At 42.8% G+C, this 107,485-nt stretch overlaps 2 protein-coding genes across 10 annotated transcripts; both read right to left on the bottom strand.

The window, feature by feature from the left end:
• Nucleotides 1–20,705: 20,705 nt before the first annotated feature.
• Nucleotides 20,706–72,880, bottom strand: LOC121584868 (CAP-Gly domain-containing linker protein 1). Of its 9 annotated transcripts, none has more exons than XM_041901049.2 (28): nt 72,169–72,880; nt 61,564–61,857; nt 58,727–59,247; nt 57,696–57,820; nt 57,303–57,519; nt 56,932–57,129; nt 56,363–56,454; nt 55,978–56,038; nt 53,177–53,281; nt 48,191–49,093; nt 47,808–47,924; nt 47,412–47,469; nt 47,031–47,114; nt 40,977–41,133; nt 39,940–40,105; nt 39,492–39,707; nt 34,309–36,993; nt 33,358–33,495; nt 32,348–32,454; nt 31,500–31,620; nt 31,310–31,362; nt 31,068–31,088; nt 23,582–23,699; nt 23,211–23,361; nt 23,076–23,128; nt 22,046–22,051; nt 21,260–21,387; nt 20,706–21,025 (listed from the first exon to the last, which is right to left on the bottom strand). In XM_041901049.2, the coding sequence occupies exons 2-28, from the start codon at nt 61,652–61,654 to the stop codon at nt 20,794–20,796; spliced, it is 6,924 nt and encodes a 2,307-aa protein (XP_041756983.1). In that variant the 5' UTR covers nt 61,655–61,857; nt 72,169–72,880; the 3' UTR covers nt 20,706–20,793. The 9 variants fall into 9 exon arrangements, with proteins under 9 accessions (XP_041756983.1, XP_041756984.1, XP_041756985.1 ...); XM_041901050.1 differs by lacking the exon at nt 72,169–72,880 and adding an exon at nt 72,008–72,162; XM_041901051.2 differs by lacking the exon at nt 22,046–22,051.
• A 676-nt stretch (nt 72,881–73,556) lies between these two features.
• On the bottom strand, nt 73,557–78,998 carry LOC121584870 (zinc finger CCHC domain-containing protein 8). Its single transcript, XM_041901059.2, has 14 exons — nt 78,819–78,998; nt 78,010–78,052; nt 77,861–77,935; nt 77,667–77,772; nt 76,962–77,036; nt 76,748–76,851; nt 76,390–76,455; nt 76,246–76,306; nt 75,979–76,112; nt 75,683–75,825; nt 75,432–75,547; nt 75,237–75,323; nt 75,043–75,148; nt 73,557–74,845 (listed from the first exon to the last, which is right to left on the bottom strand). The coding sequence occupies exons 1-14, from the start codon at nt 78,982–78,984 to the stop codon at nt 73,938–73,940; spliced, it is 2,190 nt and encodes a 729-aa protein (XP_041756993.2). The 5' UTR covers nt 78,985–78,998; the 3' UTR covers nt 73,557–73,937.
• Nucleotides 78,999–107,485: the final 28,487 nt, after the last annotated feature.

Below are 107,485 nucleotides of genomic sequence, written 5' to 3'. Positions count from 1 at the left end.
AAATCAACTGTGGGAGCAATTATTAGGAAATGGAAGACATACAAGACCACTGATAATCTCCCTCGATCTGGGGGCTCCACGCAAGATCTCACCCCGTGGGGTCAAAATGATCACAAGAACGGTGAGCAAAAATCCCAGAACCACACGGGGGGACCTAGTGAATGACCTGCAGAGAGCTGGGACCAAAGTAACAAAGCCTACCATCAGTAACACACTACGCCGCCAGGGACTCAAATCCTGCAGTGCAAGACGTGTCCCCCTGCTTAAGCCAGTACATGTCCAGGCCCGTCTGAAGTTTGCTATAGTGCATTTGGATGATCCAGAAGAGGATTGGGAGAATGTCATATGGTCAGATGAAACCAAAATATTACTTTTTGGTAAAAACTCAACTCGTCGTGTTTGGAGGACAAAGAATGCTGAGTTGCATCCAAAGAACACCATACCTACTGTGAAGCATGGGGGTGGAAACATCATGCTTTGGGGCTGTTTTTCTGCAAAGGGACCAGGACGACTGATCCGTGTAAAGGAAAGAAATGAATGGGGCCATGTATCGTGAGATTTTGAGTGAAAACCTCCTTCCATCAGCAAGGGCATTGAAGATGAAACGTGGCTGGGTCTTTCAGCATGACAATGATCCCAAACACACCGCCCGGGCAACGAAGGAGTGGCTTCGTAAGAAGCATTTCAAGGTCCTGGAGTGGCCTAGCCAGTCTCCAGATCTCAACCCCATAGAAAATCTTTGGAGGGAGTTGAAAGTCTGTGTTGCCCAGCGACAGCCCCAAAACATCACTGCTCTAGAGGAGATCTGCATGGAGGAATGGGCCAAAATACCAGCAACAGTGTGTGAAAACCTTGTGAAGACTTACAGAAAACGTTTGACCTGTGTCATTGCCAACAAAGGGTATATAACAAAATTATTGAGAAACTTTTGTTATTGACCAAATACTTATTTTCCACCATAATTTGCAAATAAATTCATTAAAAATCCTACAATGTGATTTTCTGGAATTTTTTTTCCTCATTTGGTCTGTCATAGTTGACGTGTACCTATGATGAAAATTACAGGCCTCTCTCATCTTTTTAAGTGGGAGAACTTGCACAATTGGTGGCTGACTAAATACTTTTTTCCCCCACTGTATGTGTGAATTGGATATGTGTTTTTTTGCATATCCCAATGCCCCCTCAGACAACGGCGACCCTGGCGCAATTAGGGTTAAGTGCCTTGCTCAAGGGCACAGACTGATTTTTCACTTTGTCGGCTCGGGATTCTAACTAGCGACCTTTCAGTTACTGGCTCAGCGCTCTAACTGCTAAGCTACCTGCCGCCCTATGATAGATGATTTATTTGAAAAGATAATGCATGTCTTGGCGTTAGGGATCTGCTCCTTCAGGGTAGCTCACTGCCAGAGCGAAGCGTCATATGAAGATTATAATATAACTACAGTCAGTGAGCACGCAGAACTCAGACAGGTGGAGGCTGTGGTGGTGGCGGAATATCAGAAACAGCAAGCATAGCAAGTAACAGCTAGTTACAGCAGCACGGCAGCAAGAGACACCAGCACGTGACATCCGGCATTGAGGAAGCATGTGTAGAACTGGTCAACTTAAATAGACCATGTAATTAGTGTGAATACAATTGGTGCGATATCAGGTTTCCCTTCTGAACTGACTACGCTTAATTTCAGAAAGGAAACACCACGTGTACGTTTTACCATTTATTAGAAAAGATAACAATGCATGTCTTGGCGTTAGGGCTCTGCTCCTTCAGGGTAGCTCACTGCCAGAGCCAAATGTCATATGAAGATGATAATATAACTACAGACAGTGAGCATGAGATGCTATATCAAATCCCCCAAAACAGCAGAAACCCAAGCCAGACGATTAACTGAGTACGGCAGAAAGTGCAGTTTAAGAGCTTTCAGTAGACCAGCAAAGGTAATTCTACCATACATGACTGGACTACTAACCAATGTGTGAATACTAACCATGTGTAGCATGATTTAATGCAGTCGTATAACTATTTCACGATGCACCGCCGGGTACCCTCGATGAGGCAAGATGAACAGTCATCTTGGTACTTGGGAAATACAGTGCATTCGGAAAGTATTCAGACCCCTTTTTTACATTTTGTTATGTTACAGCCTTATTCTAAAATGTATTAAATTACTTTTTTCCCTCAATCTACTCACAATACCCCATAATGACAAAGCGAAAACTGTTTTTGGGAAATACCTTATTTACATAAGAATTCAGACCTTTTGCTATGAGACTCGAAATTGAGCTCAGGTGCATCCTGTTTCCATTGACCATCCTTGAGATGTTTCTACAACTTGTTTGGAGTCCACTTGTGCCAAATTCAATTGATTGGACATGATTTGGAAAGGCAGACACCTGTCTATATAAGGTCCCACAGTTGACAGTGCATGTCAGAGCAAAAACCAAGCCATGAGGTCGAATGAATTGTCTGTAGAGCTCCGAGACAGGATTGTGCCGAGGCACAGATAATAATAATAATAATAATAAGATCTGGGGAAGGGTACCAGAACATTTCTGCAGCATTGAAGGTCCCCAAGAACACAGTGGCCTCCATAATCTTTAAATGGAAGAAGCTTGGAACCCCCAAGACTCTTCATAGAGCTGGCCGCCTGGGCAAACTGAACAATCGGGGGAGAAGGGCCTTAGTCAGAGAGGTGACCAAGAACCCAATGGTCACTCTGACAGAGCTCCAGAGTTCCTCTGTGGAGATGGGAGAACCTTCCAGACGGACAACCATCTCTGCAGCACTCCACCGATCAGGCCTTTATGGTAGAGTGGCCAGACGGAAGCCACTCCTCAGTAAAAGGCACTTGACAGCCCGCTTGGAGTTTGCCAAAAGGCACCTAAAGGACTCTCAGACCATGAAAAACAAGATTATCTTTGAGTGTACCAGCCAGAGCCCGGACTTGAACCTGATCGAACATCTCTGGAGAGACCTGAAAATAGCTGTGCAGCGACGCTCCCCATCCAACCTGACAGAGCTTGAGAGGATCTGCAGAGAAAAATGGGAGAAACTTCCCAAATACAGGTGTGCCAAGCTTGTAGCGTCAATATTGTTTTTAATTTGTATAAAGCTGTGTTTTCTTGCAGACATTCGCTGTGAAGTTGATAAGTTGGTTGGTAAGTTGGTAAGTATATAGCACATGTATCTGTCTTGTATTGCAAGTAACGTTTACAAGCATGTAAATATTTTTATATTTGTTTGCTGGTAAATATTTGAAACTAGCTCAAATTGGCTGTAATTGTATACATTTGCATATTAAATGTATTAATTGCAAGTAACATTTTCAATTGACTGAAATTGTCTGTTCAGTTCCTTACTGGTCCTTCTCTCTAGCCATTCATCTTTTGTGCCCGATTCCAAATAACATTTTAGGTCAGGGTTGGTATGGAATTGGACATTGGTTTCTAGTTAGTGTTTGCATATCCGGATGTTCTAGATTTGTGTACGTAATATGGCAGAAGTGTCCCGGAGTCCACTACACAGCAGAGTTGAGTCATCACCATATTGCTACACCTATCCAAGCACCATCAGGTCAAGCACTAAAAAGATAGAGTAGGGGGTTAAAGGCCTTAATTAAATTGTGTAAAAAATTAAAAAATACTACAAAAAATACTATAAAACTTATCTCGGCCTGTACCTTGACGTGGTGAGAGGTCTTCCAACTAAACCAGGCCCTTGTTATTGAAAATGAAGTATCCTTTATGTTTGCTTTTCCATCCCACCACCCCTGACTGAGACTGGCTGCCTATCGTGACAGGAAGAACCTCCCAACCACACAGCACCCACCTCTCTATTCCACCCACCAGAATTAAGTATTTCAGTCCGATTGCCATGTGAGTGTACAAAAAATAATCGGTGAAAATAAATGAATGACACGCCTGTATCACAAAAATATAAACGTTTGTATTAAAATCTTAAATATTGCCAGGTTGGTTTTCACAGCTGTTTCACAAGGTGTTAATTATTGTAAGTTCTGAGGTATGCTTTGATGGTATTTATTTGTTCCACATTATTCGTTGTTGTATCCTAGGACCTACAATAGATACATATATATTCAACCACAAGGGGGTACTAATGAGCTATGCGAGATAGAAAAAAAGGAATCATAATAGAGGACTACCGAAATTATATTATTTCAGTGTAGATAATGGAAGGGCAGGTTAAAATAAAAACATGACAGCCAGACAAGCCAGTGTATGAATCGGATTTGCATATGAATGGAGTGGAAATGAGCTTACTTCATGATCTGTAAGGTAAGTAACTTTAATGTGTCAAGCAGATTACACGTTTTCTTTGCCATTTCCGAAACGTAGCAACGTTTAAGACATGGATTTCATGTTGTAACGTTAACAAGGTACCCAAAAGTAGTTCGAATTCATGTTTTCATTTGATTAGCTAAACAAAACTTGTTTAAACAGCGAAATTGTCACAGAAATCAGCCATTGCATAGCGATGATGAAAATAACGTCATTTAGGCTGTAACTATCTCCAAAATGATAATCATTAGGTCATCAAACCATTGATATAGTAATGGACACTAATAGTTGATCTAATCCCATTGTGATGCGGAGGGAAACACTATTTGCCATGACAGGCCCACTATGTGTTCAAAGGGGGCGATTACGTTTTTGTTCACACCAGCAATATGCTGGAATATGTTAAGGACCACAAGATATCATTCCAAGAAGTACTTCATACCAGTGGAGATGTATGGTCCTGTGGGGATCTATTTTCTTATAACTAGATGTGATGCCTAGCTTAGAAAGAATACATTAATGATTAAACATAATAGGTTTGTGCTGTACTGATATAGATTGTTTAACATAACAAGCTGTGATTAATGTGAGGAACAGTTAGGGGGTAGGCTGAGACAGACTTGTGACTCACATACACACACACTGCCTCTTTGTTAAACCGCTCAAGGACAAAGTACTGCAACATGAAGAAGAAAACTATGTCTGAGGTTGCTGACTCGAGACAAGTTGTAAAGATAACAACTAATGCCTGGCAACAGTGAAGCGCCAAGGGGCTGGGACCAGCCTGTGCGCCATCGATAGGTTGGGTAAGTTTAAACCACACCCAGCCTCTACTCTGACAGGCCCAGCAGGGAGCGGGAACTATCTCTGTCAAGAGTATTTAAAGAAGAACTTATAACAAAAGCTCAGTTCTCTGACTGCCCTGCGTGGTTTTTCAGTGGGCCCGTATATACGAACATCATATTTACCATTCAAGTGTTTGCATTAATTAAAATACTAGTCTATTTTAGAAGACGTGTATTGACCTCTTTTTGTTCCTATACCAGATTTGAATTGCTGCAATTTAACAATTGGTGACCCCGACGTGATCTGGTAGAGGGACTTCGCTGGATATCGTCCGGCCCATTGGACATCTCTGTCATTGGACGGTGTTTTTCACAAAGAGTCCGGACTACTAAAAACAGGTAAGCAGACACCTATTGTTATATGACTGAAGTTCTGCACATTGGCTTTATCCAAATTAATTTTGTGAAACACCTGTTTGATGTAAGTGAACTAAATTCTGAATTATTATACGAATTATTATGAGTAGATAAGCACCATATTGTGACATGCAAACCTGTGGTGAATGTGATGTTAAACCATGGTATTATAGAGTATTGTTCCACTGACACGTACCAGAGGGCTAGGTACGGCTAGGATCGGGGAAAATACTGAAACCCTCAGGCTAGGACCACCAGGGGTGGGAACTGGGGGTATAGGGAATTATTGGATTAAAAGTGTTGCGCTACTGGCAAGGAACGTAACTACGAGGGTACGGCTAGGATCAGAGGGACACTTAAAATTGTAGATAGTGTTGCGCTATCGGTAAGGTCCGTAACTAGTACGGCTAGGATCGTAGGAGCACTTTAAAGTACACTATAGTGTTGCGCTTCGGCAGGGAGTTGTACTTGGGGGTACGGCCCAGATCGGAGGAGCACTTTAAAGTATAGGGTGTTGTATGAATGAGAGTGCGAATGATCCCAGTGTAATAAAAGAGTGATTGCAAATGAAATAAAAGAGTGAATGCGGGTTATTAAAATTAATAAACTTGTATACCTTGATAGAAAACTAATTAGGAGTTAAAGAAGTCTGTAGCTGCTTAAACCGTATAACCCGTTAATAACAATTGGGAACATAAAGGTAGAATAATGAATAACTAGTATGACTAAACTGAAACGTTTGAACTGATATAACTGAACTGTAACGTTTGATGTTTGCCATAGCATAATACTGGTTTTAAATAATTAAGTTGAAGCAATTTGGTTTATTATTTAATTTAACGTTTGATGTTTGACCCTGCAAAATACTGGTTAAATAATTAGACTGAAATAATTTGGTTTATCGTTGAAATATAAATATGCACCGACTTTAACTAATTAGGTGGGAATAATTTGATTTAAATAAATAGACTAACGTACTTTAAATAACGGACGAATATTACGTTAAAACGAAAAACGGACAAAACCTGTTCGGAGTAGAAACAGGAGGGAGAACCGCGTAGGGGTAAATTTAAAGAAGCAGTGAGAGAGAGAGAGAGAGTAGGAGGGGGCCAGTACCCACTGATAGCCTTACCTAATCTATTGGCGGGGAATGAAAGAGGCCCCAGCAACCTTAGAATGAGGTGAGAGCTAGTGCGGTTTTCATTTGGTGATGTCACTTGCTCTATGAACTGGAAGTATATACTTTGAAAGGATCGCGGAATGTGTGGGGTGACTGGCAATGTATGTAGAGGGTCCCTGGTTCGAACCCAGGTAGGGACAGTGGGTAAAGCTTTCGCATTGGGGCTATAGACCTAGATTACTACGTGGATTGAGAAATGTGAAAGGTTGAATTAGATAGCTTAAGTAGAAGTATTTTAGAAAGGTCTATGAAAATATGTTACAAGGTCCCCGCGCCTCCCCCGTTGTGTAGGAAGGAGCAAGGGGAGGGGTGAGAGATAGTTAAAATGATAAGCATACATTTAATGATATTCCTATCAACGATAGCAAGTATTTGTTTTATTAATTAGGGCCTAATCAGAGAGAACAGTTAAATAAATTGAACAGCAAACTGAAATGGCGATAGAGCTGTGAAAATTAAGTTGAGGACAATAATTTATGGCTCTGGTTAGCGAAAAAAATTATTATAATAATAATAATAATAGAGACAGTCCGGCGAGTTAGATTGAGCTGTAAGATTTCAAGTAGAGGTCTAAATACTTGACTGGAAGGCAGTGCTTTGATAAATTCTAATTGTTATTACTTTATTCAATAGGTTGCTTAACACCAGTGGTGTATGCAAATAGTTGGTGAATTCTAGAACGATAATTTATTTTCGTTACGGGGACCAGGGGATGCAAGTAGCTTTAGCTATTATGCTGAGGGAATAGCACCAACCTATAGTGGGTTCTAGATTTGTTAAATAAACAAACTTATATTTTAAACTAAAGTAATGCAATAGGCTACAATTATAACATTATCAGAAAAAGGCACAATTTAATGTGAAATAGTTATTACAATTATTATGAATAGTTATTACAGTTATTATCATTGATCCAGTAATGATAGAAGGATAGTAGAGGAAAGGCAAGGGATTAAATCTCATTTAGAGAAAGTAGAAGAGTATGAAGATATACAGTGGGGAGAACAAGTATTTGATACACTGCCAATTTTGCAGGTTTTCCTACTTACAAAGCATGTAGAGGTCTGTAATTTTTATCATAGGTACACTTCAACTGTGAGAAACGGAATCTACAACAAAAATCCAGAAAATCACATTGTATGATTTCTAAGTAATTCATTTGCATTTTATTGCATGACATAAGTATTTGATCACCTACCAACCAGTAAGAATTCTGGCTCTCACAGACCTGTTAGTTTTTCTTTAAGAAGCCCTCCTGTTCTCCACTCATTACCTGTATAAAAGACACCTGTCCACACACTCAATCAAACAGACTCCAACCTCTCCACAATGGCCAAGACCAGAGAGCTGTGTAAGGACATCAGGGATAAAATTGTAGACCTGCACAAGGCTGGGATGGGCTACAGGACAATAGGCAAGCAGCTTGGTGAGAAGGCAACAACTGTTGGCGCAATTATTAGAAAATGGAAGAAGTTCAAGATGACGGTCAATCACCCTCGGTCTGGGGCTCCATGCAAGATCTGACCTCGTGGGGCATCAATGATCATGAGGAAGGTGAGGGATCAGCCCAGAACTACACGGCAGGACCTGGTCAATGACCTGCAGCGCACGCAAGGTCCCCCTGCTCAAGCCAGCACATGTCCAGGCCCGTCTGAAGTTTGCCAATGACCATCTGGATGATCCAGAGGAGGAATGGGAGAAGGTCATGTGGTCTGATGAGACAAAAATAGAGCTTTTTGGTCTAAACTCCACTCGCCGTGTTTGGAGGAAGAAGAAGGATGAGTACAACCCCAAGAACACCATCCCAACCGTGAAGCATGGAGGTGGAAACATCATTCTTTGGGGATTAATTTCTGTAAAGGGGACATGACGACTGCACCGTATTGAGGGAAGGATGGATGGGGCCATGTATCGCGAGATCTTGGCCAACAACCTCCTTCCCTCAGTAAGAGCATTGAAGATGGGTCGTGGCTGGGTCTTCCAGCATGACAACGACCTGAAACACACAGCCAGGGCAACTAAGGAGTGGCTCTGTAAGAAGCATCTCAAGGTCCTGGAGTGGCCTAGCCAGTCTCCAGACCTGAACCCAATAGAAAATCTTTGGAGGGAGCTGAAAGTCCGTATTGCCCAGCGACAGCCCCGAAACCTGAAGGATCTGGAGAAGGTCTGTATGGAGGAGTGGGCCAAAATCCCTGCTGCAGTGTGTGCAAACCTGGTCAAGACCTACAGGAAACGTATGATCTCTGTAATTGCAAACAAAGGTTTCTGTACCAAATATTAAGTTCTGCTTTTCTGATGTATCAAATACTTATGTCATGCAATAAAATGCAAATGAATTACTTAAAAATCATACAATGTGATTTTCTGGATTTTTGTTGTAGATTCCATTTCTCACAGTTAAAGTGTACCTATGATAAAACAATTACAGACCTCTACATGCTTTGTAAGTAGGAAAACCTGCAAATTCGGCAGTGTATCAAATACTTGTTCTCCCCACTGTATTAGGGAGAAAATACCATTAACTGAGGGATATAAAACGTTTAGCTGAAAAAGACGACAGGAATAATTTACCTTACACCCTAATATAGACATTAGACCACACCAGAAGTAGAGATGGCAGGATCACCAGTAGCAATCATGAAGAGAAGGTTCCCAGAAAATAGTGAAGATATTGGTAATATCTCTAACAAATGAGAAAAAGGACCAGAAAGATAGTAACTAAATGGCCAAAGGAGGGAACATTTGATGTAACCGTGATTGTATTGGCTAAAAAAATGAAATATGACATTTACAGGGGGGACAGGAACAATAGAAGGGGAGACAGATTTTCCTAGGGGGTTGATCAAATAATTGATAATGGATCATTTGAGATGAGATCACATGTAGCAGATTTAGGGTAATCAATTAAATAATAATTGTATACTCAAGGAATTTTGAGTGGTTTTATGGATTAGTTATGAGGAATTAGATTGATACAAACAATTATTGATGGGTTAGGACTGGGGATATCTGTATCATGTTTTGTGTGTAATACCATCTTTAGATTACTGATGGTAATTGAAGGTTAACAAAATGTATAACCAGGAGAAAGAGATTAGCTTATCTCATTGGAATGTTGCCCAGGGCTAGGGGGAGCAGTAGTGAAGTTAGGCAGTATTTAAAAATAAGGGATGGCAATTGGATGATAAATTACCAATATTACCTAAGTGATTGTTTAGGTAGGTGGTAATATTGACACATGGGCAAAACATGTGTCAAAAGGGGGATGGTAGGAAATGGTAGGATTAAATAATAAATATATACGAAGGAGGGGACAAAATACTTAAAAAAAAAAAAAAAAAAGAATGCAGTCAGAAATAGAAATTGAGAGCTGAACACGTGTGAAGATAGTTTATTAACCACACCCGTATGTCAGAGGTTTTGTGCCCCACAGGTGAACTAAAGGAGAAGGTGACCCACTCTATCTAACCAGGTGACTGGTGAGCATCCAGTCCCTAAAGAAGAAAAACTGGAAGCAGGCCTGTTGGGAAGGGCCCTATCAGGTTATATTGGTCACTGCCTTTGCCATTAGAATAGCAGAAAGAGCAACCTGGGTCCACGTTACCCACTGCAAAAAAGGTAAGAACACATGCAAGCACCACTGAACACATGCAGAGTTAGAGAGAAGAACTGGACCAATAGGGTCTGGGGATCACCTCTGTTAAAAGATCTCCTACCCCGACCTATCATCACTGTAGTGTGTTCTCAGGGTGTGAGTATGGGGTAGTACCAAGCAGAAAGACTGAGGACAGGAGAGGGTAGGCGGTTTTTGGGAATATGGATGACTTGAGTTGCATCATAGTCTCGGTAATGGTCTTGATATGTCAAGATCCACCACCAATTGTGCTATGCCCTTACCATTGTTAAGAAGTAAAAGAGAAGCGACCCGACATACTGACCGTCAATGACGAGTGGCCTACAAAATGGGAGTCAGAGAAGGGCAGACTGTCAGATTCAAAATAACGGTTAGGGACGTAGCCAACGGGTGGGGTACATGTCAATAAGCAGCTTGGGATTATAAAATCCCATTATATTCGTGTTCGGCCCCCACGGCGGATTGTTCCTAGACTCAAGTGTTTAAATACACTTGGGGATGGGGATATGAGACCGGGCGGGACTGAACATCCAGATGGGGGGTAAAGAGAAACAAAGACATCACCAATTATCAATTGGAGATAGTAGTAATGTGACAGACTTAAATTCGGAAGCACAGGAGAGAATTTTTACCCTTACAGCCCCTGTAACCGATGTGTGGTGGGTGTGTACCAGTAAAGGCAGTGTAAGGCAGAGAATTCCAAAAGGGTGGCTAGATACGTGCGCCCTGGTTCTACTGGTTCAGCTAGTTAGAATTAGTCACCAGGAACCAAGGATTAAACGGATGTAGGAGGAGTTTTAACAAGAAGGAGAATAGCCCTATTTAGATGGATGCGATTGGGATACCAAGGGGGGGTATCGGATGGATACCGAGCTATGAAACAATTAGGGGAAGGGTTTACAAGCGAAATTGTGGATTGGATTAATTATATCTATTACGACCAACAACGATTTATTGGCTAGACTAGGGATGCAACAGAAGGGATCTTTGAACAATTATCCGCCATCTCACTCTTATGACTTAGTAAAAAGAGGTTGGCTCTAGATCAGGCAGAAAGGGGTGGTGTCTATAGAATGGTAAGCCATTGTTGCACATTTATCCCTAACAATACCAGTCCTGACGGGAGTATCTCTAAAGCCCTAGTTGGTTTAGATAAACTATCAGCTGAAATGAAGAGCATGGCTGGAATGGAGGGAAACGGACTGTTCTCCTGGTTGGGGGAGTGGTTTGGTAAGTATGCTGCACTGGTGGTTACTGGATTTCTGACCCTAGTAGTTGTGTTTCTAATATTAATGTGCTGTGCTGCCTGTGAAATTCCTTGTTTGAGAAAGTCTGTTACAGATGTCGTGCATACGGCTGGTATGATGCCCCTCCTAGGGGCTCAAGAAGGGGATGCAGACACTGATTCTAGCTTTCGGAAGAAACTGGGGTTGACAAAGGATGACCCTTGGTTTGCTATTGGTGAGGTGGTGGAGTGACACCCTAGTGGGTGTCTAAAGGGGGAATCAAAATTCCCTGTTTGTGTTTTTATGTTTTATAAATCCATTTTAACTATTGTGAATGTTTGTCTTTCCTTATGTGAAGGTTTGAAGTTCCTGGGTGGCTGGTAGCCAACCTAGTACAAGTTAGGTGTAGATGGAAGGACGGAAGGCCTTTTTATTATCATTATTGCCTATTAATAAAAGTGTGATTCTTTTTGTTTGTATTGTATTTCAATGAGTGACACCCTAGTGGGTGTCAAAAGGGGGAATCCTAAATTTCCCTGAAATTTCTTATTTTGGGTTCACACCCAGCGGGTGTGAAAAGGGGGATTGTGGGGATCCATTTTCTTATAACTAGATGGGATGCCTAGCTTAGAAAGAATACATTAATGATTAAACATAATAGGTTTGTGCTGTACTGATATAGATTGTTTAACATAACAAGCTGTTATTAATGTGAGGAACAGTTAGGGGGTAGGCTGAGACAGACTTGTGACTCACATACACACACACTGCCTCTTTGTTAAACCGCTCAAGGACAAAGTACTGCAACATGAAGAAGAAAACTATGTCTGAGGTTGCTGACTCGAGACAAGTTGTAAAGATAACAACTAATGCCTGGCAACAGTGAAGCACCAAGGGGCTGGGACCAGCCTGTGCGCCAACGATAGGCTGAGTAAGTCTAAACCACGCTCAGTCTCTACTCTGATTGGCCAGCAGGGAGCGGGACCTATCTCTGTCAGAGTATTTAAAGAAGAACTTATAACAAAAGCTCAGTTCTCTGACTGCCCTGCGTGGTTTTTCAGTGGGCCCGTATATACGAACATCATATTTACCATTCAAGTGTTTGCATCAATTAAAATACTAGTCTATTTTAGAAGACGTGTATTGACCTCTTTTTGTTCCTATACCAGATTTTAATTGACGCAATTTAACAGTCCAGTGATGCCAATTTAGCAATTTTGTTGCTAGATTTAGCAACTTTTCAGAATACCCTGACAACTTTATTTTCAAACAGCACCTAGCCACAAATATAGCTACTTAAAAAAATGTATTTGGAACTTTTAGCAACTTTTGAAAAGTGACTAAAATGCTAAAATGCACGCATTTTCCCTCTAAATGACACAAAAACGATTTTCTCTGTCACACACTCAGTCACAACACACGTGCCTGGCTGCAAAGGTGCATTGTGAGTGACGTCAGCAGCAGGCGCTCAGCTCGTGCACAGGCAGCAGCAGGCCAGCCAAGCAGCACAACAACCTGGAGAGAAATGCCTAGCGGACACATCATTATTTGAGTTAAGTTGCTTGTTCATTAAAATAGCATATATACCTTGTTATTAGCTTGTACCTATAATTGTTGATCAGTTAGGTAGCATGTTAACTAACTACCAATACACTGCTTAAAACTAATTGTTCAGAATGTGTAGGTTTACCAGTTAATAAGAAAATAAATAATTGTTCAATAATGTGTAATTGTTCAATAATTCAATGTGTTGTGTTTAAAAATATCTGATCATATAAAATGGGTTGTGTTTATAATACCTTTACAAATAAAAATTTGATAATAAACCAACAAATCTAAACAAACAGATGTCAAATTATATTTGTCACCGAGATGGCCAGTCAATTTCAGTAACGTTATTATGTATTCTACGTAATGACGCAGTTTAACGTCATTTTGCAAATAATCGACCTGCCTCCAGCAACTTCCCCTTAAAATTAGTAGGCAACACTGGATGTACCCCAACAAGCCAGATCCTCCATACGCTGGCGGTGGGGGCTACCTGATGCAGTGTTGCCAATTTAGCAACTTTGTCGCTATATTTAGCGAGTTTTCAGACCCCTCTAGCGACATATTTTCAAAAAAGCGACTAGCGACAAATCTAGCGACTTTTTCTGGTGTTATTGGAGACTTTTGGAGACTGACGTGAAAGCACGTATCGTTCTTACTCTTCTCAACGAGCAGCGGGTGCTTTGTTACCCCCATCCCAAAGCACTCACAGGCAGCCCAGTCCCTCCCAGCAGCAGTCAGAGCAGGAGATGTTCACCCCTCCGCGTCCAGACTGCGCATGCGGGAAGCTGCCGCTGGCTGATCCCGCCCTGGCTTACATTCAAGGCGGGATGTAAATGTAGGGTGTTTTTTACTCACTTTTTGTCTCTCCCACAACGTTATTCCTCTCCTACAGCGTCCATCACAATTACAGTGGGGGAAAAAAGTATTTAGTCAGCCACCAATTGTGCAGGTTTTCCCACTTAAAAAGATGAGAGAGGCCTGTAATTTTCATCATAGGTACACATCAACTATGACAGACAAAGTGAGAAAAAAACATTCCAGAAAATCACATTGTAGGATCTTTAATGAATTTATTTGCAAATTATGGTGGAAAATAAGTATTTGGTCAATAACAAAAGTTTCTCAATACTTTGTTATATACCCTTTGTTGGCAATGACACAGGTCAAACGTTTTCTGTAAGTCTTCACAAGGTTTTCACACACTGTTGCTGGTATTTTGGCCCATTCCTCCATGCAGATCTCCTCTAGAGCAGTGATGTTTTGGGGCTGTCGCTGGGTAACACGGACTTTCAACTCCCTCCAAAGATTTTCTATGGGGTTGAGATCTGGAGACTGGCTAGGCCACTCCAGGACTTGAAATGCTTCTTACGAAGCCACTCCTTCGTTGACCGGGTGGTGTGTTTGGGATCATTGTCATGCTGAAAGACCCAGCCACGTTTCATCTTCAATGCCCTTGCTGATGGAAGGAGGTTTTCACTCAAAATCTCACGATACATGGCCCCATTCATTCTTTCCTTTACACGGATCAGTCGTCCTGGTGCCTTTGCAGAAAAATAGCCCCAAAGCATGATGTTTCCACCCCCATGCTTCACAGTAGGTATGGTGTTCTTTGGATGCAACTCAGCATTCTTTGTCCTCCAAACACGACGAGTTGAGGTTTTACCAAAAAGTTATATTTTGGTTTCATCTGACCATATGACATTCTCCCAATCCTCTTCTGGATCATCAAAATGCACTATAGCAAACTTCAGACGGGCCTGGACATGTACTGGCTTAAGCAGGGGGACACGTCTTGCACTGCAGGATTTGAGTCCCTGGCGGCGTAGTGTGTTACTGATGGTAGGCTTTGTTACTTTGGTCCCAGCTCTCTGCAGGTCATTCACTAGGTCCCCACGTGTGGTTCTGGGATTTTTGCTCACCGTTCTTGTGATCATTTTGACCCCACGGGGTGAGATCTTGCGTGGAGCCCCAGATCGAGGGAGATTATCAGTGGTCTTGTATGTCTTCCATTTCCTAATAATTGCTCCCACAGTTGATTTCTTCAAACCAAGCTGCTTACCGATTGCAGATTCAGTCTTCCCAGCCTGGTTCAGGTCTACAATTTTGTTTCTGGTGTCCTTTGACAGCTCTTTGGTCTTGGCCATAGTGGAGTTTGGAGTGTGACTGTTTGAGGTTGTGGACAGGTGTCTTTTATACTGATAACAAGTTCAAACAGGTGCCATTAATACAGGTAACGAGTGGAGGACAGAGGAGCCTCTTAAAGAAGTTGTTACAGGTCTGTGAGAGCCAGAAATGTTGCTTGTTTGTAGGTGACCAAATACTTATTTTCCACCATAATTTGCAAATAAATTCATGAAAAATCCTACAATGTGATTTTCTGGAGAAAAAAATTCTCAATTTGTCTGTCATAGTTGACGTGTACCTATGATGAAAATTACAGGCCTCTCATCTTTTTAAGTGGGAGAACTTGCACAATTGGTGGCTGACTAAATACTTTTTTCCCCCACTGTACATACACATGGCCAATTATGGAAATGAGGTGATGACGTCATTTAGCGACTTCTAGGACAGCCAATAGCTACTTTCCTTACTGAGGAGTTGGCAACACTGATTGATGTCAGGTCAGATGGCGCTGAGCCTGGGAGTGGTAGGGTCCAGCATTGATTTCTTCCCCATTGATGAGCCAAGTTAACAAACAGATCACCGACCATTTCGAATCACACCGTAACTTCTCCGCTATGCAATCCGGTTTCCGAGCTGGTCATGGGTGCACCTCAGCCACGCTCAAGGTCCTAAACAATATTATAACCGTGATCGATAATAGACAGTACTGTGCAGCCGTCTTCATCGACCTGGCCAAGGCTTTCGACTCTGTCAACCACTGCATTCTTATTGGCAGACTAAATAGCCTTGGTTTCTCAAATTACTGCCTTGCCTGGTTCAGCAACTACTTCTCAGATAGAGTTCAATGTGTCAAATCGGAGGGCCTGTTGTCTGGACCTATGGCAGTCTCTATGGGGGTGCCACAGGGTTCAATTCTTGGGCCGACTCTTTTCTCTGTGTATATCAATGATGTCGCTCTTGCTGTTGGTGATTCTCAGATCCACCTCTACGCAGACGACACCATTTTGTATACATCTGGCCCTTCATTGGACACTGTGCTAACATACCTCCAAACGAGCTTCAATGCCATACAACACTCCTTCCGTCGTGTTAAGTTGCGTCAATTCAAATCTGGTATTAGGAACAAAAGAGGTCAATACACGTCTTCTAAAATAGACTAGTATTTTAATTAATGCAAAACACTTCAATGGTAAATATGATGTTCGTATATACGGGTCCACTGAAATCCACATTGTTCTAAGTTCTTCCCTAAATACTCTGACAGAGATAGTTCCCGCTCCCTGCTGGCCAATCAGAGTAGAGACTGAGCGTGGTTTAGACTTACTCAGCCTATCGTTGGCGCACAGGCTGGTCCCAGCCCCTTGGCGCTTCACTGTTGCCAGGTGTTTAGTTGTTTTGCAACTTCAGACATAGTCCGTTCCTCTCCACTGTAGCAGAACACATGTCCTTGAGCGCGGTTTAACAAAGAGGCAGTGTGTATGTGTCTGTGAGAATCACAAGTCTGTCTCACCCTACTCCCTAACATTCCTCACATTAATCACAGCTTGTTATGTTAAACAATTTATATCAGTACAGTACAAACCTATTATGTTTAATCATTAATGCATTATTTCTAAGCTAGGCATCACATCTAGTTATAATAAAATAGATCCCCACAGTAGCCTCCAACTGCTCTTAAACACAAGTAAAACTAAATGCATGCTCTTCAATCAAACGCTGCTGGCACCCGCCCACCCGACTAGAATCACTACACTCGACAGGTCTGACCTAGAGTATGTGGACAACTACAAATACCTAGGTGTCTGGTTAGACTGTAAACTCTCCTTCCAGACTCACATTAAGCATCTCCAATCCAAAGTTAAATCTAGAATCGGCTTCCTATTTCGCAACAAAGCCTCCTTCACTCATGCTGCCAAACATGCCCTCGTAAAACTGACTATCCTACCGATCCTTGACTTCGGCGATGTCATTTACAAAATAGCCTCCAACACTCTACTCAGCAAATTGGATGTAGTCTATCACAGTGCCATCCGTTTTGTCACCAAAGCCCCATATACTACCCACCATTGTGACCTGTACTCTCTCGTTAGCTGGTCCTCACTACATATTCGTCGCCAAACCCACTGGCTCCAGGCCATCTATAAATCACTGCTAGGCAAATCCCCGCCTTATCTTAGCTCATTGATCACCATAGCAACTTGCTACATTTGCACACACTGTATATATATTTTCTGTTGTATTTTTTTGACTTTATGTTTTGTTTTACCCCATATGTAACTCTGTGTTGTTGTTTTTATCGCACTGCTTTGCTTTATCTTGGCCAGGTCGCAGTTGTAAATGAGAACTTGTTCTCAACTGGCTTACCTGGTTAAATAAAGGTAAAAAAATAAAATGTCTTGTGGGCATGTGCCTGCAGAAAATGTATGTCACGCTGACGCACCACTCTGGCTTCAAGACCTTTGGGTTCCGTCAAGTGGTGTCACACTTCAACCCCTGCATTTACAGGGAGATCATGCTGGTGCACAAACTGAATCCCACAGAGATGTGGACCATGTGGTCTCTACTGCAGGACCCAAAGCTGAAATGCTTTAGATTATTAAGGGTGTGAGGCATCTGGCGTTGTGTCTATCTTCGTGTGCTTGTCTGTCTCGCTTGAGCATTTCTTTCAAAGATAATTTATCCTTATGAATGTTCAAAAATAGCTTCCTTTCCTTCACCCATACTAATATTTGAAGTATTTTGACATATTGCCTTTGTGTTCAGATCAGTCCAGATGGTTAAAGAGCCATTTAAGAATACTGAGGTATTGATGGTACATTTTAAAAACAGGTCTAGTGATTTTGAGGTATTGATGGGAAACATTAAAACAGGTCTATTGTGTTCTAGGGGGGATGTGGGGAGCTGTGGAGTAAAATTATTAGACACTGCAGGCAAACACTTAAGATTACTTAATACATTGTTTTTAAAGGGAACAGTAATTAGAACTGTACTATAGCTGTAATCTGTGTAATGTATTTAAACGTGATGTCACGTCTGAAACCATGAAGTGCTTACAGTACAAGTGGTCATTTCCAGGGCTTACAATCACTTTCTATTCAAAGGAACTGTATTGCTTAGCAGAGAGAGTACTGAGGAAGTAATTGTGTACAGAAAATATTTGGCTAAAGAACTTATAAATAAAAAATACTGTAATATGAAATGTGTTTGAAGGGTAATTTCACGAGCTCCTGCAAATGTTATGAAACAAACTTAAAATGTATCCATAAATTTCATTTATTTTTGTACAGATATTCAACATTCAAAAAGTTAGGTACAGAAATTCATGAGCATCATACCATCTGTTTACAATATTTTATCCTTAAAAATGATAATTTAATTATGCATCGTTCTTGTAAAGGCCATTTAAAAAGGAACCAAGGATTTTAAACAGAGAGGAATAAAGTGTGTGCAGTGCTTTAGGTTTGTTTAGCGGCTTCAACCTTGACCACCATCCCACACGGCCGAGGTAGTCTTAAAAAAAAAAAGTTGTTTCACTGCTCCAACCCTGCCAGGCAACAGGCGCCAGCCACGCCCCTCTCCATGCCTTTCCACCACACAATTATCACACAGACAGATTGACAAGGCAACCTTTTTTTAAGTACAAAGTATGTCCAAGCGTAAAAAAATAAACTATAGCCTCATATTTTGCACACACTGAAGAGGGTCGCGACACAAACAGTGTTTTTTTTAACAAAAGTCCTCTACAATTCCCAATGAAAACCTTATCACAATACGTTGGCATTTCTGCCCCTTTTGCCAGTCAATGACGTGTGGGTGCGGATAATTAAGTTGATTGTTTTGAGACAACATCCTCCCATTAGAGCGCTTAGGGGCTTGTGCAATAAATACTTTCTGCACAAACAAACACGTGCACACACCCATACTGTAGAGAACTCCATGTGCACTTGTGCACCTCAGAATTTGATTTACACTACCAGTCAAAGGTTTGGACACACCTACTCATTCAAGGGTTTTTCTTTATTTTTACTATTTTTTACATTGTAGAATAATAGTGAAGACATCAAAACTATGAAATAACACATATGGAATCATATAGTAACCACCCTTTGCCTTCATGAAAGCTTTGCACACTCTTGTCATTCTCTCAACCAGCTTCATGAGGTAGTCACCTGGAATGCATTGTAATTAACAGGTGTGCCTTCTTAAAAAGTTAATTTGTGGAATTTCTTTCCTTCTTAATGTGTTTGAGCCAATCAGTTGTGTTGTGACAAGGTAGGGGGGGGGGGTATACAGAAGATAGCCTTATTATAGCCTTATACAGAAGAAGTCCATATTATGGCAAGAACAGCTAAAATAAGCAAAGAGAAACGACAGTACGTCATTACTTTAAGACATGAAGGTCAGTCAATACGGAAAATGTCCAGACCTTTGAAAGTTTCTTCAAGTGCAGTCGCAAAAACCATCAAGCGCTATGATGAAACTGGCTCTCATGAGGACCGCCACAGGAAAGGAAGACCCAGAGTTACCTCTGCTGCAGAGGATAAGTTCATTAGAGTTACCAGCCTCAGAAATTGCAGCCCAAATAAATTGCTGCAAAGAAACCACTACTAAAGGACACCTATAAGAAGAAGAGACCTGCTTGGGCCAAGACACAAACAATGGACATTAGACCGGTGGAAATTTGTCCTTTGGTCTGGAGTCCAAATTTGAGATTTTTGGTTCCAACCGCCGTGTCTTTGTGAGACGTGGTGTGGGTGAGCGGATGATCTCTGCATGTGTAATTCCCACCGTAAAGCATGGAGAAGGAGGTGTTATGGTGTGGGGGTGCTTTGCTGGTGACACTGTCTGTGATTTATTTAGAATTCAAGGCACACTTAACCAGAATGGCTACCACAGCATTCTGTAGCGATACACCATCCCATCTGGTTTGGGCTTAGTGAGACTATCATTTGTTTTTCAACAGGACAATGACCCAACACATCTCCAGGCTGTGTAAGGGATATTTGACCAAGAAGGAGAGTGATGGAGTGTTGCATCAGATGACCTGGCCTCCACAATCCCCCGACCTCAACCCAGTTGAGATGGTTTGGGATGAGTCGGATGGCAGAGTGAAGGAAAAGCAGCCAACAAGTGCTGCATCAGATGACCTGGCCTCCACACTCCCCCGACCTCAACCCAATTGAGATGGTTTGGGATGAGTCAGACGGCAGAGTGAGGGAAAAGCAGCCAACAAGTGCTCAGCATATGTGGGAACTCCTTCAAGACTGTTTGAAAAGCATTCCAGGTGAAGCTGGTTGAGAGAATGCCAAGAGTGTGCAAAGCTTTCATGAAGGCAAAGGGTGGCTATTTGAAGAATCTAAAATATCAAATATATTTTGATTTGTTTAACACTTTTTTGGTTACTACATGATTCCATATGTGTTATTTCATAGTTTTGATGTCTTCACTATTATTCTACAATGTAGAAAATAGTAAAAATAAAGAAAAACCCTTGAATGAGTAGGTGTGTCCAAACTTTTGACTGGTACTGTATGTGCAAAAGTTGAGATTGTACCAAAGATGGTTCTCGAAGGCTTTAGATTAGAAGGTCTGGTCGTCGTTACAGGAGTCAGTCCAGTGGCCAAAGGTCTCACAGATGTCACAATAAGCTCTCTCCTCATCCTTACTGCCGTGGTAGGTGGTGTGGGGTGGGGAGTCCGGCATCTGCATCTGAGTGGGACAGTCTTCTGTATCATGGAGGTCGAAGCAGTCACAGATGTCACAGAAGAGCCTTGGTGGGACCTTCTTTTTGGAGGGACCTTCACTAAAACCGCTGAGGAGACGGTGGGAGACATACAGGGTCAGGCCGTGAGTATGTACAGAAGACTAGACAAATGGGGGGGGGTTGATGGCAATTTGGACTATGATGAATCGTTAAAATAGAAATACTGCTTTATGCTCTGAACTAACTTAATAAAATTAGCAAAAAAGGAAAAACATGAGGTTAGTGTGGGCTTGAACTTTTCTGACTCAGGGTTAGTGTTTAATAGCATGGGAGAAGGCTGACCCGTCATAGTTATCAAGCTCTCTTGCATTATTCCCATTAAGGGAAGCCTCTGCCATCTTCTCCAGCTTGCCCTTAAGGTCTTCATTCTTCTTCTGCAGGTCCACGATAACAGAGTTCAGGAACTCAATCTGCCCCAGACAAGAAGGGATATCACGGACAGTGACAGTTCTTTATGCTCATGCGGCACAAACTTCAGTTAAACATAAATGTTGCCAACTTAGAACTTTGGCAAATGGAACACATAAACAACAGGTCATCCAACAGCATCCACATCTCATTGAGTGCTAATATCACACAAGCCATTCATAAATTCACCCCTTTCCCCAACCCACCCTGCTACAAGAACAACAGTGAACCATAACCTTCACCAACGTGTTTGTCCAGTTCCTAAGTTATGAAAACAAACCCCACATCCTGGCTTGAGCAAGAGTAAAGAGGGCAACACTGAACAGTACAACTCTGGATCGTCCACCAATGAGAAATTGTGGCATCCAGGCATGCTAATTTGCTGGAAATCATAACTCAAGTACATTTCCTTTATGAATAGGATATGGTGTAAAAAAAAATGTTATCCCCTAAAAGCTAATTGTAAATACATCCTTATGGTAAATTAGGTGAGAGAAAAGGCCTGATTCCTCCTTAGGAGACGACCAGAAATGTAAACCAACAGGAATTTCAGGAAAAAAATTTCAGAACACAGAACAGCACAGACAGAACGAGAACCGTGGGGAAATCTACAGACAAATAGACATGCATGAGTAGAGCTGAAGAAAAACAGTAACAAACCGCTGCCTGATTTTCGGATAGCATTGCCAACATCAGTGACAGAGGAGGTGGTGGTAAATGAGGAAGAGGAGAGGGAGGAGACAAAACAGATGAAAATTAGGACCCACCTAATGCCAGACAACAGACTCAAGTCATCACTGACAGAGAAAATAGTAGGCAAGCAGTACAGCTAGACTACATCACTGAAAAAGCCTGGAACAGTAAGTAAAGTGATGCTGATCTATGTATAAAAGCCTGTTAGATTAGATTTTTTTTTAATTGATCTGCCAGTATTTTCATTTAGAGACTCCAGTAAACTTTCTGCTGTTTCCTTTCATGTGTCCTATCAATTATCATTGGATTATTCACCATGGCAACCAATTGTTAGTATAAAAACGTAACTTATTTCTCAGTCCGGTTGGCTTTTGTGGAGATCAGACTGTTTTCATTTGCAGGGATATTTGTGCATTTTTTACCAAATACCACATGTATACTCTGTTTCATCATTAAACTCCTAGACTGGGTTTCTGTGTCTGTCATCACTCTTTGACCAGAGTGCAGTCCGGTATCCGTTTACTCCCAGTGGCCAATCCACACAGAGTACCAGACTTTAGTGCACATGATCGTTTTTGTGTTAAGCGATTTAGAGGTTTGTGAGGCCCCAAAATAAGGTTTGATTTCACATAACAAATCAATTGTCAGAGGTTCTACAGTTAATTTAAATGAAGTCTACACTGCCAACCATGGACTTGGCAGACATGGACATCAGTTTCAGCAGAGTTTTAGCAGAGACCTCGTTGCCATTTCATGATAAAAATTGAATTAATTTAAAGGTAATTTCCATAACACTGCCAATATGAAAGTTGACATGATCATAGTATGCAAAACATCCACTGCTTGTCATATGGCAATAGTATGGAAACATATATTAAGTGAATGCACGAATCGTCCAAAAACATACATATCGGTAAAAAAAACACTGAATGGCATACCCAAGTTGTGTTTTATGCACCCATTTTTGCTAAATTGGGCCATAATAAGTCATGCATACCTGGCTCTCTGAAGACTCCTTGTCCTCCCTTAGTTGGTTCAGAGCTTCATCACCTGAAGGGAAAACATGCATATTAAGCATTCAGTGACAGTGGAGCTCAATCTGTAGAGTTAAGCTTTGACTGCCCAGTCATACCAGAGGCGCTGGTAACAGTGTCCTGTCCTCCTGCAAGGCTCTTCTCCAGGCTCTGAACGCGCTCCTGCAGCCGCGACTTGTCCTTCTCCAGAGACTGGACAGTAGACTTCAGTGTCTTCGCTGTGGCGCTCTCCCCACGCAGCACTGAAAACTGCTCAGAGGGAAAAAGACAAACATTATGTCATATACATTATACAATGAATATAGTATACAAATGCTGAAAAAACATTATCCTGAAAAGAGAACTCATTAAAACTCCAGATCTAATAAGACTACTCCAATGCTTTTTGGCTTAGAAATAGTGCCAGGAAGTCTCCCATGAGGCTAGGGAATTAAAATGTCTAGAAATAGGGAAGAGCGCCAATTCTTACCTCCCTCTTTAGGGTCTCCAGCTCCTGATCCTTCTCGGAGATCAAGACACTGCTTTTATGGATGGACTTCTGGAGGGAGGCTTTCTCTTCATCTAACTGTTTCTTCAAGGTGGTCTCTCTGTCAAGGACAACACACAATTATGATTAACAGAGTTTAACCACTTCAACAAGGACTAGTGGAGCATTGACCATGCATAATCTGTGTTAAATCTAATGTATATTGAAGTACCACCAGCAGCCAACATAATGTGACTTTTACCTGCAATGAACTGTTGCCGGTTGCTTAAGTTTGGTAAAGATCGATCTTTATACAGTATATACAGTGTGGTCTGAAATTGTTGACACCCTTGATAAACCTCTCACCATTACCAATAACAGGGGAGATTAGCATGTCTTGGGGGTATGATCTTTGACCCTCTGAAACTCCCACTCATCATTATTCACGATTCATTCAGGATTATCCATAATTATGGTAACATCCACATTAAATGTAGACTTGTTTAGAAACATATTCTATTTTTATTTACAATAAAAGTGACTCCAAAATGCCACCATATATTATTTGCCATTCATTTCTATTGTGCAGAAAATAATCTGAAACACAACCAAAACAAACTGCAAATGCATCCAACAAGTTTGTAGAGTCACAAGCTTGATGTACTCATTGCATGCTAGGAATATGGGACCAAATATTAAACTTTTGACTACTTTATTTATAAGAATCTTTAGGTGTCAATAATTTTGACCCCTACCTTTGAGAAATGTTTTGTATTACTTGTTAAACCGAATCACTTTCTCTGAGCAATTACATAAGTATAAAATATAATTTCCCCATTTTTAGAGGGTGAATTGGCAAGACAAAATATTTAAGTCCCTTTGAACGGGGTATGGTAGTAGGTGCCAGCCACACTGGTTTGAGTGTATCAAGAACTGCAACGCTGCTGGGTTTTTCACACAACAGTTTCCAGTGTGTATCAAGAATGGTCCACCCCCCAAAGGACATCCAGCCAACTTGACAACTGTGGGAAGCTTTGGAGTCAACATGGGCCAGCATCCCTGTGGAACGCTTTCGACACCTTGTAGAGCATGCCCCGACAAATTTAGGCTGTTCTGAGGGCAAAAGGGGGTGCAACTCAATATTAAGAAGGTGGTCCTAATGTTTTGTACACTCAGTGTAGATACACTATATATACACAAAAGTATGTGTACACCCCTTCAAATTAGTGTATTCTGCTATTTCAGCCACAGCCGTTGCTGACAGGTTAATAAAATCAAGCACAATCTCCAAAGACAAACATTGGCAGTAGAATGGCCTTACTGAAGAGCTCAGTGACTTTCAACATGGCACCGTCATAGGATGCCACCTTTCCAACAAGTCAGTTCATCAAATTTCTGTCTTGCAAGAGTTGCCCCGGTCAACTGTAAGTACTGTTATTGTGAAGTGGAAACATCTAGGAGCAACAACAGCTCGGCCGCGAAGTGGTATGCCACACAAGCTCACAGAACGGGACAACCGAGTGCTGAAGCGCGTAAAAATCTTCTGTCCTTGGTTGCAACACTCACTACTGAGTTGCAAACTGCCTCTGGAAGCAACGTCAGCACAAGAACTGTTAATCGGGAGCTTCATGAAATGGGTTTCCATGGCCGAGCAGCAGCACACAAGGCTAAGTTCACCATGTGCAATGCCAAACGCCGGCTGGAGTGGTGTAAAGCTCGCCGCCATTGGACTCTAGAGCAGTGGAAACGCGTTCTCTGGAGTGATGAATCACGCTTCACCATCTGGCAGTCCGACAGACGAATCTGGGTTTGGCGGATGCCAGGAGAACGCTACCTGCCCCAATGCATAGTGCCAACTGTCAAGTTTGGTGGAGGAGGAATAACGGTCTAGGGCTGTTTTTCATGGTTCGGGCTAGGCTCCTTAGTTCTAGTGAAGGGAAATCTTAACGCTGCAGCATACAATGACATTCTAGATGATTCTGTGCTTCCAACTTTGTAGCAACAGTTTGGGGACGGCCCTTTCCTTTTTCAGCATGACAATGCCCCTGTGCACAAAGTGAGGTCCATACAGAAATGTTTTGTCGAGATCGGTGTGGAAGAACTTAACTGGCCTGCACAGAGCCCTGACCTCAACCCCATCGAACACCTTTGGGATGAATTGGAACGCCGACTGCGAGTTAGGCCTAATCGCCCAACATCAGTGCCCGACCTCACTAATGATCTTGTGGCTGAATGGAAGCAAGTCCCCGCAGCAATGTTCCAACATCTAGTGGAAAGCCTTCCCAGAAGAGTGGAGGCTGTTATAGCAGCAAAGGGGGGACCAACTCCATATTAATGCCCATGATTTTGGAATGAGATGTTCGACGAGCAGGTATCCACATACTTTTGGTCATGTATGTATTTATGCATGTATGCATGCGTATATACAGTATATATATACACAGCTGTGAAAAAAATTAAGAGACCACTGCAAATTTTTCTTAAATCAGCATCTCTACATGTATGACAGCCATTCCATTCCAGTATCTGTTGAATTCCAACACAGGCACACCTCATTCTACTGAATTAGGTACTGATTAGGTGATCACATGAACCAAATCTTATTTAACGAGGAAAAGTATAAAAACCACTGCTGTGGTCATCACTATCCTCTTGCAATAGGATCAGCTGGATGGTAAAAACATTGCCAATAGTACCTCAAAGGTAATATTAATCAAAAAATAACTATTGACCATGCCAAAAGAGTTGAAAAGGAAAGTTTTGAGTGAGGAAAAGAAGAGTTCAATTCTGGCTTTACTGGCAGAGGGATACAGTGAGTGTCAGGTTGCTTCCATCCTTAAAATTTCAAAGACGGCAGTCCATAAGAACAAGGTCAAGCACCAGACATTGGGGACAACAAAGCTACAGACCGGCAGAGGGCGAAAACGACTCTACTGACCGGGATGACCGCCAACTCATTAGAATGTCACTCAACAACCGTAGGAAGACATCAAGTGACCTACAAAATAATGGCAAACGGCAGCTGGGGTGAAGTGCACGGCGAGGACGGTTCGAAACAGGCTCCTAGGGGCAGGGCTGAAGTCGTGCAAAGCTAGAAAAAAGCCCTTCATCAATGAGAAGCAAAGAAGAGCCAGGCTGAGGTTTGCAAAAGACCATAAGGATTGGACTGTAGAGGACTGGAGTAAGGACATCTTCCCTGATGAGTCCAATTTTCAGCTTTGCCCAACACCTGGTCGTCTAATGGTTAGACGGAGACCTGGAGAGGCCTACAAGCCACAGTGTCTCGCACCCACTGTGAAATTTGGTGGAAGATCGGTGATGATCTGGGGGTGCTTCAGCCAGGCTGGAATCGGGCAGATTTGTCTTTGTGAAGGACGCGTGAATCAAGCCACGTACAAGGTTGTCCTGGAAGAAAACTTGCTTCCTTTTGCTCTGACATTGTTCCCCAACTCTGAGGATTGGTTTTCCAGCAGGACAATGTGCCATGCCACACAGCCAGGTCAATCAATGTGTGGATGGAGGACCACCAGATCAAGACCCTGTCATGGCCAGCCCAATCTACAGACCTGAACCCCATTGAAAACTTCTAGAATATGATCAAGAGGAAGATGGATGGTCACAAGCCATCAAACAAAGCCGAGCTGCTTGAATTTTTGCGCCAGGAGTGGCATAAAGTCACCAACATCAATGTGAAAGACTGGTGGAGAGCATGCCAAGACGCATGAAAGCTGTGATTGAAAATCTGTGTTATTCCACCAAATATTGATTTCTGAACTCTTCCTAAGTTAAAACATTAGTATTGTGTTGTTTAAAAATGAACATGAACTTATTTTCTTTGCATTGTTATTTTGACCAGTTGTCATTTTCTGCAAATAAATGCTCTAAATGACTATATTTCTATTTGGAATTTGGGAGAAATGTTGTCAGTAGTTTATAGAATAAAACAAAAATGTTATTTTTACCCAAACACATTCCTATAAATAGTAAAACCAGAGAAACTGATAATTTTGCAGTGGTCTCTAAATTTTTTCCACAGCTGTATATACATACACACACACACACACTGTGTGTATATACAGTGGGGAAAAAAGTATTTAGTCAGCCACCAATTGTGCAAGTTCTCCCACTTAAAAAGATGAGAGAGGCCTGTAATTTTCATCATAGGTACACGTCAACTATGACAGACAAATTGAGAATTTTTTTCCAGAAAATCACATTGTAGGATTTTTTATGAATTTATTTGCAAATTATGGTGGAAAATAAGTATTTGGTCACCTACAAACAAGCAAGATTTCTGGCTCTCACCGACCTGTAACTTCTTCTTTAAGAGGCTCCTCTGTCCTCCACTCGTTACCTGTATTAATGGCACCTGTTTGAACTTGTTGTCAGTATAAAAGACACCTGTCCACAACCTCAAACAGTCACACTCCAAACTCCACTATGGCCAAGACCAAAGAGCTGTCAAAGGACACCAAAAACCAAATTGTAGACCTGCACCAGGCTGGGAAGACTGAATCTGCAATAGGTAAGCAGCTTGGTTTGAAGAAATCAACTGTGGGAGCAATTATTAGGAAATGGAAGACATACAAGACCACTGATAATCTCCCTCGATCTGGGGCCCCACGCAAGATCTCACCCCGTGGGGTCAAAATGATCACAAGAACGGTGAGCAAAAATCCCAGAACCACACGGGGGGACCTAGTGAATGACCTGCAGAGAGCTGGGACCAAAGTAACAAAGCCTACCATCAGTAACACACTACGCCGCCAGGGACTCAAATCCTGCAGTGCTAGACGTGTCCCCCTGCTTAAGCCAGTACATGTCCAGGCCCGTCTGAAGTTTGCTAGAGTGCATTTGGATGATCCAGAAGAGGATTGGGAGAATGTCATATGGTCAGATGAAACTTCAAATATAACTTTTTGGTAAAAACTCAACTCGTTGTGTTAGGAGGACAAAGAATGCTGAGTTGCATCCAAAGAACACCATACCTACTGTGAAGCATGGGGGTGGAAACATCATGCTTTGGGGCTATTTTTCTGCAAAGGCACCAGGACGACTGATCCGTGTAAAGGAAAGAATGAATGGGGCCATGTATCGTGAGATTTTGAGTGAAAACCTCCTTCCATCAGCAAGGGCTTTGAAGATGAAACATGGCTGGGTCTTTCAGCATGACAATGATCCCAAACACACCGCCCGGGCAACGAAGGAGTGGCTTCGTAAGAAGCATTTCAAGGTCCTGGAGTGGCCTAGCCAGTCTCCAGATCTCAACCCCATAGAAAATCTTTGGAGGGAGTTGAAAGTCTGTGTTGCCCAGCAACAGCCCCAAAACATCACTGCTCTAGAGGAGATCTGCATGGAGGAATGGGCCAAAATACCAGCAACAGTGTGTGAAAACCTTGTGAAGACTTACAGAAAACGTTTGACCTGTGTCATTGCCAACAAAGGGTATATAACAAAGTATTGAGAAACTTTTGTTATTGACCAAATACTTATTTTCCACCATAATTTGCAAATAAATTCATAAAAAATCCTACAATGTGATTTTCTGGATTTTTTTTTCTCATTTTGTCTGTCATAGTTGACGTGTACCTATGATGATAATTACAGGCCTCTCTCATCTTTTTAAGTGGGAGAACTTGCACAATTGGTGGCTGACTAAATACTTTTTTCCCCCACTGTATATACACTTAGAAATGTCCTTGTTTTCGAAATATTTTTTTGGGGTCAATTAAAATAACATCAAATTGATCAGAAATACAGTGTGACATTGTTAATGTTGTAAATGGCTATTGTAGCTGGAAACGGCTGATTTTTTTTATGGAACACCAGTCTCAACGTCAACAGTGAAGAGGCGACTCCGAGATGCTGACCTTCTAGGCAGAGTTGCAAAGAAAAAGCCATATCTCAGACTGGCCAATAAAAATAAAAGATTAAGATGGGCAGTCTGAGATATGGCTTTTTCTTTGCAACTCTGCAACTCTGCCTAGAAGGTCGAGAGAAGGTCGAGAGTGTGCAAAGCTGTCATCAAGGCAAAGGGTGGCTATTTGAAGAATCTCAAATATAAAATATATTTTGATTTGTTTAACACTTTTTTGGTTACTACATGATTCCATGTGTTATTTCATAGTTTTGATGTCTTCACTATTATTCTACAATGTAGAACATTTTAAAAATAAAGAAAAACCCTGGAATGAGTAGGTGTGTCCAAACTTTTGACTGGTACTGTACACACACAGGTAACTGTCAAATTAATGTAAACACTTGAGTAAATGAGGGATACAATGTATATTGAAAGCAGATGCTTCCACACAGGTGTGGTTCCTGAGTTAATTAAGCAATTAACCTAACATCATGCTTAGGGTCATGTATAAAAATGCTTGGCAGGCCGTTATTTTGGCTACCATGGCTATTACCCCATAGGATGACAATGCCCCCATCCACAGGACACGAGTGGTCACTGAATGGTTTGATGAGCATGAAAACTATATGCCATGGTCGTTTCAGTCACCAGGGCCCAGTTTTTCATTAAATGTATAGAAATAGAATGAATAGAAAATAAGTCCCCATTCAAGTCAATGATTTGTCCGTTCTATTCATTTTATTTATATGCATTTAATCCTATCCGATAGGCGAAATCCAGATAGATAAAACTGGGCCCAGATATCAACCCAACACTTATGGGAGATTGTGGAGCGGCGCCTGAGACAGCGTTTTCCACCACCATCAACAAAACACCAAATTATATAATTTCTCGTGGAAGAATGGTGTTGCATTCCTTCGATAGAGTTCCAGGCACTTGGAGAATCTATGCGAAGGTGCATTGAAGCTGTTCTGGCTCGTGGTGGCCCAATGCCCTATTAAAGACACTTTATGTTGGTGTTTCCTTTATTTTGGCAGTTACCTGTATATACATAGAAGTGTGCTTGTGAATCTAATTCAGAAGCATGGAATGAAAAGATGAAGTCTGCTGAAAGGGCAACAAAGGCATAACATCAAGACAGAGAACACAAAAGAAAGAAAAGCGACGGTGAGCTCCGTTTGCTCCGTTCCGGCCATTATTATGCCTCCTGTGGATAAAACAGGCATGGTATTGGACAGACGTGATGGATCTGTTTGAAAACAAACAGAGATCCAATGTCAATGGTGTAATCAAGCATGTGTTATCCAATGGTGTAATCAAGCATGTGTTATCCAATGGTGTAATCAAGCATGTGTTATCCAATGGTGTAATCAAGCATGTGTTATCCAATGGGAAAAACCTGGTGGGGTGAGAACATTTAGTTGAAGGCAGTCAACATTACCATTTATAATCTACAGCATGTGAACTTCGAGTCTACAGCATAAAGTAGCTTGAAAAAATGAGAAATAAATATGAGATGAAAAGCAAGTGAATTAGAGGGATTACTCATTGAAGAGCATTGAGTTCCTCTTACCTTCCTAAGGTAACAGTATGACACGTTATGTAACAATTAAAAAGGCATGGAAGTACCTGAAGGTGTTATTGGGCAAGCTTTGAAAGGCAAAAGAAGAGGATGTTAGCAAACAGAGCATGTAGGACAGAGCACAAGCGTGACATGCCATGTTGATGAAGGGCAAATTGATGCAAGCATCCATGCTTTATTGCAGAACTGTTGGGAGTCTCCAATGCCACGATAATTTTTGGATGGAAATGAAACAGCACTATAGAGACACTGCTAGCTATACACACCATGTTTCTACACAGTTTCTCACCTCTGCTTCATATCTTGCAACTGTTTATTGAGCTTGGACTGCTGAGTTTCCAGCTTTAAAAAAAAGAAACATTATGGGATTAAATTGCTTGGTTGGACAGGTGTAGTGATTCAATGTAGGCTGTGTTACATTCTTAAAATGGTTGAGACAGTTTGAGGGAGGAGGGAACAAAGCAGTCCAGTGGTGGTACCTTCTGCTGGCCACCGGTCTCCTTCTTGCTCCTGCCAAGCTCCTTAGTCAGCTTGTTGTTCTCCTCCTGTAAGGCCACCAGGGACTGGGACTTCACAGAGGCAACTTGCTTCAGCTCCTCACTAAACACACACAGACAATATTATAAACACATAACTTTCTACAACTCTTAGCTGCTAGGATTTGCATGTCAGATATCATTCACCTCACTGTCTACCTAGCACCTGGCAGGACACAGGCACTAATGCTTGCCCAACAATTTAAACAGCAAAACAATTTTAACTTTAGTGTCGCATCATTATTCATGGCCAATGGTTTAAGTAGAGAATTAATTTAAGGCATGAACATTGACACCTAAAATGTTACCATTAAATATAATACTTTACTGCGTAAGTCAGCAGCCACACTACAAGGTGTTTTAATAAAGTTGTTAACCAAATTAATCACACCATAAGATATGTACATAGTAGTGAACAGTGATGAACTGACACATTTTCATGAGCATTGCACTGTGCCATAGTTCAGTAAACATTTTTTTACTGATATTTAGACCTTGAGGTTGGGTATGAAGACAATGTCTGACTCTTAAAAGTCTGAATATTGAAAGTTTGAAGACTTGAGAGCAATGAGCTATAACTAACACCCAGTGTGTGTGTGTGTGTAATATATTTTCACCCAAAATAAAAAATTTGAGAGCAAGGAGGATTACAAGCATGGAGTAAAGAAAGCAAGTTTGCATTTCTTCCCCCGCCCGAGTGGAAGGTAGGGCTGAGAAGAGAATAATCTGGCCTGTTGTGATGGGCTTCACACATACGCAGGCACACATACATAGACACACACTATACTCACATCTCCTGGCACAGGCTGCAGATTTTCTGCTTCTCTGAGCAGAGTTGCTCCTTAAACAGGTTGAGCTCCTCTTGGTATTTGGAATTCTGTTGCTTCAATGCATCCAGCTGAGCAGTAACACACACAAAACATAAATAACTTCTAATGTATATAATACAATGAAGCTTGTTATTGTCGGTCAATCAAAGCAGCACTACAGTCAAAGGCTCACATGTAGCAAGTGAAGTGGGAGATTTCTAATTAATGCAAAATGGAATTATAATGGAATATATTACAGTATTAAGTTGGTTAAATGAAAAGGAGTAGGCTACAACGATCAACCAACAGGTAGGCTGTTGTTTAATATGAATGGAGTTGTTGTAGACAAGGATGGGGGGAGCAGCAAAATAGCCTCAATTAGCCTTGCTAGATAGCTAGCTAACTTAGCTGACTAGCGTAGCTAGCTTCTTTACATCGATTTTATGCTGTCAAGACGGACACTACCAGATGAGATGATAGATAACCTATCGCAGCAACAAGTTTGTCTAACTTGCGCGAGTCGGTTTGGCTACTTTCTTTCCCTCCGTGTCAGACCCACACAGGAATGTGATCTTGGTAAGTGTGAGCATGTCAGCATCTGTGGCTGAATTTCTGTTTACGTGTAACACTGTATTATGTTGTGAAGACTAATTTATGAAAGTGGTTTGCAACCATGACACTCCACACACCCAACTTCTGGTAAGATAACACACAACACCCAGAGATTTCTGTGAAAATCTTTTTCCTGAACTTTCAAATTGGTTCAGTTGTTCAAAGAGGATCATTCAGTTCATTTTGTTTATTTGATTCAATGTTTACCCTAAGGAGCCCCTTCCAGAGTCCTTAGTGAGGACCCTTTATGACAGTGACAAAGACATCATTCCACACCCACAAAATTTCAACATTCTCCATACCTTACTGAAAATACACGCTGCTCAACCAATATATTACACCCCATCTGAGGCATTGCATTCTCCATATCCCTGACTCACCAGACTGGTCATCTCCTGCTTGTCACTCCTGAACTCCTCCAGCTGAGACTGGGCCTCACTCTTCTCCTGCTGCAGACGGCCCTTCTCTTGTGTCAGCCGTTCCACGGCCTCAGCAGTCTTCCCTGAGGACTCTGCTGCCTAAGTAGTGAGGGAGAGGGGGGCATGTCAACCAGATTATGATGAAATACCTGCAATTTACTTGGATTGGGGTTGGTTGAGGTGAACAGCAAACCCCTTTGTCCTGATTTGATGGAGACTTATTTTACACAGCCCAAATCAACTCAGAGGGATCACTATTTACATTTTCTCATATCGTGCAGAATTAAATTTGCATGCATTGCATGTCAGTCATCCAAATCATTCCAAACTTGATTTTGAAGCTCTAGTGGGTTACGATGATTGTGTTTCCACAATTACTATGCAATTGATTTAATCCTCAGGAATCATTGCAATACCCACATCTACTACTACAGTAATGTAACAGGCAACTAGCTTTGACTACAATGTTGGTGAAGGACCTAAAGGCTCAAATGAAAAATGTTGAGAAGAGAGAAAAATGAACTAATTATATCCTGTGGCCTGAGAATGGATACTTGCAGTAATATACTTTGGCCCTAACATATTGTTTGAAATCTCAATTAGAGAAAAGAGACCATGGTTGTGGGCATGACTCTTAAAACCAAATTCTAAGGGAGATGAGATGTAACCATCTGCCCCAACCAAGGAACAGACCCTAACTTCTCAAACCACGTTCTAAACCTACAGGAATATATTTCATATATAAACTTTTCGCAGGGGACTATAATAAAGATAGAGCAGTTAGTAAAGGAGATGAAACAAAAAGTGAGATAAATAGAAAAGGTGACCAAACTAGCATGCAGTGAGGGTGAAACATGACCACAGCCATCTCAATGTGAGGGTTATATACAGGGTTTGTTAGTAGTGGAGTACCTCAAGCTGCTTGGAAATAACGTTTTTCAGTTGAGCTTCAAGCTGGGTGACTTGCTGTGTGGCTTTGTCCCTCTCCTTGAGCAAGGCATCCTTCTCGACCTTCAGGTCTTTCAGGTTGGTGCCAATTTCTTCCCGGGCCTTGGCAGACGCAGATGCCTCCTCCACAGAGACTTTGTGCTGTCCCTCTATCCCTGCCTTCTCAGCACGTAGGGCCTCAGCATCTGCCTCGAGCTGTATCTGGGCAGCTCGCAGCTTCTCTACGTCCCCCAGGAGCCTTGAGCGTTCCCCATCACCACTCTTTTGGCTGCTGTGGAGGGAGGAAAGGTTTTTCTCCAGCCTGGACTGTATAGCTAAGAGGTCTACCTTCTCCTTAGCCAGGGAGGAGACCTCTTTGCCAAGCTCCTCAAGCTTGGAAAACAGGCACTCTTTGTCTTCAACCAGGCCATCCTTTTCCTGGTCTCTCTGCTTCAGCTGGGCCTTCAAGTTTTCAACCTCCCTAGCCAAGGCTTTTCTCTCCTCTGCAATATCCTTAAGTCTGGCAGACAATTCATCAATGGCCTTGTCTCTAGTCACAGATTTCTGAGTGAGGTCCTGCACTTTAGCTTGAATCTGGGCATTCTCCTCAAGCAGACCATGTCGCTCACCTAACAATCCAGTGTGAGTCATCTTAAGTTGCTCTAAATCACAACACAAACTATTTCGCTCAGAGGCCATTGTGTCTCTTTCAACACAAATGGAGGCAATCTCTGCCTTCAGGCTGGATTCAGACTGCAGGAGGGAGGTCTTATTCTGTATCAGAGTGGACAACTGACTCTGTAAGTCTTCTCTCTCTCTGGAGAGGTCATCCTTTGTAGAGGACAGTTTACTTCGTTCAGTGGCTTCAGTCTGCTGCTGCGATTCAAGAAGCATTTTTGCCTTTGAAAGTGATTCCGTCTGACCCTTGAACTCATGAACCTGCAGAAAAAGATCATCTTTGTCCTTCTGCAGGATCTGTATGCTCTTGTTAAGCTCTGCCTGCTGGGAGTGCAGGAGATCCCGCTCTTTTCTTAGGGTATCCCTCTGCTGGATGAGTTCCAAATGCACCTGCTCAGAGTTGCCTTTTAGTTTATGATGCTCCTCTGCAAGTTCAGTTTTGCTTTTTTCAAGGGCCTCCCTCTCAGAGCAACGCTTCTGCAGCTGTGCCTGTAGATCAGCCTTTTCTTTTTTCAAGGAAGCTTCCTCAACCTCCACCTTTTGTATCTTATGTTTGGATTCCTCTAGCAAGGATGTAAGGTTGGAATTGGCTTGCTTCAGGTCATCATTAGCCTTGGAGGAGCTGTCCAGCTGGTCTTTCATACTGCGGATCTCACCTGCTAGCTTGTCGCGCTCTTTTGTTAGAGTAGCCTTTTCAGAGACCTCCTTTGTGTGCTTTTCTTCAAGCTCTTCCTTTTCATGTACCAAACAGTCACTCTCCATCTTATGCTGTTCCAGTGTTGATTCCATGGCCAGCTTCTCTTTCCGTACGGAGTGTAGCGCCTTCTCTGTCTCTTCATTCTGGAGACAAAGAGCTTCCTTCTCCTTGGCAAAAGATGACAACACCTCTTTGACTTTCTCCTTAGAGGTAGCCGCTTCCTGTGTAGAAAGTTTGAGCTTCTCCTTCAACTCTTCTATCTCATTAAGAAGTTCATCCTTCTCAGAACACACCTTTCGCTGGGTAGCAAGCAGGTCCTCTTTCTCTTGCATGAGGTGAAGCCTCTCAGAATCTGTAACCTCACTGCTGGTCTTGGACTCATCCAGCATCTTGGCTAGGCTCATTTTGGAAGCCTGGAGCTCGCCGTTTTCGTGGACAGACTTCTCAAGATCCTTCTTGGTGATATTCAGCTGATTCTGAAGCGCTGTATTCATGGCTTGGAGGACCTTTTTGTCAGAAATAGCAGCATTAATTTGAGCAGACATCTCCACTTTATCTTTGCCCAAGGTCTCTTTCTGGGCCTGCAACTGAGTGTTTTTCACACAGAGGTCTTCTTTTTCCAAGCTCAAAGACTGACACCTTGTCTGCAACTCTGTATTCTTTGCATCAAGGGATTTCTTAGCATTTCTTGCTGCATCTCTCTCCAACACAAGGCTATCCTTCTCAGAGATCAGCTTCTCCTTGCTTTGCTTGAGCTCCTCCTGGAGCCCATTCCTCTCCTCACAGGTCTTCTTATAGATTTCTGCTAGCTGATTCCTCTTAGTTTCCAGCTGCTGGATCTCCTGTTGGTACTTCAAGAGGACCTCATGCTTCTCTGCATTTGTCTTTTGTAGCTCCTCAATTTGGGACTGATGCTCCACTTCAGATTGACTGAGGGATTTGTTTTTGGCCTGTGCCTCCTCAACACAAACTCTGAGCTTCTCAATCTCTCTGGATAGTGAGGCCTTCTCTCCATCCAGCTGCCGATTTGTGGTCAAAAGTTCTTCCTGCTCTTTTGTGAGCTTGTCCCTCAGTGTCAGCAGTTCTTCAGTCTTAACTGAGAGCTCATGGTGACTAGCCTCCAGGGCAGAGAGCTTGGCCTGGAGTTCGAAGAGTTGCTTCTCGAGATTTTCCTTATGAGCTCTGAGATCTGAACTTTCCTTAGACATGTGTTCCAGTGCTGAGATTTGCTTCTCCAGGTCTGTGGACAATCGCTCAACATGCTGCATGGAGGAGTCGAGCTCAGCAGAAAGAAACTGAGGGAATGAAGTTGAAAGAAAAAAGGGGCATATAAAGGGAAAAGTAACAAAATAAGTCAAGAAGTAATAAAATGCAACTGGAAAGGTTAGGCTGGTGTAAGCATAAAAAACAGTTGGGAGAAAAAAAAAACGTAGCTGACAATACCATGAAAACAGAATATATTGAAAACAGGGGCACGCCAATGGAGTGCTTATGCATGCCTATGTGTGTGTTTGTCTTGTAAGTGTGCTCTAATGATAGCTTCAGGTTTTCAATTGGTGTGCAGTGTATTAGGTGAGGAGGAGAGTGTGTCTGCGTAAATGTGTACTTTCCATTGAGAAGATTTGGACAAGTATATAACCCTGTTTTAAATGTCTAATAATTGGTGAGCATAGACAGAAGCCGTACACTTTACATACCGGTAACTCATCGAGACTGTCAGTATCAGTGTTTTTATCTCTAAGATGTGCCCCTGCTTTTTAAGTAGGCCCTAAAACCACACCACAACATAGCCACACTGTCAATAGACAAATGAAGATGGTGCATATAAGATGACCATCAATGGCTGTTCATTGTTACATGGTGCAATGGACTTGAATACACACAGTGAACAAAAAAACAATATTATGAGCAGATAAAATGCTAACATGAATCTTATAGCCTTAGGAATAGGCTTAGTGAGTTTTTAAAAAATCTATTTGTGTTAGTGAAATCAAAGAATGAGGTCACTGTGATAGAACAATTATGGCATAACAGTCTGTGAACCCTTCACAATACGGACTTCAGGAACTTCTTACAGTAGGATAACTACCCAGACAATAGAAGTATGGCTGGGCGATACATTGCATTAATTCGATTCTATGTTTTTTTGCGATATTCCTAATGCAAGTATCAGAGAATCAAGTTTTTTTTGTATTTTTCGTTTTTATGAGCGTTTATGTCCGCTTGTTCTCATGTTGTCTTTTTGGTCTCGTTCGCTCCTTCTGTACTGTGCACCTTCCCATTTACACCAGAGATCTGTATATAATGACGAGATGCTAATGTCTCTGCCCTAACAATGGGAGTCGTTGTCCCAAAGGCGGGAAGTCAGGCGACAAGGTTCAAAATAAGCGCATAGAAACGCATTGGGCTTATTTTGGACATATTTTTGCGAGTGAGTGAAACCTCTCGCTTCGTCTCTTTCTCCCAAGCCCCTCCCTCGCTATTTGCATTTGAGGTTTGGTCCAACATAATTGGTCATATGGACACCGAAGCACATGGAGACATTATTTTACTGTAATAGAGGAGAAGTTAACCTTTCGAACCATACACTGTCTCAACTCCTCAAATTTCGAGCAGAGCAGACACTACTAAAACGGATGTACCAATGAACATTCATTCTGGAAAATTAATGCTAATTTTGTCACGCGCATTACGGTACCACATAACGCTAGCAGCATTTTAGTCAAATAAAGATTGTTATACTAGGGGTCTAGTCTGTGTTTTATACATGTGCAATAAGCATAAAACAATTATATATGGAATTGGAAACTCGTTCTCATTCTGATAAATAAGGTAACGTTAGGCCACTTGATTTCAACATCTGAACAAAATGGAAAGGCTAGCATGCTGTTCAAACAGTTGGAGATGGACAGAAGGTTGTGTTCATAACAATTCAACTGTTTTGCCTTGTTACTAGTATCTGAATTCAGAACTTGTGAAATTATACCTAGATCCAAGCTGGCTAAACTTGAAATATAAATATTAGCTGGCTACTCACTAGCACATGGGCTTGTGCTTGAGAGATTGTTTATGAGAAGTGTGTTCATTTTCTATAATGCCTGCTATATTATTAGTGAATGTGCATTATGCATGGTTCTGGTTAAATTTGTTACAAAATGGGCATTTTTATTGACAGACCTGAAAGCCAGATCAGTGATTATTGCAAAAAAAGCAGGTACAACTATTTTGATAAAATAATTACATTATTAGTGGGTCTTAAGGTTGTGGAAGGCATATATTCAGCCTAGGTATAATTTCACAAGCTCTGAATTCATTTGATTATTGCTGACTGTTTTAAATGCAGTGTATTTTACCTTTAGTTGTACAACAAGGCTTATATATCGTGAATCGCCCATAAGTTTGAAAAAAATAGAGATATGAGTTTTAGGCCATATCGCCCAGCCCTAATTAGAAGTGAGGTGGTCTAATTATTATCAAGTGCACATCAAACCTGAGCATAGACCACTTAAGGTAGCACTTTTATTTACTTTGAAACTACATAGTAAAATGGTAAATGACACAATAATAACCTAGTCATTTCTGTACCGTAAAATAAAGTGCTACCAACATCTCTCATAGAAAGTGGATGGGACTATACTTGAAAAAAGTGCTCAGAAAAAACGTCAGTCAATCTAAAGCAACATAACTACAAAGCAGTCAAAATTGTCATTAGGGTAGATTTTTGTACCAAAAGACAGCACCTCCTGAGAGCTTAAAACATGGTGGTCCTGATAATGATATGGTGGGTGCTCACCTGGGCTTTCTCCTTGTAAGGCTGCAGCTCGGCCACCAGCCTCTCCAGCTCCTGGGCCTTCTCCCTGGAGACACTCAGCTCCTGCTTGGTCTTGTCAGCCTGACCCTGCAGCTCCTTGAGCTGCTTGGCATGGTGCTCTGAGGCCTCAGACAGGGCTTTCTGCTGGGAGGTCTGCAGCTCCTTGGCCTGGGCCTCACCCTGGTGCAAACTCTTCTCCTACACACAACATAAAGAGGGCAACAGTAACTAACGACATCAATCATTTGCTGTTTGAAAGGGGGACAGTGGTAAAGTGAGGTATTCAGTGTTTAGGGTAGAGACAGTAAAAAGTATAATCCTGGGAAGAAAAATGTATGCTGTTTTACAACAAACTTCTGCTCTTTAAATCTAATCATCTACTTTATCCCGACCATCAACATCTCAAAGCTTTCTCTGGGTTTTCACTCACCAGTTGTGCGATCTTCTCCTGCAGGTTGCTTAGCTGACCCTGATGCTCGTCTCTGGCCCCCTTCAGCTCCTGCTCCTTCCGGGCTACTTCCTGCTGTTGTTGCTCCTCAGAACGTGCTGTCCGCTCCTTCTCCTCTGCAAGTTGAGTCTGTAGCTCTTCCAGCCTCCTAGGAAAGGGGGAGGAGGGGGTGACTCTCTGACCAAGTGAGACAGGTGGTATTCAAACAAACCAGGGATTCATTGTAGGGGGCAGATTCAAATGTTTTTTGACTGAAACTAATAAACTGAAAACCAGGGCGATGGAAAGGTCAACCCTGCTTTAAGATTATTTAAGGATAATAATAACAACCCATAAAAACTACATGATCATGGCAAGTTCAGTCAATAAATAAGTGATTATACACTGAGTATACCAAACATTAAGAACACCTTCCTAATATTGAGTTGCCCCCCCCTTTGCCCTCAGAACAGCCTCAATTCGTCAGGGCATGGACTCTACAAGGTGTTCCATAGGGATGCTGGCCCATGTTGACTCCAATGCTTACCACAGTTGTGTCAAGTTGGCTGGTTGTCCTTTGGGTGGTGGAACATTCCAGCAGCATTGCAGTTCTTGACACAAACCAGTGTGCCTGACACCTACTACCATACCCCGTTCAAAGGCACTTCAATCTTTTGTCTTGCCCATTCACCCTCTGAACGGAACACATACAACCAATTGTCTCAAGGCATAAAAATCCTTCTTTAACCTGTCTCCTCCCCTTCATCTACACTGATTGAAGTGGATTTAACAAGTTACATCAATAAGGGATCATAGCTTTCACCTGGATTCACCTGGTCAGTCTGTCATGGAAAGTGCAGGTGCTCTTAATGCTTTGTATACTCAGTGCATGTTGAACGGTTTTGTGCATCGTTGTCATACGCTCATTAAATATTGGCACTAGTGGTTAACCTGATTGTAAACAGTGAAAGTAAGCCAATCGATTTGCATATGTTTGAGAACACCTTTGTTCGTGACATTTAATTTAATTGTGTATGTACCTTTCTTTCTGAGTGAGGTCTTCATTCATTTTGGTAAGCTGTGCTGAACTGTCGCCTGATGACTTCATCATGTCTGAGATGTCACTTTGGAGCTTGGCCTTGTCGTTTGCGAACTGATCAAGCTTCTCCTCTCCAGCCTTTAGCTTTCTCTCCAGCCCTGAGTCAGAGGAAAACATAATTCAGTCATGGGTAACAAGCCTCAGTCCACATGCACAATCACTAGTAATGGGGGGGGATGGTTACAGTTACATATCTCAATATTATTTTGGACGATATTATATCGATACTTTGACTCCAAGTATTGATCTGTAAAAAAAAAATAATAATAATAATAATGATTTGCTGGTGTCATGACTTGCCCTCATGGGTTGATGGTCAAACATGCCGGCTAGGCAAAAGTTTGAACACCCCATTTCCTGGGGACCAGTTTTATGACCGGTCGTAAATACCGTGCAGACTTTCTCTTCCTTGCCATGAAGTATTGGGAGAAAGGACCCCTTTGTTAACAAAGGAAGTCTTCCTGCCAAGACTCCAACATCCAAAAGTGGATAATGAAACAATATTCCTACTTAAAAGAACGTGGGAAATGGTTGGTGGGGACTTAAAGAACAATCATGTCAAATTCGTTACTATGTTGTGATGTCATTAAAGATTGTGGAACATCATAACTGTATCTCTGGGGGGCTACACTTCCCAGTTATGAGGTTTGCATCTAATTGTTGTATAAAACAAATGATTAAGTATAATAATACGTTTGTGAAGATAACAATGTGATTTTAGCATTCTAGATGAGATTATTGTTTTCCATATTGATTTGTTCTCAGTCAGTGACCAAGCCCAGATGAGCACAAACATGATGGAACGCCCCTTTTACCCCGAGTGCATAAAAAGCCTTGTGACGAAATTCACCTCAGACCACCAGACGTGAAGCGTGAGCTAAACGTTGTAAATGGTTGAATTTCTACAAGACCAAGAAGTGTGAAGCTGAAGCTACACATTACAAAATGGTTAGACCAGAAAGATCAGAAAACGTGAGGCGTTAGTTAAACTCTGAAACTCTCAACCTCTACACGAGGTGAAGAAGAAGACAATGCACTAGACCTTATCATTTCAGTCTGCAGCTGGCATGTATAGTCGTCTAGAGAACTTTCAGTAAAGACACAAGAGGAGAGGACAATCCCTCTCAGACAACCGTGGGTACATCTGAAGTATCCATTCTAACCACTGCCACAACCATAAACTCTACCAAGAACATTGGGATCGCTGGTGGGCAAACCAGAGCCCTACGTCATCAACTCAACTATCGAGGACAGCTACACGTAAATACATGTTGCATTTCTAATCCGAATTAGCGTTATTAGGGTGCATTAGTATTATGATTACTGTGAGCGTAGTCTCCAAAGTAACCACGATAGTTTGAATCTCTGTCTCTCCCTTCCACTCTGACCCTCCTTCTACCCAAGCATTCATGCTATTGTTAGTCCAGTCCACTAGGGACCTGTTTTTATTGTATTACGTTAGTAATCAATAACCTGTGTGTGTGTGTTTGTATTGTGTTATTGTTTAGTTCGTTAGTAAACAAATAATTAAGCCAATTTGTGTATTGCTGATTCATCAATAAGGTTAGGGTTCTTGCAGGTTCAAGGATTATGCGACATTAAGAATGAGACTGATAAGAGGTAATTATTTGATAAGTGACGGTTATCGATATAACATATACACTGCTCAAAAAAGTAAAAGGGAACACTTAAACAACACAATGTAACTCCAAGTCAATCACACTTCTGTGAAATCAAACTGTCCACTTAGGAAGCAACACTGATTGACAATAAATTTCACATGCTGTTGTGCAAATGGTATAGACAACAGGTGGAAATTATAGGCAATTAGCAAGACACCCCCAATAAAGAAGTGGTTCTGCAGGTGGGGACCACAGACCACTTCTCAGTTCCTATGCTTCCTGGCTGATGTTTTGGTCACTTTTGAATGCTGGCGGTGCTTTCACTCTAGTGGTAGCATGAGACGGAGTCTACAACCCACACAAGTGGCTCAGGTAGTGCAGCTCATCCAGGATGGCACATCAATGCGAGCTGTGGCAAGAAGGTTTGCTGTTTCTGTCAGCGTAGTGTCCAGAGCATGGAGGCGCTACCAGGAGACAGGCCAGTACATCAGGAGACGTGGAGGAGGCCGTAGGAGGGCAACAACCCAGCAGCAGGACCGCTACCTCCGCCTTTGTGCAAGGAGGAGCAGGAGGAGCACTGCCAGAGCCCTGCAAAATGACCTCCAGCAGGCCACAAATGTGCATGTGTCTGCTCAAACGGTCAGAAACAGACTCCATGAGGGTGGTATGAGGGCCCGACGTCCACAGATGGGGGTTGTGCTTACAGCCCAACACCGTGCAGGACGTTTGGCATTTGCCAGAGAACACCAAGATTGGCAAATTCGCCACTGGCGCCCTGTGCTCTTCACAGATGAAAGCAGGTTCACACTGAGCACATGTGACTGTCACGATCGTCGGGAACAGAGGACCAATGCGCAGCGTTATTTGCGAACATATTTATTAAATAAAGATCACACGAACAAAAACAACAAAACGATAACGTGACGTCCTTGGATCAAACACAACCTACTTGGAACAAGATCCCACAAACACTGTGGGAAAAACTGGCTGCTTAAGTATGGTTCTCAATCAGAGACAACAAGCAACAGCTGATACACGTTGCCTCTGATTGAGAACCACACTGGCCAACATAGAAATTCTAAACTAGAATGACAAACAAATGAAAACTCACACCCTGGCTCAACATACTAGAGTCCCCAGAGCCAGGGACTCCCTCCCCAAAGGCGCGGACTCCGACCGCGCCAACCAAACACCACAGGGGAGGGACCGGGTGGGCACTCCGCCTTGGCGGCGGATCCGGCTCCGGGCATGATCCCCACTCCCTCTCTAACCCCCCAAAGTACCCCTGGTCCGGTCTGGCCCTGCTGACCGGAGCTGGACTGCACACTGGTGGAGCGGATTGCTCTAGCTCCGGCGTGAAGCAGCTGACCCGTGCCGAACCAGGCACCGGTGGAACAGGCACGGGCTGTGCCGGACCGACGACGCACACCACTGGCTTGGTGTGGGGAGCAGGAACGGGCCGAGCCGGGCTGACGAAACGCACCACTGACTTGGTGCGGGGAGCAGGAACGGGCCGGACCGGGCTGACGAAGCGCACCACTGACTTGGTGCGGGGAGCAGGAGCGGGCCGGACCGGGCTGACGAAGCGCACCACTGACTTGGTGCGGGGAGCAGGAGCGGGCCGGACCGGGCTGACGAAACGCACCACTGACTTGGTGCGGGGAGCAGGAGCGGGCCGGGCTGACGAAGCGCACAACTGACTTGGTGCGGGGAGCAGGAGCGGGCCGGACCGGGCTGGCGAAGCGCACCACTGACTTGGTGCGGGGAGCAGGAACGGGCCGGACCGGGCTGACGAAGCGCACCACTGCCTTGGTGCGGGGAGCAGGAACGGGCCGGACCGGGCTGGCGAAGCGCACCACAGGCTCGATGCGGGGAGCAGGAACAGGCCGGACTGGGCTGGCGACGCGCACCACAGGCTCGATGCGAGGGACAGGAACAGGCCGGACCGTACTGGGGACACACACCACTGGCCCTACGCGGGGATCAGGAACGGGCCGGACCGGACTGGTAACACACCCCAGTACCTCTCGCCGTGCCTCTACACTTTCCTTCCCCTTAGTGACCAGTGGCCCCCTTAACCTGGCGGCCTCCTCTGCCAACCCGCTGGACCGCTCTATCGCGGCCTCCTGCTGCCCCGTCGTCCACGGCGTGAGCCCCCCCCTAAAAAATTTCTGGGTGTCTGTCCTCCCCGTGGACCAAGCCTCCCTATCTCTCGCCAGACTCTTCCTCCACTGCTCCAATGTCCAACCTCTCTGCTCTTCACTTGGCTTGACCCAGTCGAGACTCTTCCTCCACTGCTCCCAAGTCCACCCTCTCCGCTCTTCACTAGGCTTGACCCAGTCGAGGTTGCCACGGAGATCCGCTAGCGATTCCCCTGGCGATGGCTCCTGGACACGCTGCTTGGTCCAGTTTTGGTGGGATCTTCTGTCACGATCGTCGGGAACAGAGGACCAATGCGCAGCGTTATTTGCGAACATATTTATTAAATAAAGATCACACGAACAAAAACAACAAAACGATAACGTGACGTCCTTGGATCAAACACAACCTACTTGGAACAAGATCCCACAAACACTGTGGGAAAAACTGGCTGCTTAAGTATGGTTCTCAATCAGAGACAACAAGCAACAGCTGATACACGTTGCCTCTGATTGAGAACCACACTGGCCAACATAGAAATTCTAAACTAGAATGACAAACAAATGAAAACTCACACCCTGGCTCAACATACTAGAGTCCCAGAGCCAGGGCGTGACAGTGACAGACGTGACAGAGTCTGGAGACGCCGTGGAGAACGTTCTGCTGCCTGCAACATCCTCCAGCATGACCGGTTTGGCGGTGGGTCAGTCATGGTGTGGGGTGGCATTTCTTTGGTGGGCCGCACAGCCCTCCATGTGCTCGCCAAAGGTAGCCAGACTGCCATTAGGTACCGAGATGAGATCCTCAGACCCCTTGTGAGACCATATGCTGGTGTGGTTGGCCCTGGGTTCCTCCTAATGCAAGACAATGCTAGACCTCATGTGGCTGGAGTGTGTCAGCAGTTCCTGCAAGAGGAAGGCATTGATGCTATGGACTGGCCCACCCGTTCCCCAGACCTGAATCCAATTGAGCACATCTGGGACATCATGTCTCGCTCCATCCACCAACGCCACGTTGCACCACAGACTGTCCAGGAGTTGGCAGATGCTTTAGTCCAGGTCTGGGAGGAGATCCCTCAGGAGACCATCTGCCACCTCATCAGGAGCATGCCCAGGCATTGTAGGGAGGGTCATACAGGCACGTGGAGGCCACACACACTACTGAGCCTCATTTTGACTTGTTTTAAAGGACATTACATCAAAGTTGGATCAGCCTGTAGTGTGGTTTTCCACTTTAAATTTGAGAGTGACTCCAAATCCAGACCTCCATGGGATGATACATTTGATTTCCATTGATAATTTTTGTGTGATTTTGTTGTCAGCACATTCAACTATGTAAAGAAAAAAGTATTTAATAAGATTATTTCATTCATTCAGATTTAGGATGTGTTGTTTATGTGTTCCCTTTATTTTTTTGAGCAGTGTATATCTTCTAAGAGTTTCATTCGAGAGATGGTAACTCATTAAACAACTTATTTCGTGGTGCCCCAAATTCCTAATGAGTTAATTGTAACATTATTAATTTAATCGAGTGACAATTAAACATAGGTGATTCGATAAATAACAGTCATACATTAAAGTAAATCACATCACGACACTAGGTAGTGTTAGCTAGCACTAGTCGTCGGCTGTACCTGCGCCGTAATTTTTATCCTATAGAGAACCAATATGTTTTCAGCACTTATTTCCATGACTGATCAAAACTCATTTTCTCATGCTCTCTCGTCTCTGCAGCAGAAATATAGTGAGCAATATGTTTGGAACATCAAATCGCAATAGAAATCGCAGTATTGAATCGCAATACATATAGAATCGTGAGAATCGCAATACATATCGTTATCGGCACCTAAGTATCGCAATAATATCGTATTGTGAGGTCCCTGGCAATTCCCAGCCCTAACAAGCAAACATACTGTACACAGCCAATTTGTTACACCGTATCAACATTATGACTAACTATGACTTTCTATAGTGATTATTTTAGTAAAACATTGGTGATATTTAGTGCCGTTGGTCAGGGATAACTTTCTCAAAGCAAGTTTCAGTTGCCCTATTGATTCAGACATTGATTCAGTCATAACAACCTGGTTTATCTACCAGAAACACTACAACAAAAAACAGCAGGTTTGGAGACCCCTTGTGTAGGTTACACCACTGAATGTATGTAGGAAGAATGGTCACATGGAGCTGTGTGTACTGTAGGTTAAGAATCACAGTGCTGGCCAGTGTTCTGACCTGCAAGTTGGCTTCTAAGAGCCTCTGATTCGGTGGAGAGCGATGTGCACTGCTCTTCTTTTTTGCCAAGCTTCTGAAGCAACTCTGAAAGAGAGAATTTAGACTGACACTATCAGCTTGCATCACTCAAGCTCTTAGCACCATGCAGCACAAATACATGTACTGTATACATTAATCTACTGTGTACTGCCTGGCCCTGTGGACCAATATAATACATTATTTATGTAAAACCACATCATTGTTAGTCATTAAATTAGCTTGGTCAACATTTTGTCTCTAGGAATATGATACGTCTTGCTGATAAAAACCCATGTAACCCAAGTAATAAGAAAACAAAGACTAACGTTACAGAACCAACATGGTCAAAGTAAATATATTTACCTTGCATAGTTTGTGTTGACTTAGTCTGATCGTCTGTGCTTTCTGACAGTTTTTGTTTCTGAGGAAATAAAACTTTGATGAATACATTTGTGCATGCTTTAGTCTGAAAATTATTCCATGACAAACCTAAAAATGATTGCCAATTAATAATGTTATACACAAGTTATTTAATCTGTAATTACAGATTATCTTTGATGGTATCATAACTGTATAATTGAAGGTCTACATATAGGTAGGTAATTTGTATCATTCCCATGAAAACAAAAAGCTAGCATTTCAATACTATGCTCTTCCTTACCTGAGCTTACCTTAAGCCCTACAGTCCCATCAGTCATGCAAGGTCACCCACTCCCATTCCCTGGCTCCTCACCAGCCCACATAAGCCCTAGTACTCACCAGGTTGCCCAGCTCTTGCTCCAGAGAGCCTGTGTTCTGCTGCACAGAGGTCAGGCTCCGCTGCAAGGTGAGAAGTTCCTGCTGCTTGCCCTCCAGCTCAGAGCTCAATTCAATGACCTACAGCCACAGGCCAGGGGGTGACACCATGGACATGGAGGACATTTTGAAGGGGGAAAAAAATAATGACTGACATTATGAATATGAAGGACAAGCTAAAAATGAATCCAATTAAAACAAAGTAATGACTTTGAAGGTAAGGATAAATCATAACATGACATACCAGTTGTATTTCATGCCTATATTTCTGGAAACTCACATGGACGTAAAATAGAAACCGGATATGTTTCATGGACAATGGGAGGATGGTATGGGTATGGACCTACCTTGTTGCCCTGTGAGCAAGCTTGTCTCTGGGCCTCCTCCAGCTGGGTCCTCAGACTCTGGAGCTCTTGGTTACCTTGGCCTGCCTGGGAGCGCAGGGCCTCCATAGCTGCCACCTGCTCCTGGACCTCCTTGGCCCTGTCCTGGGTCTGCTGGACTAGTTTAGCCTCCTGCTCCTCCAGTTCCTTTACCTTCAGCTCAGCAGTGTGCAGTTTGACTAGCACATCCTCCATCTCCACCAGGTGCTGCTCCTCAGCACTCTCCATGCTGGACCGGAGGCTCTCCTCCAGGCGTTCCTTCTCCTCTGACACGACCAGCAGCTGTTTGTTGAGCTCCCCCGTCTCCTGTGCCCGGGCTTTAGCCTCACACCTGGCCCCAGCCTCTTCCAGTGCCTGCTTGTGCTCCACCTTCAGCCTCTCCAGGGCACTCTTGGTCTCCACCAGCTCTGTCACCTGGGAGCCGGCCCCTTTGCTGAAGGACACCTTCAGCTCCTCCATGGCCTGCTGGTGTGAGGCGATGGTAGATTCCAGCTTGGAGCTCCACAGCTCTATGATGTCTGCATTCTCCTTCTCGTTCTGGCTGACGCGCAGCTTCAACTGCTCGTTGTCAGTGGAAATCTTGGTGGATGAGACTTGGAGCTGGGCCACTGCCTCACTGTGGACCTTCTCCTCTGCTGCCAGCTTCTCCCTCATCCCGGCAAGCTCAACCCGTTGCTGGTCTTCCTGAGAAGCCAGCTGAGTCCTCAGAGAGCTCACCTCCTCCAGGAGAGGGGAGGTGGTGGAGTCTGAGCCCTCTGACCCTTGCTGGGCCTCCAGACGCAGCCGCAGGTCATCCACCTCCCTGGTCCTCAGCACCAGGTCCCTCTCCAGCTCCATGATGCGGGACTTCTCTGAAACTGTGGCCACCTATGGGACGGCACAACTCTGGCTCAAACAAAACTGTGTTCTTCAACCTTTGGAAACATTGTGATTGTGCATGTACTGACTGGAAAAGAGGGTAGCTGTTGAATCCCCCTGTCATCAGACAGGTCTAAGGGAAGGGGGCAATATTTTTTAAGAGGGTCCTATACAAAGAGATGTTCACCATAGCTGCTGTAGTAGCGCAAAGCAAGTAACAGTGCAGTCCCACTTTTGCATAGGATGCCTACAGTTGAAGTATTACACTGCCCTCTAGTGGATATAAAATGGAACCACATTATTTTTGTGTATCGAACTATACCCCAAGTGCTGCAGCTTCTATTGGTTTTCATCCTTACCTTTTTATCAGAGGTCGATTTAGACCCGAATAAAACCAGATAGACTCTCTCACCAACTAATGACATCAACCTATAATTAAGTACCGGGGGGAAATAAAACCAGTAGCCTATGGCTCTTGAGAATGGCAGTTGAATACCCCTGCATTGGCTGACACCCCTGAGGGAAGCACAGAATAATTGCTAAGGGGTGGGAGTAGGAGAGAGACTTGCAAGAGGCGGGGGATGCCAGGAGCAGGACAATTGGGGCTTGTAGGATTGGGGTGGGGGGATGGGACAAAGGACCACTGGGAATAAGGGATGGTTGTATATAGGGGTGCTGTCTGGCTACCATGTGCTACCAGCAAAGTCTTGGAGACTGTGTGCTAACTGTGAGCAGAGGAACACATGGAGAAGAGGCAAAATAATCATACGGCCTTGCCGTTCCCTGGCTAAAACCTAATCTAAAAATAACAGAATGGTTGTATAGTACTGAAAGTATAGTAAAAAAAAATAACCCTGAGGTTTTCAAATGTTTTAAGTGACAGCAGTCATGTGGTTAAGACTCCTGTACTGGTGACACACAGGAATGTGAATGGTTCATGTTTGACAAAATGGGAAGAAAATGAAAGCCTGCATAAGATGCTGCATATTATAAAGCAACGTTGAAATTGGTTCTTGGAATTACAGATAAGGCCAAGAGATAATATTAGTAATATTAGTTGCTAGCAAGTAAAAAGATTAGTCAACTACACCATTCAACGTTTGCTTTGTGACATTCAAGTGCCTTCAGAAAGTATTCATACCCCTTTACTTATTCCACATGTTGTTGTTACAGCCCTACTTTTTTTCTCACCCATCTACAGTCATGGTCAAAAGTTTTGAGAATGACACAAATATGAATTTTCACAAAGTCTGCTGCCTCAGTTTTTATGATGGCAATTTGCATATACTCCAGAATGTTATGAAGAGTGATCAGATGAATTGCAATTAATTGCAGTCCCTCTTTGCCATGAAAATGAACTTAATCCCCAAAAAAACATTTCCACTGCATTTCAGCCCTGCCACAAAAGGACCAGCTGACATCATGTCAGTGATTCTCTCGTTAACGCAGGTGAGAGTGTTGACAAGGACAAGGCTGGAGATCACTCTGTCATGCTGATTGAGTTAGAATAACAGACTGGAAGCTTTAAAAGGAGGGTGGTGCTTGAAATCTTTGTTCTTCCTCTGTTAACCATGGTTACCTGCAAGGAAACACGTGCCGTCATCATTGCTTTGCACAAAAAGGGCTTCACAGGCAAGGATATTGCTGCTAGTAAGATTGCACCTAAATCAACCATTTATCGTATCATCAAGAACTTCAAGGAGAGAGGTTCAATTGTTGTGAAGAAGGCTTCAGGGCGCCCAAGAAAGTCCAGCAAGCACCAGGACTGTCTCCTAAAGTTGATTCAGCTGCGGGATCGAGGCACCACCAGTGCAGAGCTTGCTCAGGAATGGCAGCAGGCAGGTGTGAGTGCATCTGCACCACAGTGAGGCGAAGACTTTTGGAGGATGGCCTGGTGTCAAGAAGGGCAGCGAGGAAGCCACTTCTCTCCAGGAAAAACATCAGGGACAGACTGATATTCTGCAAAAGGTACAGGGATTGGACTGCTGAGGACTGAGGTAAAGTCATTTTATCTGATGAATCCCCTTTCCGATTGATTGGGGCATCCGGAAAAAAGCTTGTCCGGAGAAGACAAGGTGAGGGCTACCATCAGTCCTGTGTCATGCCAACAGTAAAGCATCCTGAGACCATTCATGTGTGGGGTTGCTTCTCAGCCAAGGGAGTGGGCTCACTCACAATTTTGCCTAAGAACACAGCCATGAATAAAGAATGATACCAACACATCCTCCGAGAGCAACTTCTCCCAACCATCCAAGAACAGTTTGGTGACGAACAATGCCTTTTCCAGCATGATGGAGCACCTTGCCATAAGACAAAAGTGATAACTAAGTGGCTCGGGGAACAAAACATCGACATTTTGGGTCCATGGCCAGGAAACTCCCCAGACCTTAATCCCATTGAGAACTAGTGGTCGATCCTCAAGAGGCGGGTGGACAAACAAAAACCCACAAATTCTAACAAACTCCAAACATTGATTATGCAAGAATGGGCTGCCATCAGTCAGGATGTGGCCCAGAAGTTAATTGACAGCATGCCAGGGCGGATTGCAGAGGTCTTGAAAAAGAAGGGTCAACACTGCAAATATTGACTCTTTGCATAAACTTAATGTAATTGTCAATAAAAGCCTTTGACACTTATGGAATGTTTGTAATTATACTTCAGTATAGCATAGTAACATCTGACAAAAATATCTAAAAACACTGAAGCAGCAAACTTTGTGAAGACCAACTTTTGACCACGACTGTACACACAATACCCCATAATGACAGTAAAAACATGTTTTTAGACATTTTTGCAAATGTATTGAAAATTAAATACAGAAATCTAATTTACATAAAGTATTCACACCCCTGAGTCAGCGATTACAGCTGTCAGTCTTTCTGGGTAAGTCTAAGAGCTTTGCACACCTGGATTGTACAATATTTGCACATTATTCTTAAAAAAATTCTTCAAACTCTGTCAAGTTGGTTGTTGATCATTGCTAGACAGCCATTTATAAGTCTAGCCATAGATGTTTAAGCCGATTTAAGTCAAAACTGTAACTAGGCCCCTCAGGAACATTCAATGTCGTCTTGGTATATTTGGCCATGTGTTTTAGGTTATTGTCCTGCTGAAAGGTGAATTTGTCTCCCAGGGTCTGTTGGAAAGCAGACTAAACCAAGTTTTCCTCTAGGATTTTCCTGTGCTTAGCTCTATTCCGTTTCTTTTTATTCAAAAAAAACTCCCTAGTCCTTGCCGATGACAAGCATACCCATAACATGATGTAGCCACCACCATGCTTGAAAATATGAAGAGTGGTATTTGCCACATTTTTTTAGTGCCTTATTGCAAACAGGATGCATAGCTACTCTTCCTGGGGTCCACATGAAACATGACATAATACATAGTACAGAACATTATAAGTCAATACATCAATTTAAAACACCCTTCTTTGCGAGGCATTGGAAAACCTCCCTGGTCTTTGTGGTTGAATCTGTGTTTGAAATTCACTGCTCAACTGAGGGACCTTACAGATAATTGTATGTGTGGGGTACAGATATGAGGTAGTCATTCAAAAATCATGTTAAACACTATAATTGCACACAGAGTGAGTCCATGCAACTTGTGACTTGTTAAGACATTTTTTTTACTCCTGAACTTATTTAGGCTTGCCATAACAAAGGGGTTGAATACTTATTGACTCAAGACATTTCAGCTTTTCATTTTTAATTAATTTGTAAAAATTTCTCAAAACATAATTCCACTTTGACATTATATGGTTATTGTGTGTAGGCCAGTGACAAAAAAATCTAAATTTAATCAATTTTAAATTCAGGCTGTAACACAACAAAGTGTGGGAAAAGTCAAGGGGTGTGAATACTTTTTGAAGGCACTGTAAATATTGACTCCTACCATTCCCAACCCTCTAGAGAAAAACAGCATATGGAAGCCAGTGCTACAGGTATCTGAAGATCCTTTGTAACCCCTTGTACCCCATCCCCAGATTTTCAACATTACCCTGGCCCCATCCCCAGATTTTCAACATTACCCTGGCCCCATCCCCACTCCACCCCTCTTTCCAAACGCAGAACTGTGTAGAGCAAGATCCATTACCCTAGTGTCTTCTAACTCTCTCTGGAGTTTCTCAGCTTTGGTCTTTTCAAAGAGCAGGCTCTGTTCAAGCTCCTTAATGTGGGCATGCTCCAGTTTGGTCTGCGTCTGTTAGTAAAGAAGGGAGAGGAAGAGAACACAACCAGTGCCACTATCACATGCCAGCCCAACACAGAGAGGAAGAGGGAGGGTGTGGAGGGAGGTGGAGTGGGGATGGGAGGTGGCGTGGGGAGGGGAGGGGAGGGGATGGGTACCCCATGCAGACCCCATGCCTAGCACAGGTGAGCATTGGGGATGTTGCTGAAGGAAGGTGATATGAGAATATGGGAGAAGGAACAAGGGAAATGGGTGATGTGTTATGCTTATGGGTATCCAGTTGTTGGTTGTGATTAGAGGAATCCATGCAGAATGACCTGGTGAACAGGGACAGACTATGAAGGAATGCATAGAGGTATGTGTGAACTGAGTGAGTGAGCCAGCAAATTAGTGAAAATCTAAATGGACGAGACATTTACTTCTGATTTCAACAGATTGAAATGGGCAGGTTAGAGCTCAAGCCTGTGACTAGGTTGTGAGATGGTGGAGGGGAGCATCTCCAGTGGTTCCATGCTTAGCACTGGGCCAACATGAAGGAGGAGGAGAAGAAAAAGCAGCAGTAACATCACTGACTGAAGCAGTTACAGGACAACATTAGTACACCGTCAACTGCTTGAAATCAACACAAAGCATTTGCCGTGTTGGTTTGGTTTTCGTTTTTTTTGTACGTTTGTTTTTAAAAGCTGCATGCATGCGCTTAATACATTTGTTGCAGTAATTAGTACACAGACCGTTAGTACACAAACAAAGGAAGATAAAAAGGGGTATTACTTCTAACCCTGTGGCACTCATTTATAATGATAACACTTGTAGTGGAACGCCTTCGAGGTAATTGGGATGGTCCCGATTGTAGTGGCACTGTGGGATAGATAATGACAAATCTTTTGACCAGACGTGTTCATGTTAAACAGCCAGCCACCCTGAGCCCACTTGCCTCCGAGTCTCTGCTCCGTAAACAAAGATATGGGTTGCCAAGGGAGAGGCAGAAATAGTTAGTCGTTTTCCCAAATATTGCCCACCTTTCCTCATTCCCATCAAATAGAACTAGAGAGGTGTTGGTGAACAACACTGTGCTAACCTTAGTCTGATGTGCCACTGGTATTTCTTAACGAGAGGGATGCAGGAAAGAAATAAACACCAACAAATTCCTAAATTGATCCTTGGCTCAGGTGTTTATTTCAAGCAAACTATGTTCCAAAACACTTTGGGAACATTCAAGTTATGTGAATCCATTATGTGGATTTCTACATGTTACCGTATTTTCCGCACTATAAGGCGCACTTAAAAGCCTTTAATTTTCTCAAAAAACGACAGTGCGCCTTATAATCCGGAGCGCCTTATATATGGATCAATTGGTTAATTGGTTGATCCATACTGGTTGTACACGGCGCTCAAGGCGCTCTGTCAAAATGTTTCAGTATGAAAAACCAATAAAAACTATTTAATAATAATGAAATGTTTCAGTACGACTGGTAAACTACAAAGCCGCACCGCTTGCAGCATTACGGCTACCGTAGTCAGTAAACACCGGTACTGTGCTTACTCACAGTCCCACACCAATTGTGTGTGTATAAAGACCCCAAAATTGTTGTCAGAACGCTTAATGAAGTTTGACTTTATCTGACTGTTTTGTTGACATTCCCTTTAGCACAGCTCCATCTAGTGGATGCATAACGCAACCCCAGTCAAACGTTTGACTGCAGTATCTTCTATTCTATGCGCCTTATAATCCGGTGCGCCCTATATATGAAAACAGTTCTAAAATAGGCCATTCATTGAAGGTGCGCCTTATAATGCGGTGTGCCTTATAGTGCGGAAAATACGGTACATAGTCATGAAATGAGGAAGAACTCCAGATTTGTGAAGATCGGCCTGAGAAAGGCACTGCGCAAATTTGGAATAGTAGTTTGGGGGGTTATTTGTAGATCAGTGAGTCTGCACAGTGCCATGCTCAGGCTGATCCTCTACAATGCGCAGTAGCATGACTTCATGGATACTAGAAGCGCATGAGAGCCAGGCTCAGTCAGATCTGATTCTGACACAACCCTGCTCCATGTGGGAATGGATTACCTTGCTGTCACTTGTGAGTGCCATCAGCACCATAGAGAGAATTTGATTTTAGTCGGAGTCTCATTTTACAGGGCAAATGAGATGGCTGTGGGCACTGGGAAGGACGGATCTCTGGTCTATGTAGAATATTTAATGCTCAGTCCTTTGCATACTAGACTAAGGAGATGTCACTGATAAGTACACCAATCACTACCCTGCCAACTTAAAATCGCAAGCCGGAGGACAAACTGTTGATCTAATGCATACAGAGTAGTCAAATAGGGACCTTCGATAAGATATATTAATTCCTTACGTTAGAATCTATAATGCACATTCTGCACCACTCTAATCTCAGGGATCGGGAGCAGGGATGTTGCAGAGTGACTTAATTCCAGAGATGAACTCCAGTCTGCATTGTCATCAGAACGCTTCTACCTTGAAATGTCTCAGTTTGACAAGACAGGGTGTTTCAACTGCAGTCCTGATGAGCTGCAGTGTTGGTGTATTTCTGATACACGTCAGCATCAAATTGATTAATTCCAGTCAATTAGAGGCAGATTTTGACTTGATAGGGGCATGTGAATCAAAGATTCTACTCTGTGCATACAAAGGAAAGCCGTATACATATTTTTTGACTGTGTGTAGAACAGTGTGTTTACCTCCAGATCTCCTTTGGTAATGCAAGCTTCCTCCACGCGAAACTGAAGGTCCTCCACCTTTCTATCACACAGAGCACAGTCCATATTATAGTTCAGGAACATTGAACACAAGAGGTCTGAAAAGGAATCATGGATCAAGGGTCTGAAACAGCGTTTCAAATCTGAAAATGGAATCATATTCCAGGTTCTAAATTCAACACTCCACACTACACTGTGGAGATTGGATACGCATACTTAATCTGTCCTTTTCCCCCCATTTTCCTTTTGTGATACTGTGCTGATAATCTTAGAAACACATCATTCCACCATCAGAACATAGTTATACCCATAGTAAGACCCCATGCCCCCAGGTCTCCTGTCACCCCACACCCCTCTGAAGCCTCACCTCTTCTCCTCCTCCAGCTGATTGAGCAACTCAACCTTCTCCTTGTCAGCAGCCTCCACCAGGGTGCGTAATTGGTCCATCTTGGTCTCCATCTTCACACGATACACACGAATATGCATTAAACAGGTCATGAATATAGGTCCTGAGACACTCAAGAAAAAACAACATTCATATCGAAGGCCGCTGTGCATCCGGCAGCTGGCTGTAAAAACACAATAATGTTTTGGAATTTACAGTGTTGAGCATTGACAGCAGAACAGAGGTTTATGTGACATGAGTGTGTGATTGAGGTACAGCACTAAGGGGTTTTCATGGCGCCAGGTTTGTTATTGTCATGTATGACATAATACACTTTTGCTAATGAGAGTTCCAATACTGGAACGTCCTGGATCTCATCTGTGGGGAATGTGTGTGTAAATAATCCTGAGGGCGAATCTTGTATGCTGTGTGTGTGCGTGTGCATGTGTGTGTGTAAACCATGAGGGGGAACGTGTGTGTGTGTGTGTAAACCATAAGGGGGGGAAGTGTGTGTGTGTATGCATAAGCCATAAGGGGGAGTGTGTATTGACCTGTTCCTGATCCTCCCTCAGCAGGGTCAATTCCTGCTCTACCTCGCCTACATGGGTGGTTGCCTTGGCCACCTCTGCCCTCTCCATGTCCCGCTCCGCCATCAGCTGCTCGATGTGCTGCTGCTTCTCCTTCAGCACCTCCTGAACTGCTGTGGTGCCAGAGATCTTCCTCGAGTACCGTGATGACGTTTCTGTCAGCTGTGGTGGGGGGCAGGAGAAGAGTGTTTAAGACTGGTGAATGGGGGGGATGGAGTTCTACTTGACAAGACCAAATTAAAGAACAGACATCTTGTTTGCACTGCAGGTGTGTATGTGGGTGCACTTATGTGTGCGTGTGTGTCTGAGTGTGTGTGTGTGTGTGCATGTCTCACCAGGCCTGTGCGGCTGGGCTTGGCGCTGACGGAGGAGGCCACAGAGCTCATGGAGCTGATGGAGGAGGTGCTGGGGCTGCGCTTCAGGCCTGAGGGCGTGGCCACCACCTTTCGCACCGTGGTCTTTGCCTTGGCCGGCGTGGTGGAGGGGAAGCCGATGCGCGTGACCTTGTGGACCGGGGCAAACAGGCCATACTTGGGTTGACACTGAAAGTATCTGGGGAAACACAAATGAAGGGGATAAGACAGAAAACATGTCTTACATATATTTTTTACAATATATGAATAACACCCATAAGACTTGGCTGTGCTTAACTCTCTTTTATGCAAATCGGTTGCCAGAGAGTGACATCTTTCTCAAGCCTGTGTGATAATCCTCTCTGGTCTGATTACCTGGTTCCTGCCACTGCCCCGTCGTTCTTTCCCAGGGGCTCATCCAGTTCCACACCACACCACTCTCCCTTGGCAAAGTCTGTTTCACCAAGAAAGCGAACCACACCAGCTTTTGTGCCACCAACCTGCAGAGACAGTACAAAGAAAGAGTTCAGAAAAGACTAATAAAAATAATAACAATAATAATTTAACTTATAGAGCACTTTTCATTACAGAAAGACTCTCAAAGCGCCTAGAGGGTAACTAGCTTGGCTTGAGATAAAACCACTACGGCAACGGTACATAATAATAATAATATTCAATACATGCAACCTGTCAACATCGCAGAGCTGATAAATGCATAGTCAGCATTTAAAGGGAGAAGTGAGAAAAGCCCCCTCGCTTCAAGTGAACCTATCCATTGTGAATATCTGATCTTGTATCTCCACAGACCAGTTAGTTTTAGTTTGCTACTATATATGGTCTTTTTGTGGTTAGTCCCTGTCACATTTCCTCTGAGCGTGGGTGACACACTTCCTCTCCATACAATGTGTTACACAGCCTGAGGCTGACAGAGAGAGAGAGAAAGAGGGGCCTTGGACAACACTCAGGAAGGAAGGTGCTCATAAGAGGACAGAGCTTGGCTGTGAACCGAGTGACTATACACAGACACTGAGCTCACGGAGGCGTGTTAGAACGTACGTTCTCATTGGTCAGTGAGAAGTTGGGAGTGAGGTGGGTGGAGATTTTGTTCTGCAGACACGTTCCTGAGTGATTACCATGGTGAGAGGGGTCAGTCATGTGACTCTGAGACCAGCCTATATTTACGGCAATGTCACCACACAAGGGGCAAGAGGAGGGGGTGGGGCTGGGGCTTGCCCAGGGGAAAAGGGGAACATTTGAGACCAACTTGCATAGATTAACTAGCGGGCAGGTGCAGAAAAATAAGCTTTCACACCTATTAACCGAACGGAATGAACCAGGCTTCGGGATAAAAGCTGCCTGATCCAAAATAACCGCTGCTTTCAAAGTGTTAATGAACTAAGCCTTACCAAAACACGGTCTCCATTCTTCAGCTCCCTCTCCCCCTTCTTCACCGAGCCGGTGTCTGAGAGGTTGGAGATAGACTCGCTGTTTGTGCGTGCCAGGTTGGAGGCTGGCGTAGTGGGCGTTGCAGTTGAGGCCTTCTTGACAGAGGGGGTGTGAGAGGCCAGGCTGGCGGTGGAGGGGGTGGGTGACCCAGCCCGAGACGGAGGTGCTGTCTGAGTCCCGTTGGCCTCGCCCTCTGTGTAGGACAGCTTGGAGGGGCGAGTGAATATCCCCTTTAAGACCTCGCACTGGAAGTAACGCACCCCTGCCACCGAGCCATCGTTCTTCCCAATGGGCTCATCCAACACAATGCCAGCCCACTGTCCTGGTGCAAACTGAGCCTCCCCGAGGAACTGCACCACGCCAGGTTTGTTCCCATTCACCCACACCCGCTCCCCGACCTGGAAGTTCTCGCCGCCATCTTGCGTCCCCGCTGCACCGCCACCTGGAGTGGACTTGTCGGCTGCGGCTACTTTGGGTCCGGCTGCAGGGAAACGGGTAGAAAACATCCAATTACTGCCAGTGTGCCAACTCCACTAAAGTTGGTCCATGGTTAACTGAGCTAACAGGTCTAACATAAAGGAGTTAGCACACAGAACATGACACCTTCACCTTGTTATTCAATACTTCCTAACTCTCTCACCGTAGTGTGCCCTATGTTACATACCGTCAACAATTACTGTTGCCTGGTATTCTATATACAAATAAACTTTGTCATACAGTGAGGGAAAAAAGTATTTGATCCCCTGCTGATTTTGTACGTTTGCCCACTGACAAAGACAAGATCAGTCTATAATTTTAATGGTAGGTTTATTTGAACAGTAAGAGACAGAATAACAACAGAATAATCCAGAAAAACGCATGTCAAAAATGTTATAAATTGATTTGCATTTTAATGAGGGAAATAAGTATTTGACCCCTCTGCAAAACATGACTTAGTACTTGGTGGCAAAACCCTTGTTGGCAATCACAGAGGTCAGACGTTTCTTGTAGTTGGCCACCAGGTTTGCACACATCTCAGGAGGGATTTTGTTCCACTCCTCTTTGCAGATCTTCTCCAAGTCATTAAGGTTTCGAGGCTGACGTTTGGCAACTCGAACCTTCAGCTCCCTCCACGGATTTTCTATGGGATTAAGGTCTGGAGACTGGCTAGGCCACTCCAGGACCTTAATGTGCTTCTTCTTGAGCCACTCCTTTGTTGCCTTGGCCATGTGTTTTGGGTCATTGTCATGCTGGAATACCCATCCACGACCCATTTTCAAGGCCCTGGCTGAGGGAAGGAGGTTCTCACCCAAGATTTGACGGTACATGGCCCCGTCCATCGTCCCTTTGATGCGGTGAAGTTGTCCTGTCCCCTTAGCAGAAAAACACCCCCAAAGCATAATGTTTCCACCTCCATGTTTGACGGTGGGGATGGTGTTCTTGGGGTCATAGGCAGCATTCCTCCTCCTCCAAACACAGCGAGTTGAGTTGATGCCAAAGAGCTCGATTTTGGTCTCATCTGACCACAGCACTTTCACCCAGTTCTCCTCTGAATCTTTCAGATGTTCATTGGCAAACTTCAGACGGCCCTGTATATGTGCTTTCTTGAGCAGGGGGACCTTGCGGGCGCTGCAGGATTTCGGTCCTTCACGGCGTAGTGTGTTACCAATTGTTTTCTTGGTGACTATGGTCCCAACTGCCTTGAGATCATTGACAAGATCCTCCCGTGTAGTTCTGGGCTGATTCCTCACCGTTCTCATGATCATTGCAACTCCACAAGGTGAGATCTTGCATGGAGCCCCAGGCCGAGGGAGATTGACAGTTATTTTGTGTTTCTTCCATTTGCGAATAATCGCACCAACTGTTGTCACCTTCTCACCAAGCTGCTTGGCGATGGTCTTGTAGCCCATTCCAGCCTAGTGTAGGTCTACAATCTTGTCCCTGACATCCTTGGAGAGCTCTTTGATCTTGGCCATGGTGGAGAGTTTGGAATCTGATTGATTGATTGCTTCTGTGGACAGGTGTCTTTTATACAGGTAACAAGCTGAGATTAGGAGCACTCCCTTTAAGAGTGTGCTCCTAATCTCAGCTCTTTACCTGTATAAAAGACACCTGGGAGCCAGAAATCTTTCTGATTGATAGGGGGTCAAATACTTATTTCCCTCATTAAAATGCAAATCAATTCATGAAAAAATTTACATGCGTTTTTTTGGGATTTTTTTGTTGTTATTCTGTCTCTCACAGTTCAAATAAACCTACCATTAAAATTATAGACTGATCATTTCTTTGTCAGTGGGCAAACATACAAAATCAGCAGGGGATCAAATACTTTTTTCCCCTCACTGTATGTTATCAGCTGAGCAATGTACAAATAATTGTTTATTGGATGACATCATGAGGTCAAACTTCACAGTCGCATTTTCACATGACCTCTGACTGTCAACGCTTTTAAAGAAAATAGTAGCACAGGGATCACATTTCACACAGCAAGATAAAGACCGCCGTGTCTAAAGCCTCTAGTGGCCTCAATTCACCCAGTTTCTCCTACTGAAAAATATAGGTAATCCACCATATTGGAGATTTTGGGGGTAAATACTATAGCCTACGGATCCAAAATGGCCAGTGACTGATCAGCATAAGGTCTACATCAAATCTAGTCAGCCGATCCAGACTGATGAAGTAGTAAAGCCCCTTTTATTGCAACCGTAAGCTGATTGATGACATCAAAGCCAGAGGTTAAGTGCTGTAGCTCCCACAGCCGGAATGAGAAACAGCCAGGAAATGTGAACTGCTGGTGCCGAGGAGGAGGAGCTCTTACCAGTGGAAGGGGAGGTCTTGGTGGCTGGCGCCCCCGTTGGCCTGCCTATCTTGCTGGGTGCTTTGAGCCCGCTGGGCTTGGCTGTGCTCATGTTTCCTCTATGTGTGCTGTGAAACCCACAGGGCCTTTCTGTCTGTCAGTGGGCACCGGCTGACCCCAAACCATCGACGTAGTTGTGCTCAGCCTCTGAGATGACAATGCTCTCTGAGTCGCAGCACCAAAATAAATAAACCAGAAATAAAAGACAGGAAAAAGGGGCGAGGGAGAAAAAAAGGTGCCCCTCAAAAAAGGACCCTGTTAAGAGAGAGGAGAAAGATAAATTAGTGCAAAAATAGCTTTGTACCGTATGCATTTAAAGCCAGGAGGGAGGGTTGTTACACTGGTCCATTTTTTATTTTGTGGACATGACTTTTCAAAACACTGGCTTCTTATATTGATTTGTTCATTTGGTATAATTGGTTAAACTTCAACATCATGGGTGGCACTGCCAAGGCTTATTGTTTACAATGGATTAATGGTGAGAATAGACGTGCTGAATGGTCTGTCCTCGACATTCAAATGATCTTATATCAATGTAGACAGTCTGTTATGACAACAAGCAGAATCCCCACCCCCCCCCCACACCCCGTCACAGTGAGTTCTATACTAAAAATACTCTGTCACAAGCCAGGCCACATTCAAGTGTCTCTGTGTCTGTATTTGTCACCACCATACGAAAACAAGTTCTCTCGCTTTCCCTTTCACTCCCTCACACATGCAAAGTCGATCAGTCTTCTATATCAACGACCCCAGTATCATTAATTTGCACTCATATTCGATGCAGAAACACAGGCAGGAACATTTGTGAAAGACAAACGGTGTGAGGCACCTGACCAGAGCATAAATCAATTCTCAACACCAGACAAAGACCCCAAGGCCCCTACTTGTCAGCCAGAGTACACTTATTTATTTATTTTGCTCAATAACATGTTGTTCTACCCTTACTGCTTTACTAAGCAGTTCTTAAAATGGGCACATTACATTCATTTAAAACACAATTACATATTTCTAAATTCCTCACATTCCCACCACTAGTGCTCTGCTGTGTTAATGTGTGTTTGCCAGGGTTTACCAACCAATCAGGCCTAGCCTATAGCTCTGTCCTCATCAAGCACAACTCATGAGTCTTGGGCGGGATTAGTGCATAAACAGAAAGGATTAGGGTGTTGATCAGCCCTCCTACAGGACAGACTACTAAATTAGCTAATAGCTAAAGATGCTACAAGGGTCTAGCCCACCCGTTATTACCAGATTGACAATGAAAGAGTGACCTTGCCATAATCCGGAAATGTTTGTGTTGTCCTTTGAAGATTTCTCAATAAGGATAGATAATGCTACAATTAGGATACCTATTAATATGTGAGAAATAGCATTAATAATGTAGTAACTGATTAATCTGTTGACCTGGGAGTGGCAACAGATGTGTTGTACTCTTATGAAGGTAGGTTAGACTCTGAATTGTATTGAGTCTGCTAAGACTTGCACCAAGTTAGGAACTTCAAAGCATTGAAATAATGCCTTAGTTAAGAGACAGAGCAGCAGGTGGACAGCAAGGCTAGGGCAGTGACCCTCCAACCTGCACATATCAAGTTACCACCTTACCTCTCTGGAGGTTAACCACACACTACTGCAGTACTGCTGCTATGGCAACACAAACTATGCACTATTGTAGTAGTAGGAGGTATGTGGTCCTACAGAATGTCATCCAATAGGACCCCATTGCCTAAACATCCGTTCTACATCTGGCCTACTGTTTAGGCTATAAGGTGAGGCAACATTCGTAATGGAATAGTTCAACTTCCTACATCCATTTCCCTGACTATTATGCTGCCAGCCCTCTGAGTAAGAACATCTAACGTTATCAAGACGCCTTGCATAATGGAAAGCTGCTAACTAAAATAATTCAAAATAGATCTTGCAGCTAAGTCACAGGCACAAAAGCCTACATCTATCGAGCGCTCTCTCACACACAAACACACATCTGCCTGAATGCCAAACTAGATCTCTCAGCAGCACAGAATAAAGGGTGGGTCAGCAGCATTGACCCAGTTTCCATGCAGCACTCCAGTTTTCCCTCTCTGTGCCTTTGAATGACACTGATTAGTGCCCGAGGTCAGGAGGACGAGCACAGGCTCTTAAGGAAAAAGCACAGAAATGATTGATATCTTGGTGGCAGCGAATAATGAGAGGATACATTGAAAGAGTAGAGGGGTCTATCCATTGACATGCCTGTTCTATTTAAGATAAGTTCACTATCTACTCACTATCCGTTCTACTCTATAACAAATAAAAAAAGAGCTGCTTACCCCAAATGTCTAGGCCTACATTTTCAAAGCTGTAACAGTATTAAACAAAAACAACCTCCCAAAAAATATGACTATGCCTCCTACATTGCGTCGCAAACTTCTTATGTCTTGAATCCATAGCAATGTTTGGAAAAAGGCTAAAGTCAACTTGGGGAAGGAAGTGTGCTTTCCCAAATAGACCAGCAATTTCTAGACTTGAAACCAGAGCCTTTATTCTATAAACTATGGACGTCTTGTGCCTATGAAAGTGAGAGAATGTTCTCAGCTTTCAGTTTAGCACTGGTGTAATCAGCTGGTAATGGTAGGCCTAATCCTTTGCTCTTGACTCCCACTCTAATCTCTAGTTAGGAAGGCAGCCAAACACCAATGTTCTGTCAATGCAGGTTTTGGGCAATTCAAATATCCTAGTGATGAATGTGCAAAATGACATGGTACTATGGAAAAGTTACCATACCAACTTCTTAAACTAGGTTACTATTCAGGGTATTTTCATTCAAATAATTCCCATCCAGGTTGATTTAAATGAATTAACTTTGATTTGTTTCAATTTAACAAACTTACTTTCAGACCAGGATCATTTGCTGAAGCGCTTGTTTGACCCACTTCCTGTAGTGTGCAGACATTAATTATTTTAGTGTCTAATTACGTTTCCTATGGCACTGGGTTCACATGCCACCTGCAGAATGTAAAGCACTTATGATGAATTTACAATATGAACTTAACATTACAGTGAGTTTCACCAATGCATGCTGTAAATTTAGGAGATATCAAAAATCAGATAGCTTGCTGGTCCACCATTCAATTGTATTTCCAAATCGTTTTTCAATGAATACGGCACTGTAAAAATAAACATAACCTTGGTGCTCTGTTGGGATACATGAAATGGGTGGGGACTGGAAGAGGACGTGTTCTGTAAAACAAATGTACTTCTGAAACCGATTTGAGGGCCCAAAACATAGAGATAATCGACTTCCATGTACGATTACTTGTTGCAGGAGCTTATCTACAGCATATCTGGCTTAGCTAAGCCATGCACAGTAGGGAAGCATCGCTCTGACAGACTGCATAGTTAGTTCTCTGAACGCAGGAAAAAGGACCTTTCATTTTTCACTGTACAATATACTTTTGCTGACATCAGTGGTGAAAAGGCCTCACTAAATGACACCTCTAATTTGCTTATTATGAATAATTGCAATGTACTGTACCCTCCACTTCCCTCTCAGACTTCCCCTTTCCTTTCATGAAGGTCAAAGAAAGCAATTCACTCTCTCAGACAGATGGATGCACTTAGAAAATTGGAAACAGTTGACTTGTCTCAGGGCATACATCTTGAAGAGTGTTCAACCACTTGGTACTACTACTAGGGTTGAATGGCGGGAACCCGGTTACCGAGATTTACCGGAATTTACCGCCCAAAACGACTCCCTTTTCCCGGGATAAATAACTGCGAGAAACCGGTAAATTATAATAAAATATGAACAGCATGGTGTGAAATGGAACTGTTAAATTATATGCAATGTCTAAACCTGGCTTCTCTGTGGCCTCTGCATGATGAATCATCAATGCTCAGGGTGGGGACAGACCATCTCTGATTGGAGCGCAGTTCACAATGCATGTAGATCTATCATCTCATCATGGTAACTTTTTATTTTGTGACAGGTAGGCCTACATTTGCTGCAGCATATTCTATAATATAAAATCTGAATGCGCGTCCAATTGACCCATCTCCATCCGGCTTTCGGGGGTCACTTTATTTTTTTCTTGTAAAGATGCTTTTTTTTAGTTTAGAGTTTTAAAACAGCCTATCACTCGAATATCGTTGCTTTAAATCAGTGCACAGCGCGAGCACTCTCTTGCAATCTTTCTCTCCATCAATTCCATTCATTTACATTTTTTTGTCATTTAGCAGACGCTCTTATCCAGAGCGACTTACAGTTAGTGAGTGCATACATTTTTTCATACTGGCCCCCAGTGGGAATCGAACCCACAACCCTAGCGTTGCAAGCGCCATGCTCTACCAACTGAGCTACAATATATAAAACAGATAATCCTGTTCTAGATTGATATATAGCCCTATACAGTGCCTTGCAAAAGTATTCATCCCCCTTGGCGTTTTTCCTATTTTATTGCATTACAACCTGTAATTTAAATTTATTTTTATTTCATGTAATGGACATACACAAAATAGTCAAAATTGGTGAAGTGAAATGAAAAAAATAACTTGTTTCAAAAAATTCTAAAAAATAAATAATGGAAAAGTGGTGCTTGCATATGTATTCACTCCCTTTGCTATGAAGCCCCTAAATAAGATCTGGTGCAACCAATTACCTTCAGAAGTCACATAATTAGTTAAATAAAGTCCACCTGTGTGCAATCTAAGTGCCACATGATCTGTCACATGATCTCTGTATATATACACCTGTTTTGAAAGGCCCCAGAGTCTGCAACACCACTAAGCAAGGGGCACCACCAAGCAAGCGGCACCATGAAGACCAAGGAGCTCTCCAAACAGGTCAGGGACAAAGTTGTGGAGAAGTACAGATCAGGGTTGGGTTATAAAAAAATATCAGAAACTTTGAACATCCCACCGAGCACCATTAAATCCATTATTAAAAAATGGAAATAATATGGCACCATTACAAACCTGCCAAGAGAGGGCCGCCCACCAAAACTCACGGACCAGGCAAGGAGGGCATTAATCAGAGAGACAACAAAGAGACCAAAAATAACCCTGAAGGAGCTGCAAAGCTCCACAGCGGAGATTGGAGTATCTGTCCATAGGACCACTTTAAGCCGTACACTCCACAGAGCTGGGCTTTATGGAAGAGTGCCCAGAACAAAGCCATTGCCTAAAGAAAAAAATAAGCAAACACGTTTGGTGTTCGCCAAAAGGCATGTGGGAGACTCCCCTAACATATGGAAGAAGGTACTCTTGTCAGATGAGACTAAAATTGAGCTTTTTGGCCATCAAGGAAACACGTTCTCTGGAGTGATGAATCACGCTTTACCATCTGGCAGTCCGATGGACAAATCTGGGTTTGGCAGATGGCAGGAGAACGCTACCTGCCCCAATGTATAGTGCCAACTGTAAAGTTTGGTGGAGGAGGAATAACGGTCTAGGGCTGTTTTTCATGGTTCGGGCTAGGCTCCTTAGTTCCAGTGAAGGGAAATCTTAACGCTACAGCAAACAATGACATTCTAGATGATTCTGTGCTTCCAACTTTGTGGCAACAGTTTGGGGAAAGCCCTTTCCTGTTTCAGCATGACAATGCCCCCGTGCACAAAGCGAGGTCCATACAGAAAAGGTTTGTCGAGATCTGTATGGAAGAACTTGACTGGCCTGCACAGAGCCCTGACCTCAACCCCATCGAACACCTTTGGGATGAAATGGAAAGCCAACTGCGAGCCAGGCCTAATCACCCAACATCAGTGCCCGACCTCACTAATGCTCTTGTGGCTGAATGGAAGCAAGTCCCCGCAGCAATGTTCCAACATCTAGTGGAAAACCTTCCCAGAAGAGTGTAGGCTGTTATAGCAGCAAAGGGGGGACCAACGCCACATTAATGCCTATGATTTTGGAATGAGATGTTCGACGAGCAGGTGTCCACATACTTTTTGTCATGTAGTGTATGAGTCAGCCTATTCATTATACAAATAGGCCCTATTATATTTCAAAATTAAAATCAAATTTGCTAGCCTATACTTGTAACTTTGTAGGCCGTATGTGCTGCACCATAATCCCATGTTCTTTGCTTTAACATGGTTTGAACGATGTGCGTTAATTCCAGTCCATATAATACAGTACAGTAATACGGTTCACACTCAAAAAGATTAGCCAACTGGAGCTAGTTTAATTTATTTACCCAAGAGAGCATATAGCTAGCTGCGTAATGTGCAGTAGCCTATATCATATATGTATTGGATAACGGCACAATCATTTGGGCTTTTTTGGGCTTGGGCTCATTAAATGTATTTAATGTATGGCTCATCAGGCTCAGGTAGCATCAGGCTTACAGTTCCGATAAAAGCTCTAATCAAATCCAGACATAGGCCTATTTATATGCTTTATAATGCTTTGAATGACACTTCCGGTTTTAGAGGGAAATACTGGGTTACCCGGGAGTAAAGTGATTTATTCTTCTCGGGATGGAACATGTTTTAAATACAAGGGAAATATTCAACCCTACCACATACTTTGGTTGTGGAATGTAAAAGAATCAGGCAAGACTACTTGAACAGTTTTAAAAGTAGCCTAACCAACCTTGTCCAATACAAATGTAGGTGAAAATAATACAGTTCTAGCAGGCATTTTAAATCCAAGCCCAAGGTCAAAATATCTGTTCCAGGGAACACAGTCCCACTTTTCTCTGCATTAGATGCACCACAATAGCAATGCAATGGGCTGTCACATTCAACCTTTTACTAAGCAAGCTGTTATTCCCATCAGTGTTTCAATGGAAATGCCAGTGTTGCTAGTGTATTGATGCATATTCCTGGCCGATATCCCTCCCAAGAAAAGACCAAGAATATAATTAGGCCTATAATGGAATGAAAGAATATCAGGGCAAATAACCTAATATTTTCATTGTAACTATAACTTGTTACAATACTATAACCATGTTATTACTACTTTATTCTGTGGGGTGCTGTAACAAACATGAAGCTGTGGGAAATCAAAGTGCAGAAAAAACAATGTGCCCTATATGCTTTGTGTGGTTAACAATGGCATGCTGAAAAAGAGATTCAGGGATATGCAGGGACACTCAGCATGGGACTCAAGGATCTTGGTCTAAAAGACAGCTATTGAATAGCACTTGACTAGTCTTGACTCGTGCACCTGCCCTGGCGAGTGGCTATAATCACAAACAATGGCAGGAGCTGAGCTGTGTGCCCTCTGCACTCATAGGTTTTCTTGGCAATTTGCCCAATCATAAGGCCTACTATGTCCCTGTCCTCCCTCAAATCTCCCTTATCTCTTCCCAATATTGTACACTGTTCCACTGTAGGAAGTGTGAACAACACATCACACATTCTAAACAAACACACTCCTGTTGCCCCCCACCACACTGAGTGCACTAAAGGCATGCTCCAGCTCTTCTCTTTGAGGAAACATCTGCTGGGGTCATTATATAGCCCCCTTAGTGATGGCAGCAGGAGGTGTGAGGAGCCCAGACAGTTCATTAGCTGTTAACAAAAAGGCAGGGTCCTGCCACCCCCAATACCTCCCCACTTACAGCCTCTGACAGGCCAACACGAACACAAGCAGCCTTGTTCTGCACTTGTCTTATAGAGCTAGAGCTGAGTTAGGCCTAATGCACCCCCAAAAAAGTTTGTTTTCATGGCTTAGTTGTGAAATAGGCTAATCATTAGTCACATTTTTCCTCCAGCATTGAATTTACTTTTTTATTTTAAAAAAATGTATTTGCCTAAACTTTAAGACATTCAAATAGAAGCATTGTTGTGTTTACTTGTCATTCCAAATAACTGTTCTTTTTTATAGGGAGGGCAGACATAGAAGTGACAACTGACCTTCAGAGAATATACAATATGCTAAGTGCAACTTCATACATCGTAAACAATAGCCTAATCAGACAGCTCAGTTTGGGATTCTCTAAATTCTAAAACATCAGTAGTACAGTGAACAAAGCAGGAGTTTAAGACAGCCAGTTGTTTCTTGAATCAAAAGATTAAACAAATATGAGGTCAAACAAGCCTGGCTGGTTTGTTTTAACATTTAGCAGATCCATGTGAAAACAATTAAACTGTAAACTAATTGCTTGTAGTGGTATGTTATGTTAGTGTGTTGATGACATGGTTTTGCTGTAAATCAGAGATGGTAGTCAAACACCAGACTCAATGCCATTGATATCATTCAATAATAAATGGTAAGCTCATTGGCACACTTTTTCTGTTACTTATCTTGCTCTAGTCTAGCAATTCAAATTAGTTTTCAGAGAAGGTCCAATACCAAACACAAAATGCCCAAGAAGTGAGGAAACCAGGTTAACTGTAGGCAACCTAAACCCTGCCTGAGCTCCTTTCCCCTGAGTATATGAAGGGCCTGGCTGCCTCTGCAGAGTACAGCGCTGGGGGCTGAGAGCAGGATATCAGAGCCACCACCACTGAGCCTGGCACAGGACACAGGAGAACATAAGGTCAAATAAACCTTGATCGGTGTCCCTGCTTCTGTTACCGGGAAAGGCCAAACTTCTTGAGCCTTGTTGGTGGACTTTGATCAGAGCATAAAAAGAAACCTAAGCCTGAAGTACTCTCAGTTTTGCTGAACTCTATCAATTATATGAGGCCAAAAACTAGGCAGATGATTTTTCATGATCAAATGTTACCCAAACAGGTTTATCGTTTAATCATTAGTGAAGAATTTCCACTAAGAGCATGAGCAGTGTCAAACAAGCACTGAAACCAACTCAAGATCACAGATTGTTTACACAGGTCTTCGGTTTAATTTTTCTGTATTATTAATTTATTTTTAAAATGTTCTACTACTCTAGGGTTATTATTATTGCTTAGATAACCTTAATCTACCATTATGTATTGATTTATTTTCATTCTTTATGCTGTGTGCACTGACTAGAACACCGGAAGAAGTATCACTCTCAATCAAAACTGGCGATTTGAAACGAAAATTAAAATGTAATTAATTCCTTCACAGAATAGATTACCTTGACCTGAGTTTAGGTACAAAGTATCAAGTGATTTCAATCACTACCATGTTAGAATATTTTACTCCACTACATTCCTAAATAAAAATAATTTACGTTTTACTCCATAAATCTTCCCTGACACCGAAAAGTACTCCTTACATTTTGAATGCTTAGCAGGACAGGAAAGTGGTCCAATTCACGCACTTATCAAGAGAACATCCCTGGTCATCCCCACTGTGTCTCATTTGGCGGACTCCCTAAAAAAATGCTTCGTTTGTAAATTATGTCCGAGTGTTGGCATGTGTCCCTGGCTATCCCTAAATTAAAACAAGAACATAATGCCGTCAGGTTTGCTTAATGTAAGGAATTGAAATTGTTTATACTTTCACTTTTTCTTTTGATACTTGCGTATATTTTAGCAATTACATTTACTTTTGATACTTAAGTATATTTAAAACTGGGTCACTTTCACTTGAGTCACTTTCTATTAGGGTATCTTTACTTTTACTCAAGTATGACAATTGGGTACTTTTCCACCATTGAATAGCTTTTCCTTGAAGTGAGCTAGCAAGGTATAAATAAGCAAGCTGACCGAGACATATGGTTCGTTTAGTTTACGTTGTTCTTCATGAATCATGGGATAGTAAAGGTGAAAGATTTTACGATCGTCTATTCGAAAAGTTCCCTGGGAGATTTCCCACGTGTCATATTCTCACTGACGCGTTGCCATTCCAGTGTGTTGTTTTCAGTGTGGTCGATGAGGTGGCACATCTGGACATCGTTTGACAGTACCTTCGAAAGGCGTTATGAAGCGAACTTCAAGAAAAGTTCAAGAAAACTCGATTGGGTTAACAATCCAAATGTGTTAAACACTAGCTAGTAGATCGTCTCACAAAAAAACGACAAGCGAGTTAGCTAACATTAGTAGCTATACTCTGCCAGGCCTGTGCCTGCCAACTCAGCTGGCTAGCTGGTAAATTATCATTCCACTTGAGAAAACAGCCTCGCTGTGAGCAGAGATTGGAAAATGTGTCAAATAAGTTTAATCACTATCATGAAGTTTCGAGAATAAAACAGTGACAAATACAGGGCGTTCCGAAAAAGTTAGCTACCTAATAGCTAGGTTTTCATACTATTTTAGCTTTCCTAAGCCACACAAACATAGCACACTGACAATGTGGCTTGCCGTTTACGTTACTAGGGAAACTAACGTTAGCTAGTACTAGTAGACGGCATCACACTGCAATGTCACCCCTGCGGACTGACAACCGGTCTTGAAAACTAGCGCTTATGATCTCTTATGAAAAAAAGTATAAAAATCAGGTCTTCTGTTAACATATCTCCAAGTCAAAACATGCTGAAAATATGTGGTTAGTTATAGGTTGTTAGCTAGCTAGCCTTGAAGGCCCAGGTAGTGGCTGGCTTGGCTTCTTATACCTCCTCAGTCGGCTCAACGAGGTAGCGGTGAGCTAAACTGGCGCTTAGCAACTCCCTTTTTCTCCGTGGGTTGTCGGCTCCTTGACTTGGCTGAGGGCCCGCCCGGCTACCCATAAAGCTAACGTGAGATAACGGATGCAAGTCTTTCCACCAATCCTTACCTGTAGAACTCTCGTATGAACCGTTTCTTTGACGAAAAGCTAGATAAAAACAATCCCACAGATACTGCTGAGTTCTCCCCAACCGAAGCCTTGTGTTCCGCGACCGACGGACTCACGTTCGAGGTGCTGATTGAGCGATGCAATGACGTAAAATGGTCTCGCCCCTTTAGACATTAAAAAAGAAGCTACTACTAGACCACAAATTGAACAATAAGTTACCCGAATTCTTATACGAACACGCAGTAGGTCATAAGATCAATTTACTAAACTTGCATTATTTTTGCTATTCTCAGTCAAAATGTTGTTATTCAGGGTGAATATGATGTATACATTTTAATTAGGACCATTTGCTCAGATTAAAATTTTTGAGCATGTCATTTTTATAAAATAAATATTTTTTCCATATAGGCAAAAGGTTGCCACCCAAGTACAGTTGCTCGATTCCCTGTACCCGTTCTTTATCTGAACTGATTTTAAAACCCGTTGTTGAACTTGCTTCCTTTTACCATTCAAATTCTGGTAAGAGTTGGGTCCTTTTCTAATAACGTGCCTACATGGTTTGACTGGCAAGAACAGTTGAACAATTTCAAATTCGCAACCATCCAAACACAGTGTACAGATCAATAATTTCTGCAATGAAAGGGAGGCTATATTAGAGCAGGGCGGGTAGTCAAGAAATGGGACAATGCTTCAGACCAACAGTCCATTTCTATATCTAATTTTGGCCAGTCTCCATCGAGCACAACCCTTAAAACCAGCCCTCCAAATGGTTTATAATCTTGAAATATTTAATAACAGAAACTTGAGAAATGATTTTACTGCATGCAACCTTCCCACATACTGTGTACGTTTCATTCAGACTTTCAAATGGCAAAACTACAATGACAGTCCAATTTGGAATAACGAAAACAAACCATTGCCCCCTTAGTAAAGAGTTGGCCGATCTCCTCTGACACTCTTCTCCTCTAGAGACATGTTGTTCTTAGTCAAATTTATTGTTGTTACCTGAAACTGTCAAATTAAGTTTTGCTGCTCTCTAGTGCCATTCTGTAGTAGCAATGACCAGATGCTGACCCAAGTCTATAATGCTGACAAAAACATGTACAATGGTTGTTACTTTAAAAAAAAATAAACGTGCGATATTAAGCAGAGCCATACTGCTGTAGTGAGATTCTGAATGAAGAGACCGATTTCCTGTGTCAAGATAGAATTGTAAAAATCCAGTTAAAATCACCTCAACAATCCAATCGAGTTTCAAATTAACTTAAAATCGAGTTGAATGTCCTTATTTGATAAGAGTAGCCAATGGGAGGCTACTTGAACCATGAGAAGAGGCGCGCCTAGAATGCAATGAGTCATAGAAAAATGATCTATTGATGGTAAAAACAGAAGAGGAAAAACATTTTATAAAATCTTATCTTTACACCTAAAAGAGCAATATGGATGTTAACATTGCTACAAAAATGATTTTATGTGAATGGCAAAACTGACACGCCAAAACTGGCTTATGGGGTTTCCTGAAATAAAAAGTATTCTAAGAAACCTTGCGTCTTTATAGACCACAGCTAACTCATACGCATAAAATACATTCGTTTTGGTAAAAAAAAAAAAAAACATTAAAAAGAGGTTTGAATGACGGGTCAATAAACTGTTCAGCTCCAACTTCTGTGGCACACTTATAGAAATGTATGAAATCTACAGAATAAAAAAAAAATAAAAAAATGTTTATGCAAAAGAATCCCTGGATTTTAATTCAAGCCAGTCTTTTCTCACTTTTTGTTTTTCGCCATATTTCGGGGGGAACCTTTCAGCAAGTCTCGGATTCTAAGGTATGTCCCGGTGGCCTCAGCAACCTCAGTGAATTCTGGCGTGTCCTCAAAGGGAATAATGCCCTGTGCAAACCTACTCCGGTGAGGCACGGCTGTTACCTTCCCCACAGAGTCGGACAGATCTCCCTCGATAGCATCCTGATCTGAAGGGTTTGGCTGACTGCTCTCTTGTTGGACTGGTGTTTGCAGCAAGCTGGGCCTCTGTGCAAGCACATTGCCTCTATCTGCAGCAGCTTCAGGACTCATAGGGCTCTCCTCTTGGACTGGTGTTTTCAGCAAGCTGCTCTCGTCTTCAACCACCTTGCCTTTATCTTCAGCATCTTCCTCATCATCCTGACACTTGCTAGAAGATGGATCAACACTGATCTGCTCATCACTGTTGTGGCTGGAAACCTCCACAGATCTCTCCTTTTCCTCATCTTCAGCCTCACCTTCCTCCATTTCAGTTTCAGTGTCGACTTGGGCGGGTGTGGAGACGCTGGGCGAGCTGGGGAGGGGTGTTCCAACAGCTGGTGTCTCAGAGTCACTGTTGGTGGTGGTGTCAGCATTTTCCAATGCAGCCCAAATCAGCCTCTGCTGCTCCTCCAGCTCCTCCAGTGTCAGCTCTTCCTCCTCCCCAACTGCAGACTCCTCACCCACTCCCACAGTGCGTCCCCGCAGAGCCGGTGAACCATTAGTGGGCGTGGGGGGAGGTGTTCCCTTAGGAAGAGGGGGTGGAGTGGGAGTGGCTGGTGGTGTACCATGAGGTAAGGGAGGGGGTGAACCAAAGGATGGCGAGCCAGGGGGCAGCGGGGGCTGGAACTGGAAGCTGTCTGAGCTCCGGTGGCGGCGGGGTGTAGTATCCTGGTCTGGAAACAGACACTGACAAGCGTTATGCACTGCCAGAGCAAGGCCATTGCACACACAACATAAGTGACTATTGTTTTCTGCAGACAGACCGACCGACTAGTCATAATGACAGTGAAAAGCAGAATGTATCTGCTGGTTGCGATAGAGTAATTGTTTTCACATTGTGTTCAGACACCTGGAATAATAACACCGCTACCTGAATCAACGTCCATATCTGAACTCCTGGCATCAGATCTCCTTTTCTTCGTCTGCCGGGGAGTTGATTCGGATTCATGCAGTCTCTTATTGCAGTTGGCACCAGGCTATTGGCAAAATATATTCGTTTATAGTGTGCACACATACAGTGGACAAACAATTGATTAAAAAATGGAATAGGAGAATGGTAGTTACCATTGGAAAATTGTTGGACAGATAGTCCGCAAAATTCTGCTTCATATGGTTATGTTGTATTGGAATAGAGCCGTATAGCCTGTAGTCCTAAAAGTCAGGGGGAAAATGTTGGTTGCAAAGGTCTACAAGTGGTGGCAAAGATTGGTATGCTTGTACCCTAATGATGGCCAGCAAACTGATTTCAAGAAGACTTACATCTTTCACACTAGGTAGTGCAGATATATTGAAGCCTGGGAAATCTACTAGCTTGGAAACATCATAGGAAATGCTTTGTCCATTGTCCTCCTCTGTTAGTTCTCCAGCATTTGACACTATAAAGGGTGAACAAAGTTTAAATACACAGCAGCCCAATATTAATTAAGAATCATGAAAGATCAGTGATTCAACCAAAACTGCAAGGCAAGTGTTGGGTAAGGTGGTTATGGTCTCTCCGGGTGAAATCTTACCCTTCCCATCATATAGCATGAGACCTGAGTTCTCCATCTCTGCCTCCTTAAGCCAGCCAGGTGGGTAGCCTAACTGCCTCATGCGGTAGATATGAGGGGGTAGGGTGTTCGTATCAACTCCCAGTGCAGACATCAGCTCCTCACTGCTCAATGCCAGAAACACAAGCAATGGGTAAGAGATTTGTGATACCAAAAACCCTAGTTCTACAACTTCACTTTGACCATGCAATAACAACTGAAAACAAATTAGTTTCTTCTTGTGTCAGTGCCTTCAGACATTTTCAAATGTGCCTTGCCTCACGATTCCAGGTTTGTATCTGGCAAATCGCTCCTCCACTTCCTCAGCATGGTAACGCTGATTGCTCAGGTTGCCCTGGTTACCATGAGAAAACTCCTTCCGCTTCTCGTTGATTCTGGCCATGTCCTTTGGCTAAGAGAGCAAATGAACAGAGCTGTTGATCACGTGTCAAACCTGGTTTTAAGCTCTTCTGTCTGCCCATGGTAAGTAAACAACTTTCGTGTTATAAGATGCATATTAAAGTCAAATGATATTCAAGGCTTACCTGAGGACAGTCTCGAAGTTGATGACCATCCAACCCACAGTTGAAACAACAAGGCTTAGGTCTGTAGTGTGGGCACAAAAAGAACAATAAGATAGTCATAATTTACAGATATTTCCCGCATAAAAAACAAAATCTCTGCTATACCTTTTCTCTTTCATCTGTACTTCCTGTCCATCTAAGGCGATGACCTGGCTGAAGACCTGCTGATATCTTTGCAACAATTCAGGAACTCAATAAAATTATGCAACTGTAGTTTCAAAGTGCGTAACAAGACATAGCAAACTTTTTTTTACTCATATACCGACTCCCATGTACATTAATACACACAATTAAAGACAGAAAATATAATAGTTCAAAGCGTGAGATTTCTTTCCAGTTGATGTTCTCCAACAACCAAAGCTGGATTCTACACTGAAATTTGTCATTTTAGGAAAAGGTTGAAGAAGCGACTGAAGGACACAGGGCTGTCCACAGAGGGTAGAGCAAGCAGTGTTGAGGATACTTTGGAACCTCCCATCCTTCTGTCTGCTGGGGGTTATCATTAAGCAGGGGCTGTCCAAGTTTGTCCAGACAGAAACTAGTGAAATACAGGACACTTCCCACCATCTGTGAAAAGAGAGCGAGACAAATATATCCAGACAAACAAATGCAAATGCTGCATTTCATAAGGCATGCAGGGGACACCTAGATTGTCCTCATTCCAAAAAAACACCCACACTGAAGGCCTCCTTCATCTTTTTGATGCCACAGGTCTTGGTCTTCTGATCTTCTTCCATAATGAAACTTGAAGACTGCATGTGGAAGAAAACAGATGTGAAAAAACTCTTTAATGATCGGCTATGAAAAGCCAACTGAGAGACCTGAGCCCTAGGACCATACGTCGGGACTACCGGCCGTGGTGACTCCTTGCTGTCCCCAGTCCGCCTGGCCTTGCTGCTATTCCAGTTTCAACTGTTCTGCCTGCGGTTATGGAACCCCTACCTGTCCCAGACCTGCTGTTTTCAACTCTTAATGATCGGCTATGAAAAGCCAACTGAGATTTATTCCTGATTATTATTTGACCATGCTTGTCACTTATGAACATTTTTGAACATCTTGGCATGGTTCTGTTATAATCTCCACCCGGCACAGCCAGAAGAGGACTGGCCACCCCTCATAGCCTGGTTCCTCTCTAGGTTTCTTCCTAGGCTTTCGCCTTTCTAGGGAGTTTTTCCTAGCCACCGTGCTTCTACACCTGCATTACTAGCTGTTTGGGGTTTTAGGCTGGGTTTCTGTACAGCACTTCGAGATATTAGCTGATGTAAGAAGGGCTATATAAAATAAAATTGATTGATTGATTGATTGATTGAAAATGTTTCCCTGTAAAACATTTTTTCTTCTTTGAAGCTTGAGGAAGACCATCTCCAAATCTGAAAATGTACCTGAGGGTTGACATTGCCGGAGGGATTTCCTTTTTCAACTTCTCCTTGCTGCTGATGTTTCTGAACAATACTACAGATGGAGTCTTCGATTTCTTGACGGCATTGCCTGGGAAAAGATGAACAGTTGACATGTTAATACCCATAGAACATTGAAATAAAGTTGTGATTTACTAAGAAACCAAAAAAATACCTACTTTGAGATGCTATTGTTTGCAAAAAGGATCTGTAGAAGAGGCCCATCAATCTTGATGTTTTCAACATTAATGCCACTGAAAGAAAAATATTTGAATGAGGACATTACACATAGGTTATGCCTGTAGTGAGTAGTGCATCGATAACTTACCTTGGCCTTGTCAAAACTTTCAATTTTCTCTTCAACTCTTGATGTGGACAATAGGTTAAAGAAAAATAACATTTATCAAAACAACATAGACATCATGCAAGTTCAGTCAATCTGCTAGTTTGTTTGGAAACGATTATTCAGTTTTAAAACCAAACTATTTATAATTGGATGAATGGAAAGTGGATCTACTTCTAGTTGTGTACATAAACTCTGCAGTATTTCATTAAAGAGAGTGACCTAATTTAACAGTTTTAGGCTAACGTTATCATTCCCCGCACCAGACTTGGGAGTTACTAGCCGATTAAACTCAACTACATGATTAAAGATGTTGAGCGGCGACTAGTGTGGGCGGACTGGAGTTCCGATGTCACATAAAATTACGTTTTTGTTATGTGTAATTGTAGGATATTCTTTCGGTGATGAAATCAGTAGTTTTAAATAAAAACGTCCTTTTATGTGATGTCGGAGCTCCAGTCCGCCCACACTAGTTGCCGCCCAAGTCTCCATCGTAAATCCTTGAGTTTAATCGGCTAGGGAGTTAACGTACTAGTTTACGGCTTGGCAAATTGCAAATATCTGGACAGAAAACGTCGTTTTTTTTTTGGCATGAATTCTAGCTAGTATGTTTTTTAGCTGCAATGACCAAATAGTTTGCAAGCTAGTGAGCTGAAATGCTGTCAAGAGGCACGTCCAACCAGTGACTGGGTGAGCGGTGAAATTAAAATGTGTCGTTTGCTAGCTAGCTAACGTTAGGCCACAGACATGGTGGCTAGCTAGCTAGCACCCGCTAGCTTCTCACACAAGGATATTATCTTCTATTAGACTCCGGATTGTCTCCTCACACTCCTCCAATCTTTCCTTGAGCTCAGACCCTTCTTCTCCACCCTCCTCAGTGAACCGAATGTGAGTAGCAACAGGCATACTCTCTTCCAATTGTTCAAAGAGCTCACTGTCACCAAAATCAACCTCCGCCATCTTCACTCTGTTGTTGCTGGACAGAGTTCAGAGGTCAAAACTTTAATCACGGAAGAGCGTTGATTGGTTGTTTTATGCCACATGTTCAGGGGACTCCCTAAAAACAGATTTTTGGATATAGTGAACACGTTTACACGCACACGGTATACCGGATGGTAGCTCATATCCCGCTTAAGGTCTTATTCGGGATAAACTGTTTACATGCACCTTTGATATCCCATTCACAAGTATCCCTGTATCTATGAATAAACAGAATATTCCTAATATAAATTAATATGGGTTAAATGGAATAGTAACTGAAATATGGCCACTGACTGTAGGCCTATAACCTTTCACATGTAGCATAATATAATATGAACTCCTGCAGAATTATGCATTTCTTGCAGTAAAATGATACAACAAATGTTAATTTTGTCTCGGGAACAGTAGTGGAGAAATATGATTTCTTTCTTTCAGCATCTCTTGAGAAAATCAATGCGTGTCTAATGTCTTATGTTTGACACTTCTTATGCAAGCAGACAGTATTTCAACCACATAAAATATGCACCCAAGACCAACTGAAGTCTTATCAGAAACGTCTTTAATCGTTTTCTCAGCTTTTCATTTCCTTAAAACTGGTCAAACTGATGACATTTTGCACAATACCAATATTTCCACTGTTTTTGTGTTTTCTCCCTGGTCCCTAAAAGAAACAGACAACTTTACAGGTGTTAACTAAACTGAACTAAAATATAAACTCAACATGTAAAGTGTTGGTCCCATGTTTCATGAGCTGAAATAAAAGATCCCAGACATTTTCCATACGCACAAAAAGCTTATTTATCTCAAATTGTGCACAAATTTGTTTGCATCCCTGTTAGTGCCAAGATAATCCATCCATCTGACAGGTGTGGCATATCAAGAACCTGATTAAACAGCATGATCATTACACAGATGCACCTTGTGCTGAGGACAATAAAAGGCCACTCTAAAATGTGCAGTTTTGTCACACAACACAATGCCATAGATGTCTAAAGTTTTGAGGGAGCGTGCAATTGGCATGCTGACTGCAGGAATGTCCACCAGAGCTGTTGCCAGAGAATTTAATGTTCATTTCTCTACCATAAGCCGCCTCCAAAGTCATTTTAGAGAATCTGGCAGTACGTCCAACCGGACACACAACCGCAGACCACGTGTAACCATGCCAGCCCAGGACCTCCACATCAGGCTTCTTTACCTGTGGGATCATGTGAGACCAGCTACCTGGACAGTTGATGAAACTGTGGGTTTGCACAACTGAAGAATTTCTGCACAAACTGTCAGAAACCGTCTCAGGGAAGCTCATCTGCGTGCTCGTCGTCCTCACCAGGGTCTTGACCTGACTGTAGTTCGGCGTCGTAACCGACTTCAGTGGGCAAATGCTCACCTTCAATGGTCACTGGCACGCTTGAGAAAAGTGTGCTCTTCACAGATGAATCACGATTTCAACTGTTCCAGGCAGATGGCATGGGCAGGCATAAGCTACAGACAGCGAACACAATTGCATTTTATCGTTTACAATTTCAATGCACAGAGATACCGTGATGAGATCCTGAGGCTCATTGTCGTGTCATTCATCCACCGCCATCACCTGATGTTTCAGCATGATAATGCATGACCCCATGTTGCAAGAATCTGTACACAATTCCTGGAAGCTGAAAATGTCCCAGTTCTTCCATGGCCGGCATACTGACCAGACATGTCACCCAATGAGCATGTTTGGGATGCTCTGGATGGACGTGTAAGACAGCGTGTTCCAGTTCCCGCCAATATCCAGCAACTTCACACAGCCATGGGGAGTTGATTGGGACCGACTGACATTCACTTACTCACCCATTGAGTCTCTTTCCCTCACTCGCTAACTCGACTGCCTCTTTCCCACACTCACTAACTCGACACCCTCTTTCCCTCACTAACTCACTTAGGGCCCTATAGAATACATTTTTCCCAAATTCCATTTTCTCAGTTATATTTTTAATGGTTTCAAGTTTTTCACTCTCAAAATTACAATTATATATAGAAAAACAACGACTAGGATTTTCTGAGTCCTTGTCAATGCATACATTTTGAGGTCTGGGATAAAACAAACCATTTACATTTTTGAATTGGGAGTGCGTTGAGTTAGTTTCAACGTTTGCTACATTGAGTGGCGGTTTTTGTACTGAACAACACATTTCCCCAAAATGTTCTTCAGCATTCTTGAACAGAATTTCAGGTACAGTGAGGGAAAAAAGTATTTGATCCCCTGCTGATTTTGTACGTTTGCCCACTGACAAAGAAATGATCAGTCTATAATTTTAATGGTAGGTTTATTTGAACAGTGAGAGACAGAATAACAACAAAAAAATCCAGAAAAACGCATGTCAAAAATGTTATAAATTGATTTGCATTTTAATGAGGGAAATACGTAATTGACCCCCTCTCAATCAGAAAGATTTCTGGCTCCCAGGTGTCTTTTATACAGGTAACAAGCTGAGATTAGGAGCACACTCTTAAAGGGAGTGCTCCTAATCTCAGTTTGTTACCTGTATAAAAGACACCTGTCCACAGAAGCAATCAATCAATCAGATTCCAAACTCTCCACCATGGCCAAGACCAAAGAGCTCTCCAAGGATGTCAGGGACAAGATTGTAGACCTACACAAGGCTGGAATGGGCTACAAGACCATCGCCAAGCAGCTTGGTGAGAAGGTGACAACAGTTATAACTGAAACACAAAGTTGGTGCGATTATTCGCAAATGGAAGAAACACAAAAGACCTGTCAATCTCCCTCTGCCTGGGGCTCCATGCAAGATCTCACCTTGTGGAGTTGCAATGATCATGAGAATGGTGAGGAATCAGCCCAGAACTACACGGGAGGATCTTGTCAATGATCTCAAGGCAGCTGGGACCATAGTCACCAAGAAAACAATTGGTAACACACTACGCCGTGAAGGACTGAAATCCTGCAGTGCCCGCAAGGTCACCCTGCTCAAGAAAGGACATATACAGGCCTGTCTGAAGTTTGCCAATGAACATCTGAATGATTCAGAGGAGAACTGGGTGAAAGTGTTGTGGTCAGATGAGACCAAAATTGAGCTCTTTGGCATAAACTTAACTCGCCGTGTTTGGAGGAGGAGGAATGCTGCCTATGACCCCAAGAACACCATCCCCACCGTCAAACATGGAGGTGGAAACATTATGCTTTGGGGGTGTTTTTCTGCTAAGGGGACAGGACAACTTCACTGCATCAAAGGGACGATGGACGGGGCCATGTACCGTCAAATCTTGGGTGAGAACCTCCTTCCCTCAGCCAGGGCATTGAAAATGGGTCGTGGATGGGTATTCCAGCATGACAATGACCCAAAACACACGGCCAAGGCAACAAAGGAGTGGCTCAAGAAGAAGCACATTAAGGTCCTGGAGTGGCCTAGCCAGTCTCCAGACCTTAATCCCATAGAAAATCTGTGGAGGGGAGCTGAAGGTTTGAGTTGCCAAACGTCAGCCTCGAAACCTTAATGACTTGGAGAAGATCTGCAAAGAGGAGTGGGACAAAATCCCTCCTGAGATGTGTGCAAACCTGGTGGCCAACTACAAGAAATGTCTGACCTCTGTGATTGCCAACAAGGGTTTTGCCACCAAGTACTAAGTCATGTTTTGCAGAGGGTTCAAATACTTATTTCCCTCATTAAAATGCAAATCAATTTATAAAAAAATTTACATGCGTTTTTCTGGATTTTGTTGTTGTTATTCTGTCTCTCACTGTTCAAATAAACCTACCATTAAAATTATAGACTGATCATGTCTTTGTCAGTGGGAAAACGTACAAAATCACCAGGGGATCAAATACTTTTTTCCCTCATTTGCTCCATTTGGTGGGTGTAGCAGTGTGTGGCTTGAAGCAATGAGTGACGTATTTAAAGGGCGTCGGTGCATTTTGAACCCACAACCCTTCCCCGTTTTTTAACAACCGCTTCCATTAAATTTAACGTTTCACACCGTTTCTTCCGTACTGAACACAGCCGTGTTTGGTTAGCGATGTTTCTGTACTGCACATGTGATTGCAGAGTTTGCTAAACAAATGCCCACCAGAGGTGCGTTCAGTTCGATTGAACATTTGCTACATTGCGGAACGGTTTGTACTGAACGACACGTTTCCCCAAAATGTTCTTGTATGTTCTTGAACAGACTTTGAGGTATGTTTGGTCGGTGTGGCTTGAAGCAATGAGTGACGTTTTTAAAGGGCAGTGGCCATGCTGACGCGTTCCCAAACCCCTCCCCGTTTTTCAACTGGTCGCTCAGTACAGCACCGTTTCCGTTCAATTGAACATTACAGAACGTAAAACGTACTGAGCGCAGACCTGATTGATACAAATAGTAATGATATCATTCTACCAGGTAAGCCTACTTTGCAGTTAAAATCTAATCGAGAAAGATTTGGGGAAAGGCTTTCTGTCTATCACAAGACGGTTAACCTTAGCATCACTAAACTGCCAAAAGAAAGTAATAGACAAATGCGCAAGCATTCCCATGCATGCTGTTGGGTCTTTAGAAAGTTGAAGGAAGGGCCTCCCGAGTGGCACAGCGGTCTAAGGCAGTGCTTGAGGCGTCATGACAGACCCGGTTTCGATCCCAGGCTGTGTCACAACCGGCCGTGACTGGGAGTCCCATAGGGCAGTGCACAATTGGCCCAGCGTCGTCTGGGTTAGGGGAGGGTTTGGCCAGGGGGGGCTTTACTTGGCTCATCGGGCTCTAGCGATACCTTGTGGCGGGCTGGGCGCCTGCAGGCTGACTTCGGTCGTCAGTTGAACGGTGTTCCCTCCGACACATTGGTACAGCTGGCTTCAAGGTTAAGTGGGCGGGTGTTGAGCGGCGCGGTTTGGTGGGTCATGTTTCAAAGGATGCATGACTCGACCTTCGCCTCTCCCGAGCCCGTTGGGGAGTTGTAGCGATGAGACAAGATCACAATTGGATATCACGAAATTGGGGGATTAAAGGGGGCAAAAATCAAGACATACGTCCAAGTTGGCCTAAACTGGTTTTGATTACCATTTGTGTGGTGGCTGTTATTAGGGAGCAGGATCAATCAATCAATAATTTGATCATCAATCAATCAATCACCTAACTCTTCCCATTGTCCCCCGAGTGGCGCAGTGGTCTAAGGCACTGCATTGTGGTCCTCTGTAGCTCAGCTGGTAGAGCACGGCGCTTGTAACGCCAAGGTAGTGGGTTCGATCCCCGGGACCACCCATACACGAAAAATGTATGCACGCATGACTGTAAGTCGCTTTGGATAAAAGCGTCTGCTAAATGGCATATTATTATTATTATTATTGCAGTGCTAGCTGTGCTACTAGAGATCCTGGTTCGAATCACTGAGATATGATGTAAATGTAAATGAATGACATTGGCCTAAATGGCACCCTGTTCCCTATGTGGTGCACTACTTTTGACCAGGGCCTATAGGGTGTGTGGGAGGACAGTACAGTACAAGAGGACTAGATTGGGGCCATCGGTGTCAGACAGACATCCACTAGCCCTTCTAAAAGACAGGCTGGGGGAGAGAAGCTGTACTCTACACACACTGACTTTGTCATGCTGTTGCTTTATCTATGTACAGTACATCCAGTTGTGATCGGATCTCCATCTAAGAAACAACCATCTATATGACATCACCAAGAGGAAGAGGACATGAAGGAGAGAGAAATTGTATGTCTGACTCTAGATGTGGAAAGTAACAAATTACAACTACTCTCGTTACCGTAATTGAGTGGCTTTTCAGAGTACAAAGTTTAAAGAAAGTTGAACGAAATAAGAATCTCTAAACGATGATGAGCAGTTTTTTTCTGCCTCCGAGGGGCTCTCGCAACCTTTCCGTGCCATCTCTCTACTGTCAGAAGGAATTATCTACTATTGGTTATCCTACGAAATTGTACTCTGTAACAAATGCTTAAAAAAAAGTAGCGAAGTACAATACATTCAAAACATACGTAAGTAAAATTACTGACTTACTCAAAATACTCAAAAATGTACTCTGAAAAGCCACTCAATTACGGTAATGAGAGTAGTTGTAATTTGTTACTTTCCACATCTAGAGTCAGACATAAAATTTCTCTCTCCTTCATGTCCTCTTCCTCTTGGTGATGTCATATAGATGGTTGTTTCTTAGATGGAGATCCGATCACAACTGGATGTACTGTACATAGATAAAGCAACAGCATGACAAAGTCAGTGTGTGTAGAGTACAGCTTCTCTCCCCCAGCCTGTCTTTTAGAAGGGCTAGTGGATGTCTGTCTGACACCGATGGCCCCAATCTATTCCTCTTGTACTGTACTGTCCTCCCACACACCCTATAGGCCCTGGTCAAAAGTAGTGCACTACATAGGGAACAGGGTGCCATTTAGGCCAATGTCATTCATTTACATCATATCTCAGCAATTGTGACCTTATAGCTCTCTATACTCAGGATGAAGGTATCCTCATTAGAGTAGTTCTCAATGATTTTGTCATCCATGTTCATCAAGATCCTACCAGGGACATTTACATTTTTAGTCATTTAGCAGACACTCTTATCTAGAGCAACTTACAGTTAGTGAGTGCATACATACTTTTTTTATTTTTCATACTGGCCCCCCGTGGGAATCGAATCCACAACCCTGGCGTTGCAAACACCATGCTCTACCAACTGAGCTACATCCCTGCCGGCCATTCCCTCCCCTACCCTGGACCAATTGTGCGCCGCCCCATGGGTCTCCCAGTCGCGGCCGGCTACGACAGAGCCTGGATTCGAACCAGGATCTCTAGTAGCACAGCTAGCACTGCAATGCAGTGCATTAGACCACTGCGCCACTCGGGGGACAATGGGAAGAGTTAGGTGATTGATTGATGATCAAATTATTGATTGATTGATCCTGCTCCCTAATAACAGCCACCACACAAATGGTCATCAAAACCAGTTTAGGCCAACTTGGACGTATGTCTTGATTTAAAGAATAATAGCTAACCACTCAAGTCAATGGGGCACACATCAATTCACAGGAGATTGACGGTGTTAGGTCAGTAACCTTGATTTACAGAACAATTGTGATTAACAGCCTATTTCAGGGTCTCATGTGGCTCAGTTGGTAGAGCATGGTGCTTGCAACACCAGGGTTGTGGGTGTGATTCCCATGGGGGACAAGTATGAAAAAAGCTCTGGATAAGAGTGTCTGCTAAATGTAAAAAAATTAGGAGGAAGTTCTGGATGCAATTAAAGACTTTAAGTCCGGGAAAACTCCAGGGTTGGATGGCATACCAGTCGAGGTATACCAAACCTTTTTGATATACTCAGAGGACCGTTATTAGCATGTTTTAACCACTCCTATGTAAATGGTAGATTATCAGACACTCAAGAAGAAGGTCTGATTTCATTATTACTGAAACAGGATACAAGTGGAAAATATAAAGATCCAGTCCATTAAAAAAATTAGAGGCCCCTTACACTTCAGTGTTGTGATGCAAAAATTCTAGCAAAATGTATAGCGCATAGAATTAAACAGGTATTGTCGGACATTATTCATTCTAATAAGACAGGTTTTTTACATGGCGATACATTGGAGATAATATAAGGCAAGTACTGGAAACAATAGAACACTATGAAAAGTCTGGGAAACCAGGCCTACTATTCATAGCAGACTTCAAAAAGGCATTTGATAAAGTACGACTGGGGTTTATATATAAATGCCTGGAGCATTTCAATTTTGGACAATCTCTTGTAAATTGGGTTAAAATCATGTATAGTAACCCTAGGTGTAAAATAGTAAATAATGGCTATTTCTCCGAAAGTTTTAAACTGTCAAGAGGAGTGAAACCAGGTTGTCCACTATCGGCATATCTATTTATTATTGCCATCGAGATGTTAGCTATTAAAATCAGATCCAACAATAATATCAAGGGATTAGAAATCCAGGGCTTAAAAACAAAGGTGTCATTGTACGCTGATGATTCATGTTTTTTTTTAAATCCACAACTTGAATCCCTCCACAGCCTCATAGAGGATCTAGACAAATGTTCTAACCTCTCTGGATTACAACCAAATTATGATAAATGTACTATATTACGTATTGGATCACTAAAAAATACAATTTTTACATTACCATGTAGTAAGATCTTGCTACCATGGAAAGGTAAATACCTGTCAATTTGTGGAAAAAGTATTATCCCAGTTTACCTATTTGCTTATGGTCTTGCCTACGCCTAGCAAACAGTTTAAAAAATGATATTAGAAAAAAATATTCCATTTTATTTGGAATGGCAAGCCAGACAAAATTAAACGGGCCTATTTATTTAATGAATATGAATTCGGAAGACATAAATTATTAAATATTAAAGCATTAGACCTATAACTAAAAGCTTCAGTCATACAAAAGTTATACTTAATCCGAACTGGTTCTCTAGCAAATTAGTAAGATTGTCTCACCCAATGTTCAAGAATGGCTTTTTTCCCTTTATTCAGATTACAACCTCTCACTTTCAGTTATTTGAAAAGGAAATAATCTCCCAAATATCACTATTTCTAAAACAAGCCATAGAAAGTTGGTTGCAATTTCAATTGAACTCCAGAAACGACAGAACAAATAATGCAACAAATATTGTGTTTAAACTGAAATATACTAATTGATAAAAAAACTTTTTTTTGGGACAAAATGTTTAAAATAGGTATAATCTTCGTAAATGTAGGACTGGTGGAGTTATGTCACACATGCACCTAACAAAAACATATGGAAATGTCTGCTCTACCCAAAATTACAACCAAATAATTGCAGCATTACCGCAAAAATGGAAGAGGAAAGTGGAAGGGGGAAAAAGTAAGGAACTTGTCTGTCGGCCTTGCATTAAATAATATAATTGGTTAAAGAAAATTGTGATAAATAAAAAAGTATACCAGTTTCATTTAAGGACCAAAGGATTGACAGCCGTCCCATAATACAAAATAATACTAAATTGTAATTATTTTGCACTATGACCTATTTATTGCCTTACCTCCATAACTTACTACATTTGCACACACTGTATATAGATTTTCTATTTTCTATTGTGTTATTGACTGTACGTTTTTGTTTATTCCATATGTAACTCTGTGTTGTTGTTGTTTTTATCGCACTGCTTTGCTTTATCTTGGCCAGGTCGCAGTTGTAAATGAGAACTTGTTCTCAACTGGCTTACCTGGTTAAATAAAGGTGAAATAAAACAAATTTAAAAAATAGATTGCAAAATAGTTGGGAAGAGATTTTTGACGTGCCGATTCCATGGCATAGTGTTTATGAATTGATACACAAAACGACGCCGGATTCAAAACTTAGCATTTTTCAATTTAAATTATTATATTACATTCTTGCTACCAATAGAATGTTATTTATATGGGGGATACAATCTTCCCAGCTCTGCAGATTTTGCTGCGAAGAGACAGAATCATTAGATCATTTGTTTTGGTACTGTCCATTTGTAGCTTGTTTTTGGACACAGGTCCAGGAATGGCTAAAGGATTGCAATATTTACCTGGAGCTAACCCTGCAGATAGCACTACTGGGTGATCTGAAAAGTCATAGTCAATCGATCAATAATATTATAATACTTTTAGAAAAAAAATATATTTTCAATTTACAATCTGTAGAAACAATGAGAATAGAAAGGTTCAGAACTTTTGTAAAACATCACAGTACAGTTGAAAAATATATGGCAAATAGAAATCCAATATGGATGGTGTTAAGAGATTGATGGGAGGTCTTGAATGGAGCTGAAGGATGGGACTAATAACAACAACTAATAACAGCAAGGTAACTAATGTAAAGCATACTGTGTCCATAATAAGTATATAGGTTATAGGTTGAGAGCTTTTGTGAAAGAGCAATGTTAGAAAAATATGGCATATACAGTGAGGGAAAAAAGTATTTGATCCCCTGCTGATTTTGTACGTTTGCCCACTGACAAAGAAATGATCAGTCTATAATTTTAATGGTAGGTTTATTTGAACATTGAGAGACAGAATAACAACAAAAAAATCCAGAAAAACGCATGTCAAAAATGTTATAAATTGATTTGCATTTTAATGAGGGAAATAAGTATTTGACCCCCTCTCAATCAGAAAGATTTCTGGCTCCCAGGTGTCTTTTATACAGCTAACGAGCTGAGATTAGGAGCACACTCTTAAAGGGAGTGCTCCTAATCTTAGCTTGTTAACTGTATAAAAGACAACTGTCCACAGAAGCAATCAATCAATCATATTCCAAACTCTCCACCATGGCCAAGACCAAAGAGCTCTCCAGGGATGTCAGGGACAAGATTGTAGACCTACACAAGGCTGGAATGGGCTACAAGACCATCGCCAAGCAGCTTGGTGAGAAGGTGACAACAGTTGGCGCGATTATTCGCAAATGGAAGAAACACAAAATAACTGTCAATCTCCCTCAGCCTGGGGCTGCATGCAAGATCTCACCTCGTGGAGTTGCAATGATCATGAGAACGGTGAGGAATCAGCCCAGAACTACACGGGAGGATCTTGTCAATGATCTCAAGGCAGCTGGGACCATAGTCACCAAGAAAACAATTGGTAACACATTACGCCGTGAAGGACTGAAATCCTGCAGCGCCCGCAAGGTCCCCCTGCTCAAGAAAGCACATATACAGGGCCGTCTGAAGTTTGCCAATGAACATCTGAATGATTCAGAGGAGAACTGGGTGAAAGTGTTGTGGTCAGATGAGACCAAAATCGAGCTCTTTGGCATCAACTCAACTCGCCGTGTTTGGAGGAGGAGGAATGCTGCCTATGACCCCAAGAACACCATCCCCACCATCAAACATGGAGGTGGAAACATTATGCTTTGGGGGTGTTTTTCTGCTAAGGGGACTGGACAACTTCACTGCATCAAAGGGACGATGGACGGGGCCATGTACCGTCAAATCTTGGGTGAGAACCTCCTTCCCTCAGCCAGGGCATTGAAAATGGGTCGTGAATGGGTATTCCAGCATGACAATGACCCAAAACACACGGCCAAGGCAACAAAGGAGTGGCTCAAGAAGAAGCACATTAATGTCCTGGAGTGGCCTAGCCAGTCTCCAGACCGTAATCCCATAAAAAATCTGTGGAGGGAGCTGAAGGTTCAAGTTGCCAAACGTCAGCCTCGAAACCTTAATGACTTGGAGAAGATCTGCAAAGAGGAGTGGGACAAAATCCCTCCTGAGATGTGTGCAAACCTGGTGGCCAACTACAAGAAACGTCTGACCTCTGTGATTGCTAACAAGGGTTTTGCCACCAAGTACTAAGTCATGTTTTGCAGAGGGGTCAAAAACGTATTTCCCTCATTAAAATGCAAATCAATTTATAACATTTTTGACATGCGTTTTTCTGGATTATTTTGTTGTTATTCTGTCTCTTACTGTTCAAATAAACTTACCATTAAAATTATAGACTGATCATGTCTTTGTCAGTGGGCAAATGTACAAAATCAGCAGGGGATCAAATACTTTTTTCCCTCACTGTAGAAGCAAACCAGATGGACATCATGAAAATGATCGGAGGAAGTTCAGGAGTAAAAACAAACAAAATATAATTATTGTAGAATTTGACTGTGTCCATAAAATGTATATAGTATGTATGGGCTGGAAGTAGAGGCCTAAGCGTTGTTGTTCACTAGTTTACTCCAATTGGGGAAGGGGTGGTGGGGTTGGAAAGTAATGAAGGGAAATATAATTTTAAAAAGGATATGTATGTGTATATGTGTATGTGTGTATATATATATATATATATATATATATATATATATATATTGTGTGTATGTATATATGTACAGTTGAAGTCGGAAGTTTACATACACCTTAGCCAAATACATTTAAACTCAATTCCTGACATTTAAGCCTAGTAAACATTCCCTCTCTTAGGTCAGCTAGGATCATCACTTTATTTTAAGAATGTGAAATGTCAGAATAATAGTAGAGAGAATGATTTATTTTATATTTTATTTATTTCATCACATTCCCAGTGGGTCAGAAGTTTACATACTCTCAATTAGTATTTGGTAGCATTGCCTTTAAATTGTTTAACTTGGGTCAAACGTTTCGGGTAGCCTTCCACAAGCTTCCCACAACAAGTTGGGTGAATTTTGGCCCATTCCTCCTGACAGAGCTGGTGTAACTGAGTCAGGTTTGTAGGCGTACTTGCTCGCACACACTTTTTCAGTTCTGCCCACACATTTTCTGTACGATTGAGGTCAGGGCTTTGTGATGGCCACTCCGATACCTTGACTTTGTTGTCCTTAAGCCATTTTGCCACAACTTTGGAAGTATGCTTGGGGTAATTGTCCATTTGGAAGACCCAGATTTAACTTCCTGACTGATGTCTTGAGATGTTGCTTCAATATATCCACATAATTTTCCTTCCTCATGATGCCATTTATTTTGTGAAGTGCACCAGTCCCTCCTGTAGCAAAGCACCCCCACAGCATGCTGCTGCCACCCCCGTCCTTCACGGTTGGGATGGTGTTCTTCGGCTTGCAAGGTACCCCCTTTTTCCTCCAAACATAACGATGGTCATTATGGCCAAACAGTTCTATTTTTGTTTCATCAGACCAGAGGACATTTCTCCAAAAAGTAAGATCTTTGTCCCCATGTGCAGTTTCAAACCGTAGTCTGGCTTTTGTATGGCGGTTTTGGAGCAGTGGCTTCTTCCTTGCTGAGCAGCCTTTCAGGTTATGTCGATATAGGACTAGTTTTACTGTGGATATAGATACTTTTGTACCTGTTTCCTCCAGCATCTTCAAAAGGTCCTTTGCTGTTGTTCTGGGAATGATTTGCACTTTTCGCACCAAAGTATGTTCATCTCTAGGAGACGGAATGCGTCTCCTTCCTGAGCGGTGTGATGGCTGCGTGGTCCCATGGTGTTTATACTTGCGTACTATTGTTTGTACAGATGAACGTGGTATCTTCAGCCGTTTGGAAATTGCTCCCAAGGATGAACCAGACTTGTGGAGATGTACATATTTTTTTCTGAGGTCTTGGCTGATTTCTTTAGATTTTCCCATGATGTCAAACATAGAGGCACTGAGTTTGGAGGTAGGCCTTGAAATACATCCACAGGTACACTTCCAATTGACACAAATTGTCAATTAGCCTATCAGAAGCTTCTAAAGCCATGACATCATTTTCTGGAATTTTCCAAGCTGTTTAAAGGCACAGTCAACTTAGTGTATGTAAACTTCTGACCTACTGGAATTGTGATACAGTGAATTATAATTGAAATAATCTGTCTGTAAACAATTGTTGGAAAAATTGCACAAAGTAGATGTCCTAACCGACTTTAGATTGTTAAAAATGATAGTTTGTTAACAAAAAATTTGTGGAGTGGTTGAAAAACTAGTTTTAATGACTCCAACCTAAGTGTATGTAAACTTCCGACTTCAACTGTATGTATATATATATATATATATATATATATATATATATATATATATATATATATATTTGCCAAAAAAGAAAGAAAAAAAAACATGTACAGTGGGGAAAAAAAGTATTTAGTCAGCCACCAATTGTGCAAGTTCTCCCACTTAAAAAGATGAGAGAGGCCTGTAATTTTCATCATAGGTACACGTCAACTATGACAGACAAATTGAGAAAAAAATATCCAGAAAATCACATTGTAGGATTTTTTATGAATTTATTTGCAAATTATGGTGGAAAATAAGTATTTGGTCAATAACAAAAGTTTCTCAATACTTTGTTATATACCCTTTCTTGGCAATGACACAGGTCAAATGTTTTCTGTAAGTCTTCACAAGGTTTTCACACACTGTTGCTGGTATTTTGGTCCATTCCTCCATGCAGATCTCCTCTAGAGCAGTGGATAGAGCATGGTGTTTGCAACGCCAGGGTTGTGGGTTCGATTCCCACGGGGGGCCAGTATATTCACTAACTGTAAGTCGCTCTGGATAAGAGCGTCTGCTAAATGACTAAAATGTAAATGTAAATGTAATGTTTTGGGGCTGTCGCTGGGCAACACAGACTTTCAACTCCCTCCAAAGATTTTCTATGGGGTTGAGATCTGGAGACTGGCTAGGCCACTCCAGGACCTTGAAATGCTTCTTACGAAGCCACTCCTTCGTTGCCCGGGCGGTGTGTTTGGGATCATTGTCATGCTGAAAGACCCAGCCACGTTTCATCTTCAATGCCCTTGCTGATGGAAGGAGGTTTTCACTCAAAATCTCACGATACATGGCCCCATTCATTCTTTCCTTTACACGGATCAGTCGTGCTGGTCCCTTTGCAGAAAAAAACAGCCCCAAAGCATGATGTTTCCACCCCCATGCTTCACAGTAGGTATGGTGTTCTTTGGATGCAACTCAGCATTCTTTGTCCTCCAAACACGACGAGTTGAGTTTTTACCAAAAAGTTCTATTTTGGTTTCATCTGACCATATGACATTCTCCCAATCCTCTTCTGGATTATCCAAATGCACTCTAGCAAACTTCAGACGGGCCTGGACATGTACTGGCTTAAGCAGGGGGACACGTCTGGCACTGCAGGATTTGAGTCCCTGGCGGCGTAGTGTGTTACTGATGGTAGGCTTTGTTACTTTGGTCCCAGCTCTCTGCAGGTCATTCACTAGGTTCACTGTGTGGTTCTGTGATCATTTTGACCCCACGGGGTGAGATCTTGCGTGGAGCCCCAGATCGAGGGAGATTATCAGTGGTCTTGTATGTCTTCCATTTCCTAATAATTGCTCCCACAGTTGATTTCTTCAAACCAAGCTGCTTACCTATTGCAGATTCAGTCTTCCAAGCCTGGTGCAGGTCTACAATTTTGTTTCTGGTGTCCTTTGACAGCTCTTTGGTCTTGGCCATAGTGGAGTTTGGAGTGTGACTGTTTGAGGTTGTGGACAGGTGTCTTTTATACTGATAACAAGTTCAAACAGGTGCCATTAATACAGGTAATGAGTGGAGGACAGAGGAGCCTCTTAAAGAATAAGTTACAGGTCGGTGAGAGCCAGAAATCTTGCTTGTTTGTAGGTGACCAAATACTTATTTTCCACTATAATTTGCAAATAAATTCATTAAAAATCCTACAATGTGATTTTCTGGAAAAAGAAATTCTCAATTTGTCTGTCATAGTTGACGTGTACCTATGATGAAAATTACAGGCCTCTCTCATGTTTTTAAGTGGTAGAACTTGCACAATTGGTGGCTGACTAAATACTTTTTTCCCCCACTGTACATGTAAATGTCCTAGACTCCTATGGTGATTGGCCCTGCCTAGACAACAATGGATCAGGGACTGTATATCTGGGAGAATTTGAGAACCTGGTAGTCAGAAGTGCTGGTTGTGTCTTTGGCCTTGTACCAAACCCTGCAATACTTTGATCAAATCAAATCAAATAAAATGTTATTTGCCACATGCGCCGAATACAACAGGTGTAGACATTACCGTGAAATGCTTACTTACAGCCCTTAACCAACAATGCATTTATTTTTTAATAAAAAAGTAAAATAAAACAACAACAACAACAACATAAAATAGAATAACAGTAGGGAGGCTATATACAGGGGGGTACCGGGGCAGAGTCAATGTGCGGGGGCACCGGCTAGTTGAGGTAATATGTACATATGGGTAGAGTTAAAGTGACTATGCATAAATAATTAACAGAGTAGCAGCAGCGTAAAAAGATGGGGTGGGGGTGGGGGCAGTGCAAGTAGTCCGGGTAGCCATGATTAGCTGTTCAGGAGTCTTATGGCTTGGGGGTAGAAGCTGTTGAGAATCCTTTTGGCCTAGACTTGGCGCTCTGGTACCGCTTGCCGTGCGGTAGCAGAGAGAACAGTCTATGACTAGGGTGGCTGGAGTCTTTGACAATTTTGAGGACCTTCCTCTGACACCGCCTGGTATAGAGGTCCTGGATGGCAGGAAGCTTGGCCCCAGTGATGTACTGGGCCGTACGCACTACCCTCTGTAGTGCCTTGCGGTCGGAGGCCGAGCAGTTGCCATACCAGGCGGTGATGCAACCAGTCAGGATGCTCTCGATGGTGCAGCTGTATAACTTTTTGAGGATCTGAGGACCCAAGCCAAATCTTTTCAGTCTCCTGAGGGGGAATAGGCTTTGTCGTGCCCTCTTCACGACTGTCTTGGTGTGTTTGGACCATGATAGTTCGTTGGTGATGTGGACACCAAGGAACTTGAAGCTCTCAACCTGTTCCACTACAGCCCCATCGATGAGAATGGGGGCGTGCTCAGTCCTCCTTTTTTCCCTGTAGTCCACAATCATCTCCTTTGTCTTGGTCACATTGAGGGAGAGGTTGTTATCCTGGCACCACACGGCCAGGTCTCTGACCTCCTCCCTATAGGCTGTCTCATCGTTGTCGGTGATCAGGCCTACCACTGTTGTGTCGTCGGCAAACTTAATGATGGTGTTGGAGTCGTGCCTGGCCATGCAGTCATGGGTGAACAGGGAGTACAGGAGGGGACTGAGCACGCACCCCTGAGGGGCCCCCGTGTTGAGGATCATCGTGGCAGATGTGTTGTTACCTACCCTTACCACCTGGGGGCGGCCCGTCAGGAAGTCCAGGATCCAGTTGCAGAGGGAGGTGTTTAGTCCCAGGATCCTTAGCTTAGTGATGAGCTTTGAGGGCACTATGATGTTGAACCATGAGCTGTAGTCAATGAATAGCATTCTCACGTAGGTGTTCCTCTTGTCCAGGTGGGAAAGGGCAGTGTGGAGTGCAATAGAGATTGCATCATCTGTGGATCTGTTGGGGCGGTATGACAAATTGGAGTGGGTCTAGGGTTTCTGGGATAATGGTGTTGATGTGAGTCATGACCAGCCTTTCAAAGCTGCCTTTACTTGGAATAAAATATTTCCTTTTGTCAAGATTGAAGCCTTATCTTTTTCCTTACAATCTGCCACCCAAAGAGGGAGTTTTCAGAGGACTGAAAAAAGGTAACACATTCATTTTTTTTCCCTGTTCTTTGGTTGGAGGAAATTCCGCTCAGTAAAACAACCTAGAGAAGGCAAATACACTATTGACAATTGTTCATTGGAGTAATTGGTAGTAGGAGTTATAATTCCGAAGTACTGGAATTGGTGATTTCAATATGAAGTATCCTACTCTCCGAGTTGGGCATCTCCGGCGCGGCTCACTCTTGGATTGCGTCCTACCTGACAGGTCGCTCCTGTCTCAGCACCACGTGCTCTCACCACTGGTGTCCCCCAGGGCTCAGTTCTAGGCCCTCTCCTATTCTCGCTATACACCAAGTCACTTGGCTCTGTCATATCCTCACATGGCCTCTCCTATCATTGCTACGCAGACGACACACAATTAATCTTTTCCTTTCCCCCTTCTGATAACCAGGTGGCGAATCGCATCTCTGCATGTCTGGCAGACATATCAGTGTGGATGACGGATCACCACCTCAAGCTGAACCTCGGCAAGACGGAGCTGCTCTTCCTCACAGGGAAGGACTGCCCGTTCCATGATCTCGCCATCATGGTTGACAACTCCGTTGTGTCCTCCTCCCAGAGTGCAAAGAGCCTTGGCGTGACCCTGGACAACACCCTGTCGTTCTCCGCTAACATCAAGGCGGTGACCCGATCCTGTAGGTTCATGCTCTACAACATTCGCCGAGTACGACCCTGCCTTACACAGGAAGCGGCACAGGTCCTAATCCAGGTACTTGTCATCTCCCGTCTGGATTACTGCAACTCACTGTTGGCTGGGCTCCCTGCCTGTGCCATTAAACCCCTACAACTCATCCAGAACGCCGCAGCCCGTCTGGTGTTCAACCTTCCCAAGTTCTCTCACGTCACCCCGCTCCTCCACACACTCCACTGGCTTCCAGTTGAAGCTCGCATCTGCTACAAGACCATGGTGCTTGCCTACGGAGCTGTGAGGGGAACGGCACCTCCGTACCTTCAGGCTCTGATCAGTCCCTACACCCAAACGAGGGCATTGCGTTCATCCACCTCTGGCCTGATGGTCCCCTACCTCTGGGGAAGCACAGTTCCCGCTCAGCCCAGTCAAAACTGTTCGCTGCTCTGGCACCCCAATGGTGGAACAAGCTCCCTCACGACGCCAGGACAGCGGAGTCACTCACCACCTTCCGGAGACACTTGAAACCCCACCTCTTTAAGGAATACCTGGGATAGGATAAAGTAATCCTTCTACCCCCCCTTACCCCACCCCAAAAAATAAAAATAAAATAAAATATATATATATATAGTAAAGTGGTTGTCCCACTGGCTATCATAAGGTGAATGCACCAATTTGTAAGTCGCTCTGGATAAGAGCGTCTGCTAAATGACGAAAATGTAATTTTTTAAAATGTAACTGGATTCCTTTTGTGCTCAACGCACAGAGACAAATTATATTTTAAATCAAAGCTTGTGGTCCTTAAGTAAGTGGTCTGCGAATTGTGACTTAACCCACATGGGGCTAGTAGTGTTATTCTTAAATTAACTAGTGTGAGTTGTAAAAAGTTAGTTTAGTTAAACAAAAAAAGTTGGTGTAGTTAAATATAAACGTTAGTTATATTTGTAGTCCTAAAGAGAGGTGATTAGCTGTGTCCAGTTCGTTGGAACAGTGTTGTTGTTGTTGTTGTTTTTTTGTTGTATTGTGAATCAGTAGTAAGACAACACCTATTAGACACACACTTGATAAAGTTGTATTAATAAGTTATACCCTTGCTGAACTTGTGTGAGTTGTATTGGAACATTTGCTGTTGTTGTTTTACATCAGAGTTATAACTTGGAAGGACTTATGACTTGTTATGCTGTCAAACATAGAAAAGCAGAAATGCTAGAAGGGATTATAAAGCAGGATGAGCCCTTTGAGTGGGCCAAGTTCCAGTTTGAAAACATCCCAAGATCTCCAAACACAAGAAAGGGAAATTAGCTACTGTGATAAATGAGTTTATAGACAATATGGCCATGCACTGATTAATTCACCTGCGTGCATTTTGTTATGTTACAGCCTTAGTATAAAATCGATTAAATTAAAAAAACATCCCAACAGCATAATGCTGCCACCACCATGCTTCACCGTAGGGATGGTGCCAGGTTTCCTCCAGACGTGACGCTTGGCATTCAGGCCAAAGAGTTCAAACTTGGTTTCATCAGACCAGAGAATCTTGTTTCTCATAGTCTGAGAGTCTTTAGGTGCCTTTTGGCAAACTCCAAGCGGGCTGTCATGTACCTTTTACTGAGGAGTGGCTTTCGTCTGGCCACTCTACCATAAAGGCCTGATTGGTGGAGTGCTGCAGAGATGGTTGTCCTTCTGGAAGGTTCTCCCATCTCCACAGAGGAACTCTGGAGCACTCTCAGAGTGACCATCGGGTTCTTGGTCACCTCCCTGACCAAGGCCCTTCTTCACCGATTGCTCAGTTTGGCCGGGCAGCCAACTCCAGGAAGAGTCTTGGTGGTTCCAAACTTCTTCCATTTAAGAATGATGGAGGCCACTGTGTTCTTGGGGACCTTCAATGCTGCAGAATTATCCCAGATCTGTGCCTCGATACAATCCTGTCTCGGAGCTCTACGGACAATTCCTTCGACCTCATGGCTTGGTTTTTGCTCTGACATGCACTGTCAAATGTGGGACCTTATATAGACACGTGTGTGTCTTTCCAAATCATGTCCAATCAATTGAATTTACCACAGGTGTACTCCAATCAAGTTGTAGAAACATCTCAAAGATGATCAATGGAAACAGGATGCACCTGAGCTCAATTTCGAGTCTCATAGCAAAGAGTCTGAATACTTATGTAAATAAGGTATTTCTGTTTTTTATTGTTAATAAATGTGCAAAGATTTCTAAACACTTGTTTTTGCTTTGTCATTATTGGGTATTGTGTGTAGATTGATGAGGATTTTTTTGTATTTAATCCATTTTAGAATAAGGCTGTAACATAACAAAATATTACAAAAGTCAGAGTCTGAATACTTTCCGAATGCACTGTATATGTGCATTTTACAAAATGTCCCAAAAAAGGTTGAGAGTACTAGAGGAATTGTGTGTCCTGCAGGATCAGATTAAGGGACATGTTTCATCCCCTGGGACACATCAGGTCAATGCTACTCTCAATGCAGAAATTCATTCACAGTTAAAGGAACGTTATAAAGGTTTTGTATAATTTCAGCCAGAGGTTTTAAAAGTAGCGCTCACGAGTCAAAACTAGTCTCCGAAAATTGTCAAATCATCCAATTCGTACAATATGTTACGAATTTGTAAGTGCTTAAGATCCCGTTCAATCTCTTTGAGGGAAATTGCAGAGCTAAGGAAACTACCATTACTAATCTACTGACAGATTTACATAAAACCTTACCGAACTACAGTACATTAAGTGCAAATCTGCATAGGATAATTTGATGAGCTACAGCAAATGGACAGAACACACATTTTGGGACTGTCACGAACGTTGAGAGACGGGTCAGACCAAGGTGCAGCGTGAAAAGCGTACATGTTTATTAAACTCAAATAAACAAAACAAGAAACAACGTAACGTGAAGTCCTCAGGCTGTACACATACAAGCCAAACACGGAACATGAACAAGACCCCACAACTAAGGTAGGCAAAAAGGCTACTTAAGTATGATCCCCAATCAGAGACAACGAGCGACAGCTGCCTCTGATTGGGAATCACACCCGGCCAAACCTAGAAATACAATTCTAGATCCTAAACATAGAAATTCTAACATAGAGTTTCACACCCTGACCAAACTACCTAGAAAATAACAGTCTCTCCAGGTCAGGGCGTGACAGGGACAAACAAACCTACTGTCAGTGGTGGAAAAAGTACCCAACTGTCATACTTGAGTAAAAGTAAAAATACCGTAATAGAAAATGACTCAAGTAAAAGTGAAAGTCACCCAGTAAAATACTACTTGAGTAAAAGTCTAAAAGTATTTGGTTTTAAATATACTTAAGTATCAAAAGTAAATGTAATTGCTAAAATATACTTAAGTATCAAAAGTAAAAGTACAAGTATAAATCATTTCAAATTCCTTATATAAAGCAAAGCAGACGGCCACATTTTCAATATTTTTTTTTTTACAGATAGCCAGGGCACACTACAACAATCAGACATAATTTACAAAGGAAGCATGTGTTTAGTGAGTCCGTCAGATCAGAGGCAATAGGGATGACCAGGGATGTTCTCTTGAGAAGTGCGTGAATTAGACAATTTTCCTGTCCTGCTAAGCATTCAAAATGTAACGAGTACTTTTGTGTGTCAGGGAAAATGTATGGAGTAAAAAGTACATAATTTTGTTTAGGAATGTAGTGAAGTAAAAGTAAAAGTTGTCAAAAATATAAATAGTAAAGTGAAGTACAGATACCCCAAAAAGCGACTTAAGTAGTTTTTACTGAAGTACTTTACACCACTGCATACTGTAACACACAAGTCTCTTGGCCGTCCCACCCCTACGGGGGTCAGCTCCCACTCAACCCAGTCAAAGCTCTTCTCTGACCTTGTACCCCAATGGTGGAACGAGCTTCCCCCTGCCCATCTTCCAAAAACGTCTGAAACCTACCTCTTCAAAGAGTATCTTAAATAAGACATCTATAAATGTTCCTACTAACACTGACTTTGCTGATAACGTCTTTATTGAGGAAACATGTACTTACTACGACTGTGATATGTGGTTGTTTCACCTAGCCATCTTAAGATGAATGCACTAACTGTAAGTTATCTGTATAAGAGCGCCTGCTAAATGACAAAAATGTAAAGAATGTATACTCTTTCTGACTGCTATGAGATTCCTGCAGGGGCGGCCTGTTCAATAGGGCGATATGGGCGACGCACTGCCAAACGGGAAAAGGAAGGGATTTTTTTTCTAATCAATTATATCACGGCAACAGTAGTTATCAGTGTTGTAATCTATACGTCTGATCTGCCACAGTGCCACACTGCCACTAAATGTCGAATCAGGCTAAAGTCGTGCTTCAAATGGCTCCCCCCCCTTTTGGGGCGATTTCAGTCAGGTTGAAAATCGCCCAGAAGTCTGTAATAGACTCCCATGTAAAATCTATTTTTTTCAAATTTCAGAGCCTTCAATACAATCTCAATGGGTGTCTGTGGGCTTGCACTTACGCGCTTTCGTCATCGTTACGTAACCATGAACGTAACTGAGAAAAGAGTGGATTGTTTGAAAGAAGTTCCTTTTTGTCGGCGATTCGGCGAACAAATGAAGATAAATTGGCAACGAAACAATTAGGACCTCCCAGACCAAATTTAATAATTCAACAGGTTTCTACTAAAGGCGGAAAGTCCTACACCCGAGGATTTTCCAAAAATTGGTACGAACGAAAAAAGACATTGCCACTCACTCAACTGGATGACGAGGGATACAGGCTAGCTGTCCGCCGCCACAACGATGAGGTTAGTGTTGATAATCACAAGTTTACTGGATGTGGATATGGTGTAATAAAGGCAGTTTATTCAGAGGTAAATATATCTGGAATCGCGTTCACGGACCCGTTCGTCAAACTCTTAGGGAGCTATAAATTAAGCCCCATTACTTACCATATCAGATAAGAGAAATTGCTGCAGCTACATATATTTTACATCCTGGCCCTACATAGTTCACTATTTGCATCACTTACCAAAATATTACATGTGGTCATATATGCTTGGAAAGTGGAGATGCCATAGAACGTCAAAAAAGTAAACATTGCTGGAGACACATTGCCGTTTTGGAGAAGACATCGCGTTTGCTAGCGAAGAGATTTGTTGTGGCAAATGAACTTGGGCTGGGAATTGCCAGGAACCTCACGATAAGATATATGCATCAGCATTGCGAGTCTCATGATTCTATACGTATTGCGATTCGATACTGTGATTTTATTGCGCACCATATGTCTGTTGCAGAGGGATCAGAAAGCCATGAGAACGAGTTTTGATCAGTCATGGAAATAAAAGTGCTGAAAACAAATTTGCTCCCAATGTGAAAAGATTGAGAACAAGCTATGAAGGAACAATAATGGTGTTTTGGTGCAGGTACAGCCAACTAGCGCTAAAATATTGCGATATTGTCAATACAGTATATCGTAAAGTATCACTATGTAACTCGATTTCTTTCACCCCAATCCCTCAAATTAACGGTAAATAACTGAATTGTTTGCCCCACATTTAGCTAAGATGATTAGCTAGCCAGCTAAAATGTTTTATTTAGTTAGCAGTCGCATCTACAATAGTTTACTGTCAATAACATGTCTCCAAAAATGACGTGGTGTCTCCAATTGTGTTGACATTTTACAATTGCAATGCGCATCCATGAGTATCCACTTTCTGTAGCTCAGCTGGTAGAGCATGGTGCTTGTAACGCCAAGGTAGTGGGTTCGATCCCGGGACCACCCATACACAAAAATGTATGCACGCATGACTGTAAGTCGCTTTGGATAAAAGCGTCTGCTAAATGGCATATTATTATTATTATTATTATTATTATTATCTGAAGAGAGCCCCAAACATTGTGTGCAGACATTTTATGCAATAAATGAAGTAGGTTCAATCTAGTAGTTCTGATCTTCTGATTGGTCCTGATGAGTTGGGCGAGGTCCCCTGCAGGCTACTGTCACTGTTGCATTGGCTCTGAGTCGGGTTCTCTGTCTTCAAATGTTCAGCCTAAGAGAGGGGATTTTTGTGTGTGTGTGTGTGTGTGTGTGTGTGTGTGTGTGTGTTTAACAGTGATGATGTGTGTGTGTGTGTGTGTGTTTAACAGTGATGATGTGTGTGTGTGTGTGTTTGTGTGTGTGTGTGTCCTCAGAGCAAGAACTCGTGAGTTGGAAGAACTGAGAGGCCTATGGCGTGGGTGTTGTCCTTGGCCACCTGCTGACAAGGCTGACAAGATAGGACCCTTTTGTCCATTGTTATTGGATAGGAACAGAACTTATAACCAGCTCCTGACCTAAATAGATCTTAGCACAACATTTTACTCAACATATCATATTCCATATTCACTATAACAAATATATTTACTACGACATTAGCAAGAACCGCCACATCCTCAGCCGGCTAATCCAGTGTGTGAAGTTTTGCGGAGTGTTTGAGTTAGCTTTGCGAGGCAAAGATGAAACTGAGGGCTCCACCAACCCTGGTAAGCCAACACTTTTGAGATCAGTCAATAAATGCTTCTGGTATTGACTTATATGCTGCCCCTGTCTTCATGTTGTTGCTGGACATATCTTTTTTTAAATGTGTGTAGGTCACCTAAATCATCAGAAAAATTGCCCCTCCTGAGAATTTTTTCAGGAGCCGCCACTGGATTCCTGATAGCCCAAGTTAATCAAGCCACCACCATCACACCAGCACTTTCTTTACACATCTGTAGAACAGCTCAACTCTACGTGGTCAGATCAGCTAGTCACTGATGTTTATTCATTGTGGTGGGTAGTTACAGAGGAACACAAGACACAAGGAGACACAAGGAGTTTCTCTCTTTCTCATCATCTACAGTGTAGGTGAGTGAGGGAGAAACCTGAGAGAGAGTTGTAGCTGTAGCACAAAATATTGATGCTGCGTCTGATTCTGCACATATGCAGTGCCACAGTCGCCTCGTGGAACGTTAAGCTACCAGAGAAGTGTGTTTGTTTATGTCAGTGCCCGGGTCTGGTGGGAGAGTAGTGAGTTTCTCAGTACCTCTGATTGGGTAGGTGTCTATTCTTGTGTGTATTCAAATGAGCTGTGAATCCCACTGTATCTCACACAGCTGTGAGTTAATACAGGAACCTTGTAAACTGGAGGGTCAAAGTAATCTGGCCCTTATATAATAACCCATCAGGCTTTTAGTGAGCTGAGGACCATAATGGTTGCCTGGTCCCACAGTTTCCTCTAGCTGAACACCATGGGTTTGTTCGTAAATTCACTCTGGAGTGCGCTCAGAGTGCACTCTGGGCTTTTGTAAATTCAGAGTGTTGTCAGATTGTTAGTTTGTAAATTCAGAGCGTTTCGCTCTGAGAGCGTTCAGAGCGCACACTGGACGCTCTGGCCGAGGAATAGGGTTGATCCGAGCGTTCTGACCTCACAGCGGCAGTTAAGCACCCAAGCTAACTGGCTAACGTTGGCTAGCTTGCTAGCTACTTCCAGACACAAATGGGAGAACGCCTCACTTTGACCATTTTACTTGCCCTAGCAGAGCTGGTTAGGCTGTTTTCATGTTATCCAGAGCGTTTGGTGACTGTAACTGTGCTGCTGGCAACAATTTAATTACGTTTTTTTGCCGACGTTTACTGACACCGTTCGTAAATTAATCAGTTATTCTGCGCTCTGGCACACTCAGATGAGAGTGCTCTGAAAATGGAGTAGATAGCCAGAGGGAATTTACGAATGCACCCCATAATGGCTGCCTGGTCCCACAGTTTCCTCTTGCTGCTATAATGGCGGCCTGGTCCCACTGTTTGCTCTAGCTGCTGAGTCCCATAATGGCTGCCTGATCCCACAGTTTCCCCTTGCTCTCAGTGTGCGTCCCAAATGGCACCCTGATCAAAAGTAATGCACTATAAATGGAATAGTATGTCATTTGGGCTGTGGCCTCAGTCCTCAGTCTCTGTTGTGACACCACGCAATGTTCTTAGTTGTTGCTGCTGCTTCAGTCCCGCAGGTGGAAACGGCCCACTGTTTCCACCTGCGGCCCACTTTAACACTGCTTGTAGATGTTTACATTACTACAACAGCACACTTCCTCCCTGGGCGCAGATGACGTGGATGTCAATTAAGACAGCCCCCCACACCTCTCTGATTCAGAGGGGTTGGGTTAAATGCGGAAGACACATTTTGGTTGAATGAATTCAGTTGTCCAACTGACTAGGTATTCCCTTCCCTATTGGACTGGGCATTTTTCCTAGAAAAAGAAGAGGACTGAGTGTAAGACAGAGCTGCCTAGAGAGCATCTGTGACAGACAGCTGAGCTCCACCTACTCCAGCAGGGTCTGAAGAGGAAAGACATGAAATGTTCTGATGGCTGATAATAACACGGCTGGTGAACCAAGCTGCTCGCCACCCACTGATGCAGCACCGGCCATTAGAGAGAGAGAGAGGGGACAGAGAGAGATATACACAGAGAAAAAAACAATAGAAAGAGAGTGAGAGAGGGTTTAGCATGCGTTTTGCCAAAGTTTTATTTAAATCTCCACTTCTAACAACCAGTAATCAGATACCAAAACATATTCTGGGCAGCAACGCTCTCACGAGCCCTGCCATTTCTCAGAGATCTGTTTTGTCTCGTGAACCATATAATAAATAGGTTATAAAAGAAGATCATGTGAGGTGGATATTGGTTTCTCATAACCTACCCCCTCTCTCTTTCTATCTCTGTGTCTCAAGGCGATCTTCAAGATGGTTTCCTCTGGGATGAAAATGGCAGATGCGTCCACAACTGAGAAATGCACATACAGTGGGGAAAAAAAAGTATTTAGTCAGCCACCAATTGTGCAAGTTCTCCAACTTAAAAAGATGAGAGAGGCCTGTTATTTTCATCATAGGTACACGTCAACTATGACAGACAAATTGAGGAATTTTTTTCTCCAGAAAATCACATTGTAGGATTCTTTATGAATTTATTTGCAAATTATGGTGGAAAATAAGTATTTGGTCACCTACAAACAAGCAAGATTTTTGGCTCTCACAGACCTGTAACTTCTTCTTTAAGAGGCTCCTCTGTCCTCCACTCGTTACCTGTATTAATGGCACCTGTTTGAACTTGTTATCAGTATAAAAGACACCTGTCCACAACCTCAAACAGTCACACTCCAAACTCCACTATGGCCAAGACCAAAGAGCTGTCAAAGGACACCAGAAACAAAATTGTAGACCTGCACCAGGCTGGGAAGACTGAATCTGCAATAGGTAAGCAGCTTGGTTTGAAGAAATCAACTGTGGGAGCAATTATTAGGAAATGGAAGACATACAAGACCACTGATAATCTCCCTCGATCTGGGGCTCCACGCAAGATCTCACCCTGTGGGGTCAAAATGATCACAAGAACGGTGAGCAAAAATCCCAGAACCACACGGGAGACCTAGTGAATGACCTGCAGAGAGCTGGGACCAAAGTAACAAAGCCTACCATCAGTAACACACTACACCGCCAGGGACTCAAATCCTGCAGTGCCAGGCGTGTCCCCCCTGCTTAAGCCAGTACATGTCCAGGCCCGTCTGAAGTTTGCTAGAGTGCATTTGGATGATCCAGAAGAGGATTGGGAGAATGTCATATGGTCAGATGAAACCTAAATATAACTTTTTGGTAAAAACTCAACTCGTCGTGTTTGGAGGACAAAGAATGCTGAGTTGCATCCAAAGAACACCATACCTACTGTGAAGCATGGGGGTGGAAACATCATGCTTTGGGGCTGTTTTTCTGCAAAGGGACCAGGACGACTGATCCGTGTAAAAGAAAGAATGAATGGGGCCATGTATCATGAGATTTTGAGGGAAAACCTCCTTCCATCAGCAAGGGCATTGAAGATGAAACATGGCTGGGTCTTTCAGCATGACAATGATCCCAAACACACCGTCCGGGCAACGAAGGAGTGGCTTCGTAAGAAGCATTTCAAGGTCCTGGAGTGGCCTAGCCAGTCTCCAGATCTCAACCCCATAGAAAATCTTAGGAGGGAGTTGAAAGTCCGTGTTGCCCAGCGACAGCCCCAAAACATCACTGCTCTTGAGGAGATCTGCATGGAGGAACGGGCCAAAATACCAGCAACAGTGTGTGAAAACCTTGTGAAGACTTACAGAAAACGTTTGACCTGTGTCATTGCCAACAAAGGGTATATAACAAAGTATTGAGAAACTGTTGTTATTGACCAAATACTTATTTTCCACCATAATTTGCAAATAAATTCATTAAAAATCCTACAATGTGATTTTCTGGAGAAAAAAAATCTCATTTTGTCTGTCATAGTTGACGTGTACCTATGATGAAAATTACAGGCCTCTCTCATCTTTTTAAGTGGGAGAACTTGCACAATTGGTGGCTGACTAAATACTTTTTTCCCCCACTGTACATGATCTTCAGAAAGATGGACAGTAACTGTGATGGTGAGCACCTAGCTACCACCCATACTGTCTTTAGTCTCTGTCTTAAAGTCCATAAATTCCCTTCCTAATAAAAACAATGGGCAATTTTTTATTGATTAATTTAAATTCACTTCCTGAATGATTTCAAAACTGAATTCAGCCCAATCCTCCCTCAGGCCTTATGCACAACCTACCTCCATGTGTACCTCTTACTGTCTGTCCACCAACTGCCACCAACTGCCATTAACTGCCTTTGTAATTCTTGTGTTTTTCAGGTGTCTCTGGAGGAGTTTGTTGAGGGAGGGGAGAACAACCCGTCCATCTTGCAACTGCTTGAGGCTACTTTATTCTACTATTAGTGACTTACTGTCCACACCAGATCCCTATGGACCCTAGCAGAGGAGCTGAGTACAGAGCGAGGCAGAGGCACACCCACGGATAACCACATACTCTACCCATACACCTACAAAAGCACAAACACAAGC

The sequence above is a fragment of the Coregonus clupeaformis genome, chromosome 16 (assembly GCF_020615455.1).
Source record: "Coregonus clupeaformis isolate EN_2021a chromosome 16, ASM2061545v1, whole genome shotgun sequence".
Taxonomy (NCBI): domain Eukaryota; kingdom Metazoa; phylum Chordata; class Actinopteri; order Salmoniformes; family Salmonidae; genus Coregonus; species Coregonus clupeaformis.
Note: the sequence above shows the minus strand (reverse complement) of the source record. Positions and strands in the feature narration are given on the sequence as shown.

Bases quoted from the DNA above. Each gene is read 5' to 3' on its own strand.
- LOC121584868 (XM_041901049.2), bottom strand. From the start codon at position 61,654: ATGAGCACAGCCAAGCCCAGCGGGCTCAAAGCACCCAGCAAGATAGGC. The intron at 47,925-48,190 runs GTAGGTCCATAC...CTGTGGCTGTAG, and splicing joins CTTGCTCACAGGGCAACAAG to GTCATTGAATTGAGCTCTGA. The intron at 33,496-34,308 runs GTACTCCACTAC...CTCACTACTTAG, and splicing joins TTATTTCCAAGCAGCTTGAG to GCAGCAGAGTCCTCAGGGAA.
- LOC121584870 (XM_041901059.2), bottom strand. From the start codon at position 78,984: ATGGCGGAGGTTGATTTTGGTGACAGTGAGCTCTTTGAACAATTGGAA. The intron at 76,852-76,961 runs GTGGGTGTTTTT...CTCTTTTCACAG, and splicing joins AGATGAAGGAGGCCTTCAGT to ATGGTGGGAAGTGTCCTGTA. The intron at 75,826-75,978 runs GCAAGGCACATT...GGCATTGAGCAG, and splicing joins TACAAACCTGGAATCGTGAG to TGAGGAGCTGATGTCTGCAC.